Source organism: Anomaloglossus baeobatrachus, chromosome 4 (assembly GCF_048569485.1).
Source record: "Anomaloglossus baeobatrachus isolate aAnoBae1 chromosome 4, aAnoBae1.hap1, whole genome shotgun sequence".
Classification (NCBI taxonomy): Eukaryota; Metazoa; Chordata; class Amphibia; order Anura; family Aromobatidae; genus Anomaloglossus; species Anomaloglossus baeobatrachus.
This window is the reverse complement of record NC_134356.1, coordinates 641,151,008-641,295,186: the sequence shown is the minus strand read 5'-3', so window position 1 is coordinate 641,295,186 and position 144,179 is coordinate 641,151,008. Positions and strand designations below refer to the sequence as shown.

Genomic DNA, 144,179 nt, shown 5'->3' with positions numbered 1-144,179 from the left:
TTGGAAAAAAAGGGATATGTGTTTGTCAGTTTCTATGTAGAAGTATATGTTAAAGAATCATGACAGTCTTGTGTGCATAGATGTGTCTATGAATGATTGATTGTTTGAGCAGCTGCTAATGTCAATATTGAGTACTTGGATCCAGAGAGAGAGAGAAAAAAAAAAAGGGGAATTTTTGTTTTAACTTCGAGGTTATAATATATGTATGTATACTATCTAGAATAAATAAGTTATAGTACATAAGTATAAATAATGAAGGAATTTATACAAGATATATATTTTAATTCTTAGACATATTTCTTTAGTATAGAGATATTAGGATTTTTTATTAAGGGTTTATTCTGAAGAGTTACATTCTAGAATAAGGTTATAACGTTTTGATTTTCTTATATCTTTTGTGTTAGTCACTTCTTTTACTGATACACAGATTGGTAATCATTTTTCTTTTCAAATATGGAAGTGATATTTATAATATGGTCTTGAAGATATACAACACAAATTTTAATTTAATTTAATCTAAACATATTAATTTTTATAATATCATATTTCATGATATTGAAAGGGAGAGGTTTGGTCTCAATCACACACATTTATATTTGATAAATATATGTGTTTACAGGATACTTTAATAATTAATATTTCAAGTACAAAGGAAGAATTGGGAATAAAAAAAAAATATATTTGAAGTATATCATAATGCATTTATATACTAAGAGAAGTGTATTATTTGCAAGGTTACATGATTTAATTATAGGTTGCTGATATGATAGGTATGGTAATCCTATAAGATACTGGTAACATTAAGGTTATGTATTATTAAGGACATAGGTGTTATATACTTAGAAGGCCTTATTTTTATTTCAATTTTTATTTGGACATAGGTGTTATATACTTAGAAGGCCTTATTTTTATTTCAATTCTTTATTTTTATTCCAATTTTCATTTTTTCTTTTATTCCTATTTTTTATATTAATTATTATTTAATATTCACATTTTTAATCAAAATCTTAAATTCTACAATTTTTATTTTTTCTTCAGATTTTAAATATCTCAATTGAGAAGACACTTCAATATTTAGTTCAGTAATATCTAATATAAGAATATTACTTTATTAAATATGAATAATATAAAAAGGGAAAAGTTCCATTTTTTGGAAGAAAAGATACTTCCTTCATCAATATATACAATTGTTTACTTCCTGGTAATACATTATTTTTTATATTAGTATGTTAACACAATAAGGATGAAATATTACTTATAGTTACACATTTCCTTATAGTAGGTTATTTAATAAATAATAGACAAATCAAATAAATTAAATTAGAGTAATAAAGATGGAAGATCGAGGTACATCTAGGTTTACCTTCCTATATTTACAAATAATATATATTATATTTTTAATCAATAATAATTTATAATGGGTATTATTGTGTTTTGATGGTATCATCCAGTCTTTTCTAAAAGGTTATTTGCTTTGGTTTATAATTTACAAATGATCTAACTAAAAGCCACATTGTTGCCTTTCATATTTATAATATGATACATGTTATAGGTACACATTATATTATTTCATACTTTATATTATATTTTGGTTACATTCAACACATTGCCACCTATGGGTTTGGAAGGGTAATGCACCAATGACAAAAAAGGTCATTACAAGAGAATACTATTGTCTATACCATTATGCAGTATTATTACATCATTCTAAGTATCAATTATATTAATACTTTTACGATAATAATAATGACATGGTATTATAGTATTAGAGTTATGATACGCTGTGACATTTATTAGTGATAGTTATTGCCATATTTGGTATTTAGATTAGGGAATGAATCAGTCTTCAATCAAGATTATAGAAGATAAAAAGACTTTATAATTATCCTAAAGTTAAAAGGGATTCTGCAAAAAGGTCCAAAAGGTAACGTCTCAAATAAGACTGTGAAACATACAAAATACACTTACCGTGCTTGCACCTCAGAAACATAATGCTCCTATGGTTCAAGGATGGACAATGACACATGGTCTGTGCATTAAGACCTCCCTACAGATACTAAGAAGAACAATGACGTGTTAAAGTTAACCCCTGTCGTGCTGACCAAAAACGTCTTAACATCTGTTCCAGGATTGGGCAACAGGCAGCATGAAGGATAAAAAGGTGACTAATGTAAATTACACTGCACAGACATCAAAGACTTTTGTTATTCTTCTACACTCATGAACTGTGGTTTATCAACATTGGCTATGGACTTTGTAATAAAGAATAAAGTTTATGGACTTTGATCAAACGATGATAAACGCAATACGGGACTGTACTAAATCGGTAACCATTCATTTTTATCAAAGGAGTTATTTCTAAGAGACTGTGTTTATGCTGGATTACATCGGAGATAAGAAGACATCAACTCAGAGGACATCATTTGGTGACCGGTTTCGTTTTTTGCATTTCTTTTTAGGTCTAGTGAAGTATAGATATATTTTTATATGATTGATCAGTCACGGCCTGTCATAACATGAATCAACATTATTATATTATTGAACTTACAACATGAATAATGCAAATTAATTATTATTCATCATTATTATTGATATTAATCCGTTATTGCCAAATCAGGAAAGAAGATTTGTTATTTTAATGATGTATTAATTAACTTTCGGGGTTATTCTACCCGCTTCAAGGGGGAATTGTAAAAACATTAAAATTAACACATCTAGTTATCAAATATTTTATAGAAGGACATATAAGTTCACAGTTCTGTTTATGTTGGAGGGCACAGGTTATTAATAAAGTTTATAAGGGATAAAGATTAAAATGCCCATATTGAATATACTTAAGTCCTGACATGGAAGGATATATATATAAATCCTTCCCGAAGCTTCCAGAAGGTTACGTAATATGGAACTATATTCAACTATGTTCCACTAGAACACCTTATATGGACTGAACAGCTGGTATATAATACACGATGGAGGGGGCTACTCGCTCGCTCCTACACGATGTCAGCTGTCAGAAGACTCCTGTCCGCCTAAGAGATGACATCGCCTGCCTTGCCATTCAGGACCCAAAGAAAGATGGGTAGAGACTTTCCATTGATCAAGTATGGACTAAATGAACTTTTTGCGTAAGCTATCAAAGTATATTATTTTTCCTTTCTGTAACTGAACCCTGGCAACCATTTTTAATTAGATAAAATACATTTATTTTTTACATTTTTGAAGTCCTTTCTTTCATGCGCTTTTACGTATTTGAAGAAATATATATTTAAGAGTATATTTTTTAACACACAACCTGCCCGCTTGATCCCCTCCCATCCCACCTCATCCCCAATCTCAGCACAGTCTTCATCCCAGCCCTAACCCATCTCTTCAACCTATCACTAATAACTGGTGTATTCCTTTCATGCTTTAAACATACCTCCATTACACCCATCCTCAAAAAGCCCTCCCTTGACCCTTCCTCTGTGTCAAACTATCGCCCCACATCACTTCTCCCCTATGCCTCAAAACTACTGGAACAGCATGTCCATCACGAAATGTCCTCATACCTCTCTTCCTGCTCCCTCTTTGACTGTCTACAATCTGGCTTCCGACCCCATCATTTCACTGAAACTGTCCTAACTAAAGTCACTATTGACCTACTAACTGCCAAAGCCAAGCGACACTACTCTGTCCTCCTCCTCCTGGACCTGTCCTCTGCCTTTGACACAGTAGACCACTTTCTTCTACTACAAATTCTCTCATCTCTGGGCATCACAGACTTGGCGCTATCTTGGATCCCCTCATACTTAACTGACCGAACTTTCAGTGTCTCCCACTCTCACACCACTTCCTCATCTCGCCCCCTATCTGTCGGGGTCCCCCAAGATTCAGTTCTAGGACCCCTGCTGTTCTCAATCTACACGTTTGGCCTGGGATGGCTCATAGAGTCCCACGGCTTTCAGTATCACCTCTACACTGATGATATGCAGATTTACCTCTCTGGAGCTGACATCATCTCCCTACTAACCAAAATCCCACAATGTCTGTCTGCTATTTCATCCTTTTTCTCTGCTCGATTCCTAAATCTGAACATGGACAAAACAGAATTCATTATCTTTTCTCCTCATCACTCAACCCCCCCACCTGACATATCCATCAATGTCAATGGCTGCTCACTTTCCCCAGTGTCACGTGCTCGCTGCCTGGGAGTAACTCTAGACTCCGATCTCTCTTTCAAGCCACACATCCAAGCCCTCTCCACCTTCTGCCACCTCCAACTCAAAAACATTTCCCGGATCCGTACATTCCTTTCCCAAGAAGCTGCAAAAACCCTAGTGCATGCCCTTATTATCTCCCGCCTAGATTATTGCAACCTCCTGCTCTGTGGCCTCCCTTACAACAGTCTCGCACCCCTACAATCTATTCTAAACTATGCTACCCGACTGATCCACCTGCCCCCCCGCTACTTCCCGACCTCTCCTCTCTGCGAATCCCTTCACTGGCTTCCTATTAGCCAACGACTCCAGTTCAAACCCTAACCATGACCTACAAAGCCATCCACAGCCTATCTCCTCCCTACATCTGTGACCTAGTCTCCTGGTACTTACCTGCACGTAACCTTCGATCTTCGCAAGATCTCCTTCTCTACTCTCCTCTCATCTCCTCTTCTCACTATACTCTGGAATGCTCTGCCACAACACAACAGACTCTCGCCTACCTTGACAAGCTTCAAAAGGAACCTGAAGACCCACCTCTTCCGATAAGCCTACAATTTGCCGTAACCCTCAGTCTGATACAGCACCGCACGACCAGCTCTACTCTCACCTACTGTATCCTCACCCATCCCTCGTAGAATGTGAGCCCTCGTGGGCAGGGACCTCTGTCCTCCTGTACCTGTCTGTGCCTTGTATGGTTTATGATTATTTGTACCTGTCTTTATTTTGTATACCCCTTTCACATGTAAAGTGCCATGGAATAAATGGCGCTATAATAATTAATAATAATAATTAGCACTGATGATTCCATCATCAGCATCACTATTCCGCTCATATACATGTTGGAGCACACTTTGAATAGTTTGCGTGAGCAGGTTAAGGTCCCATAGCAAGAGGAGGAAGCAGAGGAGGATGAAGAAGCGATAACTTTCCTGTAACTTTCAGACAGTCGTCGCACTGGTGAGTGGAAGAAAAAATCACTGCACTCTCAAAAATTGCATTCAAAGGTGTATTTTTATTGTGCTGATTGCGACAGTTCACAAGCAAGTTTCAACTGCACATTGAGGTAACATTTGGTTAGGCACCCATACACACAAGCAGGTTTTAACCGCATATAGAGGTATCATTTGGTTAGGGACCCCATAAATAAGAGATTACCGTGAAGTGGTATGGGGCAGTAATGAATTGATCAATACATTAGCTAAAGATCTCTTTTTTTCAAATAATCCTCAGCAGTTATGCAATGTCACATTTCAATTTTTTAAATTTTTCATATGGCTAATTGTATTTTTCATTCCTTATGTATTATAAAGCAGTTATGCTTGTTCATATTTCTCCGAATCTGGTGTGCAGCTTTCACTTCATATCGAAGTTGGGGCCTGTCTGTGGTGGCATTGGTATGGGAGCAGCAGCCCTACACCTGTCTGTCATCTATCTCCACATTGCCTTTGATATTAGGCAATATTGTGAAAAAAGACTTAGTAGAGTCAATAAATTTGACTTCTATATGCATGAAGCGGCACATGAACAAATGATATGCATGACTGTGGTAATGTCACTGAGTTGAAATGCAGACTACCATGCATACTCATCCACCAGCCACCAAATCAACTGCATCTGCTGCTTCCATCTCCTGTGATCAATACCTCATGAGCCCAGTGGTTGGGTCTCCCACTCAAAGTTGCCTTTAATGAAGTTTCGGCAAGAATTTAAGACTACCAAAATTATGTGATCTTTACACAATATTCTTCATTAGTGGATAATAGTTTAATGCATGTCTTCACTGTTCTAAAAAAAAATACCAGCCCACAGCCTGTGTGTTGCATGGAGCTCTCTCGGTACTTTGTTGACCGACTTTGAAAAATGGCTGGCCCACAGAACCTGGAGATAGAAGAGGCCATGCGTGATTAGGGTGCAAACCTAGTGGGGGCAATACGGCTGTGCGACACTACGTCTGGGTGACATCACATGTGCACTGCATAGATCAACCTGCTTGTACAGCAATTTCTAGGGCAGTATTATGTCCTGAATGTGCTGCTGCAAAAGACAAGGTCGCTGTGTGCTCACTTTTTCAAATTAAAATACCAGCCCAAAGCCTGTGTGTTGCATGGACTGTAACTCCCTGGTGTTTTAAAGCCTTATGGGGAGGTGGCAAATGATGGTACTGTACTGCTGCTTTGGAAGGCAGAGACTACAAGAATGTGTCTCCAACCTCCATTGCCTGTGTGCCATCACGTTAGAGCCTTCACCGCAGTGCCATCTGTCTGAGCCATCACCTGACTATCACCACAACTGAGCCTTCACCACAGTGCCATCTCGTCTGGACCTACACCTCAGTGCCATCTCATCTCAGCCTCCACCTTGGTGACTCTATATCTCGGACTCCTGTACTGGACATTGTGACTGTATCCACTCATAAGAGTCTACCCCCTCTGGTCTCTGGCTGCTGTGCATTTAGTCCTTCTGTTGGAAGCGCAACACAGTCCCTGTATAGGGGTTCGCTGCTTGTTGCTTCTGTCGCGGGCGGAGGGGCCGCGCTCGCTACGCTCGGGTCCGGGGCTGCTGCTGCTCAGTGGCTCGAGTGGTGGGCCGGACCCGGGGACTTGAGCAGCGCTCCTCACCCATGAGTAAAAAGGGGTGGTTTGTTTGGGGAGATAGTTTGTGATGCCACCCACGGGTCGTGGTGATGATGGGCACCACCGCTGTTGGTGACGGGGATCCCGGGAGCAATGGCAGGGAGCAGCTAGGATGTTGGTTTCCCCTCCGTGGGTAGGGGTTGGTGATCCCGGGGTCCGGTGGCGGTACGGGCAGGCAGGATAGCTGGGGTGCAGGGTTACGGAGGCAGCGCGGCGCGGTGCCGGATGGCACTGTTGTACTCACTCAAGCAGAGATTCACAGAGTCTCTGGTAAACCAAACGGCTGGATGGACGGGTCCCGCAGCCGGCTGCAGTGTCTTTGCTCTCCCCGGACAGGTTGCTAGTGGCTGTCTTTCCCTGCACCGTTGTAGAATGTATTGACTCCAATGGTTGCCCAACGGTAGTCCACTCCCCGGCGTGTATGTACCGAAGGAGCCCGTTTTGCCCGCAGGCGCTGGCCCTTGGATCTCTAGCCTATGGTGGTGGCTTTTTATCCTCACTGTGTGGACGGTTGCCTTCTGTCGGGTCTTTGGGTGTGAGGGAACCCCTGAGGTCCCGGTCACTATCTGATTTGACCGTTGTCGGCGGCTCCTAGCCTGGTCGGGGTCTGATGGCCCTGCCTTTGTGCTTGGTACAGATCTGCTCCCCGGCTCGGTACCGGCGGGCCACCGCCCGTCCCCGGTCCTACGGTTCCGCTGACCTGCACCCACTCCAACAGACGGCCACCACCGTCTGCCGACCTTGCTGACAGTGCCTGGGCTCCTACCCAGACACTAACAGTTTCTGTCCTCTCACTTTCAACTCCAAACTGAACTGACTGCTTTTTCCCGCCTCCAGGCCTGTGAACTCGTCGGTGGGTGGGGCCAACCGCCTGACTCCACCCCACCTGGTGTGGACATCAGACCCTGGAGGAGGCAACAAAGATTTTGTTTCACTGTTGTTGACTATCCAGGGGAGGGGGTGTGTGTGATGTTGTGTTTGTGACTACCTGGCTAGTCCAGGGCGTTAAACTTCATTAGGGGAGTCCGGTGCACGGTCCAATGGGTCTACCCCAGAACGCTTGCCTCCTCTCGGTGAGTGTAACAGGGTCAATTGATGGTATTGTACCTGGAAGGATTTTAAATGTCCAGACCACAAAATGGGGGTGAAACTTATGTCTTGTGGGTAGTGCCAGGATTCTATGAACAAGAGGCCTATACTGGTCACTGTAGCACGTAGAGGGGGGCAATTGATGCTATTGTACTGCTTTGTCCCTGGAAGGATTTTTAATGTCCAGACTACAAAATGGGGGTGAAATGACTTCTAACATTAGTAGTTTTTTAGTGTAAGGGATTTGAATTAATCAACGTCTGGACTGTAATTGGTTCTTTTTCCTATTAGATAGTTTTTTCAGGGCTCTTAAAATATCATCATTCCTCAAACTATATATTAGCGGGTTAAACACTGGAACCAAAGTAACAAACATAACTGACAAGATGGTATCCTGTTCTTGGGAATATTGCATGTACAAGGACAAGGCAGAGCCATAATACAGCACAACAATTGTTATATGGGAAGCACAACTTGAGAAAGTCTTCCATCTTCCAGTTGATGATTGAATTTTTAGGATAGTCCTAACGATGCAGGCGTAGGAAGTCAAAATCAGTAGAAGAGGGACAGATCCGATGCACATCCCATCAACTAAAATGAATTTCCTCAAGAACGTTGTGTCACTTGATGATGCAATAAGAAGGGCTTTAAGATCACAGAAGAAGTTTTGGACTTTTACAAACCCAAAGAAACTCAAGCTACATACAAAATAAGTAAGAATCAGGGCATTAATGGCAGCCATAAACCATGCAGGGAATGCTAATAACATGCAAGTGTGTCTACTCATAATGAGAGTGTAATGTAAAGGGAAGCAAATTGCTACGTAACGGTCAATGGCCATGGATGACAACAGGAAGCTCTCTGTATCGGCAAAAAACAAAAACAAAAATAACTGGGCAATGCAAGACATATAAGACACAAAATGGTCACCAGTATAGGATATGTGCAGTAGCTTGGGGAGGGTCGTGGAGACATATAAGTTATCCAATACCGAAAGATTGGAAAGGAAGAAGTACATGGATGTATGAAGCCGAAGATCAAGGCATATCAGTGACAGAATGGTAAAATTACCAGTGAGAATGATTAAATAACCCAACAGAACTATCGTTAGAAGTGTCAACCTTCCATTTTCGGACTCAGAGAATGACGATATGTAGAATTTTGCTTCTGATGTGTCATTTGTTAACCTTCTAAACATCTTTTATGACCTGAAGGAGGAAAAAAGCCAATCTAGAATCGATAAAATGTAACGTCAATACTATGTAGGGATCACGATGTTTAAAACACTGTACCGATGACGAATCTGTACTTTCTTCTTAATTGTTTATAGAGGTGTCCTTTTGTAACTTTAACTTCCTTAATTTTACGCTGCCATATCCCAATATACCATGTGCAGGAAGACTAAGGCTATGTGCGCACGTTGCGTACTTCACTGCAGAAATTTCTGCAGCGATCTGAAGAGCACATGTGCTCTTAAATCGCTGCAGAAATGTCGGTAGTGAAAAAAAAAAAAAAGCCGATTCCATGCGCTCTGCCTGCAGCTCCTGCCATAGACAGAGCAGGAGCTGCCGGCAAAGCGCAGGAAAGAAGTGACATGTCACTTCTTTTTGCGCAGCGCTTCGGCAGTAGCTGAAGCGCTGCGCTCTTAAACGCCACGTGCGCACGGCCCCTGCACAATCTCCATAGACTGTGCAGAGGACGCAGGACGCATGAAGTTACGCTGCGCTACAAAGCGCAGCGTAACTGCATGTATTTACGCAACATGCGCACATAGCCTAACTCTGAAAAAAAATAATATATATATATATATATATATATATAAAATTTTGTTATTCTCTGTTAACTGACTATTTTTCTCTATATACAGGATGGGCGCCCAGCAGTTTATAATGAATTAACATTATAAAGTTAAAGGGGGCGGTCGGGGTCCATTGTAGTCGTGCCAGAGTCTGCTGTTTGACTGCCGCGCAGCCCAGTGTTCTTCCTCCGCACCCCAACCGCTGCTTTAGTGCAATACATTCCTTCATGCGTCACAAGCACTGACACTGTCACAGGTTCTTTCAACCAAACTTCTTTACTTGTCAACTTAAAAACAGTTTTTTATCTTGCCTGAGGCAGGGACATTCTTGATCCCCCGAAGGGGTTACCATTAGCAACAGATAGTTCATACATTTTGCCTGTCGACCGCTTCCTTGGTACTTGTGCTCCCGTTGGGGTCCCTAAGCTCCTCTTCCTCTTCAGGTTCATTATTCATGGCAGAAATAACTGTCTTTCCAGTCAGTCAGGCCCTACTCTTCTCTCACGAACCCACTGACTTTTACCCAACCGAGGGAATTCGTTAGGTATTTGCCAGGGAATGGCCACCACCCGTGTCGCACTATGTGTTCGACACCCGGATTCGACCTAGAAGGTCACGCCAAATTAGAGTTATTGGGGTTTTCCTCCACCTTGCATCTCACAGACGCAGTCTGCTCCTCTCCCTCCGGGACTCTCCTCCCGCTAACTGACTTTTTAACCATTATTTTTCATACTAAGCCCCTCCCCTTCACTAACTCCCTCTAGCTCGGTAAGCAGCTTACACATTGTGGACACTTAGTGGCCATTTAAACGCATTACACCATAACATAAACTCATCTTAGGCCCTCTTCACATGTCAGTGATTTTGGTACGTATGAGGCTGTTTTTATATGTACTAGAATCACAGACATATGCAAATCCATTAAAATCAATAGATCTGTACACACAAAAGTGATTTTTCACTGACCATGTTTCCGGGTGGCGCACATGCATGTTCGTGTTTTCCACACAGAAACAAGTCCATTTTTCTCTGACATCACACAGCGGTGAGATCTGTGGGGCAGATACCAGAGAAAACACACATCTTTGAAATAAAATAATTGTTATACTCACTTGTCTCTAGCGCTGCTGTTTCTGGCTTCCAGGATGGCTAACTATGCTCATGAATATTCACTGCACCACGACTCGGAAGTAACAGCAGAAGGGAGACAGCGGTGGCCAGAGACATCAGCACCACGGAGAGGAGCGACGGGGACAGGTGAGTATAGGAGTGCCTGATCTCCGTGTGTTATCACAGATAGCACACGAAGAAGGCTTGAACCCATAACCACTATAATTACAAGCAATAGCTGAAGGACATGAACCCCAGAATACAGTGCCATCAGTGGGACAGTTTTTGAATACATGATCGGCATTGTACCCTCTGAAGCCATAAGCAGACTATACTAGTACATAGATGTACATTGTAGATAACACTGTATTTCTATGTCCCTGTATTCTAGAGAAAGAATAAAAGGAATACTTATTTTGTTGCTATAACATTAATAAAAAATAATAAAAACAATTAGAAAAATTTCATTTGAATGTGTTTTTTTTTAATAATAACACTGGTCAACAACAAAATTGCATTTGGTTTGTAATATACCAAATCATATGAATTTTTTTTTTTTAACCTTTTTATTAGTTTTTAATAACAAAAACAGATAATCAATAATCATTTACTACAATAGATTATGATTATGTTAAACTACAAAATTACAGATAATGTATCTCCTCGAATCCCAACCTACAAAATTACAGATAATGTATCTCCTCGAATCCCAACCTCCCTCCCAACCTCCCCCCACCCCACCTCTGCGTGTCCTCTCTTCAAACCTAGATCTTTATGATATTGGGTTGTGCCCTCCAATGACCTTCCACAGGTACCATGAGGTATTTTCAAATTGTGATCTAAAGGCGGTGTCACACGCTACGATATATCGGGCGATATGTCATCGGGGTCACGGATTCCGTGACGCACATCCTGCATTGTTCGAGATATCGTAGTGTGTGACAGCTACGAGCGACTGTGAACGAGCAAATATACTCACCTTATCATTGCTCGTTGACACGTCGTTCATTTTCATAAAGTCGTTCCTCCTTCTGCGAGCCGGTTGTTCGTCGTTCCTGTGGCAGCACACATCGCTCCGTGTGACACCCCGGGAGCGACAAACATAGCTTACCTGCGTCCTGCCGGCAATGCGGAAGGAGGTGGGTGGGAAGTTACGTCCCGCTCATCTCCGCCCCTCCGCTTCGATTGGCCGGCCGCTGTGTGACGTCGCTGTGACACCGAACGTCCCTCCCCCTTCAGGAAGAGGATGTTCGCCGCCCACAGCGAGGTCGTTCCGGAGGTAAGTACGTGTGACGGGGGTGACTGACTTTGTGAGCCATGGGCAACAAATTGCCCGTGACGCACAAATGACGGGGGTGGGTGCGATCGCTCATGCGATCGCACGACATATCGACGCGTGTGACGGGGCCTTAAGACTATTTTTAGTGTCTATGGGGAGTGTCTGGATGTATGGACTCCATGTATCAAAAAATCTCCTGGTCAATTTTTCCTTGTTTGTCAGACATATGAATTTTTGCCTCAAATTCCAAATATACTGTCAGAAATGGTGTATCACGTAAGATTTTTTAGATATTGCGGATATTGCAGATTTTTGAAATGTATTTTGTGTACTTGCTTTGTCACCGCAATACCTCTTATATTTTTTTTGTTTGAAATTATTGAATCACCGACTAAGCATGTGATAGTATTCATTTTGGTGTGATATCCAGTGTAAAAATCTATAAACAGTCACGAGAGGGCAGGAATCCTATATGATTGATATTGCGTAATGTGATTTAGCGGGCTTCCGTGGTATTGCTAAATGAAATGGTATTATGCTATGATATGTAAAGCTTGGGAATGAGTGAAATGTCTGAACGGTATATAAATGTGCAATCATAGACTTCTGGTGTATATCTTAGCATTGGTGAGACCCTTTTAAAATTCTTGTCTTCTGTAATTACAGCAAAATAGCAAAATGGCAAGTGCTCAACGTCGTCGTTGTTGCGTAAACCATCCTGGTAACTACTGCTTTGTGTGTGGAAAGTTTACAACAAAAGCAAGCGAAAAAAAAAATTGTGAAATATAAAGTTCATGAATGGCAGATTTGCTGTGATTTAAAAGTTGTTGCTCTGCTTTTAGGTTTACAGGGTGGTTTTACTAAAATCTGCTGCTTTTTGTGTCTGTGGGACAGCCGAGACACCAGAAACCACTACGCAGTCAAGGAATGGCCAGTGAGGAAATTGTACATTCCTGGAAAAGAAAATGTCAAATATATCCCACTGGTTGATCCAAGCAAAATAATTCTGCTGCCTCTATATGTAAAGCTGGGGTTGATCAAGAACTTTGTAAAACCGCTTAATAAAGAGGGTCAGGCTTTCAATCATTTGGTTGCTATGTTTCCTAAATTGAATGGACCTCAAATCAGGAAATTGCTAAAAGATGAAACATTCAAGTCAAAACTCAAGAAGCATGAGTGATCTGCTTGGTCCTCCTTCAAAGCAATTGTTCATTGCTTCTTGGGTAACAATAAAGATGATGACTATGTTTTCATAGTAAATGAGTTATTGCAAAACTACAAAGAAATGCGATGTAGAGTGGTATAGAAAATTAATTTTTTACATTCGCACCTTGACTTTTTTCCACAAAACTTGGGTTTTCACCAGGACATTCTTACCATGGAGAAACGCTACTAAGGCGTTGTGCGCACTAGAAATGTGAAGTTTCTAAAGAAAATTTCTTGAGAAACTTCTGGGAGTGAAAGATTTCCGGACCTCCGGAAAAAATCCGCACCAAATCCGCATGCGGATTTGCCGCGGAATAGCCGCGAAATTGCCGCGATTTTCCCGCGGGTGGTTCCCTGCGGATTTTTGCAGGCTGTACTGCCAAAATCCGCAGGGTACCTGCGGAAATAATGGACATGTTCATTTTCTCAAGAAATTTTCTCGAGAAATTCTTCTCAAGGAAATTTCTTGAGAAAAATCCGCACAAGTGCGCACAGCTATTTTTTTTTTCATAGAAATTGCTGGGAAATGTCTGCACAAAGATTGCAGACATTTCTCAAGAAATTTCCGCGGCAAATCCGCGGGTAAATCCGCGGGTAAAAAGGTCTAGTGCGCACAGAGCCTAAGGACGCTGGAATCCTGCAATGATGGGCGACTACTGCTGGATGTTGTGTAGAGAGACAGATAAGACTACATACAAAAGGAAAGCCTCATCAGCCCATTTTGCCCAAACAACATGACATAAGAATTTGGATTTTGATAGCAATTGAGCTGAAAGTGTATAATTTAAGTGCTATTGTTATTATTATGACTTTGAGTCATCATTACGACTTTATGACATTCATAGTGTAGCTTTTAAGTAGGCCTAATAGTTTCTTATCGTCTTTCTTAAAATGCTGTTTATCTATTAAATGTGACGTGATAGAAAGAATCTGACTTTTCCACTGAAACCAGCACCCCAAAATTAGTTAAAATCACCCATTTTCAAACCAGATACAGAACATTTTTTTGTTGTTGACCAGTGTAATCAAAAATCAGCAAATAACACAGTGGAACCTTGGTTTACAAGAACAATCTGTTGTGGGAGTGTGCTCGTAAACCAATTTACTCGTCCAGCAAAGCAAGATTTCCCATAGGAAATCATTGTAATGCAGACAATTCGTTAAACAACTTGTAGCATGTCCTATCCTGGTCGCCTATTGTGCCATTCCACGCATGCACACACATGCACAAACACGCGCACACACATTCACAAACATGCGCACACACATGCACAAGCGTGCACATACACACACGCAAATTATGCTCACTATTATCCTCCATCCCCTCGCCGGCCTGGTTTTTGCAGTCCGCCGGTAACCATGGCGGCCAATGAAAGGGCTGCCGCTGTCAGGCCTTCAACGGCTGTCGTCATTGCCATTAGCCGCTTGCCTCTGTGATTGGCCAGCGTGCTGACGTCAGAGGCATGAGCCGCTTGCCTCTGATTGGTCAGGGCGCCGACGTCAGTGGCTCTGCTTGGTCAGCGTGCTACCATTGGGAAGCACAGCGGTAGCTCCTGTATCGGTCATGCTGGTTACCGGATCCACATACTGGCGGACTACAAGAACCAGGTATGAGGCCAGCGAAGGAACGGAGGATATGTGAGCATAATATGTATGTGTTTGTGTGTGTTTCTGCATACGGAACCGGAAGTGTGTGCGTTATTTTGCTCGTACAGCAAAGCTTGCTCGTAAATCGAGTTACAAATTTACAGCAAGCTTTGCTCACATAGCGAAATACTCGCACAAGTTACTCGTAAACCGAGGTTCCACTGTATTTGGTGTGCCTGTAATCATAATGATCCGCACAACACAGCAATCAGATATATACTGATTGATACATAGAGTAAAAACATGTCGTCATTGATTATTTTTCTGTATTAAATACATAGAAAACTAATAAAACTTTAACTCTGAGGTCGTGTTCACATGTAGCATAAATGCTAAATTTTTACCAATGCTTTTTTCTGCAGGTTTTCTGAAGGTGTCTGCACCACACAACACAATAACAATCTTTTTTGATTATTACATGTCTGTTGCATTTCTTGGGTGCATTCTCCCCTTTATTTGATACATATTTGGTGCAGATCTGATTTTACATTTTAATGCTCTTGTAATATTCCAGAAAGCTGTGATTCTGCGCTTAAAAATGTAAGTGTTTTTTCTTTTTTACCTGTGTTTTTTTTCAGTCTCCACATAGAAGCTTCTAAAGCAAAAAGCATGGAAACTGCATAGTACTGCACCGTCTCTAGATGCAGAGAAGCCAGAGATTGCATGAAATCACATCCACTTTGGGTGGACATTTAGGCCGTGTTCACATGTAGTGTAAATGCTGCGTTTATTCTACTACCTTTTTTTGCACAGAAATTCTGCTGTGTTTAACTCTTCAAGCAAATCGGATGTGATTTCATGAAAACTGCGCCCATTGCGCATTAATAGACGCGGCTGAACATGTGGTATTTTCTTTTCTCTAGAGGCTTCTATGTGAAACCTAAAAAAAAGCATGTACAAAACTGCAGGGGTTTTTTTTAAGTGCAGAATCAAAGCTTTTCTGTATTATTAAAATCACATCAAAACGCAGCTTCATATCTGCACCAAAAATGCATCAAATATGTCGGAAAGCGCATGAGAAATGCTACAAATACGCAATAATCAAAGAACATTGTTATTATATCTTCTATAAACGACTATGGAGTGATACATCTACCAATTGGAATATTTAAAAAAAATTCAAAATTTTATTTATCACAAAAAAACAAAAAAGATGGGCCCCCGAGGAAACCCTATGCGAAACATGCGTCGGGACCCATGGTCGTCCTCTCTCTCATACCGCTAAGGAGGACATTAATGGATGAATGACACTGTACTCAATTATGTGAGCGCTTTTTATGAAAAAAAATGAAGCCACATCAAGATAAGAAAAGTCTGGCTACTATGACAATGACTATGAATGGGTGAGCAAAAAATAAATCCACAGGTCTCAAGTAGAGATGAGGCAGACGCACAGTTGATGTTGCTCCAGTATTGGATAATAAAAAACCCTGATGGGGACAGTGCGAGGTAAGGGATTCATGGCCTCACGTCTAGCCACCAGTTACCATTCACCTGAAGGCTGGACCGGAGTTTCATGAATTGATGCGTTCGTCTTTAATCCCAACCTTCCTCGATGCAGGGATAAAGTCTCGCATTTGGGTCTATGCCCAGCAGTCCTGGACATCTGCTGAATGTCCCTCACTGCCACCGGACCACTAACATCTCATCCTGCCAGGGTAGAAAGATTTTTGTAAAGGAGAGCGGCTAAAGGCATGGTCAAAATTTGATGTAGCATGCTAAGCGCATCTCATAACTTTTCCTTCCTTCTGTTCTTCAAAAGTAGTGATGAATGGCTAAATGGCCATTCTGGCATTTTTTTGTTTGTTTTTTTATAATCCCCTCTTTTTTGCACTCAGTATTGTGAGTGTAGTGATTTTATGAAAACACACCAGTCACCAACTTCTGCCTTTTCCAATGCTGCTTGATCCTTCAATAAATCTGTCACTGGCCGACTCACACAGTGTCTTCTGTTTTGACTAGAGGTTCTCTTTCTCAATGTAAGTGTATGAGAATTAGGACAAGCCTATTGTTTTCAACATACAAATTGCTGTTTGCTAATAGGGTTGTAAAGTTTGGAGTTCTTACCAGACACTGAGTGTCTGGGTTTTGGACTCGACTACTGGACTTTTTAAAAAAAAGTTCTGTGTCCAAGTTCGGAGTTGAGTTACTGTTCATATATTAATACAGTTTGTTGAAAGCTTTATTTCAAGCAGAAGTTGCCTGTATGCTGAACAATATAGCGATTGCAAGCTGCTATTTTTAGTCTAGATGGGGGCCAAATAACCATTGGTCCTCCCACCCTGATAATACCATCCCCCAGCTGTGTGTTTTCCTTTATCTGCTTATCAAACATATCAAATAAATAAATTTAAAAAAGTCATGTGATCTTCTCTCTTTTTGATATCCAACCAGATAAAGCAGACAACTGAAGGTTGCAGACCACATTTGTCTTCTTTACCTGTGCTGGTTATCAAAAACAGGCAGGAGCCAGCATAATTTTTTTTTAAAGTTATTCCCTATCCACATTTCTTTGCAGGGCAATTTACCCCATTTTGCTTCCTTTTGCAACCCCATAGCCCTTACTACGACCATTTTACAGCCATTTTAAAAGAAGTTCGGATCTCTATTGACTTATATGGAGTTCGGGGTCAAGTTCGGAACCAAACTTTTAACTAATTCCACCTGAAGTTCAATGGGTCTGCTCATCCCTAGTTGCTAACAAAGGGAACAATAGAAAAATAAATAAATTAGTAAATAAAAACTTTGGCTTGGTCCTTTATACTTAAGGGTGCTTTACATGCTGCGATATCGCTAAGGAGATATCGTCAGGGTCACGGTGGTTGTGACGCACATCTAGGCTTATTAGCGAGATCGCAGCATGTAACTCCTCTGAGCGATCGTAAACGATCGCAAAAGAGGGAAAAATTTGTGTTCGTGGAGAGGTCGTTCTAAAACAAAATATCGTTTTCTGCTTAGTAGCGATGTGGTTCGTCGCTTCTGCAGCACCGCACAACGCTGTGTGTGACACCGCAGGAGCGACAACCATTTCCTTACGTCCATCCACCGGAAAAGGAGGAAGGAAGGAGGTGGGTGGCATGTTCCGGCCGCTCATCTCCTCCCCTCCTTTTCTATTGGGCGGCGGTTCAGTGACGCTGCTGTGACGTCGCTGTGACGCTGAACGAACCGCCCCCTTAGAAAGGACGACGCAGCGACGTTGCAGAGCAGGTATGTGCCTGTGACGCTGTAGTAGTGATAATGTTCGCTATGGCAGCGATCACCACATATCGGCCGTACGACGGGGGCAGGTGCTGTCGCGCTTGACATCGCCAGCAAATGCTAGCAATGTCGCAACGTGTAAAGTACCCCTTACAGTGGCTAAACTGAATAATAACAATGATAAGCTATGGAAGCTTAAAGTAGAGAATAACTTGTGGCAGATTATTCCTATAGAGCTACCAGATAGCCCGCAACATCGGCCAACAGCTGAGTCCATAGCCCCAACCCAGCGGCCCCTGTGTAAATCCAGATCTCCGTACAGGTAAAAGGTGAAGACTGGTAAATGGAGAGGCTCGTATGAAGCCAGTCCATGGTTGCCCTTTTAGAGCTGCCAAGAAACCACTGACCAACTTATATAACGAGCTTTTGCAGCTGCATTAGTATAATCTCACTATTCCCCGATATACAATACCGCTCTACTGAAGAATGTAAAGATGCAGATTAGTAAATAACTGAATCTATATCACATTACCACAGCTTCTTTATCATTCTGAAATTTCCTTTAAAAAAAAATGAGCAGCGTGCAAGATGTCAAAATAGAAGAACTGCTGCTACTAACTGTGACCATGAGCTTTTATTACCATTATAGTCCCAGAAGATCTTTTACAATGTAATCCTTGAAGACCTAAAGCACCTAAGATTGCAAAGAAATTAGAATTGTGTAATTTTTTTAATTTATTTTTCTTACCTGCTATTTTTTTGGGATTCTTCTTAACCCTTTCCCAAAATAGGATGTAATAATAGATACTACATAATGTACGGGTGTATGGAGCAACCTTAGAAGCTGAGCCACGGCTATACCTGATAGAAGGGGGGCATATAGAGGAGGCAGTTGGGCATTTTACCAGGATGCGGCCAGCAGAGGGCACAATTGGACCAACTAATGAAGTGATCAGAGGCATCGCCCAGGCTGTATTTTGCCGACCCCGATGAGTGGGATTTTGCCAGTCTCTGCGCATTTACGAAACTTACAGCCGACAAAAATTAAAGGACCCTGCCTTATTCAGACGTAATTACAATTGAGCATCTGACCAATGACACTTGTGGGTCAGGACGACGTCAGTAGCATGATCAAGTGACATGATCACCTACTACTACACACTACTGACATCACTCATACACTGCAGAGAAGAAGGACGGTTGTGAATAAGGTAAACACTGCAATGAAGCCAAAGATACTTTAGAAAAAAATATGGAGTCATTATTGGAGGGAATTTTGAGAGGACATTAGTAGGGGGAGAGAAGTGTGACGGACAATATCGTTGAAGAAAATTGTAAGGGGGCAGTACGTGAGAAAAAAATTATGAGGAGACAGTATGGTGGAAATAGTGTTAGGGGCCGTATGGTGAGACAAATGTGTGAGGGGACAGTATGGGAGGCATTCTGATATGTAGAGACTGGGTAGTGTAGTGGGACATTATAGAGAAGGGCAAGCAGAGAGAGACTGAAAGAGGCAGTAAGCAGGGGAAAGTAATCAGAAGGGAGTGTGAGCAAAGGGTACAATGCAGAAACTTGGCAATATGAATTGGACACAGTGTGAGGGGCCCTAGGGTGGAACAGGGGCAGTATGGTCAGGGACACTTAAGATAGTGATAGTGTGGAGTTTATAGCTAAAAGGGCAGATAGTAGTGATTATAGTTCATAAGGGTGCACAGTGTAGAGGCCTTATTTTACAGGAGAGGGCAGTGTGGAGGGCATGTACTGTCGCAGGCGGGGAGGACGCCGTCGCTGCTGCGCTCTCGCTAACGCTCGGGTCCGGCGCTGCTGCTGCTGCTGCTCGGTGGCTCGAGCGGTGGGCCGGATTCAGGGACTCGAGCGGTGCTCCACACCCGTGAGTGAAAGGGGTGATTGGTTTGGGGGACTTAGTCCGTGACGCCACCCACGGGTCGTGGTGAAGATGGGCACCACCGCTGCTGGTGACGGGGATCCCGGGAGCGATGGTAAGGAGCAGCTGGGATGTTGCTTTCCCCCTCCGTGGGTAGGGGTTGGTGGTCCCGGGGCCCGATGAAGTGACGGGGAGGCAGGGTTGGTGAGGTGCAGGGTTGCAGGGACAGCGCGGCGCGATGCCGGATGGCACGGGTGTACTCACTCAGCAAGAAAGGTACAAAGTCCTCGGTAAACCAAACGGCTGGATGGACGGGTCCCGCAGCCAGCTGCAGTGCTTCTCCCCGGACAGGTGATGGCGGCTGTCTTTCCCTGCACCTTAATGTTCTCTTTCTGACTACTATGGATTCCCAACGGTAGTCCGCTCCCCGGTGTATGGGTACCGGAGGAGCCCGTTTGCCCGCAGACACTGGCCCTTGGGTCTCTAGCCTTAGGCGGTAGCTGTATACCCTCACAGTGTGGGCTGTTGCCTTCAATCGGGACTTTTGCTGTTGTGAAACCCCTGGGGTTCCAGTCACGTTCGGATCTGACTATTGTCGGCAGCTCCAAGCCTGGTCGGGGTCCGATGGCCCTGCCTGTGTGTGCTGGCTTCACTTCGCTCCCCGGTCAGTACCGGCGGGCCGTCGCCCGTCTCCGGTCCTACCGTTCCACGTTGCTCCACCACTCCTTCAGGTGGCCACCACCGTCTGCCAACCTTGCTGTTAGTACCTGGGCCACAAACCCAGATGCCCAATTGTTTGTTCCTCTCACTTCACACTCCTACACTGTTCTCTGACTGTTCTGTCACTTTTCCCGCCTCCAGGCCTGTGAACTCCTCGGTGGGTGGGGCCAACCGCTTGGCTCCGCCCCACCTGGTGTGGACATCAGACACTGGAGGGAGGCATCAAGGGTTTTTGTTTGACTGGTGTCCCTGTCTAGTGGGGGTGGGGGGTGTTTGGATGTTATCTGTGACGACCTGGCTAGGCCAGGGCACCACATGTACCATAACAGGGACTGTTCTGTCCCCAGTTAAGGCGATTGGAGGTATGTAGTTAGGCAATGGTGTGACAAGTCCTACATTCGTTTCCAAGAACTGGAGCAGACGTGACCAGAGAACTCCAGGGAGGATGGATTCAAATGTGAACATGATGAGATGAAACAATGGTGGTTTATTTGCTGCATAGGCCAAGACATGAACTAGTACAGTGGTCCGAGTACCTGGTACTGTGGTTGTCTTGTGATTTTTGTCGCCAGATCCACTACTGGTCCAAAAACGTTGACCATCAGCAGGCCAAATGAGGGAGATGTGATTCTCACACACACTGACAGAAAACTATAATGGATACCAGGAAGTGAGGTACACACAGGCCTGTAAACAATTGTGAAGCCCCACAGGTGTTGTGTCGGTGCATTACCTTCAGGGACTCCACTCAGCTGGATCTGGTCACAGGTAGGAGATCTTCTTCTTGTCGTGACGCCACTCTCAGTATTGCGGCCAGTAGGGACCGCCACTGCAGGTTGAGGGACGCCTGGGGCTGATGGTGAGTGCAGTTAGTTGGAATAGCCTCCTGAGAGTGAGGCAAGCCCCAGGGCCCTGTGTAGGTGCGTAGAACCACAAGGCGCAGAATAACTCCACACAGGCAGAATGTCTTTCAGGGTTTTTACTCACTTCAGGTGGCAGGGTGAGTAACCCGGGCGTAGCTGGGATGAACCAGGCGGGAATCAGGTATCCTTCAGGCTGACTTCTGATGGTGACTACCAACTCGCCTTCCTTAGCCCTTGGTGGTTTGGGGTAACCCCGACTTTTAGTCCCTATGGGGGTCACCCAGGGAAGTTGCTGAAGCCTCACTCCCCTTCGTTTGCCGTGTGCTTGTTGCCTGGGCCAGATCACTCCAGCTTCTTGCCTCCTGTGAACTGTGGGCCCTAACTGTGGCTACGTGGCTGCGGCTTTTAGTTGTTGTGGTGTGGGCTTTGAGGGCCCCACACCGGCAGGTTTAGCAAAAGAAAGCTGGATCTATCTCCGCTTCGGGATCTGCCGCCCGTTTGGGCCTGGTACTCTCTAGCAGTCTCCTTACTTCCCACTCCGTGCTCTTCTCTCTAGCTGAAGATGGATTTCGGGTAGCCCTCCTAGTTGACCGTTCTCCCCCGTCAGTAGCCACTGCGCGGACGCTGTCAGACTACAGCAGCCCAGGGGAAGGGGTCAGCTCTCCTCGGAGCTCCCTGGACTCTGCTCTGAACCGGCTCACATCTGGGACCTTCACTGCTGCTCCTGTCTGAGCTTCACTTTCCTGCTCCTCACTCCTCCACACTCTGCTGCAGACTCTAGACTGTTTACTCCTCCTTCTCTTTTCCCTTTTGTGCCTGCCTACGCCACCTAGCAACCAGACTCTCTTACCACAGCCCTTGAGAGGAGATGGAGGCTTTTGGCCCCCTCCACTATTCCAGTGAAGGTGAAGGCTTTTCCCCCTCCTGGGATCCCCAGGGGTCCTCTCATGGGTACATGTGTGAGACCTGATCACTATGCGCCTGTGTTCCACACCCCGGTCAGCCTTCTGGATTACCTGTATTGTACTGTCCCCAGCATGGGTGCAGTACTCAGTGGTGCCTGACCAGGTCAGGGGCGCCACATTCCCCCTTAGTTATCACCAGCACGTCCTCGGGCTGCAAGACAACATTTTAAAATGCATAAAACATTAAAACATGGTAAAACATTTTTAAAAGCACCAGGTACCATACATCACCACCCTCCACCCACAAGTCCGTTAACCCACCCAAAACCCTTTCACGTTGGCCGCGACTTCAGCCACTTCTGGCAGGATGTAGAGGCGGCTTTCATGGTCTGGTGGTCTTCAGGGTATACCTGGCCTGGTGGATCCGCGCCTTCAGCCTCTTCTGGCAGGATGCAGAGGCGGCCTCCACAGTTGGTGCTGACCAGGTACCCTCTTTGTGGTGGAGAGCCAGGCCCCATAAACAGGCATGCTCTCTGGTCGCAGGTAAGCCAAGGCCCTATATACGGACGGGCTCCTCCTGGTTGCAGACGAGCCAAGCCCCTAAACAGGCTGACTCTGGTGGTGGTGGTGCCCTTTTGGTGTAACTATTTACACTGCGAGAGTTTGTGGCTATAGCCAGTTCATAGCCTTAAGGTTTATTTCTCACAATAGTTTATGTGGGCACATTCTTGAACTTTAAAACGTTGCAAAAACAAACTTTCCAAACTGGTCAAAACTTGCGGTACTTTACTTGAACTTAGGCGGATTCCTCTTCACCAGGGCTTGGGCCTGTAGAGCTGCGGCACCTGTTGCTTTCTTGACCTTTTTCCTCATCTGTAGTTGTCTCTTCATTAGGTCTTTGGTCTTTTCTTTCTTTATGGCTGTCTTTCCTTTCTTCTTTGGGACATGGCACTACATCTAGGGCATACCAGCCTCTTTCGCCTTGATGCAGGGTAAACTGTACGGAGTCTCCTGTACGCAGGTTCCTTCCAGGATGTCCTCTGGGCAGATTAGCTCTCACATCCCTTCGATTGACAAAAATGCCTTCTTTGATACCAGGTGCTACGATGAACCCGTATCCTGACTTGAGGCTGAAGTCCTCTACTACTCCTCTACAAAGGGGTCCTCTGACCTGGGCTTTGGCTCTTCTCAGGAACCTTTTTTCTTGTAGGTCTCTGGCCGTGATGTCATCTCTCTGCTCTGGGGATGGCGGTGCAGGGGAAAACTGGGTTCTGCTGCGGCGCTGTGTCTTGCAGGCTGGATTCTGCGAAGTGCAGCTTACAAGCTCCCAGGTAGGGCGGTTGGGCAGGTCTTCTTCGTCAGCAGGAGGTGTCAGGTCTTCCTCGTCCCAGCGGGAATATGGCAGCATCTCCGGCTCTGGGACTAGCACTGCTGCGGGCTCCGGGGGCAACTCCTCAGCTTCTTGCCCTCCTCTCCCCCTCCTGGTTCTTCTTGGCACTCCTTTGGTGGCGGTGCTGGGGATGAACTTCCTTCAACAGGCCCAGGCGGGGGACTCTTTGGCGTGGTTGCTGCAGGGGTTGCCGGAATCCTCTTGGGGGTGTGCGGAGGGAGCATGTACTGGTCCACCAACCATTGTGGAAACTTGACCTCCATGTCAGCCTTCAGCTGCCAGTATGCGGGGTCCTCCCCCAGCGTGGGCTTTCCAGCAGGGACCTCTTTGGACTGGGGAGCGGTGTCTGCTCTGGCCTTGCAGGCCGGGGTAAGTGGTGATGCAATCTCTTGGCGGGCCGCGCCCTGTATGGCGGCGGCCTGGTCTTGGCGGGCCGCGCCCTGTATGGCGGCGGCCTGGTCTTGGCGGGCCGCGCTCGGCATGGCGGCGGCCTGGTCTTGGCGGGCCGCGCCCTGTATGGCGGCGGCCTGGATCGGCGTCGCAGCTGCGATGGGATCTGTGCAGGCTGGGCGTCGCTGCAGGGACCGGGTATTGGTGGGCCGAGCAGGGCATCGCTGCGGCGGCCGGGGCTTGGCGGGCCGAGCAGGGCATCGCTGCGGCGGCCGGGGCTTGACGGGCCGAGCAGGGCATCGCTGCAGCGGCCTGGGCTTGGCGGGCCGCACCTGGCGTGGCTGCGGCCTGGCTCAGCGTCGCCGCGCCGGGCGCCTCTTCAGGGACCGCGGGCGTGGCAGCAGGGGTCGGGGCATCCGGGCCGGCAGGGGTAATACTGGACTCACCCATCGGTGGCAGCATCGGGGTCTGAGTCGTCGCCGTCCGGTCTGGCACTCGTCGTGCGGTTCTCCCTTCATAGGCCTGAACCGCGGCAGCCATCTCCAGAAGTTCCATGCGTTCTTCTCTGATCTGCTCCACGACCCGGGTCTCCAGTCGGTCGCAGAACTGGGCCAGCTCCCGATACCACCAGGCAGCGGAGCCCGGTTCTGGGTTTCTGCGGTCAGACGCCATTTCTTCTGCGCCGTCTTCTGCACGGTTTCCCAGCAGTGGACTCGCCGTTGCCTCTAGTAGCAAGCTGTTCAGTTTCCGCTCTGCCTCTTTCAGCAGCTCCTCTCCCAGCAGCAGGCTTCTGGCTCCCTTTCTGTCCCGACGTCCCTGGACGCTTCCGCTCTCTTCACAAGCGAGGTCAGAACTCTGCAGGGGATCTCTGGGTAGCCACACCTCTTCCTGGGCGGTAACTTCTTCCAGCGCGGGCTGCTGTTGTTTTTCAGCGCGCTTTTCATGGTGGCAATATGGCGGCGCTTCCAATTTTTCAAGCGGACCGCCTAGGCACATGGTCACCTGTCTGAACAGGTCTAGTCCTTATCCTGTTCGTGACGCCAGATGTGAAGCCCCACAGGTGTTGTGTCGGTGCATTACCTTCAGGGACTCCACTCAGCTGGATCTGGTCACAGGTAGGAGATCTTCTTCTTGTCGTGACGCCACTCTCAGTATTGCGGCCAGTAGGGACCGCCACTGCAGGTTGAGGGACGCCTGGGGCTGATGGTGAGTGCAGTTAGTTGGAATAGCCTCCTGAGAGTGAGGCAAGCCCCAGGGCCCTGTGTAGGTGCGTAGAACCACAAGGCGCAGAATAACTCCACACAGGCAGAATGTCTTTCAGGGTTTTTACTCACTTCAGGTGGCAGGGTGAGTAACCCGGGCGTAGCTGGGATGAACCAGGCGGGAATCAGGTATCCTTCAGGCTGACTTCTGATGGTGACTACCAACTCGCCTTCCTTAGCCCTTGGTGGTTTGGGGTAACCCCGACTTTTAGTCCCTATGGGGGTCACCCAGGGAAGTTGCTGAAGCCTCACTCCCCTTCGTTTGCCGTGTGCTTGTTGCCTGGGCCAGATCACTCCAGCTTCTTGCCTCCTGTGAACTGTGGGCCCTAACTGTGGCTACGTGGCTGCGGCTTTTAGTTGTTGTGGTGTGGGCTTTGAGGGCCCCACACCGGCAGGTTTAGCAAAAGAAAGCTGGATCTATCTCCGCTTCGGGATCTGCCGCCCGTTTGGGCCTGGTACTCTCTAGCAGTCTCCTTACTTCCCACTCCGTGCTCTTCTCTCTAGCTGAAGATGGATTTCGGGTAGCCCTCCTAGTTGACCGTTCTCCCCCGTCAGTAGCCACTGCGCGGACGCTGTCAGACTACAGCAGCCCAGGGGAAGGGGTCAGCTCTCCTCGGAGCTCCCTGGACTCTGCTCTGAACCGGCTCACATCTGGGACCTTCACTGCTGCTCCTGTCTGAGCTTCACTTTCCTGCTCCTCACTCCTCCACACTCTGCTGCAGACTCTAGACTGTTTACTCCTCCTTCTCTTTTCCCTTTTGTGCCTGCCTACGCCACCTAGCAACCAGACTCTCTTACCACACCCCTTGAGAGGAGATGGAGGCTTTTGGCCCCCTCCACTATTCCAGTGAAGGTGAAGGCTTTTCCCCCTCCTGGGATCCCCAGGGGTCCTCTCATGGGTACATGTGTGAGACCTGATCACTATGCGCCTGTGTTCCACACCCCGGTCAGCCTTCTGGATTACCTGTATTGTACTGTCCCCAGCATGGGTGCAGTACTCAGTGGTGCCTGACCAGGTCAGGGGCGCCACACAATCCCACAGTCTGGACTAGAAAAGAACCAGGGGAACAGGAGGGCCTGACCAGTAGGTGCCAGCAGAGGACAATCATGAAACATACACTAAGATAATAGTGGATATGAACATTAAACATGGAGAACAGCACAGCGACAGTATGAGGGACATAGTTTGTGCAGGGAGCAGAGTGAAGAGCAATTATTTAATCAAGAGCACGGTGTAGGGAAGATATTTCTATTTTGCCGCATCAAGCATTAATCACACTGTTATTTCTAAAGCCACCATGTTGGGATGTGCTGCCGAAGACAGGAGAATATGGCAGTTTGCAGAGACTATGTAGATGAGAAACGTCATCAAGTATCTGAAGTTCTGAACAAGATAGAGAAAAAAAGAGGATGACTCTGTCGCGGGTGGGGAGGAGGGTGTCAGCACACCACGCTCACCCCTTCTGCTCGGGTCCGGCGGCTGTTGCTCAGTGGTGGCTCGAGCTGTAGGCCGGATCCCGGGGGTTCTCGAGCGGCACTCCTCGCCCGTGAGTGAAAGGGGTTTGTTGGGTGTGGGGATTGTTTATGGTCCGTGACGCCACCCACGGTTGTGGTGATTTCACCACCGCTGCTCAATACGGGGATCCCGGGGATGTTGATGCGGAGCAGCCAGGTGTTGTGTTGCCCCTCCGTGGGTAGGGGTTGGTGATCCCGGGGCCCGGTGACGGCTTGGGAGGTGCAGGGCCTGGTGGACGCAGGGACGCGGGGGCAGCGCTGTGCCTTGCGGCACTGTGGTACTCACTCAGCCTGAGACGTTGACACAGTTTTTACGGTGAACCAAACGGCTGGTAAGACGGTCCCACGGACGGCTGCAATTGCTCTCCCAGTAGGTGACGGTGATGTCCCTCTTCCTAGCACCTTTGTGTACTTGTTGGTTGCGATGGGTCCCCACCGGTAACCCGCTCCCCGGCTTCAAGCTGGACCGGGGGAGCTCTACTCTTTGCCCGCAGGCGCTGGCCCTAAGAAACTGGTGCCTTGGCGGTGGCGGTGTCTCTCTTAGACTGGCTGGGCTGTTGCCTTCAATCGGGACTTGGTTGTTGGGGGATCTACGTCCCCTTCACTGACGGATTCGGCAAATCATGGCGACTCCAAGCCTTGCCGGGGTCCGAGAGGCCCCTGCCCTGGTGCTGACTGTCCTTTGGAACACTGCTCCAGACTGCCGGGCACACAGCCTACGGGGTCCTTCCAGGAACTTCCAAACGGTCCCCCTCCAGACAGTCACCGCCGTTGCTGATCTTGCTGACCTGTCCTGCACTCAGCTGGACTACTTCAGGCTTTTGCACACTCTTTCTGTTCTGTCACCACTCTTGCTTTCCTCCTTTACCACTTTACTCCGCTTCTACTTTCACTTCGCTGTTTACTCAAGCTCTCCCTGAGCTCTAACTGCTCTTCACTCAAGCCCTGCCTGGGCTAATCTGCCTGGTACTTCCTGCCTCCAGAGCTGTGATCTCCTCGGTGGGCGGAGCCAACCGCCTGGCCCACCCCCTGGTGTGAATCATCAGCCTCTGGAGGAAGGCAACAAGGATTTTTGGTTAGCTTAGATGTTCCTACCTGGGATGTAGGGTGTGGTGGTGTGTGACCTGTGTCCCCTGGCTTGCCCAGGGCGACACATTCCCCCTTAGCAAAATGCAAACCGTCCGCGGGCTGCCGTCCAACACCGGTTTTATTTTTCTGTAAAAGATAACATGGTAAATCAAACATAAATACATTTTTAATATCTCTTCCCAAAACGGGAGGCACATTTCTTTAACGTTGCAAACGGTTTACGGTTACGGTTTCCGCTCTCCCACCCAAGCAACCTGGCCCTGATGCTGCCCCTAAAGCCCAGGCAGCACCCCTTGACCCACAGTCCAGCACACAGTACCCGAGCGGGATCTGTCCTTCCCCTCCAGAGGGTAGCCACCGGTTCCTTTGGTGGCTGGGCCCCAGCCTGCTCTGCTGAGGGCCCTCCCTCCAACCTGCCTCTCCGGAGGCGGCATTGCGGAATCGGTAACGGTAAACAACATATTTACAAGCCACTTAACGTTTGTGGGTGCCCTGCAAGTTCACGGGCTTGTCCATGGATAGTTCCCATGCAAAACTTTTTAAACGGTCCCCACGGGGACAACGGTGCCGGCTCCAGCCGGTTGCAAATCACAAAGCAAATCAGGTTAAGCTTCGGTAATCATCTTTTTCTTATCATCTTTCAACTTTTCAAACTTTTCAACAACAAACAAAGTGGTGGTCCCAACGGGGACTGTGCAGCGGCACTCCGCTGCCTTTTGCGGCTCAACAGTCCATTCTCACTCGTGGGGCTCTAGTGCCACCTTCACATGGTGCACCGCTCTGGACCCCAATGGTAGCTCGCTGCAGGCGATCTTCTTCCATATTCATGCGGGCATGCACATCCGCTCTACACCCCTCTCGGGCATCGATTTCCCTGCGCAGCTGCTGTTGCCGCCTCTCCCAGCCGGGAGTACTTTCTGTTTGCTCCGGTTCAGCGTGTGTGGGGGACGGACCCAGCCAGAGTCCCTCCGTGTCGGCTACGACCGGCACCTTCAGTAATGAGGGACCCCGCTGTGACATGGCCTCCTCTGCCTCCTGGCAGCTGCATCCCCGCCGTGCCTCCGGTGCATCTTTGCTGACGGGCTCAGCCTTTGGCTTCTTCCATAGAAGCGGTTCAGGGTGGTCATGAGCTTCTGCTGCAGGTCGGTCCGCCGGGGCGGATTGGCAGGGTACCGCTACCGGTGGTGGTGGTAGCGGGCCTAGTGGCGGGGCAGCAGCAGCTAACGCGGGTAGCGGGAGAGGCAGCAGGGTGAACGGGTGTAGGCCGGGCCCCTCAGCCGCAGCGGCCGATCCCTCGGGAATACAGGGACGTGGGTCTCTTACCCGTTCCTCCAAATCTTCCTCCACCTCGCATCTCCACATAGCAGCCACCACTTCCACCATGTCGGCCTCCCACTCCTCCAGGAGGAGCTGCATGCGGACCTGCAGACGGCTGCTTAGTTGGGCGGTCCGGACTTCCACCCACGCCGCCATGCCGGGCGCGGGGACCACGGTGTTGTTGGTCGGACTCAGCATCTTTAGCAGCGGCCTCTTCCAGGAACCAATAAATGGCCGCAGGGTTCTGGCGTCCCTGCTTCCACAGCCGCGCTCACATGCGGCCAGCCGCCATTTCGTCCCCCTTAGCTCTTTCCGGCCCCTCCTCTCTCGGGGCGGGGTTTTGGCCTTCGCGCCTCTACTACTCGAGAAGACGCTCGAGCGGGAACTTTTCGCGCCAAAGATGGCGGCTTCTGAAATTTTTCTGCCGGATACCTCCGGCGGTAACAAGGCGCACCTCTCCCAGACGGCAGAGCGGTAAGATCCTGTTCGTGACGCCAAGTTGTCGCGGGCGGGGAGGAGGGTGTCAGCACACCACGCTCACCCCTTCTGCTCGGGTCTGGCGGCTGTTGCTCAGTGGTGGCTCGAGCTGTAGGCCGGATCCCGGGGGTTCTCGAGCGGCACTCCTCGCCCGTGAGTGAAAGGGGGTAGTTGGGTGTGGGGATTGTTTATGGTCCGTGACGCCACCCACGGTTGTGGTGATTTCACCACCGCTGCTCAATACGGGGATCCCGGGGATGGTGATGCGGAGCAGCCAGGTGTTGTGTTGCCCCTCCGTGGGTAGGGGTTGGTGATCCCGGGGCCCGGTGACGGCTTGGGAGGTGCAGGGCCTGGTGGGCGCAGGGACGCGGGGGCAGTGCTGTGCCTTGCGGCACTGTGGTACTCACTCAGCCTGAGACGTTGACACAGTTTTTACGGTGAACCAAACTGCTGGTAAGACGGTCCCACGGACGGCTGCAATTGCTCTCCCAGTAGGTGACGGTGATGTCCCTCTTCCTAGCACCTTTGTGTACTTGTTGGTTGCGATGGGTCCCCACCGGTAACCCGCTCCCCGGCTTCAAGCTGGACCGGGGGAGCTCTACTCTTTGCCCGCAGGCGCTGGCCCTAAGAAACTGGTGCCTTGGCGGTGGCGGTGTCTCTCTTACACTGGCTGGGCTGTTGCCTTCAATCGGGACTTGGTTGTTGGGGGATCTACGTCCCCTTCACTGACGGATTCGGCAAATCATGGCGACTCCAAGCCTTGCCGGGGTCCGAGAGGCCCCTGCCCTGGTGCTGACTGTCCTTCGGAACACTGCTCCAGACTGCCGGGCACACAGCCTACGGGGTCCTTCCAGGAACTTCCAAACGGTCGCCCTCCAGACAGTCACCGCCGTTGCTGACCTTGCTGACCTGTCCTGCACTCAGCTGGACTACTTCAGGCTTTTGCACACTCTTTCTGTTCTGTCACCACTCTTGCTTTCCTCCTTTACCACTTTACTCCGCTTCTACTTTCACTTCGCTGTTTACTCAAGCTCTCCCTGAGCTCTAACTGCTCTTCACTCAAGCCCTGCCTGGGCTAATCTGCCTGGTACTTCCTGCCTCCAGAGCTGTGATCTCCTCGGTGGGCGGAGCCAACCGCCTGGCCCACCCCCTGGTGTGAATCATCAGCCTCTGGAGGAAGGCAACAAGGATTTTTGGTTAGCTTAGATGTTCCTACCTGGGATGTAGGGTGTGGTGGTGTGTGACCTGTGTCCCCTGGCTTGCCCAGGGCGACACAACTCTAATCAGAGAGAAGTCATCTATCAGTTATCTGGATGTAAATGTTTATTCTAATACTGCCTCCATCTCATCAGTACTGTGGTTCCTGTATGGTCCGCAGTCTGGTGATGGCTTTTAATAACAATTCCTAGTATATCATTACCATTGCTTAAAACATACTTAGAGTTGTAAGTCCATGTCATAAAATTGCATATAGAACTGACTTAATTTTACGATTAATCACTGTTCTAAGCTTGATGATATATTCATGTATTGATAGTGGTTCTGGTGATGTATTCATGTACTGATGGTAGATTTGATGCTGTATTTCTGTACTATTTGTTATGAGTGCACAGATTCTAGGGGTTGCTCTGAACTTCACCCTTTAACGCCGATACAGGGACCTTGACTTATAAAAGGACTCTTTGGAAGGGTTCAAAAAGTCAGCTGCTGACTGGTGGAGAAACTTAGAAGCAAGAGGGATCATCATATGGGGAAAATACCAAGGAGTCACATCAGGGACAAAATTAGATAGCAAGCAAATAATATAAACAAAATAGCACATAGGAGCAATGGGTTAGAGTGACCAGGTCTTAGCCGAAATGACTGATTATTTGGGTTTATAGGGGGATTTAGAGAGCTAATTACCTTACCAGTTAACTGAAGCAAAAGACAGGTGGACAGCAAAGTGAACAACTAGTCTCAGAAATCTAAAAGTGTCATTCTCTGCCAATAGCTTTATATTGAGGACTGTGGAAAAAGAAGCGCAATAGGGTCTTACCCCAATAGGAAAAGGGGTTGAATAACGTGATTAAACTCACCTATGGAAGTTGTGACAGTCACAACTCCTATATAAGCATGTAACTCCAGGTCACGGCTGCAGACCCCAAAATGGCTGATAGCAGAGAGTAGTAGAGATGGGTTTTCCAAAACCGCGCCAATGACCAAAGGACAATGGAAATATAAGATTAATGTTGCTTTATTGTCATACTCAGGTCAACGCGTTTCAGGAGACTCAGCTCCCTTCATCAGGATAAACAGGCAAAAGAACATCAAATCTCTTTTTTTTATGTTCTTTTGCCTGTTTGTCCTGATGAAGGGAGCTGAGTCTGAGTCTCCTGAAACGCGTTGACCTGAGTATGAAAATAAAGCAACATTAATCTTATATTTCCATTGTCCTTTGGTCATTGGCGCGGTTTTGGAAAACCCATCTCTACTACTCTCTGCAATGTCTAGCTTTCACCATAGTATTAGTGCATTACAGCCTAGTGAAGTAGGTGGATTGTGATGTCATCAAATGTCCTGCAGCATTCTCCAGATTGGAAGCTTCACTGATAAAGCTTTTATCAGTGTAGCTCCTGTTGTAAACCCTGGGGTCCCCAAAAGAAATGGGGCCCCTTCATAAATGCCTAGTTTTACACACCTAATGCCGGCCCTGACAATGTGATATAGCTGTTGTGAACATGTTTATATTGTAAATGGTTTGAATATATTGAAGTGGCAGAACAAGATGAGGAATGTATTGGAAGCGGCTAATTTAATGGTTTAGTTTAATTCTACCACTTTAATATTCTTAATTTCAGGTTTGATTTAGCTTTTGGGAAGGTAGATACTAGGAAATGCTGAGCCTCATGCACACTACGCAGACTCTTATTTTAATTCTGGAAAGGTCAATACTTAGTTTTCTGCATATAATCATCAGGAAAGCTAGGAAAATATAAAATTTAGGGTAAAACAAAGAACAGTTAAGTCCACGTGAGATTGCAATATGATGGTGCTTGAAAATTTGGGAACCGTTTAGAATTTTTTTTGCATATTTCTGTATAAATTTGACCTAAAATTATATCAGATTTTCCCACAAGTCCTAAAAATAAATAAAGAGAACCAAATCAAACAAAAGAGTAAAAAATGTAGCCCTGTAATTTTTTTTATTGAGTCAAATGATATAAAATCACATGAATTTTAGTGTGAAAAGTATGTGAACTATTGCACCAGTATCTGGTGTGAACCCCTTAACTGCCTTGGACGCATATATACATCCAAGATCGTGTCCCCCTGGTTACTGCAAGTCCACAGTATTCCTTGCAAATAACTGCTGAACTGGCAGACATATGCAGCCGTTACATATTTACATATTCACATATGTGTGCGGCTAACAGGCACGGGTGGATCAGAGATCCACCCGTGCCTGCTAATTGCTTAGAATACGCTGTCAAAATCTGAGATTGCAATTTAAATGGCCACGGAGGAGATCACACAGTTCTCCACCACCATCAACAGCCCCGTGACGTGATCACAGGGTGCCATGGTGTTGCCATGGTAGCACAGGATCAGCTGATGACCCCTGATGCTATCATGACTCACTTCCTATGAGAGCCAACAGAGTTCCGGCTCTCAAACAAACAGTGCATTTCTGCTGCTCAGAGAGCTCTGATCAACACAAGTGATTGAACTGAGCAGTGATAAAGTACCCTAGGGGGGGCCAGTCAAATCAATTAAAAAAATAAAAAAAGTTTAAAAAATAAAAAAAAAATAAAAGTTTCACTGAAAATAAAACAATTTAAAAAAAAATACACATATTTGGTATTGCCATGTTCAGAAATGCCCGGTCTATCAAAACATGAAATCAATTACGGTAATCTGATAGGCAAAGGGTGTAGCAGCAAAAAAATTCCAAATGCCAAAATTACATTTTTTGTTCTCCGCAACATTGAATTAAAATGCAATAACAGCTGTTAAAAAATGTCGCATCTAAGCAAAAATTGTGTAATTAAAAATGCCACCTCAATATGCAAAAAATAAGCGATCACTGAACCCTAGATCCCAAAAAATAAGAACACTACACATCTCGGTAAAAGGCAGCAAAAGCTCAATTCTATTTTCGACAAACTTCTGAATTTTCTTTCACCACTTAGATAAAAGTAAAAGCATACGTGTTTGGAATCTACGAACTCGTACTGACGTGAGGCATCATACTGACACGTTAGTTTTACTATATAGAGAATGGAGTAAATAAAATACCCCAGAAAAAATTGTGTAACTGCACTTTTTTTGCAATTTCACCGCACTTGTAATTTTATTCCACTGTCTGGTAAAACTAATGGTTTTATTCAAAAGTACAACTTGACCCACAAAAAAAAGCTCTCATATAGACTACATTGATGGAAACAAATAAAAAAGTTATGACTTGGAAGAAGGGGAGGAAAAAAACAAAAACAAAAAATGAAAAATTGACAGGGGATGAAGGGGTTAAATGTTTCCAATATTTTTTTTTTTTATTATTTCTGCATATTGCATTACAGATATTTTACACCATCGTTTCCTAGATATCAACTTCAGCCCTTTTATGTTGGTGGTTTTCCCCCATGATCTGCTCACTTCAGGTGCATTTCTACAGGATTAAGCTCAGGACGGTGACTTGTTCTTTCTAAACTTTCCACTTTATTCTTCTGTAACAATTATTTTATAGAATGACCTGTGTACTTTGGGCCATTGTCTTTCTATATAGTCCATGTTCCCTTGAGATTCAGCTCATGGACAGATGTCTTGACATTTTCCTTTACAATTTGTTGATACATTTGCAAATTGCCTCTTTACAGAGGAAGAAAACTTGGTCTGTAGTGTCACCCAGTGGAAGAAGCAAAATAGAAGAATTGCCAGCACTTGCTAAATTGAAGGTCTGAACTGGTAAAAACTAAAGATAGCACACATTATCCAACATAACAGTTACACTCAAGGCCAGTGAGATGGCTAAAGCAATAAGGGGTGCTTCACACACAGCGAGCTCGCTGCCGAGATCGCTGCTGAGTCACACTTTTTGTGACGCAGCAGTGACCTCATTAGCGATCTCGCTGTGTGTGACACTGAGCAGCGATCTGGCCCCTGCTGCGAGATCGCTGCTCGTTACACACAGCCCTGGTTCGTTTTCTTCAAAGGCGCTCTCCCACTATGACACACAGATCGCTGTGTGTGACAGCGAGAGAGCGACAAATGAAGCGAGCAGGGAGCAGGAGCCGGCGTCTGACAGCTGAGGTAAGCTGTAACCAAGATAAACATCGGGTAACCAAGGTGGTTACCCGATATTTACCTTAGTTACCAGCCTCCGCAGCTCTCACGCTGCCTGTGCTGCCGGCTCCGGCTCTCTGCACATGTAGCTGCTGTACACATCGGGTTAATTAACCCGATATGTACTGTAGCTAGGAGAGCAAGGAGCCAGCGCTAAGCAGTGTGCGCGGCTCCCTGCTCTCTGCACATGTAGCTGCATTACACATCGGGTTAATTAACCCGATGTGTACTGTAGCTAGGAGAGCAAGGAAGCGGTGTGCGCTGGTAACTAATTTAAACATCGGGTAACCATACCCGACGTTTACCTTAGTTACCAGTGTCCGCAGCTTCCAGACGCCGGCTCCGTGCAAGCGCAGCGTTGCTTGCACGTCGCTGCTGGCTGGGGGCTGGTCACTGGTCACTGGTGAGATCTGCCTGTTTGACAGCTCACCAGCGACCATGTAGCGATGCAGCAGCGATCCTGACCAGGTCAGATCGCTGGTCGGATCGCTGCTGCATCGCTAAAGTGTGAAGGTACCCTAAGACAACACAAGATAGGAAAGACAAAACAGGTGGGGAAAGACACAACAAATAAAACTCAGCAGGAACTTCTTAGGTGCAACTGAAGCAATGTGGCTCCCCTGAATATATCAGGGTGCCACAGGGTACTGCAATCCTTACCCAGGGTACAGGGCCTACCCCCCATGGTTCCAGGTTCCTAACAACCGGTGTCACACCATCAGCACTACAAATCCCAACCACACCTCACATCAAACCTGTTAGACACACCAGTGGGTTGGTTAAGCTGGGATAGCTCCACCCACCTAGGGGTCAGGCAGACTGGTGAGAGGGAGGAAGTGGAGAGCAGAGATTAGAGTCAGTCCTGTAGTAGCCCTCAGAGATTGAGGAGCTGGGGAGTTGTAGCTCCCAGGGAGGAAACAGGCTGGGTCGGTGACGGTGGTCCGGGATCACAGGATTCAGGGACCGGTGGCAGTGACATTGGAAAGGGTGCAACGGGCATAGCCTAGGAGAACTGTCGGCATCAGAACCAACTGGTACCGTGCACGGTGAGGTCCCGGACCCTAGGTCAGGAGCAGGTTCATCCGTACTGATAATTAACCTGGGAGGGAGAGTATCTTCACGAACTTCACTAGGAGCTCAGAGATTGAAGGCATCAGCACAGGGCGGGGGATAGGGTTTCCCAGAAAAGCAACCCTACTGAAATCCCAAGTGCCAGCCATCAAGAGCACAGCAACCATACCACCCAGGGACCTTCAGGTGTTTTAATTTTTTTTTTGCAGGTTCTTTTCTAGCCCATATAAAAGGTCAGGATTGACATGAAAAGAGGCAGAAATTAGATTAGAACCCAGTTGAGAGTGACACCTTGGCGTGGTAACTGGGCTCAACTAAATTTGGCCAATTTTATTTGAAAAAAACCTCATTTTTCTCAAAAACATTTTCATGTTTTCTGTTCAACAACGCACATTCTCTTTTCAATATTCACTATTTACACTCTTCGGTTATTTGTCCCTCCCCCTTTACACCAGTGGAAGAACAATCCTAGAAGTCAAAATCTACACACAGACTTAAACGAAATCATGTACCGAAGAGGTTAAGGTTCATTTTTATCCTGCAGTGATCTAACTGGTAGTTGTAATCTCAGCTACAGTCACTCACTTCTGCTATAAGTATCCACTTCTCACTCCTTCCTATGCCGGCTAAAGCTAATACCTATGCTGTCCTCTTGAAAGAAGACACTCACTGGAGAAAGCTGTGGTGTTGCTTCAGTTGCACCTAAGAAGTTCCTGCTGTAGTTTTATTTGTTGTGTCTTTCCCCACCAGATTGTCTTTCCTATCTCATGTTGTCTTATTGCAGTAGCGAGACTAGCATCTCACTGGCATTCACTAGTCAGAGTGAGTTCAGAGCCAGCAAGGACCGAGGCACATGATCAGCGTATGGGGGAAGGATCTGTCTAGGGACATTAGGGAGTGCAGTGATCAGCCTTAGGTGTGTATTAGGAGGTGACCCCCGCTCCCCTCTCCGTAGCTTGGTCCCTCTGTTGTATTGTTACCCTGGTGTTTCCTCTGTGTTACCAGGTGGATTCGTTGACCCAGAGCAACAAGTGCAGTAACAAAGGGACATATATTTCCAAGGGTAACAATAGAGAAATGGCACAATGTTACAGCATTATTAATTAATTGGGATTGTAATTATTTATTAAAACAGAGGTAAGAAGAGCTTATAGGTTGCCTGATAGGCAAAGGCCAAGAGATTTTTCAAGATGGATAGACTTCTAAAGATATTGGTGGGTAAAGACTCCTGTCCATCCTCCGTCTGCCCCCTTGTAATGAATCCTCTTTTTTCTTGGAATAATAAACCAAATCCATAGTGTATCATGCAACTCTACAAAGGATTAATTAAATCCGACCTCCTGGGATTCAGCACAGTAATAAATAATGAGTGGCTTTGACAGTGTTTCCGAATAATCTGGGTCTGCTATATCATCGGAGATTTACACAACTATAGAAGATATATCATTCATTTCTCCAACAATGGAGTTTATTGGAATTTTTTTTAAAATAGTTTTGAAATGACACAAAGAAATTACATATTTACAAAGTGTAAGTAAAGTGTGTATTATTGCTAGATAGATGGATAGGTAATGGATTCTTAGAAACATTACTTCTACTTACAAACATTCTTAATTAAATAGCATGTAAAATTTGGATCCAAAACCCAATTGGTTATCTTATCAACTTTGTCCTTCTTCTCCATTTGCTTGTATATTGCATTTTATAGGACAATCATAATCGAGAGGACGAAGAACGATGATGGCTCTCTCTTCTCCTGTCAAGAACTCCACTCTTCAAATTTGAATCATTATACTTCCTCTTTTTAAGACATTCTTAAAGATGGCTGCCTCACACGACCATGTTGTTTCTGACTTTCATCCATGAAAACATGAGTCATGAGAGGAGGACACTGGAAGCTGGGAACGGTGAGCATTTTACAGAGGAAGATGCATGTATCTGCTCTGAGACTGTATGTTGGAGACATGTGTTGTATAAAAAATATCATGTATATAAGTAGACAATGTATGATGGTATGATACAATATATGAATGGTGAATGGGGCACCAAGAGAAGGTACCACACAGGACATCGTCCACCATAAGACCAAACATGACATAGGCAGTTTAATATTTACTTTGTGTAATGAGCAGTCACACTACATACATAGCAAAGATGGTTCAGTACTATTTTAGACCTCTCAACGTCTTAGAGCACTTTCATACTTTAAGGATTCCGGTGCTTCCCATAGACTTGTATGGACGACGCATTGCGACTGATGGTCCTACGTTGCATCCGCCGGCCTACGCTGCGCTGCATCCACCAGACAGAAAGAACGCAGCATGTAGCATTTTTCTGCGCTTCCCAGAGCATCATAGAAACGCAATGTGCTGGATTCCGTCGGCGTCCGTCGGTTTTATAATGGAAGCCTATGGTGGCGGAATCCGTTGGAATCCGTCATTTGACAGATTCCTGTGACGGATCCGTCTTCATACAACGGCGCATGCTCAGTTGAGTAAATTGCTGAAAACAAAGCTACAACGGATTCTGTTGTTTTCCAGGATTCATCGCATCAGTTGTGCCACTATATGCAACGCATCCGTTACATCCGTCACACAACGCAATGTGATGGATGCCGCACAACGCAAGTGTGAAACTAGCCTTGAAGCATCAAGTTGGCCCACATATAATGCTGCAATGATGTTTTTTAGCTGCATGAGTCAAAGAAAAGAGAGATTTGCATAGAGAAGGCAGAGACGGTTTATTACTAATTCTGCCTCTCTGATTAATATTGCCTAGGAATCAGAAACATCCTCTTCTAGTTTCATCGATCATTTAATTTCCGGTTCTCGGCTGACAGTAGAAGTTAAAAGTTCCTAACTGACCCATATTAGGTCTAAACTCCAGACTGATTTTAACCTATAACAGGGACTTACTTACCACCTTTAGTTACAGAAAAAAACAACAAAAAAATGTATTTAAGTGTTGGAACGCCTTCTTGGGGGATTGGTTTCTGTGAAATAAATTGAAAAACAAAGAAAGAAGGAAAAAAAACAAGGAAAAACATACATAAAGAAAACTAAATGAAAAAAGAAGACAGCCGTTGTGACTCCAAGCCACTGTTTCGCATCCTGCCCTGCCCAAAACGTCTGATATATAAAATGAACATTATGTAAATGAGGAAACAATTTAAAATGCATTTTTGTGGCCTTTTGTGGTTGTTCAAGCAGCAAAAAACAAAGATTTATTTATTTTCTTTCCATTTTTCATTGATATTGTCAAAAAAGAAAAAGTTACAAATTACATAAAAATAAAGCTCCATCTATGGTGGAATAGAAGAGGTAAAAATTCTCTTTAATTAGTGTATTTCATCAACATATTGGTATATTTTGATTGCTTGACTTATTTGTGCAATTTAATAATTATTTTGTTATAAATTACTGTACACTATCTCTGTTTTTAACATAGAAAAATGGTAGGACAACAATGGCTCTTCATAAACAGATGATCTCACCGATGCCTTCATGAAGACTGAAACCATAAGAAATGACACTTGACAATCGTACGATGCATTCTGATTTCATAATTGTTGGGTTTTCCAATTTTTCTTCTTTTCATATCTTAATTATTTTATTTTTTCTCTTGTCCTATATGACCACACTGATGGCAAACCTCTTCCTTATTGCTCTCATAGCTTTGAGCACTTTGTTGATTACACCCATGTATTTCTTCTTGTTCAACTTGGCCTTCTTGGACATCACCTACACCTCGGTTACTTCTCCAAAGCTGATCTACATCTTCGTAATGGCTGGTAGCACCATGTCTCACTCAGAATGTGTAGCTCAATATACTTTCTTTGTCGCTTTTACCTCTGTTGAGTATTTCCTCCTCACAATCATGTCTTATGATCGTTACGTGGCAGTCTGTAGACCTCTACATTATCACATGGTCCTCAACAGAAGATTTTGTATAGTAGCCTCCTTGAGCATTTGGCTTTGTGGCTTCGTCTTCTGTATACCTATATCTGTAACCACATCTCGAAATGTCTACTGCTCCTCCAATGTCATCAATCACTTTTTTTGTGACATTTCTGTATTGCTAGAACTTTCCTGTACCAGCACAACTTCTACCCAAAACATCATATTGTTTGAAGGAGCCTTATTCTTGACCACCTGCTTCTTGCCCACTGTGATCTCATATGTCTTTATAATTAATACTGTTTCCAAGATAAAGTCTTCGAGTGGGAAGCATAAAGCCTTCTCCACTTGCGCCTCCCATCTCACCACAGTCATTCTATTCTATTCAGTGATTTTCACGCTCTATATGATGCCGAGAGCTTCTCTTACACAGGATCAACGCAAAATAATAAGTGTCCTTTTTTCCAATGTCATCCCTATGTTGAATCCATTTTTGTACAGCTTAAGGAACAAGGATGTAAAAAGAGCCTTGAAAACTATTATAAGACGCTCAGCATTAGTTTAGCATTATCAAATTATGACAAATGAATGGCTTTTTGTGAGGTTGCCATCTAATCTGGTCTTCTACTTGAGCTTTGGTCAGCATTATTGAGTTAGAGCCCAGGCTGGTGTTACCCTTAGTTCTACAGAACACAAAATAATTTATGGTTTGGACCCTAATAGGCTTTTATGGTAAATATTACAACCAAGGAAGGCAAAAATGTTAGTTTCAGTAAATCCCTATTAGTAGGAGTACTCTTTGACAGTAAGACAAATCCATAAAAAAGTGAATTTTCAACTCGTCACCACAAAGAGAAATACAATGTATCATCCAAACAAAGATGTTCGGAAAACTCTAGATCTGTCTTCTTGAGTGAATAGAAGAAAATGGAGAAAAAAAGTTGCCATGTGGCACCTGTTGGGAAAAAATAAATTAGAAATATATTTTTCGTTTTATAAGACGCACCGGATTATAATACGCACTGAAAATTTAAAGATAAAAAAAGGTAAACAGAAAAAATGGTGTCAGTCTTATATTCCATTGATAACTGAAATATCACATGGTCATAGGTATTCAGCCCCTTTGCTCAGTATTGAGTAGAAGCCCCTTTTCAGCTAGTACAGCCATGATTCTTCTTGGGAATGCAACAAGTTTTTCACCCCTGGATTTGGGGATCCTCTGCCATTCTTCCTTGCAGATCCTCTCCACTTCGTGAGGTTGGATGGTGAACGTTGGTGGACGGCCATTTTCAGGTCTCTCCAGAGATGCTCAATTGGCTTTAGGTCAGGGCTCTGTCTGGGCCAGTCAAGAATGGTCAGAGCTGTTCTGAAGCCACTCCTTTGTTATTTTAGCTGTGCGCTTAGGGTCATTATCTTGTTGGAAGGTGAACTATCGGCCAAGTCTGAGGTCCAGAGAACTCTGGAAGAGGTCTTCTTCCAGGATTTCTGTGTATTTGGCCACATTCATCTTTCCTTCAATTGCACCCAGTCGTCCTGACCCTGCAGCTGAACCCCCCCTTCCCCATAGAATGATGCTGCCACCACCACGTTTCACTGTTGGGATTATATTGGGCAGGTAATGAACAGTGCCTTGTTTTCTCCACACATACCGTTTAGAATTATCACCAAAATGTTCTATCTTCGTCTCATCAATTCAGAGAATCTTATTTCTCATAGTCTTCTAGTTCTCATGCATTGAGAGCTCCTTTGGCAGCTCACACAGAGGGTACCATGGGTACAACCGTCTGTAACCTCAGGTGAACCCGTTGCCAAATTGCCAGACTGTCGGATTGTATGAGACAGCGTCAGAGCAGTCCAGCAGCAAGTTCACCTGTTGGCACAGCTAGTGGTTCCCACACTAACTATTTTGGCCATAATACCAACCAATACCTCATGTATATTTTATATATGTTTTTTGCACATATTTTTTACAGGATGAAGCCAGGCCCCTTAATGTTAGGCCTTGAATATTGAAGCTCCCGTCCCTATATGGTGCACTTGGATAGTACTGGCACAGCCCGCCTGGTCGAATAGTATGGGCATGACTAATAGGCTGCTAACCAGTTACTGTGCACCTACATGTGTGAACGGTGCCCTATACAAGCCGCTTGTGTGCAATTTTATCATCCAGCAATTGCACCCTACATCTATGAGAACTGTGTGAGGGATTTGCTTCTTTTGCATATGTGATGCCTCCACCTTATGGGGGTCTTGCTGCATCCTGCTAGTGCATTAGTTCCTTGGCCTGGGCAGGTTGTATCTGCTGCCCTCTATTTGCTGTAAGTAATTGCTGAATTTTTGGAGTAGATTTTATCCCTCTTTTTGGTGTTTTTTTAATTTGGTTCCCACACTAACTTCTGTGTGAGCCACCAACTGTGACTGCAGGTAAATTCACTGCTGGATTGTCAGATTGCGTGACTCAGAGGCAGAGCAATCCGGCAGTCAAGTAGCGAGTTCATCTGAGATCACAACTGAGTGATCCCATCGTACCAACTGTGACCACAGGTGAACTCGCTGCTGGACTGCTTTGCTGCCATGTCACGCAATCTTACAGTCTATATATCCAGCATTGAGTTCACCTGTGCTAACAGTTGGTAACTGTGGTATCCCCCGTCTGTGAACTCTGGGGACGGCCATATCCTGGGAAGGTGGCGTGCAGAAGGAAAATATCCACCCCACCAATGTCTAAAACCTCCTCCTCCACATGAGAGAAGTCTGCAGGAGTCTCTATCAGATGGTGTTTATCTACATGTCCTCTTACAACCACCTAAACTTCTATGTGATTCACATGAATATATAAGGATAAAAGCTGGAAATCTCTTCCATTGGAATACATGTACACGAATTCCTTCCAGCCAAAGGAAATCTAACCTGCTTCTAGACTTCATCCTCTGGAAAATCTTGTATCATAAACTATTCTTGGTGGTACTCCTTCCATCCTGCTCCATTATTTTCTTCTCTTCTGAAACAGCCCTCTTGTGGAGCGACTATACATGATAAAGGCCGTTGGGCTGAAACGTCCACCATCTTTTGTCGCCATCAAATAAATTATCACTTTTTTGCAAAGAAAAAAACTTTTTGTCTTCATTTTATCAACAAGAGAGTGCAGTGTCTATTATATAATAAACTCTGGGGACCTGACTGACATCACGGTTTGTCACAGCCGGCAGCTCCCCTGCTGCACTCAGTGTGTTCTGGATGCCACAGTAAGCAGTAATGTTACTGATTACCGCTGCCTCCGAAAAAAGCAGAGCCAAGGATTGTTGTGGGACGTCGTTGTGGATTATGTTGGACCTACAGGGGTGATTTAGGGGTTAATAAATGGGTGAAAAAGCGTGTTTGTTTTTAATTAAAAAAAGGAGTTTTCTTTGTGTTTATTTCTATTGACTTTAAAGGTTAGTAATGCGGGCTCATAGATGTCTCACCATTACTAATCTAGTGTTGGATGGCAGCTGTGATTTTTTACAAATCACAACTATCATCAACCCCATATATTACCCAGATGAAACCTCACCAGGGCAATTGGGATGAGCAAATTAAAGTGCCCGAATTGGCGCATTTAATTAATCCGCAAATTCTGGGGAGGCTGGGGGTTGTTTTAGGCTGAGAGTGGATAAATATTCAAGGCTCTTCCCACCCTGATAATACCAACCCCCAACTGTCTGCTTTACCTTGGCTGGTTATCAACAATGGGAAGGAGCCCATGTTGTTTTTTCATATATTTATTTATTTATTTAAGATCCCTCCTATTTTTTATAACCAGCTGACAGCTGGGGGCTGTTATTATCAGGGTGGGATGAGGCATGCATATTGGCTAGTGATGGGTGAACACGGACTGTAAAAGTCTGAATCCGCGCAACGTACCAAGTATTTATGCACTGACCCCGGGCCCATTGTTCTCAGGGAACTCCAGGTAGTTGTCCGGCTCCAGGCATCCGGCTAATTAAAAAAATGAAGGAAAAAGAAAGAAAATAGAAAGAAAGTAGTCCTCCAATGTGTCTGATTGCTTCGAATTGCACACGCTGTGTGTTTCGCTATCGTGGTCTAAAAATATATAAAAACAATTGGCGTAGGGTCCCCCCATATTATGATACCCAGCACAGATAAAGCATATGGCTACAGGCTGCAGCCACCAGCCGTGTGCTTATCTTGACTGTGTATCAAAATAAGGATGGACCCCATGTTGATTTTTTAAAATTATTTAAATAAATCATTTAAAAAAAAACGGCATACAATCCCCCCTATTTTGATACCCAAGCGTATAGCTGTGCGCTGTTATTCTCAGGCTTTGGAGGCTCATAGTCATTGGGCCCCCCCAGCCTAAAAATATCAGCCTGCAGCCTCCCAGGATTGTCGCATCCATTGGATGCGACAATCCCGCCACTTTACCTAGATTATCCAGATTTTCCTTGCGGAGTGGCAATCAGATTAATAGATTAGGAATGGAAGGCGTATATGAGACTCCCCCATTACTAATCTGTAAATGAAAAGAAATAAACACAAACACCCAAAAAATCCTTTATTTGAAATACAATACAAAAAAACACCCAAACACTTATCTGAATTACAGTTTTCAGAGATTTACACATAATCACCAATGTGACCGCATGATAACATGAGTTGCTCTGTTCTGCGATCTTTGGAAGGCATAATGGACAAATCAACATCAGTTGAAGAATCTACTTTATTTTATTTTTTTGTACACCATGCGCCATAAGTGATTAGGCAACTTTATTCCTAAGGTCAGTAAGGTTATAGTGACACCAGATTTGGTTTTTTTAGATGTGGCTATATTGATGGGTGGACCCTCCTGTTCCAACCAGAGTCGTCTATCACCACACCCAGGACCCTAACCTGGTCACGGACCTACCATAGGTTTCCAAGGGGTTCAGGTTGTTTGGGTGGCGGGTTATTGGGATCCGGGACATTGGGACTGGACTGTTGCAGGAAAGGGCTGCAATGGAGCAGGTTGGGACTCTGCTGCCATTGAAACCGGTAGCATCCCATCGTTGGGAGATGAACTCTTTCCGGTTAGTAATGTTTAAGTGACAAGCCTCCCCTGCGTGGGATGAAAGTGTTAATAAAAATATTAACCATTTTTTCTATCTTTTCTACAGTTGAAAAAATTTTTTTTTAATAAACCTCTGGTGTTCTGTAGCTCGGGGACGAGCTACGTTTAACCAAGGGGGAATGTGACGCCCTGGCCTATCAGGTCGTCACAGGGTATTGTGCAATCTGCCCTTCTGCACAGTATCCACATCCTCCTTGGTTACGGATTCCTGGCCTTTGGTGTTGCTAAGAACAAGCTAATCAAAATCCTAGGAACACTCTGCACCACACCCACCAGACACACCAATGGACAGCCTGAAGGGAATAGGGATTGCCATTTGGGGGGTTGGTTCGGGAGGGTCAGGAGTGTTAGGAGACGGTAGTTGAGTGGTGACTCTCAAGTGGAGAGGTCAGGAACAAGGCTCTTCGTTTACTGGGTGGCAGACGTTGGTCTGGGCCTGGTAGTAGCTGGAACCCCGGTCGCAGGGGATCATGACAAGGGGCATGGAACTACTGAGGAGGGCAGCCAGCGGCCTTGTGCCATCTCCAAGCAGGGGCCAGGGCACGACGGGTACGTGGACCCTAGGCCGGGAAGTAACTTCAAGCGTCATGGTAATTCACCCGACGAGGACAGAGCCTTCAAGATTCGTCCTCCACTCGCTCCAAAATCGTAGTAGTAGCGCTTTGAGGTAGTAGCGCGACTTTCCCAATCCGTAGTCCAGAAAATCCCAAGCGTGAACCCTGAGAGCAAGCTCACCCAGTTAGCCACACTGGTGAGCGGGACCCAACTAGTTTTACACTACAGGGGCCAATCAGTACAAAGGTGCCAAGGAAAAGGTCACAGGCTAATAAGCAACACCAACGGGCATGGGATCCAGGTGTGCTCCCTCCCTGCTGCAGCGGTGCTCAGAACTTTGGTTTACAAGTTGTCAGTGTCAGCGTTATTGGACTGAGTGAGTATGCAGTGACCCCTTACCTCCCCAACGGTATCCCTTCACCAGCATCTGCCGAGCCCCGGGGCATCCCCCTACCCACGGAGGGGTTAAACACCTGGCTGCCATCCCATCGCCACTGGGTGCTCTCAACGGCAGCGGTGTTACTCCACCTTACCACACACCGTGGGTGGCGTCACGAACTTTAACTATACAGTCTCCTGTAAATACCCCCCTTTTTTTCGTTTTGAGTGGCCGCATGACCCCCGGGTCCAGAGACCCCTCGAGCCACCGCGGATCCGGATCCGCGTAGTTCCATCTGTTAACACGGGGGCAGTACAATTCCAGCTCTCCCACAGAAACTGTGGGTACCTGAGTGAGGTGAACAATACGGAAAGTCTTCCAGAAAATTACTCTGGAGGACAAGATGGAGACTTTTCTGACTGTCTTTGAGATGGTGTCTGACATGGAAAAACTGCCTCCCAAAGAATGGGCAGAGGTCCTAGCTCCATACCTTACTGGGGAACCACAGAAAGCGTACTATGACCTTGCCCTGCAGGATGCTATTGAGAATGACAAGCTGAAAACAAAGATTATGCCATGGCTGGGCATAACCCTGGAAATTAGAGTACAATGGGTGCACTTCTGATGCTATCAAAAAGACAAGCCTCCCCATCCAAATGTTTGATCTGTTAAACCTGTTGCAAAAATGGCTGCAGCCCGAGACCTGCTCTTCAGCACAGATAGTGGAGAGAGTGGTAGTGGATCATTTTATCCATACACTACCAAAAACGGTGCAAAATGGGGTTGCCCAGGGAAATTCCCAAAATGCAGCTGAACTCATATTTGGCACATCCCAATGTCAGTGCCTTACTGCACCTTGGTGAGGGACCTTAGCTGTGCTCTGTGACAATGAACGATGTTACTGTGTCTGGACTTCTTGACTCAAGAAATTGGTGACACTTGTAGCGGCTACACTTCTGCATGTGCTAGTCCTTGAGGAGGTGGTGGGATAAGATGTATCCATAGCAATGCCAAGAACTATCCCAGGTGTAAGACACAAATCCTCCTACAGAAGGGGGAAGAAAGGGAGGAAATACCATGGCACTGTTCTGAGCGTAGCTTTCGAATACTAATAATAAGTGCACTACACAAAGGTCTACAGATTTACCTGGATTGCAAAAATATGCGCTTGTAGGATGTATGATGATCACCCGAGGCGAATGGTTTGCTGCCGAGTTAATCCTGTCATGATGTGACTGTGGAAAAGCAAGGGACAGAGGCTCTTATGCTGTCCCTCATGCTAGGTGTCCCTAGGCTATCCCAAACCTCAGAGTTACTCCTAATGGTGGAGATGCCTGAGTCATGTGCCTGGCTATCCTCCTGACCAGAACTAATTCTGATTAGAATGTGTTAAGTGATGGAGCCAGGAGCTGGTACATGTTGTCCACAAATGGTCAGGCATAATAATCTGTTGTGTCAAGGGACCAAAGTGAGGGGTCAGATAAAAAAGAGCCAACACAAGGCCCAAGAGTCAAAATCCAGTGGGTATAAATGGTTGGTTCAAGTGAGACAATGTAAACCTAGGGATTGGGTACTAGTGTTGGGGCCCACAGGGAAGAATAGGTTTCTTACCCAGTGGCAAGGGCTCTATAAGGCATAGGAAAAGGTGGGAGAGATCAATCTATAAATTCCACAAACCAAGGAAGCTCTTCGACATACAGGGCAGACTGCTAAAACCCTGGGAATTTGTCTCTTTCCCCAAAACAGCATGGACAAAAAGCAGTACTCAAAATATGGGCAGGTTTTTGTGGTTACTAGGCTACCCTCATGTTATCAAGCATGAACCTCCCTCTCAGGTCAATTTAAAAGCCCTGTTAGCACTTTGTGGTGGCAAATGGTGCCGAGATCTCATCCTTGGACTAATGTGGAGGGTATGTAGTAAAGTCAAGAAGGATTGGATTCAATTTTAGCACTACATGGATTGACTTGCACCTCTCTAGCTTTAGTTAAGGACCAGGGCATGTGTTCACTTCTCCGATAGTGAGATTGGGTAGAGGTGTGTGGAAACTGCTGAGTGACCAGGCTGATATTACTGCTAGAGCTCAGGCTGAAGGGGCGCTGACACCAGTAGGACCATACCCTTTATCTGAGGAAAGTTTGCTCTGGTAAAATAGACCATAATTTGTTTGGGGAACCCCGCACTGACATATATGTGCCTGCTGAATAAACTGTTTATTTCCTGTTAAACCTCTGTGCCTAGGAGAGGTTATTTTGTTGTGAAACCCTTGAAGTAATGAAACTGCACGTTTGGTGCAAACTGTATTGCCTGTGTGAACACCTAATGCCTACCTGAAAGAGTGAATTCCTACAGCAAAAAAATAAAAAATAAAAATAAAAAAGATATATATATATATGTAACGCCATGGGGCTCGGCTGCGACCACCGAGCCGCTCGGGTCTGTGCTCGGGTGTGTGTCGGTGGCTCGAGGAAACCCGGACCCGGGGGGGTCACGTCGCTCTGAAAAGGGGGGGTTTGTTTTGGTGATTGGGTGGTTGCGCGGCCAGAGCCGCTATGGAGATTGTCCGTGACGCCACCCACGGGTCGTAGTGATTGAAGGCACCACCGCTGCTGGTGATGGTGGGGGCTCCCGGGTGGCGGTGTTGTGGCGCAGTTAGGTGTTGGCCCTTCTGTGGGTAGGGGATGTACAATCTGTAACTAACTGTTTGTTTTCCCCGCCCCTGCCCATCAATCCTCTTTGGTGGGAGTGGCCAACCGCCTGACCCCGCCCCCGGGTGTGGATGTCCGGGACAGATAGGGGTGGCTCAGGGTTTTGATTGACTGGTGGGACCTTTTTTGGGAACCAGGTGTTGTGCAGGGGACTATCTGTGACCCCTGGCTAATCCAGGGCATCACATATATATATATATATATATATATATATATGTATATATATATATATATATATATATAGCGGGTGAAATAAGTAGTGAACATGTAACAAATTTTTATGAGTAAATATATTTCTAAAGGTGCTACTGACATGGATTTCTCATCAGATGTCGATAGCAACCCATCCAATCCACACAAGCAAAAAAGTGAAACCATATACACTGAAGAGCAAAATTAGAGAACAATGTATGATCACTTGCTTTTTTCAGAACTAATGTAATTTACATTGATGAACATTTGAAGGTTTTTTCTGTAAGGGGTGCACCATGCCACTAGTAGAGTGTTTTACAAAAGATGCAAAGCTTATCACCATAAAACCTTTATTTTGCCCAAAATGTAATTATCATAATTAGAGAACAGCAATGTCTGTAGCACAGAGAAAGATTATCAGTAAATTTTCTGCAGGTAACAACAGTCACCAATCAGTAGGACGTGTACTGGCCGTCGCTGTGAATGACTTCAGCACATCTGCGGCCACAGGACATCACTAGTCTCACACTGCTCTGGTGTGATTTTGGTCCACTCTTTTTTCAGTCTCTTTCACAGTTCTTTGACTATTGTGGGTTTCTTGGCCATAACTTTGTCACCAAGGAGTTTCCAGAGGTTTTCTATTGGGTTTAGATCAGGACTCTGGGCGGACATTTCATTGTTTCAATGTTTTCTGTTTCAAGGAACTGCGTTCCCCGTTTTGCTGTGTGACAGGACAGGGAGCATTGTCCTGCATGAAAATTGCTGCCTGATTGAGTGATGAACGTAAGGAAGGAACCACGTGTTGTAGAAGAAGGTTCTGATACACACTTGCATTCACTCTGCCATGTAACTGTATGAGAGGTCCAACTCCTGCTGCAGAAAACATTCCCCAAACCATGACACTTCCTCCACCACCTTCCACTGACTTCTTAACACACTTTGGGTTCAGTCTTTCCCCAGTTTGTCAAAGAACATAATGTTTCCCATCAGATTCAAATAAATTAAATTTGCTTTCATCACTAAAATGAACTGTGGAGCACTTCTCCTCTGTCCACACAACATGGTCCTCACCAAAGGTAAATCTAGCCTTCTAATTATTTTTACTAATGTGATGTTTGGTCACTGCAGAGTGGGCTTTCAGTCCAAATGCTCTTAAACTTGGAGACACTGTATGACGAGACAGATCCTTACCCTGTTCAGTGCTGAACTGGTGAGCAATTGCAGCTGCAGTGTGGAAAAGATTACCCATGGAGAGTCTCCGCATTATCCTGTTCTCTCTTACATTTATCTTTCGAGGGCGACCAGCCTTATTCGGGGACATGAAAGAGTTTGTGATGTTGTAAAGATGCAATATTCTCGAAATCACAGACTTGGAATGATCAATTTCTCTTGCTATGGCTAATGCGGTCATTCCTTTGGCCTTCATCCGGACAGCCTGCTGCTGGAGGATTTCAGTCACTTTGGAACGGTACACCATTTTTGAAAAGTCAGTGCAAACTGGAAAGTTGGCTGCACGTTACATAGGGTTTGTCAGGTAATTAAGGAAGTTAGCACCAGGTGCCAGATTAATACCAATAACTTGCAGGGATCTGAAAGTGTTCTCTAATTTTGATCAGTGTCTTTTACATTTATCTCATTTACATTTTTATTATGTGGTTTACAAAACATTCAATTTATGAAATAAGCTTAAAATACTGCGAGTTTCCTTATGTTAGGATGTAATCACATAGGACGACACAATGACCGCAACATTTAGAAAATTGTCTGTTGTTCTCTAATTTTGTTCTGTAGTGTAAGTTACTGAAGTGTATCAAATTCTTCATACAAAAGCCTTTGTTGATGATGAACTTCAAAACACCTCAAAGTATGGAGAAACTAGTCTCATGCAGTACTCAGATGTAAACACTCTTCACATCCTGTAGGTCTCATGGGCTTATTCTATGAACTCTGAGCTTTAGCTCCATCCATACATTTTCTATTGGATTCAGGTCCGGTGATCGGCTCGGCCATTCTGGCACCTTTATTTTCTTTCTCTGGAACCAATGAAGAGTTTCCTTGGCTGTGTGTTTGGCATCATTATCTTGCTGAAATGTCCTCCCTCATTTCATCTTCTTCATCCTGGTAGATAGCAGCAGATTTTTATCAATAATGTCTCAGTACATTTCTCCATTCATTTTTCCTTTAATCATATGATGTTTGCCAGTGCCATATGCTGAAAAACAGCCCCACACCATGATGTTCCCACCTCCAAACTTCACTGTTGGTATTTTTGTAGTGGTTTGCCTTTTGGCAACAAAGAGTTCAATTTTGGTCTCATCTGATCAGACTATATTCTTCTAATGAAAAAAAAAACAAAGAAAGAAGAAAGGGGCATATCCAGGACTAAAATTCAGACTCTTTTATTTAATTACAGTATATACTGTAAAAATTCACATGCTACAGGCATTCAGAGACTGACGCGTTTCGAGTGTGTTACATTCTCTTAATCATAGATACAGAGAATATAACAATGATCCCTTATATACAAAAATAAAACCATATGCAAAGTTAAAACCAATTAACATTCATGATTAACACGTGAGTCGGAGAAATGTAACTCTCTACAGCCATATTGATAGAATTGATAGAAGATAATATGCAAAAAATATTAGTCCTGAGTATGCCCCGTTGTCCTTTCCTTGTTTTTTTTCATATACACTTGTGAGCCAGACAGATGGGGCATTAGACGAAGGTGAGCAGAATTGGATTTGCTAATCCGCAAGTCATGTTATGCTGTTTTTCATATATTTTCCCAATATTTCAATAGCTTGTCTAATGTTGCTGAGCAATCTTTAAACACGCTTGAACATGGTTATTGTTCAGCAATGGAGTCTTGCGTGGTGAGTGTGCATACAGGGCATGGAGGGTGAGTGCATTACTTATTGTTTTATTTGAAACAATTGTACCTGCTGATTCCAGGTCTTTCTGGAACTCTCCACAGGAGGTCCTTGGCTCTTGGACAACTCTTCTGATAATCATTTTCAATCCTCTATCTGAAATCTTTCAGGGAGCTTATAGTTGTGGCCGGTTCATGGTGAAATTATGTTCTCTCCACTTCCAGATTATGTCCCCAACAGTTCTCACTGGAACCTTCAATAGATTAGAAATTCTTCTGCAACCAATGCCATCAGTATGTCTTGCAGCAATAAGGTTATGAAGGTTTTGAGACAGCTCACTGGTTTTACCCATCATGAGGTGTTACTTGTGTGGCACCTTGGTAATGAGACACCTTTTTATAAGCCAATTAACCAGCTGATATTATTTTTCACTAAGTGACAAAATTGATTTCTAATTACTGAAAGATTTCAGCTGCTGTCATGACTTTCCATGGCTTTTTGCACCTCTCTTTGTTCATGTGTTCAATAGTCTTTCTCTGTGTCATTTCTCATCATTTTACATCACTAAAATTATGGGCATGTATGGTTTGATTTCTTTGCCTGTGTAGATTGGATGGGTTGTTACCGACTTCTGATGAGACACTCATGCCAATAGCACCTTTAGAAATATATTTACTTGAAAAATTGGTGACATGTTCAATACTTATTTCATCCACTGTATACAATATACATGTATGTAAAAATAAAGCATAAACCCTAAAGTATAAACTAGTATCTGCTACCACTGAGGTGTACTCAGGACAGTCCTAGTCTTTCCTAGGGTCATTCAGTCCTGGCATAACAAGCAAGATCCAACTGTAGGGAATGAACGCACAGAGAGTGGATGAAGCCAATGCCAGGACACTTAATTTCTTCACTGCGCATGTGACGGTTGCATGTAATACAAGAAGTACGTGACTGCAGAGGAGGCCAGTAGACCCATGACTCTTCACAAGTAGCTAATAATGATGAGCGAAATGATGAAATGCAAATTTAATTGTGTTAAACTTTAGGAAATTGACTGAACTCAGAGAATTTGAACTATTTTCAATCGGAAAGGAATATTATTGCCTGTATAAAAGCCTAGGCAGGAAATGCAGGAGCAATTTTGGGGTCAATCTGCATAGTGAAAGGACATCAGAGCTCAGCTATAGAGATAAGTAGAAAAAAGCCATAGAATACTAATCAGATTATACACATAGACCATGATTCATCATTGCCTTTCTCCATTCTTCTGGAGCATAATGTGCCACTTTTTAAGCCGTCTTTCTTTTTTACGTCTTTGTTATTTTTAATTTAAAACAGTAAATAATTCCGTAGAGATATCAGATTTTCATTTTCTCTAGGGTGAACATAAAGCTTCAAAACGCAGTCATCAGGGAGATAGATCTTATAGACGATAACTATTATCTCTATAAATATCAACCTTAGATGATTGTCAACCATTCTAAAGATTGTTCCTCCAAGTGCACTCATATCTATGATGTTGGAATCACAGGACTGAACATAAGAAGGGTTTCCTCCTCTGCTACATCTGTGTAATGTAAGTGACAAATACTGGACAAAATATTGCCGCTATATTTTTTTTATGTTTTGGACAGATCTAAGGCAGAGCCTCCGAAGGATCCTTATATTGTGCTTATTAGATTCTATAAAACCACTTGACCTATCAAAGCCATACTTCATACCTATACTGCAGTAGTACATATTGAGCATGGGGGCCAATAGCAAAACACGTTCAGGTGCTGCATTATGTCTTCACAATCGTAACCAATTTAGACAGGAGGTCGTGTTGCACAATTCAATTTTCATGGCTCAAGCACGTTTGTTTCCTAACTTTGAAGCACGTGCAGAAACAAAGGACCCAAAGCATTATTGAATCTGTATAGATTTTGTTATTTTTTTATTTTATTATTTTCACCATATTTTTTTTAATTCATGCTTATTTTAAAGCTTCTGTTATATGGCAAGGTATATAAAAGCACTGAACAGATTGTGGAAATTATCTGAAACATTTTACAGCTTGTATGTTTTCTTTCAACCAGACGTTGCACAAATGAAGAAAAAAATAAAAAATAAAAAAATAATATATATATATATATATATATATATATATATATATATATATTTATATATATACACATGTGTGTATATATATATATATATATATATATATATATATATATACACACAGACTTATTTTTTTTATTTATTTTTACTTGATTATTATTTTTTTACCTGTATAAAATAGGTGAGAGAAGGTAGATAAAATTGCTGGATTACATATATCTCGTGTGTGTGTGTGTGTGTGTGTGTGTACACAGTGTCTTGCAAAGTATTTATGAAGCGTAAAGCAAATGATATACGGTTTTCTAAATATTTTAAAAATATAAATATGAAAATTGGGATGTGTATTTGTATTCAGCCCCCTGAGTCAATATGTTTGTAGGACACCTTTGGCTGCAGTTACTGCTGAGAGTCTTTAGAGTTATGCCTCTACCAGCTTTGTACATCTACAGGCTGAATTTTTTTTATTGTTCTTCTTTTCAAAATAGCTCTCACTCAGTGAGATTGGAAGCAGACGTTTGTGAGCAGCAATTTTTAACTCTTGCCACCGATTCTCAATGGGATTTAGGTCTGGACCAAAGCATCTTCTTCCACATACTAGCTGTGTAATCTAAACAGCTTTTTGTAAACTAAAATGGGACTTCTTATGACTGCTTTAAAAATGGCTTTTTTTTCTTGTCACTCTTCCATAATGGCCAGATTTGTTGAGTATACCACTAATATTTGCCCTATGGACAGTTCTCCCACCTGAGCTGTGTGTTTCTGCGGCTCCTCCATAGTGACCATGCGCCTCTTGGCTGCTTCTCTAACTAGTGCTCTCCTTGCTTGGGATGTCAGGTTAGATGTATGTCCAGGTCTTTGTGAGTTTGCAGTTGTGCCATACTCCTTCCTTTTTTAATGATGGATTGAACAGTGCTCTGTGAGACGTTCAGAGTTTCAGCAATTTATTTTTTATAACCTAACCCATAACTTTATCCCTCACCCGTCTGGTGTGTTCCTTGGCTTTCATTATGTTATTTGATCCCTAATATTTTTAAACAAACCTCTGAGGCTTTCACAGAACAGCTGTAGTTATACTGAAAATAAAGTACACACAGGTGGACTCTATCTATTAATTAATTGATTAGGTGACTCCCAGAGATTTTTGGACACACAGTATTTTATTTAGGGGTGTCAGACTACAAGGGGCTCTATAAAAATGAATTTCATCATATTCAGAATTATATTTTTAAAATACTTAGAAAGCCACCTATCTTTTCCCTTACACTCCACAAATACTTGCTACTTAGTGTTGGCATATCAAATAGAATCCCAATAAAATATATTTAAGCTTTTGAAAAATGTGAAAGCAAATCACGAAGTATGGATAATTTCCAAGGTACTATATACAGTTAGGTCCAGAAATATTTGGACAGTGACACAATTTTCGCGAGTTGGGCTCTGCATGCCACCACATTGGATTTGAAATGAAACCTCTACAACAGAATTCAAGTGCAGATTGTAACGTTTAATTTGAAGGTTTGAACAAAAATATCTGATAGAAATTGTAGGAATTGTCACATTTCTGTACAAACACTCCACATTTTAGGAGGTCAAAAGTAATTGGACAAATAAACCAAACCCAAACAAAATATTTTTATTTTCAATATTTTGTTGCGAATCCTTTGGAGGCAATCACTGCCTTAAGTCTGGAACCCATGGACATCACCAAACGCTGGGTTTCCTCCTTCTTAATGCTTTGCCAGGCCTTTACAGCCGCAGCCTTCAGGTCTTGCTTGTTCGTGGGTCTTTCCGTCTTAAGTCTGGATTTGAGCAAGTGAAATGCATGCTCAATTGGGTTAAGATCTGGTGATTGACTTGGCCATTGCAGAATGTTCCACTTTTTTGCACTCATGAACTCCTGGGTAGAGATGAGCGAACCGGACCCGGTTCGGCTCGAGGTCGGCTCGCCGAACGGAAGTCCCGTTCGAGTTCGGCTCGTCGAACGTTCGACGAACCGAACTCGAACTGCATAGGAAACAATGGCAGGCAATCACAAACACATAAAAACACCTAGAAAACACCCTCAAAGGTGTCCTAAAGGTGACAAACAACTCACAACACAACACAAACACATGGGAAAGTGACAAGGACATATACTCATGCGAAAACAAAAGAGCAGGACAAGGAAAAAGAGGAGACACAGATATAGATATGGCACGCCCTTCTAAAATCATGTAAAACACCGCAAGGTGACTCCAAGCGGAGTCTCCCTTTTTTTCCAAAAATTGTGCCCCACACACACCCACCCACTCAGTGGCAGCACTTGTGCCCTAGTTGTGCACTTCACAGCTAGATTTGCATCAAGCACATTCAAAAATACGGCCTAATTAACCGTCCCCAGGATGACACCAGGGTAGGTAGCAAAGTCTTTCCTGATCCCAGCTCTGTTCATCTTGGCTTCTTTTAAAAACACAGCAAGCAAGGGTTACTCCAAGCGGAGTCTCCCTTTTTTTCCAAAAATTGTGCCCCACACACACCCACCCATTCAGTGGCAGCACTTGTGCCCTAGTTGTGCACTTCACAGCTAGATTTGCATCAAGCACATTCAAAAATACGGCCTAATTAACCGTCCCCAGGATGACACCAGGGTAGGTAGCAAAGTCTTTCCTGATCCCAGCTCTGTTCATCTTGGCTTCTTTTAAAAACACAGCAAGCAAGGGTTACTCCAAGCGGAGTCTCCCTTTTTTCCAAAAATTGGGCCACACAGACACCCCATCAGTGGCAGCACTTGTGCCCTAGTTGCAAACAGGATGTTTTGATTTGCATCAAGCACATTCCAAATCCACAAGCATTTACTCTCCCCAGGATGACACAGGGGTAGTAAATTCCTTCTGGATCCATGACTTGTTCATTTTGATGAACGTCAGTCTGTCCACATTGTCACTGGACAGACGCGTGCGCTTATCTGTCAGCACACACCCAGCAGCACTGAAGACACGTTCAGAGACAATGCTGGCAGCTGGACACGACAAAATCTCCAAGGCGTAACTGGAGAGCTCTGGCCATTTTTCTAGATTTGAAGCCCAAAAGGAGCAAGGCTCCATTTGCAAAGTCATGGCATCGATGTTCATTTGGAGATACTCCTGTATCATCCTCTCCAGCCGTTGACTATGTGTCAGACTTGTTGTCTCTGGTGGCCTTGCAAAAGAGGGTCTAAAAAAATTATGAAAAGATTCCATAAAATTGCTGTTACCAGCACCAGATACGGTCCTACTGGTACGGGTAGACTGTTGAAGATGACGAGACTGTCCCATGTTTGGCAAGTTACAACTGGGAGATTCCCTCCCTGCACCTGCACGGTTGTTTGGTGGAAAAGCCGAGCTAAGATCGAGTAACAGCTTCTGCTGATACTCCTGCATACGTGCGTCCCTTTCTATGGCTGGAATTATGTCACAAAATTTGGACTTGTACCGGGGATCTAATAGTGTGGCAATCCAGTAGTCATCATCACTTCTAATTTTGACAATACGAGGGTCATGTTGGAGGTAGTGCAGCAAGAAGGCGCTCATGTGTCTTGCGCGGCCATGCGGACCAAGTCCACGCTGTGTTTGTGGCATAGAGGTGCTACCCGTTCTTTCTTCCTCTGACATCTCCCCCCAACCTCTTTCAACTGAAATTTGACCAAGGTCTCCCTCATCCGCTGAGTCTTCCATGTCCATGGACAGTTCGTCCTCCATTTCTTCATGTTCTCCTGCACCTTCCTCAACATTTCGCCTGCTACTATGCGCCCTTGTTGATCCCTGTCTCCCATGGTCCCATGCCTGCCGCGTTGGTGATGATGAACGTCTGGACCTTGGTGATGTTGTTGTCCCTTGCGCATATGAATCCTCCTGTAGTTCCTCCCCTTCCTGTTGTCCCACCCCCTGACTCCGAATAGTGTTTAGTGTGTGCTCCAGCATGTAAATGACTGGAATCGTCATGCTGATAATGGCATTGTCAGCGCTAAACATATTCGTCGCTATGTCGAAACTGTGCAGAAGGGTGCATAGGTCCTTGATCTGAGACCACTCCATCAGGGTGATCTGCCCCACCTCTGCATCTCGTTGGCCCAGGCTATACGTCATGACGTATTGCACCAGGGCTCGGCGGTGCTGCCACAGTCGCTGTAACATGTGGAGAGTTGAATTCCAGCGTGTCGCCACATCGCATTTCAGGCGATGAACCGGCAGGCCGAAAGACTTCTGGAGCGATGCAAGTCGCTCAGCTGCGGCGCTTGAACGGCGGAAGTGAGCAGACAGTTTTCGTGCCCTGTTCAGAAGGCCATCTAGGCCGGGATAGTGTGTTAAAAATTGCTGGACGACAAGGTTCAACACGTGAGCCATACAAGGTACATGTGTCACCTTGCCCAGGCGAAGGGCCGCACCCAGGTTTGCAGCATTGTCGCACACGGCCTTACCAGGCTGCAGGTTGAGTGGAGACAACCATTTATTAAACTCGGACCGCAGAGCTGACCACAACTCCTCAGCTGTGTGACTCTTATTCCCAAGACATGTCAAGCTAAAGACCGCCTGATGCCGTTGCGCTCTGCTGCCAGCATAGTAATGAGGGGTGCGTGATTCCTTCTGCGCAGTGAGAACGCTGGTGGCCTGACCAGGCAGGCTTGGGGCGGAGGTGGAGGACCCAGATGAGGTGGAGGAGGCAGAAGCAGTGGCGGAACTTGGACAGACAGAGGATTGACACACAAGTCGTGGGGACGGCAAGACTTGTGCAGCAGACCCTTCACCATCTATCACCATAGTTACCCAGTGCCCAGTCAGCGACATGTAATGTCCCTGTCCATGCTTACTGGTCCAAGTATCGGTGGTGAAATGCACCCGTTCACACACAGAGTTTCTCAAGGAAGCGGTGATGTTGTGTGCGACATGCTGGTGTAGCGCGGGCACACCTTTCTTAGAGAAGTAGTGGCGACTAGGCATCTGGTACTGGGGCACAGCGACAGACATAAGGTCTCTAAAATCCTGTGTGTCCACTAGGCGGAAAGGCAGCATTTCGGTAGCCAACAGCTTACAGAGGGATAGAGTCAACCTCTTAGCTTTGTCATGGGTCGCAGGAAGTGGCCTTTTATTTGACCACATCTGAGGGACAGAGATCTGGTTGCTGTGTGTAGACGGTGTTGAGTAGGGTGTCCCTGGAAAAATGCAGGTTTGTGAGGAAAGTGCAGGCGGAGACATGATGTTGCCTTCATCCAACGTTGGTGCTATCGATGTCTGAGAGAGCTGTACACACTCACTTGTTTCCCCTTCCAAACCAACTGACGACCTACCAAGCAAACTGCCTGTTGCGGTTACAGTGGTGGAAGTTGTGCGTGGAAAAACAGGTGTGACAGCTGTCCCCACAGTCCTAGAAGATGAAGAGCGCGCGGATGCACTGGAAGGGGCAGGCCGTGGATGGTTCGCTCCGCTAGGCCGCATTGCAGCACAGTGAGCTTCCCACCGTGACCTATGATATTTATTCATGTGACGATTCATGGAAGAAGTTGTCAAACTGCTGAGGTTTTGACCTCTACTAAGAGAACCATGACAAAGTTTACAGATCACATAATTTGGGCGATCTTTTTCTATGTCAAAAAAGGACCAGGCTAGGCAAGGCTTAGAGGCCATGCGACCTGTTGATCCACCCCGAATAATGCTCATAGGCAGAGTGGTGGCTGAGGATGCAGTTGTAGACGTGCTACCAGTGCTCCGACTCTGTCCAGGAAGCGCAAGGTAACTTCGTCGTCGGTTGCATCCTCCTCCACCGCCTCTGTTGACCTCCTCGAGTGCCTGACTGTGGGTTGACAGTAGGTGGGATCTAGAACTTCATCATCAACTGTTGTGTTTGCACTCCCCTCCCCCTCAGACCGAGGCTCTTCTTGCCCTGACCGAATATTTAAGTTGTCATCCCAATCGGGTATCTGCGTCTCATCTTCATCAGTATGTTCCTCATTGTCTATAACCACAGGTGTTACAGTTTGTGACAAAGGGTCAACATTATGCTCAGAAACTTGGTCCTCACGGCCTGAATCAGAGTCACAAAGGTTCTGGGCATCACTGCAGACCATTTCCTGTTCTGTACTCACTGTAGCTTGGGAGCAGACCTCTGATTCCCAGGCTATAGTGTGACTGAACAGCTCTGCAGACTCAGCCATCTCAGTTCCACCATACTGTGCAGGGCTGATGGAGACTTCAGAGCTGGGAGAAAGCAAGTTTGATTGGGATGACAACTCAGAGGACTGGTGTTTTTTGGATGCGGTACTTGAAGTGGCTGAGAGGGCACTTGTTGGACCACTTGAGATCCATTCAAGCATTTTTCTTTTTTGGCCATCATCTACCTTTGTTCCTGTTGTTCGTGTCCGTAAAAAAGGGAGCACATCGGATTGTCCACGGTAAGTAGTAGACATCTTACTTTTGCTGGTAGATGGTCTATCTTCAGCAGATGATAATGGAGCTTTGCCACCTTCCCCACGGACAAAACCTTTTTTTCCTTTTCCACCACGCCTCTTCCCCTTTCCACCAGCATCTGTCATTTTGCCACTCATGTTGATTGCGACAAGATTGTGCACTTAAAATGTGGTAGTAAAAATTGAGAGGTGGTGTAGATTGCAGCGGTGGTCTAGCTTTATTAACAGCAGAATAATAAAGAATAAATATCCCTGACAAAGCAACTACGGCCCTTAAACTGGCAGCATCAATTGCTAGTATAATGGCTTAGTTATAATGAGTTGGAGTGTGCAATGCAGGTAGAGGTGCTGCAAATGTCTTTGCACTAGTGTGACTAGACAACAGTCCAATAGCCACGTTTAGGATGCCACTAGGTACACTGAGTGTTTGCTAGTATAATGGCTTAGTTATAATGAGTTGGAGTGTGCAATGCAGACAGACATGCTGCAAATGTCTTTGCACTAGTGTGACTAGACAAAAGTCCAATAGCCACGTTTAGGATGCCACTAGGTACACTGAGTGTTTGCTAGTATAATGGCTTAGTTATAATGAGTTGGAGTGTGCAATGCAGGTAGAGGTGCTGCAAATGTCTTTGCACTAGTGGGACTATAGCAAAGTCCAATAGCCACGTTAGGATGCTACTAGGTACACTGAGTGTTTGCTAGTATAATGGCTTAGTTATAATGAGTTGGAGTGTGCAATGCAGGCAGAGGTGCTGCAAATGTCTTTGCACTAGTGTGACTATAGCAAAGTCCAATAGCCACGTTAGGATGCCACTAGGTACACTGAGTGTTTGCTAGTATAATGGCTTAGTTATAATGAGTTGGAGTGTGCAATGCAGGTAGAGGTGCTGCAAATGTCTTTGCACTAGTGTGACTAGACAACAGTCCAATAGCCACGTTTAGGATGCCACTAGGTACACTGAGTGTTTGCTAGTATAATGGCTTAGTTATAATGAGTTGGAGTGTGCAATGCAGGTAGAGGTGCTGCAAATGTCTTTGCACTAGTGGGACTATAGCAAAGTCCAATAGCCACGTTAGGATGCCACTAGGTACACTGAGTGTTTGCTAGTATAATGGCTTAGTTATAATGAGTTGGAGTGTGCAATACAGGCAGAGGTGCTGCAAATGTCTTTGCACTAGTGGGACTATAGCAAAGTCCAATAGAAACGTTAGGATGCCACTAGGTACACTGAGTGTTTGCTAGTATAATGGCTTAGTTATAATGAGTTGGAGTGTGCAATGCAGGTAGAGGTGCTGCAAATGTCTTTGCACTAGTGTGACTAGACAACAGTCCAATAGCCACGTTTAGGATGCCACTAGGTACACTGAGTGTTTGCTAGTATAATGGCTTAGTTATAATGAGTTGGAGTGTGCAATGCAGGTAGAGGTGCTGCAAATGTCTTTGCACTAGTGGGACTATAGCAAAGTCCAATAGCCACGGTAGGATGCCACTAGGTACACTGAGTGTTTGCTAGTATAATGGCTTAGTTATAATGAGTTGGAGTGTGCAATGCAGGCAGAGGTGCTGCAAATGTCTTTGCACTAGTGGGACTATAGCAAAGTCCAATAGCCACGTTAGGATGCCACTAGGTACACTGAGTGTTTGCTAGTATAATGGCTTAGTTATAATGAGTTGGAGTGTGCAATGCAGGTAGAGGTGCTGCAAATGTCTTTGCACTAGTGGGACTATAGCAAAGTCCAATAGCCACGTTAGGATGCCACTAGGTACACTGAGTGTTTGCTAGTATAATGGCTTAGTTATAATGAGTTGGAGTGTGCAATGCAGGTAGAGGTGCTGCAAATGTCTTTGCACTAGTGGGACTATAGCAAAGTCCAATAGCCACGTTAGGATGCCACTAGGTACACTGAGTGTTTGCTAGTATAATGGCTTAGTTATAATGAGTTGGAGTGTGCAATGCAGGTAGAGGTGCTGCAAATGTCTTTGCACTAGTGGGACTATAGCAAAGTCCAATAGCCACGTTTAGGATGCCACTAGGTACACTGAGTGTTTGCTAGTATAATGGCTTAGTTATAATGAGTTGGAGTGTGCAATGCAGGTAGAGGTGCTGCAAATGTCTTTGCACTAGTGGGACTATAGCAAAGTCCAATAGCCACGTTAGGATGCCACTAGGTACACTGAGTGTGTGCTAGTATAATGGCTTAGTTATAATGAGTTGGAGTGTGCAATGCAGGTAGAGGTGCTGCAAATGTCTTTGCACTAGTGGGACTATAGCAAAGTCCAATAGCCACGTTTAGGATGCCACTAGGTACACTGAGTGTTTGCTAGTATAATGGCTTAGTTATAATGAGTTGGAGTGTGCAATGCAGACAGATGTGCTGCAAATGTCTTTGCACTAGTGTGACTAGACAAAAGTCCAATAGCCACGTTTAGGATGCCACTAGGTACACTGAGTGTTTGCTAGTATAATGGCTTAGTTATAATGAGTTGGAGTGTGCAATGCAGGTAGAGGTGCTGCAAATGTCTTTGCACTAGTGGGACTATAGCAAAGTCCAATAGCCACGTTAAGATGCCACTAGGTACACTGAGTGTTTGCTAGTATAATGGCTTAGTTATAATGAGTTGGAGTGTGCAGAGGACAGGAGGGTACAGTGCCAGGATTGTGGGTCTCTGGGTAGAGGAATGGAAGCCTGCCTTTCTATTCCCTCCTAATAGGGAAATGCAGGGAAGAAATCCCTGACCTTTGCTGCACAGACGCTGTCGCTGTTTTCAGGACCTGTCACCTATGGCTCTGACCCTGCCGGTACGAGCCCTTAAAAGGACTGATGGAAAGTGCTATCCCTATGCTGTCCAGCGCTGTGTATGGAGCGCATACAGCTGTATCAGCGATAGGACTCAGGACGGAGCTGCGCCAGTGATGTCTGACACCAAGGACGCAGAAGAGATAATGGCGTCCTGGAGGAAAATGTCCGGTTTTATAATGCAGGGACATGTGACATGGACATCCTATCACACATGCCGTTGCTTCTCTGGCTAAAAGTACACTTAGCTGTGTGTGTGTGTCTGGGATTGGCTGACATGCTGGCCCGCCCCACAAGACGCGCGCGCTTAGGGAAGGAAGACAAGGAAAAAAAAAAAAAAATGGCCATTATACAAACAGGAGTGATCTGAAGGCGCTGTTCACGCACACTCTACACTGAAATGTCATAATAGTGTGAGTCACAGAGTGACTTACACTATTACAGCGGAAAGCCAGCTAGGAATTAGCTGTTTTTTTGCTGCTAGAACCGTTCTCGAACGTTTCTAGAACTATAGAGCTTTTGCAAAAAGCTCGAGTTTAGTTCGATCTAGAACAGGCCCCAAAATCACTCGAGCCTAGAACTGGAGAACCACGAACCACGAACCGCACTCAACTTTACTCCTGGGTAGCTTTGGCTGTATGCTTGGGGTCATTGTCCATCTGTACTATGAAGCGCCGTCCGATCAACTTTGCGGCATTTGGCTGAATCTGGGCTGAAAGTATATCCCGGTACACTTCAGAATTCATCCGGCTACTCTTGTCTGCTGTTATGTCATCAATAAACACAAGTGACCCAGTGCCATTGAAAGCCATGCATGCCCATGCCATCACGTTGCCTCCACCATGTTTTACAGAGGATGTGGTGTGCCTTGGATCATGTGCCATTCCCTTTCTTCTCCAAACTTTTTTCTTCCCATCATTCTGGTACAGGTTGATCTTTGTCTCATCTGTCCATAGAATACTTTTCCAGAACTGAGCTGGCTTCATGAGGTGTTTTTCAGCAAATTTAACTCTGGCCTGTCTATTTTTGGAATTGATGAATGGTTTGCATCTAGATGTGAACCCTTTGTATTTACTTTCATGGAGTCTTCTCTTTACTGTTGACTTAGAGACAGATACACCTACTTCACTGAGAGTGTTCTGGACTTCAGTTGATGTTGTGAACGGGTTCTTCTTCACCAAAGAAAGTATGCGGCGATCATCCACCACTGTTGTCATCCGTGGACGCCCAGGCCTTTTTGAGTTCCCAAGCTCAGCAGTTAATTCCTTTTTTCTCAGAATGTACCCGACTGTTGATTTTGCTACTCCAAGCATGTCTGCTATCTCTCTGATGGATTTTTTCTTTTTTTTCAGCCTCAGGATGTTCTGCTTCACCTCAATTGAGAGTTCCTTAGACCGCATGTTGTCTGGTCACAGCAACAGCTTCCAAATGCAAAACCACACACCTGTAATCAACCCCAGACCTTTTAACTACTTCATTGATTACAGGTTAACGAGGGAGACGCCTTCAGAGTTAATTGCAGCCCTTAGAGTCCCTTGTCCAATTACTTTTGGTCCCTTTAAAAATAAAAAGAGGAGGCTATGCATTACAGAGCTATGATTCCTAAACCCTTTCTCCGATTTGGATGTGAAAACTCTCATATTGCAGCTGGGAGTGTGCACTTTCAGCCCATATTATATATATAATTGTATTTCCGAACATGTTTTTGTAAACAGCTAAAATAACAAAACTTGTGTCACTATCCAAATATTTCTGGACCTAACTGTATATATATATATATATATATATATATATATATAATATATATATATATATATATATATATATATATATATACATACACACACTTTTATTTCTTTTGTATTATATTTTTAAATGTTTTTAATAAATAATATGCTTTTTGCTATCTTGGTAAAAAGCTAGAGGTTTACTCAGATGCTATGATTGGTGTATCTTATTATTTGATAAGGTGGTATTTTTATGCATGTAATTTTGCATACTAGTAAATGGAATAGATATAAAAATTGGGAGGATTCATTATATAGACGTCCCAGATGAAGCTGAGTTGGCGAAACTCGATTAAGGTGAAAGGGCAAAACACTGTTTTTTATCTTATCTTCCTTTTGGATTTGAAGCTTGTGAGCATTGTCCTCACTCATCCTTTAACTGTTGAACTAAGTGTTACTTTTCTGTTTTTATTGTCTGCACATGCCCTCACTTAATTGTAAAGTGCTGTGGAATATGTTGGCACTACATAAATAAAATTATTATTTTTATTATTATTAGTATTATTATCTGCAACTTTTACCTGTATTTTGTGAGTACAATAAATTAATGTACGAGGAAAGTTCTATAGGATAGGGGCACTCTTTTATACATTTTTGTTTTATGCTAAAAGATTTGCAAAGTGTGACCTGAAAGGTTGATACTGATGTTTCCTCTTAAGGCTGCTTTACACCAGACAATCTATCGTGCGATATATCGTCGGGGTCACGGTTTTTGTGATGCACATCCGGCATCGCTGGCGATGCCGGCCTGTGTGACACCTCCTAGCGACGCAGTATCGCTCACAAATCGTGAGTCATGTACTGGTCGCTAGGTTCCATAATATCGTTTAATTTAGTTGTTCATCGTTTCCGTGGTAGCACACGCCGCTCCGTGTGACACCCCGGGAACGATGAACAGCAGCTCACCTGCGTCACGCGGCCGCCGCAGGCTATGTGAAGGAAGGAGGTGGGCGGGATGTTTAAGTCCTGCTCATCTCCGCCCCTCCACTTCCATTGGCCGGCGGCCGTGTGATGTCGCTGTGACGCTGAACGTCCCTCCCACTCCAGGAAGTGGACGTTTGCCGCCCACAGCTTTGCCGCACGAGAGGTAAGTACGTGTGACGGGGGTTACCGACTTTGTGCGACACGGGCAGCGATTTGCCCGTGACGCAAAAAGGACGGGGGCGGGTACGATTGATTGTGAAATTGCACAATCGGTCATACCGTGTAAAGCAGCCTTTAGTCTTTTTTGCAAGCTAAATGAACCCAGATTTTTTAACCGTTCCTTGTAGGATATAGTGTACAGTCCGCTCACAATCCTGGTAGTTCTCTGAACTTGTTCCAGTTTTTCAATGTCTTTATAAAATGTTGTGCACAGAACTCGACACAGAATTCCAGATGAGGTCTGACTAAAGAGGCAAAGAGGGGAATAATTTTTTCATATGATCTAGACTGCACACGTCTGTTAATACATCACTGAACTGTGATTGTCTTTATTGCTGCTGCGTCACACTGTTGACTCATGTGCAGTCTGTGATCTATTAGTATGCCCAAGTCTTTTTCACACGTGCTGTAGGTTAGTTCTTTTCCTCCCATTCTGTAGATGTTATTTTCGTTTTTTTTCCTAGATATACAAATTTGCATTTCTCCCTGTACTATTCTATTATTCGCTGCCCATTATTCCAACTTGTGTAGATAATTCTGAAGCCTTTTTCTGTCTTCTCTAGTGTTAGCTATCCCTCTTAGCTTTGCATAATCTGCAAATGTGATTAGTTTACCTACTACCTACAGTTCCCTTATCTAGATTATTTAAAAAAATGTTGAACAACACTGGCGCAAAGACAGAGCCTTCTGGAACCTCACTTGAAACACTCTTTCAACAGGATGTGCAACCACTCTTTGAGTACGATCACTGAGATAGCTATGAATCCACTTACCTGTTGTCTTGTCAATCCCATACTTTGTCATTTTTCAATAAAGATAGAATTAGATACTTTATAAAATGCTTTGCTGAAGTTAAGAAATACTATATCCACCGCATTTGCTTGATCCATCCATTATAGAAGGAAATTACATTAGCCTGGCATGACTTGCTTGCTAAAATTCCATGCTGGCTCTGGTTAATTACTGTATTTTTATCAAAATACTTACATACAAGCAGTTTAATAATTTGTTCATAAATCTTTACTGGTATAGAAGTAAAGCTCAAGGGCCTGTAATTTCTTGTCTCCATCTTTTTTTGAAGCTAGGAACAACATTTTCCTTCTCCAATCTTCCTGGACTTCTCTTGTTCTCTAGGAGTTTTCCAAGATTCTGGCTAGTCATTCTGCAATTTCCTTTGCTATTTAATTCTCATTCAGTACCCTAGGATGTAATTCATCTGGACCAGGAGATTTAAATTAGCTAAGTGTCATCATCTCTGTTTATAGATTGTGTGAATTATTTTATGCCTTCGATAGTACAGTAAAGATCCGTTGCTGTTACATTTACTTTCTTGGAGAACACAGATGCAAAATAGAAGTTTGGCATTCTCAACAACATTTTTGACCACGTCACCCTTTTCATCCTGTAAAAATCCTATAGCATTTTTGACTTTTTTTTGCTTTTGATATACCCTGAAAAACTATTATTGCTTTGGTCTCTCTTGCAAGCCCTCACTTCATTACTGGCTTTAGCTCTTCTAATGCTTGCTCTGCAGTCCCTGCAGACAGGATTACATTTTTCTTAAGGCTGCTTTCACACATCCGGCTTGAGCTCTGCGGCTCAATCCGGCTGTGCAAGCTATGCAACGGATGTGGTGAACACACCGCATCCTTTGCATACGTTTTTCCTTTGCGGCCAGTCCGGTTTTTGCCGCTTGCGGCATGCTACTGAGCATGCGCAGTGGCAAAAACCGCATGCGGCGGCCGGATGCGGTTATTGCCGCATCGCGCCGCATCCGGCCGCCATAGGCATGCATTGAAAAATGCGCCGCATCGGCCGAATGCGGCGCGATGCGGGTTTTTTTGCCGCACGAAAAAACGTGCCAGGCAACGTTCCATCCGGCCGCCGCATCGGCTAAATCTGCCGCATGCGGCAAAAACCGGATGGAACGCAAGGCCATGCGGCACAATGCGGCACTAATTAAAGTCTATGCAGGAAAAACGCAACCGGCAGCAAAAAAAAATGGTTGCGATTTTCCTGCAAAGTGCCGGATTGTACCGCATTGCAGAAACCGGAGGTGTGAATGCAGCCTTAGACATTCCCCCTCTTTCCATTTGTTATACATTTATTTATCTTCTTAGCAAACATAGCGGTGCACAACATAATCAAGCAGTTTACAAACCATGGAACTGTACCTAATCTCACTGGATGTCGACAGCAGAAAAAAGTTGATGAAAAGTTGCAATGCAGGACAGTCCGGATGGTGGTTAAGGAGCCCCAATCAAGTTCTAAAGAAATTAAAGCTGTCCTGCAGGCTCGGTGTGCATCAGTGACAGTGCAAACTTTCTCTTGACATTTGAATGAAATGAAATACTATGGCAGGGGACCCAGGATGACCCCACTGCTGACATAGAAACATAAAAAAGCTAGATTGCACTTTGTGAAAATGTATGTAAGAAAGACAAAATCCATTGGGGAAAGAGTCTTGGTGACAGATGAGACCAAGATAGAGCTCTCTGCATCATTTTACTGTTTGCCAAAAACGGAATAAGGAATACAAAGAAAAGACCACAGTACCAACAGTCAAATACGATGGAAGTTTAACGATGTTCTGGGGTTGTTTTGCTGCCTCTGGCACTGTGTAGATTACATCATGACATCTGAAGATTCTGAAATGATTTTGGGTCGCAATGTAGTGTACAGTGTCAAAAAGCTGGGTTTGCGTTCTAGGTCATGGATCTTCCAGCAGAACAATGACCCCAAAAATCAAGAAGCCCCAAGAAATGGATGGAAATAAAGCACTAGAGAGTTCTGAAGTGGCAGCAATGAGTCCGGATCTAAATCCCATTGACACCTGTAGAGAGATCTTAAAATTGCTATTAGGAGAAGACGCCTTCAAATATGAGAAACCTGGAGCAAACTGCAAAAGAAGAGTCCAAAATTCCAGTTGAGAAGATTGTTGATGGTTATAGGAACCGATTGATTGCAATAATTTATTATCCAAAGGGTGTGCAACCAAATATTAAGTTGAGGGTGCTAACACTTTTGCCCTGCCAATATTTTAATTTTATCTGAAATTATGTCAAATTTGCCTTTTTTTCCTGTTTTTTTGTTTGTGCTGTTCAGATAAGTACAAAGGAAATAAACATGTGTCTAATAAAACCTTGTATAACTGCAACAGATTTCTGGGAGAAATACTTCATTTTCTTGAACAATTTCAAGGGTGCCAACACTTCCAGTACTGACTTTATATACTTGCAAACTGTTTCGCTATTAGCACTTTTTCTGGTGCTCTTTATTTATGTTTATAATGACATTCCTGATTGGGGCTATGGAAATTGTTTCCTTCTGGTTCGAGTACTTTTTACATGCTGAAATATATTTGATTTCATTATTACTAGTGAGGAGCGAATATATTTGGCACTATTCGTTACTCACACAAATATTAAGGTATTTAGGATATTCATTACTCGTCAAATATTTTGTTATTCACCTCGTGAGTTTCAAGTCCCTTCCTCGCATGTTTGGTGCCTAATTTTCAGCCACTCAACATGTGGGGAGTGATTGTTAATCACATTAATACCATAGAAATCTTTGCTACTTGCATTACTGTGGTTTACAGGAGCAGTGAAAAGAAAAAAAAATGAAGTGCAGTCCCCCACCTATTTGTGATAACCAGCACAGGTAGAGTAGAGAGATGGGGGCAAGTATTTTCAGGCTGGGAAGGTCCATGGCTATTGGGCCCTTCCCAGCCTAAAAATAGCAAAGTGCAGCTGCCCCACAATTGGTGCCTTAATTACATGATCCATTGTGAAGTTTTACCTTGCTTATCCCAATTGCCTTGGTGCAGTGGCAATTGGGGTAATATATGGGATTAATGTCAGCTGTGATTTGTCAAAAATGACAGCTGCCATTAAGCTCTGGGTTAGTAATAGAGTGTCTATGAGACCCCTCATTATCAACCCTGTAAGTAAAAAGAAAAAAAAAAGACACACACAAAAATCTTTTATTTCATATAAAAACACACCCCCTTTCACCAATTTATTAAACCCAGTAACACCCCCCACATATCCGACATAATCCACATGTCGTCCCACAATGATCCGGGCTTTGCTGCATCCGAAGATTATGGTGAGCCATTATATTAGAACAGCTCTGGGACACACTGAGAGCAACGTGGGACCTGCCAGAAGTAACCTAAGGTGAACTCAATGCCAAACTGTGGGACTGTGGCCAGTTTATCCTTTGTTTTTTTCCTGTCTGACTGCATGTCATAGTGGCAGAGCAGTCCAACAGTCTGGCACTGAGTTCGCCTGAGGTCACTTCTGGTGGTTCTCACAGTACCCTCTGTCTGAGCCACCAGCTGTAACCTCAGGTGGACTCAGTCCCAAACTGTGGGACTGGCCAGTTTATCCTTTTGTTTTTTTCCTGTCTGACTGCATGTCATAGTTGCAGTGCAGTCCAACAGTCCGGCACTGAGTTCGCCAGAGGTCACTTCTGGTGGTTCTCACAGTACCCTCTGCCTGAGCCACCAGCTGTAACCTCAGGTGGACTCAGTGCCAAACTGTGGGACTGTGGCCAGTTTATGCTTTCGTTTTTTTCCTGTTGCTCCACTAAGTTTTCTGTTTTTAGGTTGTTGGGGTTTTTTTAATCCCTCATATGGTTCCAGTGCTTATTTTTACTTAGTGTGCTAATATACAAAATGTTTTGGACTTTACCAAGGGGGTGTTACTCACAGAATAATTCTGCAGAGTAGCTTAAAAACATGTCCCAGATGATCCTGTGAGCCATGCCCTCTTAGAAAATATCATAAAATCAGCAATATGTGAAAATACCCATATCCCGAATATACCAGAAGAAATTGCTAGACGGATTATTTCAGTTGGAAGAAGCAGGGTTTAGGACTATAGCAGATGCAATGTACTGTATAGTACTGTGAAAACATTTTAGGCAGGTGTGGAAGAAATGATGCTAAAAATGGTTTAAAAATTTATATGATCTCACTCACCTCTCCGCTGCCATCGCCACTCGACACTGGATTTCAGCTCTGTGCACATGACTCCGGAGTCTCGGTTATGCATACACCCGGCTTCATAGTACACATGAGCCAAAATCCGGGGTCATGCGCACTGAGCCAAAATCCAGTGTCGGGCGGCGATGGCAGCGGAGAGGTGAGTTGAGTGAGATCATCCTCTGATGCTGCGTATTTATTAGAATGTTAGCACGCCCACAGGGGTGTACTAACATGCCAATGGAGCCGACTAGCCATTGGAACTAACGCCCTTGGACTACTGCCCTCACTCATTAGCATATGATAAAAGATCTTTAGAAATACTTTTGCTAAAGATCCCTTTATCTATGCTAGTGTATACAGGAACAGTTAGGGTACCGTCACACTAAACGACGTACCAGCGATTCCAACCATGATATGACCTGGTCAGGATCGCTTGTACGTCGCTACAGGGTCGCTAGTGATCTGTAAAACCGTCAGATCTTCCCAACAACGCAGCAACGATACGGCGGTCGCTGGGACTCTGTCACATAGCACGATTTAAATCTTGATTAGTAACATAGGCGTGCATCTACATTCCCTTTTCCACGCCCCCTCTGCTCCGATTGGTTGTCATAACTGGGCGGCCTTGCCTTTAGAGAAGGCAACATAATAGCGCTTCCATCCTTGTCCATCCTTGTCTATCCTACAGTCCCGATGCAGAATGGACTGTATTATGATCTTCTGCTACACGCGGTCTGGGACAAGTGAATTCAGCCCTCTGAAATGTACTGCGATCTACAAGCCAGAACAGAAGATGGAAGCGGACAATCCGAATGCAGTAGCGATCACTGATCGGAACAGAGAGGGCGCGGAAAACAACGAAGATGCACGCCTACATGAGTCGCGAACGAGGTCGTTGGGTAAGGTGTCAAACACACCGATGTGTGCTGCCCTGCGAGAGCCCGACGACCAAAGAAAATGAACCAGAACAGTGTGTAACGATCAGCGGTTTCACAGCAGGGGCCAGGTCGCTGCTTAGTGTCACACACAGCGAGATCACTGATGAGGTCACTGCTGCGTCACATAAACCGTGACTCAGCAACGATCTCGCTATGTGAGAAGTACCCCTTAGGCAGGGATCAGCAATATGCTCCTAGAACTGCTTGTGGTTGCTGAGACAAAACAAAATGTGAATAATAAACCTTCCTTCTTATGACTCTTGGATAGCCAAAGATAATTACATTATTCACACAGAAAAATAATGGTGTTTGGGAAAAAAAGGAAAAATTTATCAAAATTCGATGGCTGTGGTTCTCAACATTAAATACGAACGACATATGACAATTTTCTTCTTTATGTGGTCCACAGGAGAGAATTTTTTTGGAGTAGGTAAGGATGTGTGTGAGGTTTATTATATTTCTACTAATGACTTGTACATGTTTCTTTGAAACAAAATATATTTTTCTATCCATTTTTTTATCATTTGCACTGAATCTGGTATAACGTCAGTGTGTCGTAGCATCTTATTCAATTTCTTCATGCTTTCATTTACAATACTTAGATGTACTATGTCCACACGCGTTAAAAGTAAAGACTAAAAATTTGCAAGGACATCTTTCACTTTCCCATCACTATGGTTAGAGATAAATAAATAAATCTCAGAATAATCCTATGTAAAAATAAGATATAGTTGTTGTTTTCTTATTTATTCCTACAGGTGAAGGTTCTGCTACAATTATGGAGTTAAAAAACAGCAGTAACAAAATGGTGGAATTCTTAATTGTTGGCTTTTCGGACCTGGCGGCCATACAAACCCCTCTGTTTTTCTACTTTCTTAATGTTTATATCTTGATCATATGTGGAAACCTGATCCTGGTTATTCTCATAATTTGGAGTCCCTCGCTTTCTACCCCCATGTACTTTTTCTTATGTAACCTCTCATCTCTTGATATTGTGTATACATCGGTCACTTGCCCGAAGCTCATTTCTGTTTTTGCCACCGGCAATGGCAGCATTTCATATGGAGAATGCATCCTACAGCTTTACTTTTTCATTGCATTTGGTAGCACGGAATATTTTTTACTGACCGTTATGTCCTATGACAGATATGTTGCAGTCTGTAAACCCCTGTATTACTCTGTCGTAATGAATCAACATGTATGCACTTTTGTAGCCATTGGCTCTTGGTTGGGTGGAGTAGTCGCCTCGATTCCGATTGCCACTGTTACCTCCACCTTTGACTATTGCAGCTCAAACCTCATCAATCACTTCTTCTGCGATATCAATGCTCTCATAAATCTGGCCTGTAACGACACAACACTTATTCACACTGTCATCCTGATCCAGGGGGTTGTGCTCGTGATGACATCTTTCATATTTACTCTAATGTCCTATGTACAAATATTATCAAGTATAATGAAGATCCGGACATCGAGCGGGAAGCACAAGACCTTCTCCACATGTGGCTCGCACCTCACAGTTGTGACTCTTTTCTATATTATGGTGTTTGTCCTGTATATGAGACCACCATCGTCAATGTCGTTAAGTCAAGCCAAAATATTGACCACGTTGTACGTATATAACATCCCCATGCTGAATCCAGTGGTGTACAGTTTTAGAAACCAGAGCGTAAAACAGGCTTTGAGGAAATTATTGAAATCATTATTACAATATAATGGTCTATAGTCCATAAGCCAATTGTCTGTTTTTTTATTTTCTATTTTTTATTAAAATTGACTAGAGATGAGCGAACCCAAATTTCGATTCTTTAGTTGCACAACCTGCCTTGGGCTAGTTCTGGCTTCACTGCTCTCCAGCACAGCAGGAGTTAATCCCTGCTGGCCTGTGATCAGCTGCTGGGACCTTAGGCTGTTGATCACCATCTCCAGCCTTTAGAAGGTTCTGAATTCTGGGGCTGAGTGACGGATATAGCTTTGCTTCTTCGGTTCCTGTGTTTACCTTGTCCTATGGTGATCTTTAAGTTTTGGTTTTGCGTGGTGTGTGAGTTTTCCAGTCGTGTTATTATTTCCTACCCCTTTTGCGTTATTCTCCAGTTCACCTATTGTCCCTCCTTTGTGTTTGAGAGCAGTGAGCACGAGTTTTCATTTACAATGTCTGTGATTATTTGTGGGGTTTTGGTGATTGGGCGTCTGGCCTGCTCCCTGTGTGGGGGGGAAGTATTATCAGGGCTTGGACAGGAGACAGGCTCACATTGAAGGCTCGAACCTGGCTACCATCAAATCTACCGTCGAGATAAGGGACATCCCAGGGGCCACAATCTTAGGGTCAGCCTAGGAACCCCTGTTCCATCCGTACTCTCCTGTGACACTTGCAGTGTTTGAACGGCTCGCACTGGAGGTGACAACATCATGATTGAATGTAGTGTGCAACCCCTTAAAAAATGGAAAAACCTCACCCACCATCCCTGGAAGTAATCTGTTCACGACTGGCTGCATGTGGGTGGAGACCTGAACTGCCCAATCAGTGACTAACATTGGAATTCAGGTCATGTCACGAGTCCCAAGCCAAACTTTATCCAAATTCCAACCGAACCCGCCGAACCGAACTTCAATGGATCCTCTCATCTCTAAAAGATACCCATAAAATTAAAGGGGTTGTCTCATCTTAGTAAATGGGCAAAATACTTGTAAAAATAAGCAACTTTGTAATTTACCCCTTATTAAAAATCCTCTCCGTTCTTAAGAACAGAAAGATTTTTAATCCTGAAGGTAGGAACATTAGACAACCCTTTAAAATTGATCACACGTTATTGTACTGCTTGGACCACGAGCAATAATTTATGATCTTTGAGGAAGCCTGTCCAGAAACCTGTCCATGTCTCTGGAGCATCACCACAAGCAAAATTAATCATTGGAGTGTTCTTATCAATAGCATGGGGCTCACAATGAGGGACATTATATCGTATGAGGTCGGAATAGAAGAAATTATTACTACATGAGGGTCACAATAAGGGACATTATTAATGTAGGTGACAAAAATGCGTTACTTTATTTGTGTGTGTGGTCATAATAGAAGACATTATTATTACATAAGGCCATAATGAGGAACATTATTGGTGTATAGGGCCATAATAGGGAAAATTCTTAGTTTAAGGGTTCCAAAATGTGGGACATCATTAGTGTATGAGGCCACAATGAGGGACATTTTTTGTGCATGAGGCCACAATGAGGGACATTTTTTGTGCATGAGGCCACAATGAGGGACATTTTTTGTGCATGAGGCCACAATGAGGGACATTTTTTGTGCATGAGGCCACAATGAGGGACATTTTTTGTGCATGAGGCCACAATGAGGGACATTTTTTGTGCATGAGGCCACAATGAGGGACATTTTTTGTGCATGAGGCCACAACGAGGGACATTACTAGTTTGTGATGCCACAATTATTAGTGAATACAGCCACAAATTAAGGACATTATTGGTGTACCGAGCCATAATGGGGGACATTATTACAATATGAAGGCCATAATGGAGGGCATTATTAGTGTATGGGGCCACAATGAAAGACATTATCTGTGTATGGGTCCACAATGAAAGACATTATCTGTGTATGGGGCAACAAATGGGAACATTATTGATCTATGTCAGAATGGAGGATATTATTACTAAATGGTGGCCACAAGAAGGAGCATTATAAGTGTATTGGGTATCAATGGTGGACATTATTACTATATGAAAGCCATAATGGGGGCATTCTTAGTGCATGGGGCAATAATGGAGGACATTATTACTATATGGGGGCCAAAATAGGGGACATTATTATTGTATAGAGCCACAAAGAAGGACATTATTCTTGTATCGGACCAAAATGGAGGACATTATTATAATATGGCAACCACAATGGGGAACATTAGTGTAGAGGGCCACAAGGGTGTACAATTATTAGTGTCTGGGGTCCACAATACTGTACAATTATTAGTGTATGGGGGCCACATTAGGGGACATTATTGGAGTATGGGGCCAATAAGTGTGGACATGAATAGGAGCTGCAGGGACAACAGGTCCTGAGAAGGTACTGCTGGGACTGAGATACCAGCTGCTGAATAGAGCCAGAGTAAATTTCATTGAGATACCCCTGACGTGGGGAGGGTCAAACTGGTGTACCCCAACTGGAGAGTCACTATTGCCAATTTTTGATTTGTATTAACCTAAGTATTCAGATTACAGTCCCCAAAAAAGCTTTTTAACCTTAGGGGTCTAATAATTGGTCTTCTCCCCTTGGTCTTGTGAGACTCCAGATGGCCTTCATGTATTTTCTGGCAGCTAATGGTCATTCATAGTAACATGATGTATGGCCTGTGTGACATAATCCAGATTATTTGCATTGAGGCCTGAGATATTCATCTGTCCATGTTCGGGTAGATATACGTGCGTCTCTTTAGCCAGGATAGCCACTTGATCGGCTGACATGAGAATAAAATACAAAATGATTACATTTCTGCAGCGTAAAAAAATATGTAAATAAAATTATAGAAGGATATTGCAATTAATTCTAGAGGTGCATCTTTGTAGATGAAGCAGCCATACCCTCCTAATTTTGATAACAGATAAACATATTCTTTAACCCCTTAAAGAACCAGGCAATATTTAGTTTTTTCACGTTCATGTATTGTTGACCATGGGAGGCTTAAATTAGTTGCCAATACTTATAACACCTTTTATAAATATCTATGTATACGCCCTAACCACTTTTGTAATTTGTGTTATTTGAAAAGTCCCTACAGTTCCCCCATATTGATAATCCCTATATTTCTTTTTTTTACTTTACTTACAATGACATTTTGTTTGAGGGGAGTCTCAAAAGGGACGTCACAGGAGAATGGCCCTGCAGTCACTTCTCCACAGCTTCTATCACAGCCCCCTGAAAAAGCACGTAATCATGGGGGTGCTGCAGTCACTTAAGGTGGTGTCACACACAGCGACGACGACAACGACGTCGCTGCTACGTCACCATTTTCTGTGACGTTGCAGCGACGTCCCGTCGCTGTCGCTGTGTGTGACATCCAGCAACGAGCTGGCCCCTGCTGTGAGGTCGTTGCTCGTTGCTGAATGTCCTGCTTCATTTTTTGGTCGTCGCTCTCCCGCTGTGAAGCACAGATCGCTGTGTGTGACAGCGAGAGAGCGACGAAATGAAGCGAGCAGGGAGCAGGAGCCGGCGTCTGGCAGCCTGCTGTAAGCTGTAACCAGGGTAAACATCGGGTAACCAAGGGAAGCCCTTTCCCTGGTTACCCGATATTTACCTTCGTTATCAGCCTCCTCCGCTCTTGCTGCTAGTGCCGGCTCCTGCTCTGTGCACATGTAGCTGCAGTACATATCGGGTAATTAACCCTATGTGTACTGTAGCTAGGAGAGCAAGGAGCCAGCGCTAAGCAGTGTGCGCGGCTCCCTGCTCTCTGCACTGTGACATGTATCTGCAGTACACATCGGGTTAATTAACCCGATGTGTACTGTAGCTAGGAGAGCAAGGAGCCAGCGCTAAGCAGTGTGCGCGGCTTCCTGCTCTCTGCACATGTAGCGGCGTTATGATCCCTGCTGCGTCGCTGTGTTTGACAGCTAAGCAGCGATAATAACAGCGACTTACAAGGTCGCTGTTTCGTCACAGAAAATGGTGACGTAACAGCGATGTCGTTGTCGCTGTCGCTATGTGTGAACCCAGCTTAACCACTGCTTCTATCACTTTTGTCCATTGATAACATCCAGATTCAAATGTGGTGATAGAAGCTGTGGGTGAGGTGACCGCAGTGCTGGCATACTACTTCTGTCACCCCCGCCTCTTTCACTGAAATAAGATATCATCAGGGTGATACCAGAGATGCCCCCTGATGATAATCCATTTCACAGTGGTGATAGAAGATGTGGGTGAGGTGACCGCAGTGCCAGCATACTACTTCTGTCACCTCCGACCCACAGTTCTGTCCCCAATGCCATACAGCTTCTGTCACCAATGCCATACAGCTTCTGTCACCCCCGCCTCTATCACTGAAATTTTATATCATCAGGGTGATACCAGAGAAGCCCCCTGATGATAATCCCTTTCATGGTGGTGATAAAAGCTGCGAGTGAGATGACCACAGTGCCGACATACTATTTCTGTCACCACACACCTGCAGTTCTGTCCCCAGTGCCATACAGCTTCTGTCACCCACACCTCTTTCACTGAAATTTTATATCATCAGGGTGATACCAGAGACGCCCCCTGATGATAATCCATTTCAGGGTGGTGCTAGAAGCTGTGGGGTGGCACTGTCGTCTCACACCCTGCTTCCTTCACCATCCCCAATGTAAACTCTTTTCATTGAAAAAAGTGGAGGTGACGGAGGCTGAGTGTTACTACTGTATATGTTACTATATGATTTCTTTTGTCCTGATGAAGGAGATGGATATGTCTCTGAAACGCGTAGACACGTAAAAATAAAAAGGAAGTCTTTTTAATCTACTGGATCTGTGGTTCTTAGCGCGGCGCAAAACCCGTTTCTTTTCTCCTTATATTTTATAGAGGCTGTGTGTTGGCAGTGACAGAAGTGTGGAGGTGGTGATAGACGCTGTGGTGCTGTGGTTACTTTTCCCTGCCTCTACTGATTGATTCTTGAGATAAGTAGAGGGTGGTAGTCACCAACACTGAGGTAAATGACCATAGCGCCATTCACAGATGTGCTGTTTGGTGTAAGGGGCACTTTGCACACTACGACATCGCAGGTGCGATGTCGGTGGGGTCATGTCGAAAGTGACGCACTTCCGGCGTCGCTCTCGACATCGTAGTATGTAAATCCTACATGATACGATTAACGAGCGCAAAAGCGTCGTAATCGTATCATCGGTGTAGTGTCGGGGAATTCCATAATTATGCTGCTGCGACGGTACGATGTTGTTCCTCGCTCCTGCGGCAGCACACATCGCTGTGTATGCAGCCGTTGGAGCGAGGAATATCTCCTTACCTGCTAACCGCAGCTCATGCTGACTATGCTGAAGGAAGGAGGTGGGCCGGATGTTTACGTCCCGCTCATCTCCGCCCCTCCGCTTCTATTGGCCGCCTGCCGTGTGACGTCGCTGTGACGCCGCATGACCCGCCCCCTTAATAAAAAGGCGGTTCGCCGGCCAGAGCGACGTTGCAGGGCAGGTAAGTGCATGTGAAGCTGCCGTAGCGATAATATTCGCTACGGCAGCTATCACAATGATATCGCAGCTGTGATGGGGGGCGGGGACTATCGCGCTCGGCATCACAAGCATTGTGTTGCAATGTCATAGTGTGCAAAGTGCCCCTAAGGGGGCAGATAGAAGCTGCGAGGAAGTTACTGCAGAGCCATACTCCTGTCCAGTTGAAACTCCCCTCAAACATCACAGGAAGTAAAGTAAAAACAAAACACATACAGTATAAATATTAGCTGTATAGAAAAAAAAACAGCAGATAATTAAAAAAAAGCAAATAAAAGTTTTAAATACTTAAATATAAATATTTATAAAGGGCGTTAGAAGGATTGGACAACCCCTTTAAGTTTGTGATTGCATAATTGATACAATACATTGCAGTGCTATGGTTTTGTAGTGTATTGTATAAGTAAAAGTCGTTCAATTAGATTCATATGAATAATAACATGGCAGACACAAAGGCCTTGAGGGGTCCCCTGACTGCCATGACAGCTCCTAGGCACCATGTACTCAGGATGAAGGGTTGCCAATAGGACACCCCACCAGTGCCTACATTCCTGAATGTCTTTTTCTAAAAGGGCAATCTCAATATTAGATAGGTGGTGGCTAACCCTTGACAACCCCATCAATCACCTTTTTGGGTGGCCATGACACTCCAATAATAACTGCTTTCTCCTCATTGCTTACCTGTCACGCATGGACTTGAGGAAGGTCCAGCATGCAGCGAGACACACAACATGGGGTTCACCGACAACAAACAAGTGGTACACTGGGGACACTAAAATAATGGAGGGCCCTGGTGCTAGGGAAGAGGATGATGGAACACCTCCTGCACTTGCCTGGAGCTGGTGCATTCCTAGCTCATCCTTATACAGTTTCTGCACCTGTTGCTGAGCTGGATACCTGAACCCCTGAGAGACCCTGTATTAGCCCTGGTAAGTGAGCTGGCCAGTGAGGATCGCTAGTCCCACCGCTGCACTAATAGAAGAAGGGAAATAAAACAGATAGGGGAAACAACAAAGGATGAAGCCCAAGTACACAGCTTCAGTCAGACACCAGGACTGCAGCCTACACTGCTTCACTGCAACAAAGGCTCCAGCAGCTCCTTCCACCTCGAGGCCTAGCTACAGAAAGGATTAAGAATAACCAGCGCCTTCTACTGGGAGTTTTGACCATATATAGGGGAAGGGAGTGGTCACCAACTGGAAGCACCTGAGGCCCGGAGTCAGAAGCTGCTGGAAAGTAAAACTGACATTAACCTTTTCAATACCGAAGGAATGGGAATTATGTTTAATGTGAGGAGTCTCATATAACAAAGAGAGACTCTGGTCCAGATTCTGGATGCAGAGAGATGGCCTTGACATTACCACGCACAGTTTTGTACTTCTTGTAGTGGCTATCCATTATATTACAGCTTTTCTCTATTCCAAAAAATGGGGCTGAGCTGTGATTCTAGGCACCACCACTACTTGTAGGACAGACCTTTTCCCGTTTCATAATAAAGCGGGTGTGGTGCTCACTGGACAGCCACGGTCTCTTCAGACAGATGATGGTACCAAGATTTCCCACAGATCTTATTTTTAGAAATGGCTGCTAATAATGGTTAGTGTCACTCAAATTAAAGAAAAATCCACAAAGCCATCATACAGATACTTACACGTTAACCCTGTAAAAGCAAAGACACCAGCTTGGTCCGTGAGATGCTCCCAAGATCTTAGGGTTTCCAAAAGTCGGAGCTTCTCTCTAATTTTTTCTCTGATAATCATGAGGCGCCTTACTGTCATTTTCAGACTGTCCTTCCTATGGGAGAGAAAAAAGGTGTTAAATAGAAAAGAAACTCCGAGCATTATATACATTATAGATGTTAAATATAGCCCAAAGACGTACTGTCATGGTCATCTCCCTGCTGTTTTGAGACTAGTGACACCTTAGGACTGGAGCCTCCCATCTCCATCTTGACTCCTCATTTAAATGAAGTTTCATCTCCTTTTGGCGTCTCATGAGTTAATTTCTTGTTTTGTGGCCAGCAGCTCTGAGCAGGGCAGGTCAGCTGTAGCTGCTTTGGGTCCACACCCATTTAGGATAAATATTGGAGTTTTCCCAACAGTCTTTGCTGCTGTTAGAATTAATTTCTACTTTCGCCATCCTGGTGGAAGGTACTGCTGAGGTTTTGTCCTGTGCCCATTCACCTGCTACTTTACAGTCCGTCTGCTACCGTGAAGTTTGGTGTTTTGTATCCTTCTGTTTATTCCCCCATCTGTATTTCCCTTCTCTTCATGTTTATTAGTGTAGTGGCGAGTCTAGTGAACTCGTTGGCCTACTCACTAGTCAGGGTGAGTTTATGGCCAGATGAGGGACTTAGGTATCCTGCTCGCTGATAGTTTGAAAGAACCTGTGTAGGGAAGCTAGGGAGCTCAGGAGTAAGCTTGAGGTGAGTTCAGGAGGTGCCCCCTTACACCACTCCCTAGCGGCAGGGACCTCCGTTATAATGTGACACCGGTGTTCCCCCCTTTTTGTGTTTTTTTTTGTAGTGTGTCAGACGCCCATTTGGTCTGATTGCATGTGTCATGCATTATATACAGACATCTCCTATTCTGTGCGTGACACGTACAGAGGATTTTTTTCTCATCCACTGTGGTTTATCTATCATCTTATCCTGGTGAAGAAGGATCTATTGGTTCTGATTTCAGTCCAGGACGGCCGTCATCTATGGATAGACACAGGTGTACACTCGAATGAAAGCCACGTGATATTAGTTTCCCGACAGTTCCATTACAAGCAAAATGAGATGTTCCATTGGGGCTTATCTTCTGCTATCACAATCGGAGGGGCTCTGATTTGAATAGTGGCTAAGGGTACCGTCTCACTAAACAACGTACCAGCGATTCCGACCACAATATGACCTGGTTAGGATTGCGGGTGCGTCGCTACATGGTCGCTTGTGAGCTGTCAATCAGGCATTTCTCACCAGCCACCAGCGACTCCTGTAACGATGCTGCACTTGGTAACCAGGGTAAATATCGGGTAACTAAGCAAAGCGCTTTGCTTGGTTACCCGATATTTACTCTGGTTACAAGCGTCCACCGCTTAGCTCTGGCTCCCTGCACACGTAGCCAGGGTACACATCAGGTTACTAAGCACAGCGCCTTGCTTAGTTACCCGATATTTACTCTGGTTACCAGCGTAGGCTGCTTACACAGAGGTGCTAGTTGGTCTCCCACAGTCAAACACGCCGATGTGTGCTGCACAGCGAGAGACCAACGACCAAAATATGAACCAGAACAGTGTGTAACGATTAGTGATTTCACAGCAGGGGCCAGGTCGCTGCTTAGTGTCACACACAGCGAGATCGCTGATGAGGTCACTGGTACGTCACAAAACCTGTGACTCAGCAGCGATCTCGCTATGTGAGAAGTACCCCTAACTGTGTGGGAAATTACGGAAATCTCCCAAGAGTAGGTGGGCCTCAAAATGGAGGTGCAAGAGTAATGATGGGGCACAACTTAACCACCCAGGAAATGTTGGCAACTGTGTAGTTTTCATAATCAGTCACCAGGGAAGATAATATGATCATAACCAAAGATCTTACCATTCTACGTACAATGATGGATTATTCAGCAGCGTTGCCACCACCCGTGAACCCACGCATGGAGGCGTTGACCATATTTCACGAGCGAGACTTTCCAGCTGGGAACGGACACTGATAACAGCTTCATTACTCTTCATAACGATTAACAGATTCCCGACTCTATCCCCTGCAGATCAGCAAATACCACAGGGAACAGATTAATTACCCTCTGATAGCAACTCATTAATATAATAAAGGTCTCGTCTCCAATTCATATGATAGGACATAACATTCTAGCAATCCTGAGATTGGGGCTTTGGATTTGCAGGCCCATTCTAAACGGAGCAAAGGTGTGTATGTTCGGCCTTCACTCCATTCATTATCTATGTGAGTGCTGAAAATAACCAAATGTTGCACTCTGTGTTCCTATAGACAATGAACGGAGCAGAGGCCGAGCATATGCACCTACAAAACCTAAATAACGGGCTGCAGAGCACCATTCTCTGGGTTCCAAAGCCCCCTTTTAAGGTTTGCTGGAATCCCAGTAGTCATATCCTAACCAGTCAGCAAATTATAGGGGATAACTTGTATTTTTGGGGAAAATAATCCTTAAATGTTTTTGTCATTAGGGCTTCAATGGAATAAAAGGCAAAGATTGCAATTGGTATCTCTGCCACGAGATGGCAGCACAAAGATTGAAGTCTATGTTTTGGCCACCAGATGGCAGCATTGTAACTGTTTTTTCTCATCTACTGTAAAGGCAGTCAATGGAGCCATAATTATTTTTGTCAGGAATCAGAACTAAAAGAATAGCAGTATGTAAGTCAAAACGTAAAATACATCCCATAGTTACAGTTACACCATTAATTAAGGGAAGGATCTATTAGGGCTTCTCTCTAAAATGTTGGCAGAAATACTGTGAAACATGATAGAGCTGCTAATAAAGTCTCACAGATGTGAGAGATACATTCACACGTCATAAAATGTATGTGCACCTCATGTAATCTATCTACACACAATATATATACTGTATACTACACATTTATATAAACCACAATATATCCAGTCCACAAACACTATATATATTTATATACAGTGTGTCCACCCATATCCTGTCCACCGCCAGTAACTTGAGAACGGCGGCAGCTATAGGCATAGAAGTGGTGTCTAGGTATAGTAAAGTATCCATGCACTACGCAATGAAACTACCTATAGCGCCACCTGGTGGAAAATAACAGAGTTAGCATTTTTATCTCGAAAACGTAACGAGATACAGAAAAAAAGCGAAATACAAAGTTGGCATGATCAATTCAATACGAATCGACACCTTACATACAGAAATGCTATGATATGAAACCCATGACCCCCTCCAAAACATTGAATGCTGGTCACGCATATGGCACTCATTTAACTTTGATGCTCAAAGTGGCCCCCGTCAGCTGCAATGCACATCTGCACTCTGCACAGCATACTGTATATTGCTGCACGTTGTGCAATATGGTAGGTGACACGTTTGCACAAGCATCTGTGATACGTCGTCGTAGGTCCTGCAATGTTGGTGGAGGGGTCGCATACACCTGCTGGTTGATGTGACCTCACAGAAAGAAGTCCAATGGTATTAGGTCAGATGAGCGTGGAGGCCACTCCACACAGCCACCATACCCAATGACTTGTAGGAAGGTCTCCATGAGGTATCGCTTCACGTCCGCAGCCTTGTGAGTTTTACACATTCTAATCATAGCATTTCTGTATGCAAGGTGTCGATTCGTATTGAATTGATGATGCCCTGCAACTTTGTAATTCACTTTTTTTCTCTATCTCGTTCCGTTTTCGAGATAAAAATGCTAACTCCGTTGTTTTCCACCAGGTGGTGCTATAGGTGGTTTCATTGCAAAGCGCATGGATACTTTACTATACCTAGACACCACTTCTATGCCTATAGCTGCCGCCGTTCTCAAGTTAATGACAGTGGACAGGATATGGGTGAACACACTGTATATGCACAGTGTATATATATATATATATATATAGTTAGGTCCAGAAATATTTGGACAGTGACACAATTTTCGCGAGTTGGGCTCTGCATGCCACCACATTGGATTTGAAATGAAATCTCTACAACAGAATTCAAGTGCAGATTGTAACGTTTAATTTGAAGGTTTGAACAAAAATATCTGATAGAAATTGTAGGAATTGTACACATTTCTTTACAAACACTCCACATTTTAGGAGGTCAAAAGTAATTGGACAAATAAACCAAACCCAAAAAAAAATTTTTTATTTTCAATATTTTGTTGCGAATCCTTTGGAGGCAATCACTGCCTTAAGTCTGGAACCCATGGACATCACCAAACGCTGGGTTTCCTCCTTCTTAATGCTTTGCCAGGCCTTTACAGCCGCAGCCTTCAGGTCTTGCTTGTTTGTGGGTCTTTCCGTCTTAAGTCTGGATTTGAGCAAGTGAAATGCATGCTCAATTGGGTTAAGATCTGGTGATTGACTTGGCCATTGCAGAATGTTCCACTTTTTTGCACTCATGAACTCCTGGGTAGCTTTGGCTGTATGCTTGGGGTCATTGTCCATCTGTACTATGAAGCGCCGTCCGATCAACTTTGCGGCATTTGGCTGAATCTGGGCTAAAAGTATATCCCGGTACACTTCAGAATTCATCCGGCTACTCTTGTCTGCTGTTATGTCATTAATAAACACAAGTGACCCAGTGCCATTGAAAGCCATGCATGCCCATGCCATCACGTTGCTTCCACCATGTTTTACAGAGGACGTGGTGTGCCTTGGATCATGTGCCATTCCCTTTCTTCTCCAAACTTTTTTCTTCCCATCATTCTGGTACAGGTTGATCTTGGTCTCATCTGTCCATAGAATACTTTTCCAGAACTGAGCTGGCTTCATGAGGTGTTTTTCAGCAAATTTAACTCTGGCCTGTCTATTTTTGAAATTGATGAATGGTTTGCATCTAGATGTGAACCCTTTGTATTTACTTTCATGGAGTCTTCTCTTTACTGTTGACTTAGAGACAGATACACCTACTTCACTGAGAGTGTTCTGGACTTCAGTTGATGTTGTGAACGGGTTCTTCTTCACCAAAGATAGTATGCGGCGATCATCCACCACTGTTGTCATCCGTGGACGCCGAGGCCTTTTTGAGTTCCCAAGCTCACCAGTCAATTCCTTTTTTCTCAGAATGTACCTGACTGTTGATTTTGCTACTCCAAGCATGTCTGCTATCTCTCTGATGGATTTTTTCTTTTTTTTCAGCTTCAGGATGTTCTGCTTCACCTCAATTGAGAGTTCCTTAGACCGCATATTGTCTGGTCACAGCAACAGCTTCCAAATGCAAAACCACACACCTGTAATCAACCCCAGACCTTTTAACTACTTCATTGATTACAGGTTAACGAGGGAGACGCCTTCAGAGTTAATTGCAGCCCTTAGAGTCCCTTGTCCAATTACTTTTGGTCCCTTGAAAAAGAGGAGGCTATGCATTACAGAGCTATGATTCCTAAACCCTTTCTCCGATTTGGATGTGAAAACGCTCATATTGCAGCTGGGAGTGTGCACTTTCAGCCCATATTATATATATAATTGTATTTCTGAACATGTTTTTGTAAACAGCTAAAATGACAAAACTTGTGTCACTGTCCAAATATTTCTGGACCTAACTGTATATATATACAGTTAAAACCAAAAGTTTGAAAAAAACCTGAAAGTTTATCTAAAACAATGTGTCTGGAAAAGACACATCTGCAGGTGTTTCCCTCCACTCTCTATAAAGACACATCTGCAGGTTTTTCCCTCCGCTCTCTATAAAGACACATCTGCAGGTTTTTCCCTCCACTCTCTATAAAGACACATCTGCAGGTTTTTCCCTTCACTCTCTATAAAGACACATCTGCAGGTTTTTCTCACTATCTGACATGAAATCAAAATAAACCTTTCCCGTTTTAGATCAATTAGGAATCAAAATTATTTATATTTGCCAAATGTCAGAATAATAAGAGTGATAATGTTTTAAGGGATTTTTATTACACCAGTAGGTGTAGATTGAATGCCGGAATATTGTGTAAAAATTTAGCACCAAATCTGCATCTCTTGGCAAAAAATGCAGTTTTCTGTCAAGACATGTAGGTCTGTGAACTCAGTGAGAGTTCATTGAGGTCACTTGAGGCCAGGCAACTTGTAATCACAGGTGGGAGGGCTGTGGAACCACCAGCTGTGTCTGCAAATAACCTGAGTGACATCACTGATCATTGCGGTTCAGTTCCTGCCTGAACCTCACAGTGGGCAGTCATGTTCCATGATCGCGCACTGTGCCTTCAGTAATGTAGCAGAGCTGGGATTGTTGTGGAACCTCATGTGGATTACATCAGACCTGGGTGTTTTAGGAGTTAATAAAGTGGTGAAAGAGGGTAATATTTTGTCTTTTATTTCAAATAAAGGATTTTTTGTTTGTTTTTGTTTGTTTAGTTTCACTTACAGATTAATAATTGCGCGGGCGGAATCGGCGAACCTTCACCAATCCGATCCTTGGCAGTATTGCTCATCTCTAATTCTGGACCTGCCGTTGCCCCATTGCCAGGAGGAAATTAACTTTATTCCTCCAGCAGCATTCAGTTTCCAATCATAGAGGTGGTGCTACACTGTACAAAGTGAGCTGTGGCTGTAACCTCACTCCCGGCACTGACTGACAGCCAGCTCTAATGCTGAGGTGGCTGTCAGTCAGTGCCAAGGGCACAGTTACAGACATCTCTCACTTTGCACAGAGCGTTGACTAAAAACATGCCAGCACCACCTCTATGACTGGAAGCTGAGTGCTGCTGGGAGGAATAAAGGTAATTTCCTCCCAGCAGCGGGGCTCTCAGTGCAGGCACTGGGCTGGTTCAAAAAGCTATTAACCTGCTGATTAGCCCTATATCTGCAGTGTTTTCCCTTTAATTTTAGCATTAATGTAAATACTGAAACTTTGCGAAAACCAAAATTTGTCAGTCTCAAAACTTTTGACCGCATCTGTATATAACCTGTCCATGTACCATATACAGTTAGGTCCAGAAATATTTGGACAGTGACACAAGTTTTGTTATTTTAGATGTTTACAAAAACATGTTCAGAAATACAATTATATATATAATATGGGCTGAAAGTGCACACTCCCAGCTGCAATATGAGAGTTTTCACATCCAAATCGGAGAAAGGGTTTAGGAATCATAGCTCTGTAATGCATAGCCTCCTCTTTTTCAAGGGACCAAAAGTAATTGGACAAGGGACTCTAAGGGCTGCAATTAACTCAGAAGGCGTCTCCCTCGTTAACCTGTAATCAATGAAGTAGTTAAAAGGTCTGGGGTTGATTACAGGTGTGTGGTTTTGCATTTGGAAGCTGTTGCTGTGACCATACAACATGCGGTCTAAGGAATTCTCAATTGAGGTGAAGCAGAACATCCTGAGGCTGAAAAAAAAGAAAAAATCCATCAGAGAGATAGCAGACATGCTTGGAGTAGCAAAATCAACAGTCGGGTACATTCTGGGAAAAAAGGAATTGACTGGTGAGCTTGGGAACTCAAAAAGGCCTGGGCGTCCACGGATGACAACAGTGGTGGATGATCGCCGCATACTTTCTTTGGTGAAGAAGAACCCGTTCACAACATCAACTGAACTCCAGAACACTCTCAGTGAAGTAGGTGTATCTGTCTCTAAGTCAACAGTAAAGAGAAGACTCCATGAAAGTAAATACAAAGGGTTCACATCTAGATGCAAACCATTCATCAATTCCAAAAATAGACAGGCCAGAGTTAAATTTGCTGAAAAACACCTCATGAAGCCAGCTCAGTTCTGGAAAAGTATTCTATGGACAGATGAGACAAAGATCAACCTGTACCAGAATGATGGGAAGAAAAAAGTTTGGAGAAGAAAGGGAACGACACATAATCCAAGGCACACCACATCCTCTGTAAAACATGGTGGAGGCAACGTGATGGCATGGGCATGCATGGCTTTCAATGGCACTGGGTCACTTGTGTTTATTGATGACATAACAGCAGACAAGAGTAGCCGGATGAATTCTGAAGTGTACCGGGATATACTTTCAGCCCAGATTCAGCCAAATGCCGCAAAGTTGATCGGACGGCGCTTCATAGTACAGATGGACAATGACCCCAAGCATACAGCCAAAGCTACCCAGGAGTTCATGAGTGCAAAAAAGTGGAACATTCTGCAATGGCCAAGTCAATCACCAGATCTTAACCCAATTGAGCATGCATTTCACTTGCTCAAATCCAGACTTAAGACGGAAAGACCCACAAACAAGCAAGACCTGAAGGCTGCGGCTGTAAAGGCCTGGCAAAGCATTAAGAAGGAGGAAACCCAGCGTTTGGTGATGTCCATGGGTTCCAGACTTAAGGCAGTGATTGCCTCCAAAGGATTCGCAACAAAATATTGAAAATAAAAATATTTTGTTTGGGTTTGGTTTATTTGTCCAATTACTTTTGACCTCCTAAAATGTGGAGTGTTTGTAAAGAAATGTGACAATTCCTACAATTTCTATCAGATATTTTTGTTCAAACCTTCAAATTAAACGTTACAATCTGCACTTGAATTCTGTTGTAGAGGTTTCATTTCAAATCCAATGTGGTGGCATGCAGAGCCCAACTCGCGAAAATTGTGTCACTGTCCAAAGATTTCTGGACCTAACTGTAATTTCTACATACCTTATATAATCTATACTCACCATATAATCCAAAACTTGCGGAGAACGACTGGGCGCAGAAGAGCTCAAAGCCTTCAGATGCAAAGTAACGCACGGGCCACGCATCTGCGTCCACATCCCCGGAGCCCAGGCCCTGATCTTTAAGGTGGAAGAAGGGGAACATGTTCTTTCTCTAAAATAAATGTAAAGATACTTAACCAAAATGGCACCGACCACAGAGGTCTGATACCTGTACTGTAACAAACATTGCAGCTTGGTGGGATTTGAACCCAGGAACCCAGCGCTGCAAGCCTACCATGTTAACCACTGAGCCACCGTCACGCCCAAGGCAACACTTAACAAAAAGAGGGGAGCCAGAACTGCCTATGAATGGCATGCAACAATTAAAAGTGTAAATTCACAAATTATTCCAACTGAAATGAGATTTTTAGCAAACAATTTATCAATTTTTTGAGCCACCCCTGCCACGTCATGTCAAATTTCAATATTTTCATTGTGCCATGCGGCCTCCTAAATTTGTTAAAAGCAGAACCATATTAGAGCAACACATTTACCTGTAACATTTCAGAAACTGCTTCCATGTTGGAAGGCCCCCCTCTCTTTTTACTTGTAATTATGGTCCAGTGGCTGACCACCACCACGCCATGCACGCCTGAGGTTGATTTGCAAATATTCCTCCTGTTGGTGCCTGTTCACATTCAGCCGCCTCACCCCTTTTCCACAGGCATTGCTAATTAGGCACTAAACTTGGGACTGGTCCGCCTTAATTTATGGTTGCTGGTCTGGCACTGAGAAGGTCAGTTCTGATATTGTCCAGGTGTGTTTGGCATCTGCTGCGCACGCTGGGACCTGGGCCGCCTTTTATCCACAGTTGCCTCTTTTTGCGTCATGGAAGTGGTTATATAAAGTCACAGGTATGTGTTGCTCCAATATGGTTCTGCTTTTAATTTATCTAGGTGGCCGCATGGCACAATAAAATATAAAATATAGAGTAGGAGTCCCCTATTGAGATTTGACGTGACGTGGCAGGGGTGGCTCAAATAATTGATCAATTGTTTGCTAAAAATGTCATTTTGTATTATAGTACAGTTGGAATAATATGTGAATTTATACTTTTATTTGATGCATGCCATTTTCATATGCGCTGGCTCCCCTCTGTTTTTGCAAAGCAAAACTTCTTCTCTCACCCTCATGACATCCGCTATCTGCTTCCAGTCACTGCTGCTGAGTTGTATCCCAGTTGGGTTGCAGGATGTTGGTAGCACAACAATAGAAACGTCCGGGGACCTCTAATTAAAGTAAACAGTTATGGATACAATATATTTAAAACCTAGGAAACCTAGAGACTCTTTAGTAATCAGGCGGAGACCCCTCTCTCAGTTTCTGGAGGACTTGGCATTTATATCTATTCCAACAAGTACATGTAATACTTAATACCCATCTCCTGTGGGTGAGCTGTAGGGAAACTAAACACAGCAATGTTATCTACTGTATGCAGCTAATCCCATGATCATTCTAACAAAACTAGATTGTCCCTTTAAATGGTCACTGTCTCACCAAACATTACATAAATCAATAGTATAAGGAAACTTTGTAACATATTTTATCAGCAGAAAAAAAAAATCACTTTCTCCACTTATGAGCCACTTCTCCTCAGTCTATTGCACTCATTAAATTTGAAATACAGTGAAAATACCTCTTGGCCCAGACAGGATGGACTGACATTTTTCTAAGGGGTCAGATTACAGCTGTCTATTGAAGTCTATGGAGAGGGGAGGAGGAGCAGAGTGACACTTAGGGGTACTTTGCACACTACGACATCGCAGGTGCAATGTCGGTGGAGTCAAATCGAAAGTGACGCATATCCGGCGTCGCTGTCGCTGTAGGAAGGAGGCGGTTCGCCGGCCAGAGCGACGTCGCAGGGCAGGTAAGTGCATGTGAAGCTGCCGTAGCGATAATGTTCGCTACGGCAGCTATCACAAGATATCGCAGCTGCGACGGGGGCGGGGACTATCGCGCTCGGCATCGCAGAAATCGGCTTGCGATGTCGTAGTGTGCAAAGTACCCCTAAGAGGCATAGACACAATGTTTGTTGCTAGTAATTATTTCATCTCGACTCAGAGCTGGATTCACAGCTTCACATTTTTGCATTGTTGTATATTCTCCTTCATACTATGGCTTCATACTATGGCTTCTCTTGGCTTTTTGTGCTATATAGAGCCAGAAGACTTAAGGGTGCTTTACACGCTGCGACATCACTAACGATATATCGTTATCGGGGTCACAGTGTTAGTGACGCACATCCGACGCCGTTAGCGACATCGCAGCGTGTGACACCTAGGAGCGACGATCAACGATCGCAAAAACATCAAAAATCGTCGATCGTTGACACGTCGCTCCTTTTCATAATATTGTTGGTGGTGCATGCCGCTGGTTGTTCGTCGTTCCTGCGGCGTCACGCATCGCTATATGTGACGCCACAGGAACAACGAACATCTCCTCCTTACCTGCGTCCACCGGCAATGAGGAAGGAAGGAGGTGGGCGGCATGTTCTGCCCGCTCATCTCCTCCCCTCCTCTGCTATTGGGCGGCCACTTAGTGACGCCGCAGTGACGTCGTTATGATGACGAACGCACCTCCCCCTTGAAGGAGGGATTGTTCGGCGGTCATAGCGACGTCGCTGAACAGGTATATGCGTGTGACGCTGCCGTAGCGATAATGTTCGCTACGGCAGCGATCACCAAATATCGCACGAACGACGGGGGTGGGTGCTATCGTGCACAACATCGCTAGAGATGTCGCAGCGTGTAAAGCACCCTTTACAATCTCTCATGTCTTTGTGTGTTGTCTTTGTTGGTAGCAGCTAGTCTCCACTCACTAGCTCCGAGGCAACTGAAAATTAGAGATAGGGCCTGAAGCCAGGAAAACTAATACAAAATCTAGGATAGCAGCCATATATTGGTAAAAGATATAGTTATTTCTCATATACACACAGTATAGTTAATTTCCTCTGAAAAATTAGTTGAAAAGACGATAATGCTCAGTGTTCAAGACATTAAACGAGGAAAGCCACCCATTGTTTGGGATCACTTTAGCTACAATGTCAGTGGTGCTATACAATGCTAAACAAAATGCATATCAGAAAGATATGAGACGATAGCAGTCATGCTACCTCCAGGTCTTCCAGCATTTCTGGTAATGCCAGGCCCATCTTGTTGTCATCCCAAAACCGGTATGGTCGTATATCCGTTAATCCAGCGGATTCAAATATCGTGCGGTATCTGTCTAAAAAACACAAGAAAACTAGGGTGAAGGGTAGAAATCATCAGTATATTCAATGCAAGGCTCATGATTGCTGATCTTACGATATACCTTTTTATATACTCTTATGCTCCAGTCAGGGATTTGGCTAATGTGGGTGCAGAGGTAACAGCCGCACCCAGACGTTGATGGCTGTGGGAGCATAAAGATCCATCATACTAGATAGCATATTGTAGGTGGGAATACTATAGAACAAGAAGTAGCTGTCAAGCTGCCACCAGGGGGAGCCGGAGCTCTGCAGCAGAAGACACTACACGGAGCAACAAGAACCAGAAAGTGGATGCACAGTGTGTACTCGTACACTGCCTCACAGCACAGCTGGGGAGCAGAGCTGCGGGGCGTGTGAGGAATGGTCAGGCAGGCTGGGTCAAGCACAGTACGGGCAGAAAGAGGACCAGAGGAACGAGCAGAAGCATAGTCGAGGTCAGTACCAGAGGAAGCAACCAAGTGAGGAGGTAAAAGAAGGGACAGAGGAATGGCAGAACGACTAGGGGACAATACACAGACAGGGCACAGGGGCACAGGAGCAGACGGATCAGGATAACACTTACAGGACCAGCAATCACAGGCAAAGCAGTGTTAAGCTTATAGCCGGCGCTGGTTCACCGGTCAGTTTTTAAAGTATACAAGCTCCGGAAGTGAGGCCCGGGAGAAGGCTCCGCCCCTTAGCCATGTAGACGGGGAGGGGAAACTGTGACAGTAGCATTTGTGCTGCAGCAAGGCTTCATGGAGAAAAGGTCGAATCTAAAGGTAGATAGTAATTTTATTGTAAAAAAGACCCACGTACAATGCAATTCATATCTAATAGGTGTGCCTTCATCATGTACAATAAGGGACACATAACGTCCCGATGTGACTGTACAAAAGCAAGGGACAGGGGCTCCCTAGGTTATCCCTAACCTCAGAGTTAACCTAATGGTGGAGATGCCCGAGTCCTATACTTGGCTATGCTCCTGAAGAGAAATAATCTGATTCCACCATCCCACCAGGGAAGGAAGGGGCAGGAGTGAGATGGAAAAAAAAATAAAGATAGACAAAGGAAAAGCAAAACTTTGAAACACTACAAACACAGGAACAAAGAATGAGAGACTCAGGAGAAAAACAAGTGCAGGAAGGTAGCAACAAAAGACAACAGAGGTTAACTCCACAACTACACACAGCAACAAGTACTACATCCAACAGTTAGGGGTACTTTGCACGCTGCGACATCGCAAGCCGATGCTGCGATGCCGATCGCAAGCAGATGCTGCGATGCCGATCGCGATAGTCCCCGCCCCCGTCGCAACTGCCATTGTCATTGTCATAGCTGCCGTAGCGAATATTATCGCTACGGCAGCTTCACATGCACTCACCTGCCATGCGACGTCGCTCTGGCCGGCGAACTGCCTCCTTAAGGGGTGGGTCGTGCGGCATCACTGCGATGTCACACAGCAGGCGGCCAATAGGAGCGGAGGGGCGGAGATGAACGGGATGTAAACATCCCGCCCACCTCCTTCCTTCCGCATAGCCGACGGGAGCCGCGGTGACGCAGGTAGGAGATGTTCCTCGCTCCTGCGACTTCACACACAGCGATGTGTGCTGCTGCAGGAGCGAGGAACAACATCGGACCGTCACTTCAGCGTAATTATGGAATTCACCAACGCTACACCGATGATACGATTATGACGATTTTGCGCTCGTTAATCGTATCATCTAGGATTTACACACTGCGATGTACGTGCGATGTCGTAGTGTGCAAAGCCCGCCTTAAGGGGGCTTTACACGCTGCGACATCGCTAATACGGAGTCGTTGGGGTCACGGAATTTGTGACGCACATCCGGCCGCATTAGCGATGCCGTTGCGTGTGACACCGATAAGCGATTTTGCATCGTTGCAAAAACGTGCAAAATCGCTAATCGGCGACATGGGGGTCCATTCTTAAAAATCGTTACTGCAGCAGTAACGAAGTTGTTCCTCGTTCCTGCGGCAGCACACATCGCTGCGTGTGACGCCGCAGGAACGAGGAAGCTCCCCTTACCTGCCTCCCGGCTGCCATGCGGAAGGAAGGAGGTGGACGGGATGTTACGTCCCGCTCATCTCCGCCCCTCCGCTGCTATTGGGCGGCGGTTCAGTGACGCTTCAGTGACGTCGCTGTGACGCCGCACGGACCGCCCCCTTAGAATGGAGGCAGTTCGCCGGTCACAGCGACGTCGCCGGACAGGTAAGTATGTGTGACGGCTCTGGGCAATGTTGTGCGGAACGGGCAGCGATATGCCCGTGTCGCGCAACAGATGGGGGCAGGTACCCACACTAGCGATATCGGGACCGATATCACAGTGTGTAAAGTAGCCTTTAGTCTTGATTACAACACATCACCAGACCAGCTTAGATAAACTATAACTGGCATAGAAGGAAGGATCTAGCCAGCATATATAGGAGGGGAGTAGATGTGATTGAATCCCTGACAACATGTGATCAAAGGAGACTCACAAGCAGACAAGCAAATATTAACTCTTGCTAGCTTGCCTATAAACTACCAATCTGTTGATCGCCGCCCGAGTCTGCCTGTGCTGATCACAGAAATTAGAGAAGTTCTCAGGCCAAGTGTCAGAATCTTTAGTCAAGTAAAGGCATTGCTATACTGGCACTAAGATGCTGAATCCAGACATACCTGTTGTAGAAAGAACGGATGCTTGGTTGATGAAATATCTTTAATCCAAGTTCCAGAAAAGCACTGCACTGTGATTGACGTGTTCAATGGGGGCGGGTCTTTGTCGGTTGGGTCCTCAGTGTTTATTCTTCTTCCAGCGTTCTCCTGTCTTGCCCCCTTTTCTTTATTTGAATATTGCTCCTCTCTGCCATTACTGTTGTTGGCGGCGCATGCGCATTGCCTCAGTAATTATGTCTTCATTAAAATGGTGCCTGAGTCTCCGGTACCATTTTATTGAAGACACTGTGGAGAAGACTATGAGAGGCATCGGTGCATGCACAGACATTTTTTTTACATCTGCACACATGCTGATGCCTTTCATAGTCTTCACCACAGTATCTTCAATAAAATGGTACCAGAGATCGCGGTACGCGCATGTGTGGTCTCCGAAGCCATTTTAATGAAGAAATAATTACTGTGGCAATGCACATTCGCTGCCAACAACAGCAATGGCGGTGCAGCGTGATATTCAAATAAAGAAAAGGGGGGATGCTGGAGGAGGAATAAACGCCGAGGACTCGACCCACAAAGGCCCCATTCCACACATCGACCAAAGTGCAGGGCACTTCTGCAACTTTGATTAAAGATATTTTATCAACCAAGCATCCGATCTTTCTATAACAGCTATGCCTGTAGCTGGGATCCTGTTATGGTAGATTTTGCATTGGGGAACAAGAAGAGGTGAGATAATGTGACACCCCTGGACTATCAGGTCGTCACAGGGTATTGTACAATCTGCCCTCTCGTGCAATATCCAACTCCTTCTTGGTTATGGGTCCCCAACTACATGGTGTTGCCTACATCAGCTAATCAAAATCCTAGGTACACTCTGCACCACACCCACCAGACACATCAGTGGACGGCCTGAGTGGAATAGGGTCGCCCACTTGGGGGGTTGGTTAGGGGAGGTCAGTCGAGGGTTGAGTGTTGGAAGTGAAGGAGAGAGGAGGTCAGGAGCTTGGCTCCTAGGAAGCCATCTAGGTAGCAGACAGTGGTCTGGGCCTAGAAGGAGCTGGACCCCCGGTCGCAGGGGATCGTGGCAAAGGGCACAGGTCTGTCGAGGAGGACAGCCGGCAGCCTTGCACCATCACCGGGCTGGGACCAGGGCACGATGGGGTACGTGGACCCTAGGTCAGGGAGTAGCTTCAGGCAACCTGACAATTAACGCGACGAGAACGGAGCCTCCAAAATCGGGGTACTGGCGCAATGAGGGGGATTGGACTTTCCACTCCAACTGTCCAAAAAATCCCAAGCGTGAATGTGGCGCCCCTGACCTGGTCAGGCACCACTGAGTACTGCACCCAGGCTGGGGACAGTACAATACAGGTAATCCAGAAGGCTGACAGGGGTGTGGAACACAGGCGCATAGTGATCAGGTCTCACACATGTACCCATGAGAGGACCCCTGGGGATCCCAGGAGGGGGCAAGCCTTCACCTTCACTGGAATAGTGGAGGGGGTAGAGCCTCCATCTCCTCTCAAGGGGTGTGGTGGAGAGTCTGGTTGCTAGGTGGCGTAGGCAAGAACAGGAGAGGAGGGGCAGTGAGCCAGTTCAGTGTAGAGTCCAGGGAGCTCAAGTGAGGAGCAGATCCCTGGAGCTGTGCAATCTGACAGCGTCCGCGCAGTGGCTACAGACGGGGGAGAACGGTCAACTAGGAGTGCTGCCTGAAAGCCAGCTTCAGCTAGGGAGTGCAACGGAGTGGGAAGTAAGGAGACTGCTAGAGAGCACCAGGCCCAACCGGGCGGCAGATCCCGAAGCGGGGATAGATTCAACTTTCTTCTGCTAAACCTGCCGGTGTGGGGCTCTTAAAGCCCACACCACAACACTACAAAAGCCGCAGCCACGTAACCACAAGTTAGGGCCCATAGGTCATAGGAGGCAAGAGGCTGGAGTGGCCTGGTCCGGGGAACAAGCACACGGCAAACAACAAGGGGAGAGAGGCTGCAGCATCTTCCCTGGGTGACCCCCATAGGGACTCAAAGTCGGGGTCACCCCAAACCACCAAGGGCTAAGGAAGGCGAGTCAGTAGTCACCCTCATAAAGTCAGCCTGAAGGATACCTGGTTCCTACCTGGTTCATCTCAGCTACGCCCGGGTTACTCACCCTGCCACCTGAAGTGAGTAAAAACCCTGAAAGACATCCTGCCTGTGTGGTCATTCTGCGACTTGTGGTACTACAAACCTACACAGGGCCCTGGGGCTTGCCTCACTCTCAGGAGGCTCCTACATCTAACTGCACACACCATCAGCCCCAGGCGACCCTCAACCTGCAGTGGCGGTCCCTACTGGCCGCAATACTGAGAGTGGCGTCACGATCAAAACCGAAGATTCCCTACCTGTGACCAGCACCAGCTACGTGGAGTCCCTGAAGGTAATGCACCGACACAACACCTGTGGGGCTTCACATGAACCCTGTGAGAAAGCTCCCACACTTAGCCATAGTGGGGAGCAGGACCCGACTAGTTCCATACTACCGGGACCAACAGAGAAGTAATTTAGTGCCAGGATGAAGGTCACGGATCACCAGGCAGCACCATTGGGGATGGGACCCGAACTAGCTCCCCTCAGCGGCAGCGGTATCCAGAACTTTGGTTTATCCAGTTGTCGGTGTCAGCTTAATGGACTGACACCGACGAAAGGTACGAAAGTGACCCCCTTCACTCTTCACGGCACTCCACAAACACCATCACCGAGCCCCGGAGCATTGCCCTTACCCGTGGAGGGTTCTAACACCTGGCTGCCCCATTCCATCACCCCCGGGTACTCCCAGCTGCAGCGGTGGTACTCCACATTAGCACATACCACGGGTGGCGTCATGAACTTTAACACAATCCCCTGTAAATACCCCCTTCATTTTAGTGGCCGCACGACCCCCGGGTCCGGAGACCCCTCGAGCCACTGCGGATCCGAGCAGCCCGGCTGCTGGCACGGGGGCGGCACAATAACCTCAAGAAATTTGTTTGCATTTGTATTCAGCCCCCTGAGCCAATACTTTTTAGGACCATTTTTTGCTGCAGTGACTGCTGTGAGTCTTTAGGAATTTGTCTCTACCAGTTTTTCACATCTAGAGGCTAACATTTTTGCCCATTCTACTTTGCAGAATAGCTCTTGCTCAGTGAGATTGGATGGAGACATATGTGAACAGTAATTTTCAAGTCTTGTCACAGATTCTCAATGGGATTTAGGTCTGGACTGTGACCGGGCCGTTCACACACATGAATGTACTTTGAGCTAAACCCTCCATGTAGCTCTGGCCAGTGTCGGACTGGTTACCGGAGGAATCTCCAGTAATACCAGGCCTGGCCACGGATACCTGCACTGAACTCTGGAGCTCTCACCCTGAGCTCCGGAGTGCAGCCTGGACTGAACTTGGGGTTTGCAGGACTGAACCTCAAGCGCTGACTGATTCCCCGACGATTGCGGTTCAATTCATGGCAGCTGCGGGCAGGCCAGGCTGAACTCCGAAGCTGTTACCTGAGCTCCGGAGTTCAGCCCGGCCTGTCCGCAGCTGTGACATGAACTGAACCGCAATTGCCGGGGAATCATTCGGCGCTCGCGGTTCAGTCCTGCAAACCCTGAGTTCAGTCCAGGCTGCACTCCAGAGTTCAGGTGAGAGCTCCAGAGTTCAGTGCAGGTAACCGCAGCCAGGCCTGGTATTACTGGTGGCTTCTCCGGAAACCTCTGGCAGTATATTATTGGTCGTTGTCCTCCTGGAAGGTGAACCTATACCACAGTCCCAAGTCTTTCGCAGCTTCTAACAGGTTTTCCCCCAGGATTGGCCTGTATTTGGCTCCATCCATCTTACCATCATCTCTAACCAACTCTCTCTTCTAGATATGAAGACACCAATAGTATAAAGGTAATGTGAATTTCTTAAGCTTCTTGACCTATTGACTTTAAAAGGTCTCGGGACAGAAAGAATATGGAAGCTTCCGCCGTTCCATACTGTACATCCGGATGTACTTGGCATCGCAATAAAATATTGTGCGGCTGTATTGATGGCCATCGAGTGCTCTAAACAGAGATTACGTAAGTAGACAATAGAGGTGCCATCCTATACAATAACATTGCGTGTCATCCCGCCGAGCACAGGGCCGAACGGCAGCGTATTTATATTTAGTCTGAATACCATCGACCCAGAGTCCCCAGTAAGCTATACACCGCTCGGCTCCTGTTTTTTCCTTCGGCTGCAGTAGCCACCCAGCTCTTCCTGTCGTGAAATAAGACAAGTTAAAAGGAAAGAAATTGAAAAAATGGGGGGGGGTAGCTTTAACTACAAGGAGGAAATGAATTAAAATAGACAAATAGTGATTGATTGTGACGATGGGCAGGGGTCGCCGCAGGCATTTAAGGGTCGGAAGAAAGAAAATACAATTCAAGCCAGCGGGGTAGGGAAGTCAGCTGTATGTATGGCACTGAGTGACTTCTCTCCCGGGAGCGGCGGGGATTGTTATTAGCGTGCCAAGGATAATTTGTTTACAAATGCCAAGTTTAAAGGCCTCATTGGGAATTTTGGGAAAGCGGAAGCTCCAGTGTCATCACTACAAAGTCTTTGCATTCTGGAGCCTTCCTGACCTCAATAATGCCATGTTAGATAACTACTAAGCCAGACCTGACGACAAAGCGAGGAGCGGGGCTTGGTCATTAGGGTTGTGTAATTATGTAACAGAACCACGGACTTAAAGCTATATACAATGTTACTGGTTGTATTGTGAATGTTTGTCAAAAAACGTATAAGTTCAACCTTTCTCCGGTCAGGTATATAGTATACTAGCTGTAGTACCCGGCGTTGCCCAGGATAGTGACTAAGTGTCTTTATGCCAACCACTAAGACTGGGGGTAGTCGTCATGGGAACGGGACTTTTCACTCATGAGATCAGCACCCGGGGGTATCTACACACTGGGGAGTAAGGTTACACGCACACACACACTGAAAAAAGATAGCTAAGGACGTCTCACAAATGTTCTTCAGTGTGACCTCAAACTTCGATTCATCTGTCCATTACACTTTTTTCCAGTCTTCCTCTGTCCAATGTCTGTGTTCTTTTGCCCATATTAATCTTTTCCTTTTATTAGCCAGTCTCAGATATGGCTTTTTCTTTACCACTCTGCCCTGAAGGCCAGCATCCCGGAGTCGCCTCTTCACTGTAGACATTGACACTGGCGTTTTGCGGGTACTATTTAATGAAGCTGCCAGTTGAGGACCTGTGAGGCGTCGATTTCTCAAACTAGAGACTCTAATGTACTTGTCTTGTTGCTCAGTTGTGCAGCGCGGCCTCCCACTTCTCTTTCTACTCTGGTTAGAGCCTGTCTGTGCTCTCCTCTGAAGGGAGTAGTACACACCGTAAGAAATCTTCAGTTTCTTGGCAATTTCTCACATGGAATATCCTTCATTTCTAAGAACAAGAATAGACTGGCGAGTTTCACATTAAAGTTCTCTTTTTCTGCCCATTTTGAGAGTTTAATGGAACCAACAAATGTAATGCTCCAGATTCTCAACTAGCTCAAAGGAAGGTCAGTTTTATAGCTTCTCTGATCACCCAAACTGTTTTCAGCTGTGCTAACATACTTGCACAAGGGATTTCTAAACATCCATTAGCCTTCTAACACAGTTATCGAACACAATGTACCATTAGAACACTGGAGTGGTGGTTGTTGGAAATGGGCCTCTATATGTGCCGCCTCAGGAGCGCTGGTCCTGCTCGGGGACGCCACAGTGTAAAGGGAATCCTCTGGCCACGGGTAGGTTAACTTCTATGGGGATTTGTGACACCACTCTCGGTAATTGCGGTCAGGGGGTGACCGCCACTGCAGTTTAGGGGACGCCTGGGGCTGATGTTAGATGCAGTCAGTTGTTGTGGCCTCCCGAGAGTGAGGCTGGCCCCAGGGCCCAGTGTAAGTGTGTAGTACCACAGGTCGCAGAAGAACTCACACACAAACAGCGAAGTCTTTCAGGGTTTTTACTCACTTTCAGATGGCAGGGGTGAGTTAACCCGGGCGATGCTTCGGTGAACCAGGATGAACCAGGTATCCCTTCAGCTGATGTAGGGGTGACTGCTGACTCTTCTTCCTAGCCCTTCTTGTTTTGAGGTGACCCTGACCTGAAGTCTTGCTAGGATCACCCAGGGAAGTCGCATACGCCGTTCTCCCCTTTCTGGCCCATTTGCAGGCAGCATGGACCAAGTAACTCCAGCTGCTTGCCTTCTATCACTTATGGGCCCCTCGTTGCTGCTGTAGCTGCAGACTCTGTTTAGGTTGGTGAAGGGCATGTAGTGCCCTCACCGGCAGGTTTAGCAGGCCTAGTAAATGGGTTCCTGCTCTGGGAACCTGTTTTCCCATGCGGGCCTGGTCTACCAGACAGTCCCCTTACTCAGCCGCCTCTCAGCACTCCGGCCCTAGGTGGTTTTTAGGCGGCCCTGCAAGGTAGCCGTTCTCCCCCACCAGCAGTCACGAATGGTGCAGTGTCTGGAAGGCCCTGCTCCACTGCTCTGCCCTCCAGACGCGACTCCTCCACTTCCTTCTCCTTTGGCTGCCTCTGCACAACTCCCTGTTCCCAGTGACACCACCCACCACTAGCTGGGATGCGAGGGACACGTCCCCAACCTGAATCTGCTCAAGGGTCCCCTCTAGCTGAGTGTGTTCCTGGTTACTTCGTGTTCCATGTGTCCTTACCCTAGTCAGCCTCTGGGATTACCTGTTTTGTACTGACACAGCATGGGTTCAGTACTCAGTGGTGCCTGACCAGGTCAGGGGCGCCACATTCCCCCTTAGTTACCAACAGCACGTCCTCGGGCTGTAAAGACAAAACATTTTAAAATGCATAAAACAGTATAAAACATTTAAGACGTCATAAAGCATCATAAAACATACCAGGTACCATACATCACCAACCTCCACCCACAAGTCCGTTACCCACCAAAAACCCTCTCAGGAGGCAGGTCACCGATCCATTTAGCAACCAGGTCTGGGCCATATGTTTCCTCAGACCTTTCCTCCAATCTTCGTCTCCTGGGGCTGGTGGTTGAAGGCAAGCCCCTTCTCGTCGAGCCGCGTCTTCGGCCACTTCTGGCAGGAATGTAGAGGCGGCTTTCTCAGTCGGTGTTGTTCCTTTGAGGTGGAGAGCCAGGCCCCATAAACAGGCATGATCCCTTGCTGTAGGCGAGCCAGGCCCCATAAACAGGCGTGCTCTGGTGGTGGTACCTCTTGAGGTAACTAAATACACTGTGAGAGTATGTGGCTATAGCCAGTTCATAGCCTAATGGTCCTTTTTTAAAAGTGCACAAACCAGGTGCAAAGTAGACTTAAATTCTCACAATAGTCTTTGTGGGCACATCATCTTGAACTTTTCTTTAAATGTTGCAAACTGGTAACTTTAACTTTCTTACTTTCCTTATTCTGACTTTCTCCTCTCACTGGCACTTGACGCTGCTCTTGCGCTGTCATCTGATGCTTCATCTGGATCTGTGTCTTTATCTTTTTCTTTGTCTTGTTCTTTATCTTTGTCTTTGTCTTGTTCTTTATCTTCGTCTTTTTCTTGTTCTTTATCTTTGTCTTGTTCTGGGATTGTGCTTCAGCCTCAAGGCCTCTTCTCCCCCCCCCCAGTGCTCTTGAGCACTCCTCCGGCAGCAGTCATGGTGATGGACATTCTTCAGCAAGCCAGGCTGGTGGGCTCTCAGGCGCAGCAGTTGCTGGGACCGCTCCTGGCCCGGGTGACTGCCTGAGCACTATGTACCGGTCCACCAGGGCTTTGGTGTAGCGGGCACTCAGCTCCTCTTTGAGCCTGAGAACACTGGGTCTTCTCCCGGTGGGGACGCAGGACCTGGTTCCTTGGGCAGCGGCTGGGGCGCGGTGGCTGTGTCTGCCTTGCAGGCTGGGGTAGACGATGTTGCGGCCTGGTCTGGTCTGGCCGGACGGGACGCTTCTGTGGCCTGGCCTGGTCTGGTCTGGCCGAATGGGACGCTTCTGCGGCCTGGTCTGGTCTGGCCGGACGCGGCGTGGCTGCACTGGGAGTCTCTGCAGGAACCGTGGTCTTCGCAGCATGGATCGTGGCGGACATCGCAGGGGCCTCCGGTAGCAGCGCCGGCGTGGTTGGTGCACTCGAGCGAGCGGGGGCAACACGGGACTCACCCAAAGGCATCAGCATCGGGGTCTGGGTGGTCGCCGCCCGGTGCGACACTTGCCTCACGGTCCACCTCTCGTAGGACTGAACCACTGCAGCCATCTCCCGAAGCTCAGTGTGTCCCTCCATTATTTTCTGCATGACTCACTGGTCGCAGAACTGGGCAAGCTCCCAGTCCCACCAGGCAGCGGAGCCCGGTTCAGGATCACCGTGTGCAGGGGCCATGCTTCCTGTGTCGCTGCTCACCAGGTTCTCTGCACACTGCAGCCTGGGTTTCGGTTCTTGCAGCTCCGAGTCTTCCCGCCGTCTCTCGACAGACCCGCCTCCATTGCTTGCGAGGTCAGAACGCTACAGGGATTCTCTGGGTAGCTACACCTCTTCGTGGGCGGTTACTTCTTCTTGCACGGGCTGCTGTTGTTTCTTGGCGTGCTTTCCATGGTGGCAATATAGCGGCGCTTCAAACTTTTTAAACGGACCGCCAAGGCACATGGTCACCTGTCTTAACAGGTCTAGTCCTTATCCTGTTCGTGATGCCAGGATTTCTGCGCCCCAGGAGCGCTGGTCCTGCTCGGGGACGCCACAGTGTAAAGGGAATCCTCTGGCCACGGGTAGGTTAACTTCTATGGGGATTCATGACGCCACTCTCGGTAATTGCGGTCAGGGTGACCGCCACTGCAGTTTAGGGGATGCCTGGGGCTGATGTTAGATGCAGTCAGTTGTTGTGGCCTCCCGAGAGTGAGGCTGGCCCCAGGGCCCAGTGTAAGTGTGTAGTACCACAGGTCGCAGAAGAACTCACACACAAACAGCGAAGTCTTTCAGGGTTTTTACTCACTTTCAGATGGCAGGGGTGAGTTAACCCGGGCGATGCTTCGGTGAACCAGGAGGAACCACGTATCCCTTCGGCTGATATAGGTGTGACTGCTGACTCGCCTTCCTACCCCTTCTTGTTTTGAGGTGATCCCAACCTGAAGTCTTGCTGGGATCACCCAGGGAAGTCGCATACGCCATTCTCCCCTTTCTGGCCCGTTTGCGGGCAGCATGCACCAAGTAATTCTGGCTGCTTGCCTTCTGTCACTTATGGGCCCCTCATTGCTGCGGACTCTGTGTAGGTTGGTGAAGGGCATGCAGTGCCCACACCGGCAGGTTTAGCAGGCCTAGTAAATGGGTTCCTGCTCTGGGAACCTGTTTTCCCGTGCGGGGCTGGTCTACCAGGCAGTCCCCTTACTCAGCCACCTCTCAGCACTCCGGCCCTAGGTGGTTTTCAGGCGGCCCTGCAAGGTAGCCATTCTCCTGCGCCAGCAGCCACGAACGGTGCAGTGTCTGGAAGGCCCTGCTCCACTGCGCTGCCCTCCAGACGCGACTCCTCCACTTCCTTCTCCTTTGGCTGCCTCTGCACAACTCCCTCGTTCCCAGTGACACCACCTACCAATAGCTGGAATGCGGGGGACACCCCCCCAACCTGAATCTGCTCAGGGGTCCCCTATAGCTGTGTGTGTTCCTGGTTACTTCGTGTTCCATGTGTCCATACCCTAGTCAGCCTCTGGGATTACCTGTTTTGTACTGACCCAGCATGGGTGCAGTACTCAGTGGTGCCTGACCAGGTCAGGGGCGCCACATATACACCTATGTAGATATTGCATTCAAAACCAGACGTTTGCAGCTAGAATAGTCATTTACCACATTAACAATGTATAGAGGGGATTTCTGTGTAATTTAATGTTAGCTTCATTGAAAAAAAATGTGCTTTTCTTTAAAAAATAAGGAAATATCTAAGTAACTCTTAACTTTTGAACTGTAGTGCATATACAGTAATATATATATATATATATATATATATATATATATATATATATATATATATATATTATATATATATGGGCCAGTATGTCACCTACTTATTTTCTTAAAGATACTTCGGAGACCCCGCTGAGCCCACATCTGCCCTTGCATCATTTTCCTCAATCATTGATAATGTGTGTCTTGTAATACTGTATTTATGTCCACACAGAAGAATTTTTCTTTTTCCAGTAGGATTTCCCAGGTTACATCCTAGGACAAGCGTTGAGACAATGGCAATGATGACAGCAATCGAGTGACAGGAGCAGAAATTGGTCCTCAGAGAAGATCCATTTTTCACATTTTTTTTATGAGAAACTGCCTGAGAATAGACAGTGACCTTTCGAGTACTACAATCCCGTCCCTCCGCTGCCATCAAAGAGTGCTATTGATGTCACGCCAACGCAAATTTAAGTCCCGATTCATTTTGCTTCTTCTTTTGCCCATTCTTTTTACTTGTTTTTTTATTGATTTTATTTTTGTTCTTTTAATTTTCCCAATTTTTAGTCTTTTTTATGTGTTTATTTGTTGTTTTTTATGTTTGTCATTGTGGCTGAGGCTTGAGATTTTACTGATCTTTTCGGCTGATTCACCTATTGTGATTTTTTAAAAAAAAAGTCGCCAAATTTTGGTGTAAATGTGCTCCAGTCTTACCAACGCCCTAGGAGGAATTTTAGGTACACCTACAAATTTTTGCTTCAATGTTTGCGACCTCGTAACTGACTTTTTGGGGCAAATAAGTCTAAAAAAAAAAAAAAAAAAAGAATTTTTTTATTTTGCACAAAATTTTTGAACTCCATGAGCTGTTTTGAAGAATTTGATCCAATCAATGTCTACAAACACCAAAACACAAAAAAAGGGACTGATAAAAACAAATTAATTGGGGCCCATAGTATAAAGAAGGTTTCCCTTCAAAGTTAAAGGGTTTTCCCCACTAAACAAAACTCTTTCAATTAGGTTTCCAATATTTTAACCTGTTAATGACTGACCAATTTTTTGGCATTTTTTTGGACTTTCACATCTAAGCAGCCGTAATTTTTTCATTTTTTTTCACCAGCGAAGCCATTTGAGGCCTTATTTGTGGTTGGAAAAATTGTAATATTCTTCGGCATTGTGTGGGAGATCATATATACTACTGTGTGGTTTTCCTTTTCGATGCACATATAGGAAAAATATGTATTTTTGCCTTGTTTTGTATAATTTTGTTTATCCGGTTCATGTTTTGCATTATATATTCTGCTATAGCTGAAATATCAAAATACATATCTGCAGATCTGATCTGGGGTCTGAAATTGTTTAGAAGGTCTGGTCTGGTGGTCTTTTGTCTGGGGCCGGTGTCATCTTAGGACAGTATTTATTTAGGATTTGGTCACAGTCTGTAAATGCTGATGTAGCACCCAGGGGGCAGGGGTTGTCAGGCACGGGGAGTCTTGTACCTGAGTTACTCGTCACCGGGCCGGTGTACTGGTCTGGGATATCGCCGTGGCCTGCCCAGCTTTGTGCCCCGAGGTGTACACCAATAAAGAGGGATGATGAGGTGGAGATTAGGAATGTTTGTTATGACGCCAGCTGTGGTATGTGGCCAGGGATTAGCCGCTGCTGCGGGTGATGTCCTCTGGAGTGGATGGTGATGTCGCAGCTAAGATGGTTCTGCTCCCCACAGGTGGAGTGAGCCCCAGGGAGATGATGGGGGGAGTAGTGATGGTGAGGGCCTTTGACGCTAAGGCGCCGGGCGGCGCCGCCAATAATAAGAGTCCAAGTCAGTGGCTGCGGTTACAGGTGTCTTTACTCACGGTTTGTGCCGCTCGCCCGGGAAGTACCGGTCACCCGCTATGATGGGTTCTGTCAAACCCAGATTCTTTTGGAGGTCAGTCCGGTGTGGTGCTCGGTGGCCCTTCCTCCTAGCACCTTGTGTGTTAGATCCCCGCGACATAAAGCTACTTGGGGACCCCAGTTCGTCTCAAGTAGTACTCTTGTCCCTATTTGCAGGTGCCGCGGCTCCGCAATGGGGCCTGGTTCTTTCCAAGGCCCTGGATCCTATTTGGCACTGTGCTTTCGGGCTCTGTGTGGACAGGGAAGCTTGAAACCTCCCTGTTCTGGCAGATTCTGGAAAACCAACTTGGAGAATGATCTCCCCTAGGGTCTTGCACCCTGTGTGCCACCGATCCCGAGGGAGCAATGAAGCTCTCCCCTCGGCAACCGCATGAACTCCTGTGTCCCACCGGTAAGACACATCCGCTCCTGTCTTCTCCTGTTGGAGAACTCCTCTCCTCTCAACTGTGGTATTGGGTCCTAACTCCCTCTAAGCGGTCGCCCCTCCCCGGGTTCCTGTCACTAGTGGGTGGTGCCCCTCATGTTTGAAGGCAACCTTAAGACCCTACCCTAGACCGGTCCCCATTGGGGAGGGCAACCTGGTTGTGTATTTCAGTATGTAAGTGGTGAAACCGGTACCAACCTTCTTCGGATCCAGGTTAAGCACTACACCTTAAATGAGGTGCAATACTCTGTGGCGACTGGAGCCTCATGGGCGCCACACTTACAGGGTCTGAGTTCTATATTTAGATTGTTTCCTTGGTCTGTTTTTCAGGGTGAATCTATATTTGTATAGAGGGTCTGGTCATTAATGTATTGATCTTTTCTGGTGGCTGCATTTATTTAGGGACAAAGGTGCAATACCACAGCCTACCTGTAGACAACTGTGCCATTGTTCTTGTAAAAAAAAAAAGTTGCATTCTAATAACACTTTTCGACAGGATAATTAGACACGTCATCAAGGTAGAATCCATTAGCGTCTAGTAGCTAGATGTCTATACTTAGGAGGAAAAGTGTAAAGGGGGTTTCCAACCTTGCTTTTATAAAGATGGAAGCCCCCTTTAATTTTTTCCTCCTAAGCATAGATATATAGATATTAGACACTAATGAATCCTACTTTGATGAAATGTCTAATTATCCTGTCGAAAATTGTTATTATTAGAATGAAACTTGAAGACAGACTCCACATTAACTTTGTAGGAGTGTTAACATGCCATATTCAAAGTCTATAAAAGGTGGTAAAATCTCAAAAAGTATCACTCATCCTCATTCCCAGCGAACCTGATATAGTAATGTCACACTAGGTACAGGGAAGTACCAAGCGAGCAGTCAAAGGTAAGGGAAGGGGACCCCTGTTTCTATGGAAGCAGAGATGGTGACCCCTGACCAAACCTACCGCTGGTCCCTGGGGTCCCTCTTCACCCTAGATAGGTTCCACACCTATGCGCCAAGGCAGATACCTGACTCTAGATATCCCTCGTACTGGGACATAAATAGGGAGTAGGTGGGATGAGCTCTTCGTCAACCCCACTAAACGCTAAAGGAAGACACAAGGAGGATACACAGGGGGGAAAACATGAACTACTTATCCACCGATGACACAGGCAGAAGCTCAGTAACCTTCAGCAACAATACTACAGATGAGAGCAAGGCACCTGCTTGCAACCAGAGCCAGAATGAACTGAATAATATCACTAGCACCAGTCCAGGAGATAAGGAGGTATTTAAGCACTAAGGCAATACTGATGATCAGCAGCTGGATGGAAGGCGAGCTTCTGCCAAGTCCAATAGTGGGAGAGATGAAAATCCAGCAGGAAAGCTACAACTACCTATTACAATGAATACTAACAACAGGCACAATGAAAGTCAGGGAGCATTTTGTGCAGCCAAACGCTATGACCTTCTATTGCCAGAGTCCACATGACTGTCTGTCATAAGTGACAAGTAACGGCATGAATAAATGGTTGCTTAAAGGGGTTGTCTACTATTAGGACATCCCCTTCTTATTCCATATGTATCCCCCAGGTAAAGTAATAAAGTCTATACTCATCTCCTGTATTAGCACCCTTCCAGCGGTGTCCAGCCTTGTGGTGCCTGGGTTAACATGGGGTTGTGAGATCATGTGAGCCCCAGGTCCAATCAGCACCTGGTTCCTTCTACATGCCTTTGGACCAAACAAGGAATCAACAGGAAGTGAGCACAGCTGCTGAGCCCACTTCCTGTTGATTAGCTAGATTCATGCAGATTTCTGCGTAGAAAATATGACTGGTTTAATTACGGAAGTTCACATACATTTAAAGAAATCAGTTGACTAGGAGCCAATAATACGTAACAAGTCTCCTATTGGGTAAACTATGAAAATAGCTTATTTTGTGATATATATATATATATATATATATATATATATATATATATATATATATATATATATATATATATATATATATATATATATGTGTGTGTATATATATATATATATATATATATGTGTGTGTGTGTCATCATTTTATATGTCAGCATGATTCACTTGTCACATGAAAGTCCAGACTGTCTGATGAGTCTTCTGATGTCTGAGTGCAGATGTAGGTGTGGTACACAGTTCAAGCACTATCTTAAATCCTGTTTTTTAGATATCTTCATATAACTCTTAATACTCATAATAGTTCATAATCTTGTCCATAACAAGACAGAAGCTGATTGGACACAGGGCTGGCGTGATGTCACAACCACACGTGAACCCAGGCACCATGATCCTTCCACCAAATGGTCAAAATGGACCTGATGAAGGGCAGCGACAGTCGTAAGAGACAGTTCATTCCTCAATAGGTTTTATTTGAGGAAAGTTCTTGGTTGACCTGCGGTTCTTGTATCTCACATACCTAGAATTGGAACCTACCATAAGGAAGTAGAGCGATACAGACTGAGGTTTTGTGACTGATATTATACCAACGATGGAGGAATTCTGCTCCTAGTCTGAAAGCCCCGGTGCTTCCTGGGGTTTGTACTCCACTTGCCTGACAAAGAAAAGAAACATTAGCCGCCATCACAAAACTTTTCATGCCTTAGTTTGCAATCTTAAAGCAATGGGGTATATGGTGAATTTTAGAAAAAATACAAGTGTAAAAATTTTAATCCCCATTAGGCCCCTTTCACACATCAGTTTTTTGCCATCAGTCACAATCCGTTTTCTTGACGGATCCATCGCAGATTGTGGCTAAACTGATACAACAGATGCGTTTTTCGATGGATCTAACTAGCTGGGGGCTAAATATTTGGAGCATGCTCAGTTAAAAAAAAACGGAATCCGTCGCCGGATTCCGTCATTTGACGGGTAACAACGGATCCTGCGCCATAGGCTTCCATTCTACCAAGCGATGGATGACGATGGATCCTGCACCCATAGGCTTCCATTCTACCAAACAAAGGACAGCAACCGATCCGTCACTGTTCATTTTTTCGACGTACACAAAAAACGTTACTATGGACGTTGCATACGTCCGACGGACAAACATTTTTGACGGACGACGGATGAAACATGAGGCCACCCATCGCTAATACAAGTCAATGAGAAAAAAACAGATCCAGCAGCATCAGTCGCCATTTTTTTCAAAATTCAACGGATTGTGACTCATGGCAAAAAACTGATGTGTGCAAGGGACCTTATGCGAGATTCACACGATACGATCTACCGTGCGATTGCACGAGCGATTGTACCCGCCCACCCCCGTCGTTTGTGCGTCACGGGCAATTAGTTGCCCGTGGCGCACAAAGTCGTTAAACCACCGTCACACATACTTACCTGCTGAGCGACGTCGCTGTGGGCAGCGAACATCCACTTCCTGAAGGGGTTGGGACGTTCAGCGTCACAGCGACATCACACAGCCGCCAGCAAATAGAAGCAGAGGGGCGTAGATGAGCAGGACGTAAACATCACGCCTACCTCCTTCCTTCCTTCCGCATAGCCGGCGGGAGCCGCGGGACGCAGGTAAGCTGTGTTCATCGTTCCCGGGGTGTCACACGGAGCGATGTGTGCTGCCCCGGGTACGATGAACAACCGGCACAAAGAAAAATAAACGACTTTTTAAAAATGAGAGACGTGTCAACGATACAAGATTTGCGAACGTTCTGCGTCGCTCGGAGGTGTCACACAGGACGACGTCGTAAACGATGCCGGATGTGCATCACGAAAACCATGACCCCGATGACATATCGCACGATAGATCGTCTCGTGTGACGCCCGCAATAGTTTTCTAATCTATTTTCTAATTTTCCAAGCCATAGATTAAGAGCTGACCGTCCAATGGTGGGGAAGACAAGGATTTCCAACAACCGATCCTTTGGTGCTCTAGGAGATGAGCTGCCACAATAGTCTTACAATGGCTCTCTCTGTGTATGGGGAATCAGGAAAGATGGCTGTTGACTACTAAGAAAGGTATGGAAGTGGAAAGGTTAATTAATCTTGTTCTTACCTTATTTTGTAAGACTGCATTGCTGTTCTTCCCAAGAGCAAACTCTGTAGCTCCCCGAATGAACTCTGGTGCTCCGGCCACTGGTAGATGCTCATAATTCCTTGTCGGGTCATTGACTATCTGAAGGTAAACTTTTCTCACTGCTAGTGGAATCCATGGCTGACCATCCTCAGATAAGAGGACTATTGAAAAAAACAAGAAAAAAAAAAGAGGGTCACTCTTATTTTCAGCAGCAGAACGAAGGAACCTCAGTGATACATCACCCTTAAGAGTCACCAAGAGTAAAGGCCGCTTTACATGCAACGACATCGCTAACGAGATATCGCTGGGGTCACGGAATTCATGATGCACATCTGGCCTCGATAGTGACGTCGTTGTGTGTGACACCTACGAGCGACCGCTAGCGATCACAAATACTCACCAAATCGTTGATCGTTGACACGTCGTTCATTTTCCAAATATCGTTGCTCGTGCTGGACGCAGGTTTTTCGTCGTTCCTGAGGCAGCACACACGCTATGTGTGATACCCCGGGGACGACGAACAACAGTGTTCCTGCGTCCTCCGGCAACGAGATGGGAGTGACGTGAATGCGGCTGCTCTCCACCCCTCCGCTTCTATTGGTGGCCCGCTGTGTGACATTGCTGTGACGCTGCACGAACCGCCCCCTTAGAAAAGAGGTTGTTCACCGGCCACAGCGACGTCGCTAGGAAGGTATGTACGTTTGACGCGTCCTAGTGATATTGTTCACCACGGGCAGCAATTTGCCGTGACGCACAAACAACGGGGACGGGGGCCATCGCTAGCGATGTCGCAGAGTGTAAAACGGCCTTAAGTTGTGGAAGACTTCCTAATCGGGACTAGATATGGGTGATTTTTATTGATTTCTCTAAAAAATTGATTTGGATTCTGTTCAGAATTAATTTCTACCTTTCACTGACAGGTATATGTTGGGGGAATTTCACAATGTACACTTCTGATATAAGGCTCCAACATATGCCAACGTGTTGGGTGCCCATAGGATACTATAGTATAAAAACTAAAATACTATATTATATTGTTATTTTCCACAGCAAGATATAGCATTTTCTACAATTATAGTGCATTCAACAATGGGGACGTCAAAATTGTTCCAGATTTTCAAATTTAAACAACCTATATTTACATGCGAAATCCACTTAAATTGATCTATGTAATGTTGGAAGCATTGATAGACTATTGTTACAATGCTAGATTGCTCTGTAATACGTATATGTACTATAGGTAATAATAAATAATAATAATGTACTTAATGATCTCTTTATCTATATACTAAAGGATAAAACACAGTGGACCTATACTAGCAAAGGACATGGCTCCCCAAACCATCACTGATTGTGGAGACTTCACACTAGACCTCAGCAGCTTGGATTGTGGCCTCTCCACTCTTCCTCCAGACTCTGGGACCGCGATTTCCAAATGAAATGCAACATTTACTTTCATCTGAAAACACCTTGGACCACTGAGAACAGTCCAGATCTTTTTCTCCTTGGCCCGGGTAAGACGCTTCTGGCGTTGTCTATTGGTCATGAGTGGTGACACAAGGAATACGACACTTGTAGCCCATGTCCTGGATAAGTCTCTGTGTGGTGGCTCTTGAAGCACTGACTCCAGCAGCAGTCCTCTTTGTTAATCTTCCCCAAATTTTTGAATGGCCTTTTCTTAACAATCCTATCAAGGCTGTGGTTATCCCAGTTGCTTGTGCACCTTTTTCTACCACACTTTTTCCTTCCACCCAACCTTTCATTAATATGCTTGGATACAGCACTCTGTGAACAGTAGAGTTGAGCGCGGTTCGTGGTTCGTGGTTCTCCAGTTCTAGGCTCGAGTGATTTTGGGGCATGTTCTAGATCGAACTAGAACTCGAGCTTTTTGCAAAAGCTCGATAGTTCTAGAAACGTTCGAGAACGGTTCTAGCAGCCAAAAAACAGCTAAATCTTAGCTTGGTTTCTGCTGTAATAGTGTAAGTCACTCTGTGAATCAAACTATTATCACATTTCAGTGTATAGTGTGCGTGAACAGCGCCTTCAGATCACTGCTGTTTCTATAATGGCGATCGCCATTTTTTTTTTTTTTTTTCTTGTCTTCCTTCCCTAAGCGCGCGCGTCTTGTGGGGCGGGCCAGCATGTCAGCCAATCACAGACACACACACACCTAAGTGGACTTTGAGGCAGAGAAGCAACGGCATGTGTGATAGGATCTGCATGTCACATGTCCCTGCATTATAAAACCGGACATTTTCTTCACGATCGCCATTATCTGCCTTCTGCGTCTTTGGTGTCAGACATCACTGTCGCAGCTCCGTCCTTTGTCCTATCGCCGATACAGCTGTATGCGCTGCATACACAGCGTTAGACAGCATAGGGAGAGCACATTCTAGCAGTCCTTTTAAGGGCTCGTACCGGCAGGGTCAGAGAGCCATAGGTGACAGGTCCTGCAAACAGCAACAGCGTCTGTGTAGCCCAGGTCAGGGATTTCCTCCCTGCATTTCACCATTAGGAGGGAATAGAAAGGCAGGCTTCCATTCCTCTACCCAGAGCACCACAATCCTGCCACTGTACCCTCTTGTCCTCTGCACACTCCAACTCATTATAACTAAGCCATTATACTAGCAAACACTCAGTGTACCTAGTGGCATCCTATCTGTGGCTATTGGACTTTGCTATAGTCCCACTAGTGCAAAGACATTAGCAGAGCACATCTGCCTGCATTGCACACTCCAAGTTTTTTAAACTCAGCCATTATACTAGCAAACACTCAGTGTACCTAGTGGCATCCTATACGTGGCTATTGGACTTTGCTATAGTCCCACTAGGGCCAAGACATTTGCAGAGCGCATCTGCCTGCGTTGCACACTCCAACAAATTATAACGAAGCCATTATACTAGCAAACACTCAGTGTACCTAGTGGCATCCTATACGTGGCTATTGGACTTTGCTATAGTCCCACTAGTGCCAAGACATTTGCAGCACGTCTGCCTGCGTTGCACACTCCAACGAATTATAACTAAGCCATTATACTAGCACACACTCAGTGTACCTAGTGGCATCCTATACGTGGCTATTGGACTTTGCTATAGTCCCACTAGTGCAAAGACATTAGCAGAGCACATCTGCCTGCATTGCACACTCCAAGTTTTTTAAACTCAGCCATTATACTAGCAAACACTCAGTGTACCTAGTGGCATCCTATACGTGGCTATTGGACTTTGCTATAGTCCCACTAGTGCCAAGACATTTGCAGAGCGCATCTGCCTGCGTTGCACACTCCAACTAATTATAACGAAGCCATTGTGGCGCCCCTGACCTGGTCAGGCACCACTGAGTACTGCACCCATGCTGGGGACAGTACAATACAGGTGATCCAGAAGGCTGACTGGGGTGTGGTACACAGGCGCATAGTGATCAGGTCTCACACATGTACCCATGAGAGGACCCCTGGGGATCCCAGGAGGGGGCAAGCCTTCTCCTTCACTGGAATAGTGGAGGGGGTAGAGCCTCCATCTCCTCTCAAGGGGTGTGGTGGAGAGTCTGGTTGCTAGGTGGCGTAGGCAAGAACAGGAGAGGAGGAGCAGTGAGTCAGTTAGAAGGAGAACTCCATAGGGCTCAGTGAGGAGCAGACCTGTGGGGCTGATGCTGTCTAACAGCGCCCGCGCAGTGACTACAGACGGGGGAGAACGGTCAACTAGGAGTGCTGCCTGAAAGCCAGCTTCAGCTAGAGAGTGCACGGAGTGGGAAGTAAGGAGACTTCTAGAGAGCACCAGGCCCAACCGGGCGGCAGATCCCGAAGCGAGGATAGATTCACCTTTCCCTGCTAAACCTGCCGGTGTGGGGCTCTTAAAGCCCACACCACAACACTACAAAAGCCGCAGCCACGTAACCGCAAGATTGGGCCCATAGGTCACAGGAGGCAAGAGGCTGGAGTGGCCTGGTCCGGGGAACAAGCACACGGCAAAACAAGAAGGGGAGAGAGGCTTGGAGCATCTTCCCTGGGTGACCCCCATAGGGACTCAAAGTCGGGGTCACCCCAAACCACCAAGGGCTAAGGAAGGCGAGTCAGTAGTCACCCTCATAAAGTCAGCCTGAAGGATACCTGGTTCCTACCTGGTTCATCTCAGCTACGCCCGGGTTACTCACCCTGCCATCAAATGTGAGTAAAAACCCTGAAAGACATCCTGCCTGTGTGGTCATTCTGCGACTTGTGGTACTACAAACCTACACAGGGCCCTGGGGCTTGCCTCACTCTCAGGAGGCTCCTACATCTAACTGCACACACCATCAGCCCCAGGCGACCCTCAACCTGCAGTGGCGGTCCCTACTGGCCGCAATACTGAGAGTGGCGTCACGATCAAAACCGAAGATTCCCTACCTGTGACCAGCACCAGCTACGTGGAGTCCCTGAAGGTATGCACCGATACAACACCTGTGGGGCTTCACATCTGGCGTCACGAACAGGATAAGGACTAGACCTGTCCAGACAGGTGACCATGTGCCTGGGCGGTCCGCTTGAAAAATTGGAAGCGCCGCCATATTGCCACCATGAAAAGCGCGCTGAAAAACAACAGCAGCCCGCGCTGGAAGAAGTTACCGCCCACGAAGAGGTGTGGCTACCCAGAGATCCCCTGCAGAGTTCTGACCTTGCCAGCTATGAGAGTGGAAGCGTCGAGAAACGGCGGAACAGAAAGGGAGCCACAAGCCTGCTGCTGGGAGAGGAGCTGCTGAAAGAGGCAGAGCAGAAACTGGACAGCTTGTTACAGGAGGCAGCGAAGAGTCCACTGCTGGGAGATCGTGCAGAAGACGGCGCAGAAGAAATGGCGTCTGACCGCAGGAACCCAGAACCAGGCTCCGCTGCCTGGTGGTATCGGGAGCTGGCCCAGTTCTGTGACCGACTGGAGACCCGGGTCATAGAGCAGATCAGGGAAGAACGCACGGAGCTCCTGGAGATGGCTGCGGCGGTGCGGACCTACGAGGAGGGAGCCGCGCGACGCATGTCGGACCGAGCGGCGACGACGCAGACCCCGATGCAGCCACAGATGGGTGAGTCGAGTGATGCCCCGGCCAGCACAAGTGCCCCGACCCCTGCTGCCACGCCCGCGGTCCCCGAAGAGGCGTCCGGTGCGGCGACGCTGAAGCAGGCCGCAGCCACGCCAGGTGCGGCCTTCCAAGCCCCGGCCGCCGCAGCGATGCCCTGCTCGGCCCGCCAAGCCCAGACTGCTGCAGCGACGTCCAGCCCAGCTTGCACAGAGCCCCCTGCAACAGCGACACTGATCCAGGCCGCCGCCATGCCAGGCGCGGCCCGCCAAGACCAGGCCGCCGCCATGCCAGGCGCGGCCCGCCAAGACCAGGCCGCCGCCATCCAGGGCGCGGCCCGCCAAGACCAGGCCGCCGCCATACAGGGCGCGGCCCGCCAAGAAAAGACTACCTCAGCATTTACCCCGGCCTGTAAGGCCAGAGCAGACACCGCTCCCCGGTCCACAGAGGTTCCTGATAGGCAGCCCACGGTGGGTGAAGACCCTGCATATTGGCAGATGAGGGCTGACCTGGAGGCCAAATTTCCACAATGGTTGGTGAGCCAGTACATACCCCCTCCGCATACCCCAAAGAGTCTCCTGCTAACTCCTGCAGCAGCTACACCAAGGAGTCCCTCACCTGGGCCGGCTGAAGAGCATCCATCCCCGGCACTGCCACAGCTGGAGTGCCAGGAAGAACTAAGGGGGAGAGGAGGCCAGGAAGCAGAAGGGTTGACTCCGACTCCAGTGCCACCCGCGGCAGATGTGTATTCAGAGCCGGAAATGCTGCCATACTCCCGCTGGGATGAGGAAGACCTGACACCGTCTGTTGACGAAGATCAGCCCCAAGACCTCACCTGGGAGTTTGTGAGCTGCCCTCTACAGAACCCAGCCCGCAAGACACGGCGACACCGAACACAGTGTGCTCCAGCCCCACAGTCTCCAGAGCAGAAGGAAGTCACCGCCAGAGACCTACAGGAGAAACGGTCCCTGAGAAGGGCCAAAAGCCAGGCTAGAGGACCCCTGTGTTATGGCGTAGTGGAAGACTTTAATCTGAGAAGCGGCTATGGATTTATTGTAGCACCTGGCATCAAAAAGGGAATATTTGTTAACAGGAGAGATGTCAGCGCACACCTGCCTAGAGGACACCCTGGCAGAAATCTGAAAATGGGAGATTCGGTACAGTTTACCATGCACCAAGGTGAAAGGGGATTGTACGCACTTGATGTAGCCTTACGTACCAGCAAACCCTACAGCCATCCCATGCCACAAGAAAGACAAGAAAGACAAGAAAGACAAGAAAGACAAGAAAGACAAGAAAGACAAGAAAGACAAGAAAGAAAAGACAGAGATACAGAAACAGATGCAGAAAAGGAAACAGACGAAGACCAAGAAAGGAAAGATAAAGATCCTACAGATGAAACAACCACGGACGACGACGGAGAGCAAGAAAGTCACAGGTGCCGGTGCCCTACATGCCCACGCCCTAGTGAAAAAGAGGAGTAAAGTAAAGGAAAGTAAGAAGTTTTGACCAGTTAAAGTTTGAAAAGTTTTGTTTGCAACGTTTAAGAAATGCGCCCACAAGAACTATTGTGAGAAATAAACTTTAAGGCTATGAACTTGCTATAGCCACAAACTCTCGCAGTGTAAATAGTTACACCAGTGGCACCACCACCAGGGCCAGCCTGTTTAGGGGCTTGGCTCGTCTGCAACCAGGGGGGCCCGTCCGTAGAAAAGGGCCTTGGCTCACCTGCGACCAGAGAGCACGCCTGTTTATGGGGCCTTGGCTCACCACCACAAAGAGGGTACCTGGTCAGCACCAACTGTGGAGGCCGCCTCTGAATCCTGCCAGAAGAGGCTGACGGCGCGGATCCACCAGGCCAGGTATACCCTGAAACCACCAGCCCATGAAAGCCGCCTCTACATCCTGCCAGAAGTGGCTGAAGTCGCGGCCAACGGGAGAGGAAGATTGGAGGAAAGGTCTGGAGAAACGGATGGCCCAGACCTGGTTACCAAAAGGACCGGTGACCTGCCTCCTGAGAGGGTTTTGGGTGGGTTAACGGACTTGTGGGTGGAGGGTGGTGATGTCTGATACCTGGTGCTTTTAAATGTTTTAATGTTTTATGCATTTTAAAATGTTGTCTTGCAGCCCGAGGACGTGCTGGTGATAACTAAGGGGGAATGTGGCGCCCCTGACCTGGTCAGGCACCACTGAGTACTGCACCCATGCTGGGGACAGTACAATACAGGTGATCCAGAAGGCTGACTGGGGTGTGGTACACAGGCGCATAGTGATCAGGTCTCACACATGTACCCATGAGAGGACCCCTGGGGATCCCAGGAGGGGGCAAGCCTTCTCCTTCACTGGAATAGTGGAGGGGGTAGAGCCTCCATCTCCTCTCAAGGGGTGTGGTGGAGAGTCTGGTTGCTAGGTGGCGTAGGCAAGAACAGGAGAGGAGGAGCAGTGAGTCAGTTAGAAGGAGAACTCCATAGGGCTCAGTGAGGAGCAGACCTGTGGGGCTGATGCTGTCTAACAGCGCCCGCGCAGTGACTACAGACGGGGGAGAACGGTCAACTAGGAGTGCTGCCTGAAAGCCAGCTTCAGCTAGAGAGTGCACGGAGTGGGAAGTAAGGAGACTTCTAGAGAGCACCAGGCCCAACCGGGCGGCAGATCCCGAAGCGAGGATAGATTCACCTTTCCCTGCTAAACCTGCCGGTGTGGGGCTCTTAAAGCCCACACCACAACACTACAAAAGACGCAGCCACGTAACCGCAAGATTGGGCCCATAGGTCACAGGAGGCAAGAGGCTGGAGTGGCCTGGTCCGGGGAACAAGCACACGGCAAAACAAGAAGGGGAGAGAGGCTTGGAGCATCTTCCCTGGGTGACCCCCATAGGGACTCAAAGTCGGGGTCACCCCAAACCACCAAGGGCTAAGGAAGGCGAGTCAGTAGTCACCCTCATAAAGTCAGCCTGAAGGATACCTGGTTCCTACCTGGTTCATCTCAGCTACGCCCGGGTTACTCACCCTGCCATCAAATGTGAGTAAAAACCCTGAAAGACATCCTGCCTGTGTGGTCATTCTGCGACTTGTGGTACTACAAACCTACACAGGGCCCTGGGGCTTGCCTCACTCTCAGGAGGCTCCTACATCTAACTGCACACACCATCAGCCCCAGGCGACCCTCAACCTGCAGTGGCGGTCCCTACTGGCCGCAATACTGAGAGTGGCGTCACGATCAAAACCGAAGATTCCCTACCTGTGACCAGCACCAGCTACGTGGAGTCCCTGAAGGTATGCACCGATACAACACCTGTGGGGCTTCACACCATTATACTAGCAAACACTCAGTGTACCTAGTGGCATCATATACGTGGCTATTGGACTTTGCTATAGTCCCACTAGTGCCAAGACATTTGCAGAGCGCATCTGCCTGCATTGCACACTCCAACAAATTATAACGAAGCCATTATACTAGCACACACTCAGTGTACCTAGTGGCATCCTATACGTGGCTATTGGACTTTGCTATAGTCCCACTAGTGCCAAGACATTTGCAGAGCACATCTGCCTGCATTGCACACTCCAAGTTTTTTAAACTCAGCCATTATACTAGCAAACAGTCAGTGTACCTAGTGGCATCCTAAACGTGGCTATTGTACTTTTGTCAATTCACAGTATTGGAACGTTATTTGCAGCACGTCTGCCTGCATTGCACACTCTAACTTTTTTAAACTCAGCCATTATACTAGCAAACAGTCAGTGTACCTAGTGGCATCCTAAACGTGGCTATTGTACTTTTGTCAATTCACAGTATTGGAACGTTATTTGCAGCACGTCTGCCTGCATTGCACACTCTATCTTTTTTAAACTCATCCATTATACTAGCAAACACACAGTGTACCTAGTGGCATCCTATACGTGGCTATTGGACTTTGCTATAGTCCCACTAGTGCCAAGACATTTGCAGAGCGCATCTGCCTGCGTTGCACACTCCAACAAATTATAACTAAGCCATTATACTAGCACACACTCAGTGTACCTAGTGGCATCCTATACGTGGCTATTGGACTTTGCTATAGTCCCACTAGTGCAAAGACATTTGCATAGCACGTCTGCCTGCATTGCACACTACAACTTTTTTAAACTAAGCAATTTTACTAGCAAACACTCACTGTACCTAGTTGTATCCTAAACGTGGCTATTGTACTTTTGTCAATTCACACTACTGCAAATCTATGTGCAGCACCTCTGCATGACAACCTCGTGCTCTGTTTTTAATAAGCTATAATGATAGCACAAAATACTGCCATTTTGTGGCATCATAGAACTGGCTGTTGTATTCCATTAGTGCCCCACTGGTGACAAGCTATTTCTAGCACCTCTACATCACACCCTCATGCACATTTTGCTACGCTAATGTTATAGCAAACTCATGGAATTCATTGCTGCATTTCATAATTCGGAGGGATAGAAAGTCAGGCTTCCTTTAGCTTTTCCTTCTGTTCATAGACAGCATCTCCAAGACAAATTTCCCCTCCACGTCTAAGTGTGGAGAGGCAGCTAGTGCGCATGCGTGTGCCGATGTACCCCAGCTGCAGCATAATTACAGTGTTTCGCCTAGTGAGTATGCTCAGCCTGACTGTGCCATTCCTGACGCTAAGTTTTCATTTCGGGATACAGCGCATGCTCCCACACTAAGTGTGAAAAGCCTCTTTGCACAGGTGCTTGCATTCCGTGCCGGGTCTAAGTCCTGTTTTGGGCATAGACACCATGCTAAAGCTGATAGTCTTTTTTCAGAGACTGTATTTCATGCTACTGAGCATGCTCAGGCACTTACTGCATCAGAGACTAGGTCCGGTAATGAACTCTTTGGCCCTGGCCCTGATGTGGGGGTCCCATATAGACCACAGGGCATCAGGTGTCCTCCCAAATGGCTTGCAGAGGCCCACACCTATGACTTGTCACCGCATTATTGATGCTCAGACGATGACTGGTGAGGTGTTTGGGTCATGGCAGCCATGAGGTCATCATTGAAGTTGCGTTTCCAAATAGGACGCTAGTTATGCCACTCATGACGTGTCACTCTACTTTTGTCTCCAGGAGGTGCATTGTGGTTCACCCTGGTTTGGGGCGGACCCAGGTTATAAAAGGGGCTGGAGCCAACAAGGAGGTGCGCAGTCTTCTATTATGCTCCGAAAGAGCACACCTCCATGTGTTGAACCCATTGCGGCTTTAGGCCAGAGGTAGGCAGGGATCGGGTGGTGGATGCAGGCCACCACCACAGTTGGTAACGCAGAACGGTTAAGACCAGCTCCTGTCCTAACAGTCCTGCTTGTGCAGCCCAGTGGCATTAACAGGCCTGCTGCTGCTGATGCGCCTGCTGTCCACAGGTGTGGCCCCTACGCACACGGTCAGCGTACTCAATGGCCCCTGTGTTGTTAACAGGGAGTTCCTGGGCTGGGTGGGCATGTGGACCCTGTGACGCTAACAGGGCTCACAGTCTCCAGATCCGAATGGCGTCTAACTCGGTTCAGGCTACTATTAGTTTCATAGCCACACAGCTCTGTATCCTCCACCGAACCTTCCAGTTGCCAACCTCTCCTTTTCCAACTGGGAGCACGGTGGACACTGACTGCTGATGGGGATATATACCTTTCTCTTTCTTTTCTTATTAATTTTCGTTATATAGCGGTCACAGATTATATACCACTTTATCCAAATCTGCCAGTCCCACTGTAACAGATGTTGTTTCTTCAGCAAATGTTACAGTTGCTTAACCACCAAATCCACGGACCAAAACTTTTTTCCCCTTTCCAACACACCTGTTCCCCTTTCCAACAGCATCTGTCCTTTTTCAACTCATTTTGGGATATGACCAAAAGTGCAACTGTGCAGGGACACCGTACTCAACGCCATCTCAGCACAGCAGCCATCCCTCGGTCCCTCCGATGTGGACAAGTAAAAGACCATTTCCTCCTATCCATGACAAAGCGTTGAGATTCACTCTGTGCAGCACTGGTGTTTAGTGGACAAGTAGATCTAAGATTGCGTACCACCTTCTGCAGATACTCCTGTATACGTGCGTCTATTTCTATGGCAGGAATTAGTTCGCCAAATTTTGTCTTGTACCGGGGATCTAACAGTGTGGCAACCCAGTATTCAGGATTACTTCAAATTCATACAATCCGAGGGTCATGTAGGTAGTGCAGCAAGAAGGCGCTCATGTGTCTTGTGCATCCAGGAGGACCAAGTCCTTGGTGTGTTGGTGGCAGAGAGGTGAGAATCGTGCATCCTTCCTCTGCCCTCTACCCACAACCTCGCACAACCGAAATGTGAGCAAGCTCTCACTCATCTGCTGAGTCTTCCATGCCCATCGCCAGTTTGTCCTCCATTTCTTCGTGGGCTCCTGCACTTTCATCAACACTTTTTGCTGATACTATGCGCCCTTGTTAATCCCTCTCCCTCACCATGAATGCCGCATAGGTGCCGCTGACCATCTGGACCTCGTAGATCTTGTTATCCCTTCCGCATATGACTCCTCCTGTACTTCCTCCCCTTCCTCTTGTCCCAACACCTGACTCAGAATAATAATTACAGTGTGCTCCATCATGTAGATGACCAGAATTGTCACGCTGAGAATGACATTGCCAGTGCTAAACATCTTCGTCGACATTTCAAAACTGTGTAGCAGGGTGCATAGGTCCTTGATCTGACACCACTCCAGCAGCGTGATCTGCACCACCTCTGGATCAAGTTATCCCAGGCTATATGTCTTACCGTATTTCAGCAGGGCTCTGCGGTGCTGCCACACACGCTGCAACATGTGCAGATTCCAATTCCTGCGTGTCGAAACATCGCATTTACGGCGTTTAACTGCCAGACCCTAAGACTTCCGGAGTGATGAAAGTTGTTGAGCTGCTGTGTGCGCACGATGGAAGTGAGCACATAGCGAGCGTGCCCACTGCACAAGGCCATGTAGGCCGTGATGGTGTTTTAAAAATTGCTGGCGAATTCGGTTCAACACGTGAGCCCTAAAAGGCACGTGTGTCACATTGCCCTGAGGATGGCCCGCAGCCAGGTTTGCATCATTGCCGCACACGGCTGTTAAGTCACCAACGTAGTCCGCTCCGTCAATTTGTACTCCGGTTGCCAGGTGACAACGTGTTCCTTTCATGAATAGTGCTGATGATGTGAGAGTAGTCGATGCCAGCGGCGCAGGTGGACGCAGGTTATGCTCACCCACTGGGCTGCATTACCTTGACAGATGCAGAATCTCTGGCTGAATGTAGCTGGTGGGTATCTCACAGATGAAATACCATCATTCAGCTACAACCAATGGGAAGACACCACACCCTTTTTTATGCCCATCCTGTCTGCAGACCACTGCCAGACATAGCTATGAACCTCTGGTTAATTTTACCCCCAGTTCAGTTTTATGATTTTGTGTGCTTGTTACCTGACTACTTTTCCTGCTTGCTGTTTATGTACCTTGTTGGCCGATACGCATTTCAACTCTGCTTGTTTTCTGATTCTTTCCTGGCCGTCCCATTCTGTTCCTGTTCCTCAATTAATGTTTTGACCCTGCCTGACTACTATTCTCTGTAATAGCGGTGTGACTCACATTTCCCATACATTTCAAAGTAAAGCTTTGACCGCCTGATGGCATTGAGCTCTGCTGCCAGCATAGTAAGGAGGTGTGTGGTAGTCCTTGTGCGCAGTTGCAAGGAAGGGTGGCCTGACCACACAGGGTTTGCGCCAAGGTAGAGGACCCACACGAGGTTGAAGAGGCAGAAGCAGTGTATTAACTTCTACATACAGAACAAGGATTGAAACAACTCGTGGGGACGGCAAGACTTGTACAGCAGACCCTTCTCCATCTCTCACCATAGTTTGCCAGTGCCCAGTCAGTGACATGTAATGACCCTGTCTATGCTTACTGGTCCAAGTATCTGTGTTGAAATGCACCCTGTCGCACACAGATTTTCTCAAGGAAGTGGTGATGTTGTGTGCGACATGCTGGTGTAGCGCGGGCATGCTTTTCTTGGAGAAGCAGTGGTGATTGGGCATGTGGTACTGGGGCACAGCGACAGACATAAGGTCTGTAAAATCCTGTGTGTCCACTACGCGTAAAGGCAGCATTTCGGTAGCCAACAGCTTACAGAGGGATAGAGTCAACCACTTAGCTTTGTCATGGGTCGCAGTAAGTGGCCTTTTATTTGACCACATCTGAGGGAAAGAGATCTGGCTGCTGTCTGTAGACGGTGTTGAGTAGGGTGTCCCTGGAAAAATGCAGGTTTGTGAGAAAAGTGCAGGCGGAGACATGATGTTGCCTTCATCTTGCCTTCAGATCTGTTCATCTTGTATCATTTTTAAAAAACACATCAAGCAAGGGTTACTCCAAGCGGAGTCTACCTTTTTTCCCAACATTGGGCACACAGACACCCCATCAGTGGCAGCACTTGTGCCCTAGTTGCAAACAGGATGTTTTGATTTGCATCAAGCACATTCCAAATCCACAAGCATTTACTCTCCCCAGGATGACACAGGGGTAGTAAATTCCTTCTGGATCCATGACTTGTTCATTTTGATGAACGTCAGTGTGTCCACATTGTCACTGGACAGACGCGTGCGCTTATCTGTCAGCACACACCCAGCAGCACTGAAGACACGTTCAGAGACAACGCTGGCAGCTGCACACGACAAAATCTCCAAGGCGTAACTGGAGAGCTCTGTCAATTTTTCTAGATTTGAAGCCCAAAAGGAGCAAGGCTCCATTTGCAAAGTCATTGCATCGATGTTCATTTGGAGATACTCCTGTATCATCCTCTCCATCCGTTGACTATGTGTCAGACTTGTTGTCTCTGGTGGCCTTGCAAAGGAGGGTCTAAAAAAATTATGAAAATATTCCATAAAATTGCTGTTACCAGCACCAGATACGGTCCTACTGGTACGGGTAGACTGTTGAAGATGACGATGCCGTCCCATGTTTGTCAAGTTACAACTGGGAGAATCACTCCCTTCACCTGCACGGTTGTTTGGTGTAAAAGCCGAGCTAAGATCGAGTAACAGCTTATGCTGATACTCCAGCATACGTGCGTCCCTTTCTATGGGTGGAATTATGTCACAAAATTTGGACTTGTCCCGGGGATCTAATAGTGTGGCAAGCCAGTAGTCATCATCACTTCTAATTTTGACAATCCGAGGGTCATGTTGGAGGTAGTGCAACAAGAAGGCACTCATGTGTCTTGCGCAGCCATGCGGACCAAGTCCACGCTGTGTTTGTGGCATAGAGGTGCTAACCGTTCTTTCTTCCTCTGACATCTCCCCCCAACCTCTTTCAACTGAATTTTGACCAAGGTCTCCCTCATCCGCTGAGTCTTCCATGTCCATGGACAGTTCGTCCTCCATATCTTCATGTCCTCCTGCACCTTCCTCAACATCTCGCCTGCTACCATGCGCCCTTGTTGATCCCTGTCCCCCATGGTCCCATGCCTGCCGCGTTGGTGATGATGAACGTCTGGACCTTGGTGATCTTGTTGTGTCTTGCGCATATGAATCCTCCTGTAGTTCCTCCCCTTCCTGTTGTCCCACCCCCTGACTCCGAATAGTGTTTAGCGTGTGCTCCAGCATGTAAATGACTGTAATCGTCATGCTGATAATGGCATTGTCAGCGCTAAACATATTCGTCGCCATGTCGAAACTGTGCAGAACGGTGCATAGGTCCTTGATCTGAGATCACTCCATCAGGGTGATCTGCCCCACTTCTGCATCTCGTTGGCCCAGGCTATACATCATGACGTATTGCACCAGGGCTCGCCGGTGCTGCCACAGTCGCTGTAACATGTGGAGAGTTGAATTCCAGCGTGTCGCCACATCGCATTTCAGGCGATGAACCGGCAGGCCGAAAGACTTCTGGAGCGATGCAAGTCGCTCAGCTGCGGCGGTTGAACGGCGGAAGTGAGCACTGCAGACAGTTTACGTGCCCTGGTCAGAAGGCCATCTAGGCCGGGATAGTGTGTTAAAAATTGCTGGACAACAAGGTTCAACACGTGAGCCATACAAGGCACGTGTGTCACCTTGCCCAGGCGAAGGGCCGCACCCAGGTTTGCAGCATTGTCGCACACGGCCTTACCAGGCTGCAGGTTGAGTGGAGACAACCATTTATTAAACTCGGACCGCAGAGCTGACCACAACTCCTCAGCTGTGTGACTCTTATTCCCAAGACATGTCAAGCTAAAGACCGCCTGATGCCGTTGCGCTCTGCTGCCAGCATAGTAATGAGGGGTGCGTGATTCCTTCTGCGCAGTGAGAACGCTGGTGGCCTGACCAGGCAGGCTTGGGGCGGAGGTGGAGGACCCAGATGAGGTGGAGGATGCAGAAGCAGTGGCGGAACTTGGACAGACAGAGGATTGACACACAAGTCGTGGGGACGGCAAGACTTGTGCAGCAGACCCTTCACCATCTATCAACATAGTTACTCAGTGCCCAGTCAGCGACATGTAACGTCCCTGTCCATGCTTACTGGTCCAAGTATCGGTGGTGAAATGCACCCGTTCACACACAGAGTTTCTCAAGGAAGCGGTGATGTTGTGTGCGACATGCTGGTGTAGCGCGGGCACACCTTTCTTAGAGAAGTAGTGGCGACTAGGCATCTGGTACTGGGGCACAGCGACAGACATAAGGTCTCTAAAATCCTGTGTGTCCACTAGGCGGAAAGGCAGCATTTCGGTAGCCAACAGCTTACAGAGGGATAGAGTCAACCTCTTAGCTTTGTCATGGGTCGGAGGAAGTGGCCTTTTATTTGACCACATCTGAGGGACAGAGATCTGGCTGCTGTGTGTAGACGGTGTTGAGTAGGGTGTCCCTGGAAAAATGCAGGTTTGTGAGGAAAGTGCAGGCGGAGACATGATGTTGCCTTCATCCAACGTAGGTGCTATCGATGTCTGAGAGAGCTGTACACACTCACTTGTTTCCCCTTCCAAACCAACTGACGACCTACCAAGCAAACTGCCTGTTGCGGTTACAGTGGTGGACGTTTTGCGTGGAAAAACAGGTGTGACAGCTGTCCCCACAGTCCTAGAAGATGAAGAGCGCGCGGATGCACTGGAAGGGGCGGGCGGTGGATGGTTCGCTCCGCTAGGCCGCATTGCAGCACAGTGAGCTTCCCACCGGGACCTATGGTATTTATTCATGTGACGATTCATGGAAGAAGTTGTCAAACTGCTGAGGTTTTGACCTCTACTAAGAGAATCATGACAAATTTTACATATCACATGATTTGGGCGATCTTTTTCTATGTCAAAAAAGGAACAGGCTAGGCAAGGCTTAGAGGCCATGCGACCTGTTGATGCACCCCGAATAATGCTCATAGGCAGAGTGGTGGCTGAGGATGCAGTTGTAGACGTGCTACCAGTGCTCCGACTCTGTCCAGGAAGGCGCAAGGTAATTTCGTCGTCGGTTGCATCCTCCTCCACCGCCTCTGTTGACCTCCTCGAGTGCCTGACTGGGGGTTGACAGTAGGTGGGATCTAGAACTTCATCATCAATTGTTGTGTTTGCACTCCCCTCCCCCTCAGACCGAGCCTCTTCTTGCCCTGACCGAATATTTAAGTTGTCATCCCAATCGGGTATCTGCGTCTCATCTTCATCAGTATGTTCCTCATTGCCTATAACCACAGTTGTTGGAAAGGCAGCATTTTGGTAGCCAACAGTTTGCATTTTATGAAAGTCAACCTCCAAGCCATGTCATGCCCTTCTAAAAGCATGTATAACACAGCGAGGGGACTCCAACCACAGTCTCCCTCGTTTCCACTCACTGGGCCACACACACCCCACTTGACTGGCATCGGTTGAGCTCCCTTTTGAAAAAGAAAAAGATGCTTTGCATGAAGCACTCTCAAAAATACGCGTGCCTTTCCCGTCCCCTGGCTGACCCAGGGGAAGAAAAGTCCTCTGAGAGCCATGACTTGTTCATCTTGGTTCTTTTAGAGACACAGCGAGGGGACTCCAACCACAGTCTCCCTCGTTGCCACTCACTGGGCCACACACACCCCACTTGACTGGCATCAGTTGAGCTCCCTTTTGAAAAAGAAAAAGATGCTTTGCATGAAGCACTCTCAAAAATACGCGTGCCTTTCCCGTCCCCTGGCTGACCCAGGGGAAGAAAAGTCCTCTGAGAGCCATGACTTGTTCATCTTGGTTCTTTTAGAGACACAGCGAGGGGACTCCAACCACAGTCTCCCTCGTTTCCACTCACTGGGCCACACACACCCCACTTGACTGGCATCGGTTGAGCTCCCTTTTGAAAAAGAAAAAGATGCTTTGCATGAAGCACTCTCAAAAATACGCGTGCCTTTCCCGTCCCCTGGCTGACCCAGGGGAAGAAAAGTCCTCTGAGAGCCATGATTTGTTCATTTTGGGTCTTTTAGAAACACAGCGAGGGGACTCCAACCACAGTCTCCTTCGTTGCCACTCACTGGGCCACACACACCCCACTTGACTGGCATCGGTTGAGCTCCCTTTTGAAAAAGAAAAAGATGCTTTGCATGAAGCACTCTCAAAAATACGCGTGCCTTTCCCGTCCCCTGGCTGACCCAGGGGAAGAAAAGTCCTCTGAGAGCCATGACTTGTTCATCTTGGTTCTTTTAGAGACACAGCGAGGGGACTCCAACCACAGTGTCCCTCGTTGCCACTCACTGGGCCACACACACCCCACTTGACTGGCATCGGTTGAGCTCCCTTTTGAAAAAGAAAAAGATGCTTTGCATGAAGCACTCTCAAAAATACGCGTGCCTTTCCCGTCCCCTGGCTGACCCAGGGGAAGAAAAGTCCTCTGAGAGCCATGACTTGTTCATCTTGGTTCTTTTAGAGACACAGCGAGGGGACTCCAACCACAGTCTCCTTCGTTGCCACTCACTGGGCCACACACACCCCACTTGACTGGCATCGGTTGAGCTCCCTTTTGAAAAAGAAAAAGATGCTTTGCATGAAGCACTCTCAAAAATACGCGTGCCTTTCCCGTCCCCTGGCTGACCCAGGGGAAGAAAAGTCCTCTGAGAGCCATGACTTGTTCATCTTGGTTCTTTTAGAGACACAGCGAGGGGACTCCAACCACAGTCTCCCTCGTTTCCACTCACTGGGCCACACACACCCCACTTGACTGGCATCGGTTGAGCTCCCTTTTGAAAAAGAAAAAGATGCTTTGCATGAAGCACTCTCAAAATTACGCGTGCCTTTCCCGTCCCCTGGCTGACCCAGGGGAAGAAAAGTCCTCTGAGAGCCATGACTTGTTCATCTTGGTTCTTTTAGAGACACAGCGAGGGGACTCCAACCACAGTCTCCCTCGTTTCCACTCACTGGGCCACACACACCCCACTTGACTGGCATCGGTTGAGCTCCCTTTTGAAAAAGAAAAAGATGCTTTGCATGAAGCACTCTCAAAAATACGCGTGCCTTTCCCGTCCCCTGGCTGACCCAGGGGAAGAAAAGTCCTCTGAGAGCCATGACTTGTTCATCTTGGTTCTTTTAGAGACACAGCGAGGGGACTCCAACCACAGTCTCCCTCGTTTCCACTCACTGGGCCACACACACCCCACTTGACTGGCATCGGTTGAGCTCCCTTTTGAAAAAGAAAAAGATGCTTTGCATGAAGCACTCTCAAAAATACGCGTGCCTTTTCCGTCCCCTGGCTGACCCAGGGGAAGAAAAGTCCTCTGAGAGCCATGACTTGTTCATCTTGCTTCTTTTAGAGACACAGCGAGGGGACTCCAACCACAGTCTCCCTCGTTTCCACTCACTGGGCCACACACACCCCACTTGACTGGCATCGGTTGAGCTCCCTTTTGAAAAAGAAAAAGATGCTTTGCATGAAGCACTCTCAAAAATACGCGTGCCTTTCCCGTCCCCTGGCTGACCCAGGGGAAGAAAAGTCCTCTGAGAGCCATGATTTGTTCATTTTGGGTCTTTTAGAAACACAGCGAGGGGACTCCAACCACAGTCTCCTTCGTTGCCACTCACTGGGCCACACACACCCCACTTGACTGGCATCGGTTGAGCTCCCTTTTGAAAAAGAAAAAGATGCTTTGCATGAAGCACTCTCAAAAATACGCGTGCCTTTCCCGTCCCCTGGCTGACCCAGGGGAAGAAAAGTCCTCTGAGAGCCATGACTTGTTCATCTTGGTTCTTTTAGAGACACAGCGAGGGGACTCCAACCACAGTCTCCCTCGTTGCCACTCACTGGGCCACACACACCCCACTTGACTGGCATCGGTTGAGCTCCCTTTTGAAAAAGAAAAAGATGCTTTGCATGAAGCACTCTCAAAAATACGCGTGCCTTTCCCGTCCCCTGGCTGACCCAGGGGAAGAAAAGTCCTCTGAGAGCCATGACTTGTTCATCTTGGTTCTTTTAGAGACACAGCGAGGGGACTCCAACCACAGTCTCCCTCGTTTCCACTCACTGGGCCACACACACCCCACTTGACTGGCATCGGTTGAGCTCCCTTTTGAAAAAGAAAAAGATGCTTTGCATGAAGCACTCTCAAAAATACGCGTGCCTTTCCCGTCCCCTGGCTGACCCAGGGGAAGAAAAGTCCTCTGAGAGCCATGACTTGTTCATCTTGGTTCTTTTAGAGACACAGCGAGGGGACTCCAACCACAGTCTCCCTCGTTTCCACTCACTGGGCCACACACACCCCACTTGACTGGCATCGGTTGAGCTCCCTTTTGAAAAAGAAAAAGATGCTTTGCATGAAGCACTCTCAAAAATACGCGTGCCTTTCCCGTCCCCTGGCTGACCCAGGGGAAGAAAAGTCCTCTGAGAGCCATGATTTGTTCATTTTGGGTCTTTTAGAAACACAGCGAGGGGACTCCAACCACAGTCTCCTTCGTTGCCACTCACTGGGCCACACACACCCCACTTGACTGGCATCGGTTGAGCTCCCTTTTGAAAAAGAAAAAGATGCTTTGCATGAAGCACTCTCAAAAATACGCGTGCCTTTCCCGTCCCCTGGCTGACCCAGGGGAAGAAAAGTCCTCTGAGAGCCATGTCCACATTGTCAGTGGACAGACACGTGTGCTTATCTGCCAGCAGACCCACAGCAGCACTGAAGACAGGTTCCGAGAGAACGCTGGCTGCAGGACACGACAAGATCCCCAAGACGTACGTGGCGAGCTCAGGCAATTTATCAAGATTGGAAGCCAAGAATGAGCAGGGCTCAAGTTGCACATTAATGGAATCGATGTTTCCTTGCATATACTCATATATCTGTGTGTCCTCCTCTTTTTCCTTGTCCAGCTCTTTTGTTTTCGCATGAGTATATGTCCTTGTCACTTTCCCATGTGTTGTGAGTTGTTTGTGACCTTTTGGACACCTTTGAGGGTGTTTTCTAGGTGTTTTTCTGTGTTTGTGATTGCCTGCCATTGTTTCCTATGCAGTTCGAGTTCGGTTCGTCGAACGTTCGACGAACCGAACTCGAACGGGAGGTCCGTTCGGCGAACCAACCTCGAGCCGAACCGCGACCGGTTCGCTCATCTCTAGTGAACAGACAGCTTCTTTAGCAATGACCTTTTGTGGCTTACCCTCCTTGTGGAGTGTGTCAATGACTGCCTTCTGCACATCTGTCAAGTCAGCAGTCTTCCCCATCATTGTGTAGCCTACTGGACCAGACTAAGGGACCATTTTAAACGCTTAGGAAGCCTTTGTAGGTGTTTTGTGGTAATTATTCTAATTTTCTGAGATAATGACTTTTGGGTTTTCATTGGCTGTAAGCCATAATCATCAACATTAACAGTAATAAACACTTGAAATAGGTCCCTCTGTGTGTAATGACTAGAGTTGAGCGCGGTTCGCGGTTCGAGGTTCTCCAGTTCGCAGCTTGAGTGATTTTGGGGGGTGTTCTAGATCGAACTAGAACTCAAGCTTTTTTGCTAAAATTCGATAGTTCTAGATACGTTCGAGAACTGTCCTAGCAGCAAAAAGCAGGGCTTTTTACAGCTACAGTGTGCAGGAGCCATCGCTGGCAGCCTGCCACAAGCTGGTAACCAAGATAAACATCGGGTATCCAACCAAAGCGCTTTGGTTAGTAACCCGATGTTTATCATAGTTACGTGCAGGAAGCCCACACTTCCCCGCTCAGCTCGCTCCACCCCCTCCTGCCCGCGGCATGTACACACACACACACACACACACACACACTCTGCACACACACTCTGCACACATGGTCCCGCTCGGCTTACCTGCGGTGATGAAGTCCCGCCATCCCGACCTCAGCGCTGTCACTGTCCTCCATGGCCGCCGCTTGTCACATCACCTTCTCTCGCTTCCGACCCGAGACTGACTAGCGGTGACGTCACGGGCCTCTCGCGATACTTGGCTGTGAAGGCGGCGGTCATTGAACTCAGTGACAGGGGCTGTCGGCAGTGCTGGAGATCAGCGCAGGTAATGTACCTCGCTGACAGCAGCACTTGTCATGCCCTGCAGTGACCTGGGCTGACCCATTGATGTTAGCTCAGGTCACTGCACTGCTCTCCCAGCCAATGGGGAACATTCTGCTCTTCATTGACTGGGACAGTGTGGATCGTCATGGCAACCCCTTGGATTACACCAGACCTGGATTTGTTTTTCTTTCTAATAAATTGGTTAAAGAGGGAATGTTTTGGGGAGTGTTTTTTCAAATAAAAATGTGTTTGTCGTCTATTTTTTTTTATTACTGACTGGGTTGGTGATGTCAGGTATCTGATAGACGCCTGACCTCACCAACCCCAGGGCTTGATGCCAGGTGACATTACACATCTGGTATTAACCCCATATATTACTACGTTTGCCACCGCACCAGGGCGCGGGATGAGCTGGGGCGAAGCAGCAGGATTGGCGCATCTAATGGATGCGCCACTTCTGGGGCGGCTGCGGCCTGCTATTTTTAGGCTGGGGAGAGTCCAATAACCATGGACCTCCCTAGTCTGAGAATATCAGACCCCAGCTGTCCGCTTTACCTTGGCTGGTGATCCAATTTTGGGGGGACCCCTACGTGTTTTTTTTTTAATTATTTATTTAATTTAAAATAACAGCGTGGGGTGCCCTCAGTTTTGGATTACCAGCCAAGGTGAGGTTGCCAGCTGTGGTCTGCAGGCTGCAGCCGTGTGCTTTACCCTAGCTGGCTACAAAACTAGGGGTAACCCTACGTCATTTTTTTTTTTCATTTTTTTGGCTAAATACAAAGCTAAGCACCCCTTAGTGCCACATGAAAGGCACCAAAGGGTGCAAAATTACAAAATGCAGGAGAGTGGGACATTATGTGTCTTTCTGCCATTATAATGACAGAAAAGACTGATATGAAGTGCACAAGCACAAGAAAATCACCAGAGCGCTCTACGCTGTGAAAAGCAGTAGAAAATGGCACTGGAGTGAACATGTGACCGCCTCATGTAGGATGAAGCTATGGATCCTGGGCAAATTTATGCATTTACCCTCATTCAGTTTTTTTGCAGTACACAAAAAAAACGGAAGGCACACGGATGACAAACAGATGACATACGGACCGTCTACGGAACGGAAACGGATGCCACACGGATGCACCCGTGAAAAAAAATGGACTGTTTTTTGCAGACCGCAAAAATGGATCGGTCGTGTTAATGTAGCCTTATTCTGATCTGCCGTTTATAAACAGCAGGCAGAAATAAGTGAATAGCGCCCCCCGGCGTCAGAAAATCTCCGGGGTTTCAGGGCTAGCTGAGACCCTGGAGATCATGATTCAGGACGGTTTTTCCGGTCCCCGCTCACGTGATCAAAGGTATACACCGTACACCGATGATCACGTTACAGTAAATGACAGCGCCGGTAAAAAATTATTTATCTCCCATCTGGCATGAACAAACACTTCTTCTCCACTTCTTCTCCTCTTCTCCACTTCTCCACTTCTCCACTTCTCCACTTCTCCACTTCTCCACTTCTCCACTTCTTCTCCACTTCTTCTCCACTTCTTCTCCACTTCTTCTCCACTTTGCTGCTGTTCTGCAGCTACTGTCTGTCTGTATGGAGAAGAGCAGACAGCAGCTGCAGAACTACAAGGCTCAGCATACTCCATCCAGGACTGTATGCAGGAGTTTTTTGCCCACCAAAAAAATGACGTGGGCTTCGCCATATTTTTGTATGCTAGCCAGGTACAGCAGGCAGCCACGGGCTGCCTCCAACCCCCAGTTGCCTATTTGTACTCGGCTGGGAACCAAAAATATAGGGAAGCCCATTTTTTTTAATTATTTCACTTATTTCATGAAATAATTAAAAAAAAAAACGATGTGAGCTTCGCTCCATTTTTGTGTCCAGCCGGGTACAACTAGGCATCTGGGGATTGGAATCCGCAGCACAGGTTAGCCCGAGGTTTCTGGGCGCCTCTGCTGCGAATTTCAGTCCGCAGCCGTCCCAGAAAATGTCGCTCTCATAGAAGTGCCATCATCTGGCGCTGTATCCAACTCATCCAACAGCCCTGGAGCCGGGTGGCTTGTTGGGTAATCATGAGTTAATACTGGCTTTGTTTTACTAGCCAGTATTAAGCCAGAGATTCTTAATGTCAGGCACGTTTGACCCGGCCATTAAGAATCTCCAATAAAGGGTTAAAAAAAAGACACCACACAGAGAAAAAATACTTTAATAGAAATAAATACACAGACACATTAGAGACTCCATCTTTATTACCCCCTGTCAGCCCTCCACGATCCTGCTCTTCTGTCTTTCTCGTTCAACAAATGCAGCTCTGCTACATCACTGCTGCATGGGGGAAGACGCTGCTTCCCGTGGAGCATTCACTCCGTGAAAGCTGCACGGAAAGCAGTGCTGCTAGCGGTAACAGCGGTAACGCTGACAGACGCGTTACCATAGCAACGGTGCTCCCGGAGCCGCGGTTAGCGGTGACGTCACCGCTAACTGCGTTGCTATGGCAACAGTGATCTCCGTTAATGACCGGCTGTGTCAGCCGGTCCCTAACGGAACGGGGAGTCGACCGTGTGCTAGAGCATGTCGCCGGTACACGGCGATACACAAATGTGCACCGTGTACCGGAGAGATGCACTCGCAGGTCCTACATGACGCAACATAGTCATGTGACCAGTCTGTAGCCAATGAGATAATAGCCACGTGACTGGTCACATGGCTATTTTGATGTCACGATAGGTCCTGCATCTCTGCTGGCAGTGCCGGTCACCGGGAGGATTCAGCGATCATCGGATGGAATAGCGGCAGGAGACAGAGTGCAGGAGGGATCGCGGGGACCGGTAAGTGTTATGGCAATGTTTATTAACTGTTTGTGTACATTTATCATGCATTTTTATGTGTTTGTGATTGCCTCCCATTATAGCCTATTGGTTCGAGTTCGGTTCGTCGAACGTTCGACGAACCGAACTCGAACGGGAGCTCCGTTCGGCGAACCGACCTCGAGCCGAACCGCGACCGGTTCGCTCATCTCTAGTAATGACTCTATATAAAATATAGGAATAGATCACTCTTTGTGTAATGACTCTATATAATATATAGGAATAGATCCCTCTGTGTGTAATGACTATATAATATATAGAAATAGATCCCTCTGAGTGTAATGACTCTATATAATATAAAGGAATAGTTCCCTCTGTGTGTAATGACTCTATATAATATATAGGAATAGATCCCTCTGTGTGTAATGACTCTATATAATATATAGAAATAGATCCCTCTGAGTGTAATGACTCTATATAATATAAAGGAATAGTTCCCTCTGTGTGTAATGACTCTATATAATATATAGGAATAGATCCCTCTGTGTGTAATGACTCTCTCTCTCTCTCTCTCTCATTTTGGAGAGAAATCTATCCTTTTAATACACTTTTGTTAAGCAGTGTAAGTTTAGTATGATGACAGATTCACTTAGATCCTTTGAAAAATGATAGTCTTCACCTTGAAGACTTTGCCTCCGAGATTGGAGTCTTGAATTACCGTAATATTTCCCAAAAGCAAAATTAGTTTTTACAATGAAATCTCATCTTACAGTTACCTTTGTGCCCAAGGTAAATTTTCCTTCTATCTCTGTCTTTAATGTACGCTTCTTCCTGCCGCTTATCTTTATCCTTTATAGACCGTGGAAGGTCAAGAAACACGGAGAGAGTTGTCATCTTGAGCTCACCATTTCTTCACTGAGGACGGACTGAAGGAGCCGGTCTTCTGCAGAACAAAGACAACAGCTTAAAGGGGTTCTCTCTTTAAAAAGGTTACACCATTTGATTTTATAGCCTCTTTGCTGCAGTTTATTGATGGCTTCTGAATGAGTTAACTGAGAGTCCATCAGTAAGCTCACTGTGACAGCCAGATAGACTTGCTTACTCTTTTATCTGTCTTTTTCTGACTCCTCGGCTGATTTATGACCTGAGATCACATCAAAGTTAAATGTGCAGATAACTAAGCAGCCTGTCAATGTCAAATGTTGTAAAACTCAGCTATTCAAGTCTATGGATCCGTTTTTTGGGGGTTTATTGTCCACATTGAAAAATAACGGATCATACTCTGATCAACCTGAGATCAGAGTCTGATTAGCATAATTGGAACGTTTTTCTCGTATGGAGAAATTACAGTCGTGTGACCAAGCCTTAAAGAGATTCAGTCACCAGGTTTTTGCTCCCCCATCTGAGTGCAGCATAATGTAGAGACAGAGACCCTGATTCCAGCGATGTGTCACTTACTGAGCTGTTTGTTGTCATTTTGATAAAATCACTGTTTTCTCTGCTGCAGATCCAGCAGTTATACAGCGCTTGTGAATATGCTGGACTACCTGACATCACACCAAGTAATCCTGTAATGATAATCTCCTGCTGATTAATCAGTAATTTTATCAAAACTACACTAAGCAGCCCTGTAAGTGACACATCCCTGGAATCAGGATATCTGCCCCTACGTTAATCAGATTAATATCATCACCTGTAATGTCCGTTTTACTTTGGCATAATGCCCACCCTTTAAATCTGTCACCAGGTTTTTGCTCCCCCCATCTGAGAACAACAAAACGTAGGTGCAGAGCCCCTAATTCCAGTGATGTGTGACTTACTGATTTGTTTGATGTCATTTTGATAAAATCAAAGTTTTCTCTGCTGTACATCTCATGAATATGCTGGACTACCTGCAGCACGCCAAGTAGTCCTGTAATGATAATCTACTGCTGATTAATCAGCAATTTTATCAAAACTACACTATGCAGCTCTGTAAGTGACACATCGCTGGAATCGAAATTTCTGCCCCTACATTATGCTGCTCTCCGATTAGGTGGAAAAAAAACCTGGTGACTGATTCCCTTTAAATGGCTGTTATCTTAATTTTCATTTAATTTTCAGTTGGCTCTAATGGGTGGAGACTAACTGCTATAATGTCTCACATGGATAGCGTGTCCCAAACAGATAGATGGACTTCTGCTCTTATTTCTCTGCAGTAGCCAGAAGAGTCATTAGCAGCAGCATAGAGAACATTACGCAGCAAAATTGAGCTGAATCTAAAGCGCTAAAATAATGTAAAGCTGCATCACCATCTTCCTGTGTCTGCCTGTAAAGCTGCAGCACCATCTTCTTGTGTCTGCCTGTAAAGCTGTAGCACCATCTTCCTGTGTCTGCCTGTAAAGCTGCAGCACCATCTTCTTGTGTCTGCCTGTAAAGCTGTAGCACCATCTTCCTGTGTCTGCCTGTAAAGCTGCAGCACCATCTTCCTGTGTCTGCCTGTAAAGCTGTAGCACCATCTTCCTGTGTCTGCCTGTAAAGCTGCAGCACCATCTTCTTGTGTCTGCCTGTAAAGCTGTAGCACCATCTTCCTGTGTCTGCCTGTAAAGCTGCAGCACCATCTTCCTGTGTCTGCCTGTAAAGCTGCAGCACCATCTTCCTGTGTCTGCCTGTAAAGCTGCAGCACTGTCTGCCTGTAAAGCTGCAGCACCATCTTCCTGTGTCTGCCTGTAAAGCTGCAGCACCATCTTCTTGTGTCTGCCTGTAAAGCTGCAGCACCATCTTCCTGTGTCTGCCTGTAAAGCTTCAGCACCATCTTCCTGTGTCTGCCTGTAAAGCTGCAGCACCATCTTCCTGTGTCTGCCTGTAAAGCTGCAGCACTGTCTGCCTGTAAAGCTGCAGCACCATCTTCCTGTGTCTGCCTGTAAAGCTGCAGCGCCATCTTCCTTTGTCTGCCTGTAAAGCTGCAGCACCATCTTCCTGTGTCTGCCTGTAAAGCTTCAGCACCATCTTCCTGTGTCTGCCTGTAAAGCTGCAGCACCATCTTCCTGTGTCTGCCTGTAAAGCTGCAGCACTGTCTGCCTGTAAAGCTGCAGCACCATCTTCCTGTGTCTGCCTGTAAAGCTGCAGCATCATCTTCCTGTGTCTGCCTGTAAAGCTGCAGCACCATCTTCCTGTGTCTGCCTGTAAAGCTGCAGCACCATCTTCCTGTGTCTGCCTGTAAAGCTGCAGCACCATCTTCCTGTGTCTGCCTGTAAAGCTGCAGCACCATTTTCCTGTGTCTGCCTGTAAAGCTGCAGCACTGTCTGCCTGTAAAGCTGCAGCACCATCTTCCTGTGTCTGCCTGTAAGGCTGCAGCGCCATCTTCCTTTGTCTGCCTGTAAAGCTGCAGGACCACTATACTGTGTGCTGCTCTCCCTTTTCCATAGACTTCAATGTGTTCTGTAACCTGATCCCTCATTGAGCTAATAGTAATCCTTGCCTTGGCCAAGATGGAATGAGCGGTGAGTTTAAGAGTCAGAAAAAAAAAAAAAAGTAGTTCCTAAGAGGAGACTGGACCTGCTTTCTCTGATAGGATCAGATATTTTTGTGGTATGTGTGCTTTCAAATTTTTTTATTAATGTCTTTATTTTCACGTCAAGATTTTTATTAAATAATATATATAATTATTTATCTTACAATTTTCACACTGCTCACTGGGGCTATTGTAGACTCATACTTCCTTTCCTTTCAGAAAGAATTTTCAGCAGGTGCCATATCATTACAGACAGGATCACAATTACAGGTAAAAGCTGATAACATGGGACCCTCAATCACAACAGGTGATGTCACATATCCCCCTGTTCACAATGACCTTCACACACTGAACCAGAGGTACACCAGGGAAATGATACACCGGTAGGCCCTGGCGCTAGGTATAAAGGAGCAAACACTCAACTGAGGTTGAACCCTGCACTCCCTAACATCCCTAGATGGGTCCTTCCCCCGTATGCCGTCACTTAGCTAAAACCTTGCTGACCCCAAATTTGCCCTCACTGGTGAAGACCAGCAAGACACTACAATAAGACAACACGTGGAAGGTAAGATAAATGCGTGAGGAAAGACACAGCAAAAAATACTTCTAGGTTTCTTCAGGATGAAACTTTGCAGCTGCAATAGAAACGACACCTCAGCTATTGTCATGTCCCCACCAAAGTCAGCTCCTGTGACTTCTGCTTCGATCACCAGGCAGCACTGCGTTCCCGCTGTTGATAGTGCTGGTGATAGGAGAGGAGTCAGTGTTAGTAACTCTGGTGGGCACAGGCTCCGCTCATCCACTAGGCTGGGTTTCTCTGGGACCTGCAGTACCACTTTCTGACTGTAGGTGGCGTGTGTCATTCAGCTGAAGTTACCACCATTCAGCTACTGCCAATGGGAAGACACCACACCCTTCTTATTCCCCCTCCTGTCTGCTAGTCTCTGACAGAGATAGTTCTGTATTCCTGCTTGTGTCTGGTTCCTGTTCTATCCTGTCTATTGATCCCTGTGTTGACCTCTGCCTGCTCATTGGCTACTCTTCTGCCTGCCGTTTTTGTACCTCGCTACCCGATCCGGATTTGACCTCGGCCTGGTTTTCTGATTACGTCCTTGCCTGTCTGATTTTGTCCCTGATTCTGCATCTCCTAGTTTGACCTTGTCTGACTACTACTCTCATCGGACTGCAGAATTCCACAGGTAGTGATCTCCAGGGCCCTGTGTAATTCCAAATCCCTGTATAGGGGTTAAAAGGTTTCAGGGTTCTCAGGGTCCTGCTTTGTAAGTGGCTTTCCTCTAGCCTGTCCATTACAGCCAGTCTGAGTCTGTGGTTCCAGGCAGGTGTTAGAGCTATGCAGCGACAAACTCCTTCAACATGCTAAGCATAGGTATGAGCTATAGCCAGCATAGGGAGGAGTGAGGATCAGATATTCATAGCAAAAGGGAGTGGCTGCAGCTGAGGTTACAGCAGGATAGAAATGAATTAACCCCTTCAGTAACAGATGGATCTAAATGTGCTCTTGTAGCACCCCTGAAGCCATCAGGGTGCTGCAAGGATGCAGGGCCTACCCCCTTAGGGACCCGGAGATCCAGTGCCAGTAACACCAAAAACCCAGGTAATCACAGTTTACCCCAACAATCCCCCATACAATGGTACTAAGCTAGGGTCAGACCAATGGATGGCCGCCTAGAGGTGGAGCCAGTCCAGTCCATTAGGTGGGATGGGCGGACTGAGGACAGAGTAGTCGGTACAGTGTGGAGTGTGAAGGGGGACATGAAGTGACGATCTGACACGGATTAACAGTGACCTGGTATCCAGGAGAAGTGGTTGCTGTTGGAGTACGGTGGAGTACTCCGGGAACTACGCACCGACGGGGTACAGGACCCTAGGACAGGAAAGAGCTCCAAGCCGACCTGTTAACACCTGCACAGCAAGGGGACCATCAAAGACCTCGCTGACCCTAAGAATCCGAAGACTCAGTTGCAAAGGGAGAACCGGGGACAGGACCAGAGACTCCAACCCCACAGGGTTCACGCTACTGTCGGGTGGACAGAAGTGGACAAACCACCAGACGGGGATCCCCAGTTGCTCTACACCATGGGGACCCATTTACCAGAGACAGGTGCAGGGGAAGAAGGTACCAGATAACCAAGCTGGCACTGGCACGAAGGGGACCTGGAGGCGAAACCAACCGGCCTCGGGTAACCAGTTATCAGCCTGCCGTGAGTAAAACCAGTTGCCCTAAACTTTGGTGTAGACTCCCTTCTTCTAACACCTGTCACATCACCCATCCTCTGGGGCCCGGCCCTGCTTGCGGAGGGCCTACTCTCCAGGCTGCAATTAACAACAGCCCCAGCAGTGACATTCTGCAGCGGCGGCTCCATACCTTTAGCCGCAACACCGCAAGTGGTGTCACGTATGAACACTAATGTAACCCCTTGTAAATATGTCCCCATTACAAAAAGGGCCCAGGGCATGGGACCGGGCAACGGCCACCACCGTGACATCCCCCAAGAGAGAGTGGGTGCTACAACCCAACTCAGGGTAAATGATGAGCGGGCTCTAAAGCAGATCTGTGATCCATGATACGCTGTGACCTTCTGAGCCCAGATCGCCCCGAGATCACATCAGACCATGATGCACTTGTGACACTCTGTACATATGTTGTTGAAACAACGGGATGTTAGAGTCTAAAAAAAAAAATAAGAATAAAAGTGATTGCTTGTGCTCAGGAAATCTTAACAATAAAGAGTGTGAAACTCTCCAAATGGCAGTGGTAATCTCAGTACAGTAGGATATAATAATAAAGTCCATCGGTATCACCAGTGTCCCTTTTAATGAACTGGTGGTCAGATTAGTTTTCTTATAAAAGTAAATAACCCAATCGAAAATTATACACAGATTAACAGAAAAATGAATAAAAGTACGGACAGCAAAATTTGTGTCAGCAATGGGTTAATCACAGATGCTAAAGCCGATATTAATGATTCCATCCAGTAATGAAACATAGTCATTGCATCTGGTGATATTGGGATAATCGGTCACTTCGGAATTTCAAGAGGTAAATAAAGATGAAAGTCGCCGCTGTATTCTGGATTAGGGGAATCCTATTCACTGTCATTCATTTATCTCATCACCGCACCAACAGTCCATGAATAAGTCACCTACAGGGTCAGAATTATCAGCTAAGACTCCAGATAATGCACAGAGGTCCTGATATCTCTGCACAATATCAGCAAGTCATTGTACACATAAGGAGAGAAAATAGAAATAAAAAATCCAGGCTTTTTCCAATGTAGACGATGCAAAGCGCGTTGGATCCTCGTACTGAAGAAGAACATAACAGATGCCTCCAGGAAGATCTTTCATCTTAAGCAACTTATTAATTGTTCCTCAGCAGGTATCATCAATTGTATAGATTGTGATCTGTGATACGTAGGGAAAACTGCGAGGGATATGAAACCACATATTAGGCCTAAAACACACGGCGAGAAAAATGGTGCGAGTGGAATGCAATAAAAACAATAGCCTTCCACTCGGTCCAATATTACTCCATGGGGCAACTCTCATGAGCGATTATTTTCTCAGCCCTAATCGGACTGAGAAAACATTCGCAGCATGCTGCGGGTACAATGCGATCCTGTTCCACTTGCACCCATTCAAGTCTATGGAGCGAGAGAAACATCACACTGCACTCCCGTTACACCAGTGTAATGCGAGAGCAGTGCGAGAATCGCAATAGCTGGCAATAGAGGAGATAAATCCCTCCCTCTCCTCCGCAGCGCCGGCCTTCCGCTCCACAGCGCTGGCTCTCACCTCTGCAGCACCGGCCCACCCCCCGCAACTGTGGTCTGATCGCACAATCGGACCACAGTCGCATGACACTCGGCAAAGCACAGTGGATGGGATTTATAGAAATCTGCCCATTGTGCTTGTTTTTCCCGCAGCGTAAACTCATCTACAGATCTGCTTCCCAAGCCACAGCATGTCAATTTACCGCTGCGGAGCCACTAGTGTTCTTCGCGGGGTGAACACAAAGAAAGTCTGCATAGGCCCGAACCCTGATCATGGGCACATGCAGCTGTGGTCTCCGGCAGAGAGCACTCATGGCCCCACAGGAGAGAACACACTGCGTCCAGGACACAGCATATCCAGATCGTGGGCACGTAGCCTAAGGGTATCAGCACACGCTGCAGATTATGTGTATAACATCATTCTCTAAAATCAATGTGTAAAAAAACTATATTACCTCCATTTTTCATACGGAAATGAGGCCTTTGACTAGTAGAAGGATTGTTGTTTCCCCTGACTAGTTGGCCCTCTTTCCATGTTATCACACCCCTGTGGGTCTGATAACATGATTTTCATGAGCTGATGTCATTGCAGCTAGCA

General features: G+C 46.2%; 3 protein-coding genes across 3 annotated transcripts; 2 read left to right on the top strand and 1 right to left on the bottom strand.

The window, feature by feature from the left end:
• The first annotated feature begins 39,995 nt into the window (after positions 1-39,995).
• LOC142302733 (olfactory receptor 8D1-like) lies at positions 39,996-40,826 on the top strand. Its single transcript, XM_075343849.1, has one exon. The coding sequence runs from the start codon at positions 39,996-39,998 to the stop codon at positions 40,824-40,826; it is 831 nt and encodes a 276-aa protein (XP_075199964.1).
• Positions 40,827-73,047: 32,221 nt separating this feature from the next.
• LOC142301996 (olfactory receptor 9I1-like) lies at positions 73,048-73,995 on the top strand. Its single transcript, XM_075343068.1, has one exon. It carries the CDS (start codon positions 73,048-73,050, stop codon positions 73,993-73,995), a length of 948 nt encoding a protein of 315 aa, XP_075199183.1.
• Positions 73,996-76,470: 2,475 nt separating this feature from the next.
• On the bottom strand, positions 76,471-137,188 carry LOC142301995 (aspartate aminotransferase, cytoplasmic-like). The gene is made up of 9 exons (XM_075343067.1): positions 137,071-137,188; positions 112,005-112,186; positions 110,432-110,549; positions 92,931-93,043; positions 90,946-91,047; positions 89,780-89,930; positions 83,065-83,230; positions 81,133-81,275; positions 76,471-76,732 (listed from the first exon to the last, which is right to left on the bottom strand). The coding sequence occupies exons 1-9, from the start codon at positions 137,186-137,188 to the stop codon at positions 76,593-76,595; spliced, it is 1,233 nt and encodes a 410-aa protein (XP_075199182.1). The 3' UTR covers positions 76,471-76,592.
• Between the last annotated feature and the right edge of the window lie 6,991 nt (positions 137,189-144,179).

What these genes read in the sequence shown, in the direction of transcription:
- LOC142302733 (XM_075343849.1), top strand. Translation starts at nt 39,996, where the DNA reads ATGACCACACTGATGGCAAACCTCTTCCTTATTGCTCTCATAGCTTTG.
- LOC142301996 (XM_075343068.1), top strand. Translation starts at nt 73,048, where the DNA reads ATGGAGTTAAAAAACAGCAGTAACAAAATGGTGGAATTCTTAATTGTT.
- LOC142301995 (XM_075343067.1), bottom strand. Translation starts at nt 137,188, where the DNA reads ATGACAACTCTCTCCGTGTTTCTTGACCTTCCACGGTCTATAAAGGAT. An exon ending in AGATAGCGGATGTCATGAGG is followed by an intron (nt 89,931 to 90,945) that starts GTGAGAGAAGAA and finishes CATTTATTTTAG; the next exon opens with AGAAAGAACATGTTCCCCTT. An exon ending in TGCTTTTACAGGGTTAACGT is followed by an intron (nt 76,733 to 81,132) that starts GTAAGTATCTGT and finishes TTCTCATGTCAG; the next exon opens with CCGATCAAGTGGCTATCCTG.